This window comes from Peromyscus leucopus, chromosome 2 (assembly GCF_004664715.2).
Source record: "Peromyscus leucopus breed LL Stock chromosome 2, UCI_PerLeu_2.1, whole genome shotgun sequence".
In the NCBI taxonomy this organism is placed as follows: Eukaryota; Metazoa; Chordata; class Mammalia; order Rodentia; family Cricetidae; genus Peromyscus; species Peromyscus leucopus.
In genome coordinates, this window is record NC_051064.1 from 131,104,775 (window position 1) to 131,224,493 (window position 119,719).

General features: G+C 46.2%; 3 protein-coding genes and 1 non-coding gene across 8 annotated transcripts; 3 read left to right on the forward strand and 1 right to left on the reverse strand.

The window, feature by feature from the left end:
* Positions 1 to 14,494: 14,494 nt before the first annotated feature.
* Positions 14,495 to 21,801, forward strand: Fabp3 (fatty acid binding protein 3). The gene is made up of 4 exons (XM_028887580.2): positions 14,495 to 14,616; positions 17,969 to 18,141; positions 20,319 to 20,420; positions 21,514 to 21,801. Exons 1-4 carry the CDS (start codon positions 14,544 to 14,546, stop codon positions 21,565 to 21,567), a joined length of 402 nt encoding a protein of 133 aa, XP_028743413.1. The 5' UTR covers positions 14,495 to 14,543; the 3' UTR covers positions 21,568 to 21,801.
* A 585-nt stretch (positions 21,802 to 22,386) lies between these two features.
* Zcchc17 (zinc finger CCHC-type containing 17) lies at positions 22,387 to 71,071 on the reverse strand. 4 transcript variants are annotated; one of them, XM_028887573.2, is made up of 8 exons: positions 70,965 to 71,071; positions 64,413 to 64,533; positions 58,131 to 58,188; positions 44,021 to 44,121; positions 42,593 to 42,684; positions 35,449 to 35,549; positions 33,392 to 33,537; positions 22,387 to 23,157 (listed from the first exon to the last, which is right to left on the reverse strand). In XM_028887573.2, the coding sequence occupies exons 2-8, from the start codon at positions 64,476 to 64,478 to the stop codon at positions 22,999 to 23,001; spliced, it is 723 nt and encodes a 240-aa protein (XP_028743406.1). In that variant the 5' UTR covers positions 64,479 to 64,533; positions 70,965 to 71,071; the 3' UTR covers positions 22,387 to 22,998. The 4 variants fall into 4 exon arrangements, with proteins under 4 accessions (XP_028743406.1, XP_028743407.1, XP_028743411.1 ...); XM_028887574.2 differs by lacking the exon at positions 64,413 to 64,533 and having other exon boundaries at positions 70,965 to 71,063; XM_028887578.2 differs by lacking the exons at positions 58,131 to 58,188; positions 64,413 to 64,533 and having other exon boundaries at positions 70,965 to 71,055.
* A 146-nt stretch (positions 71,072 to 71,217) lies between these two features.
* Positions 71,218 to 105,931, forward strand: Snrnp40 (small nuclear ribonucleoprotein U5 subunit 40). Of its 2 annotated transcripts, XM_028887634.2 has the most exons (10): positions 71,218 to 71,430; positions 74,374 to 74,503; positions 76,328 to 76,421; positions 79,021 to 79,186; positions 89,675 to 89,797; positions 94,732 to 94,852; positions 98,376 to 98,458; positions 99,636 to 99,697; positions 104,230 to 104,333; positions 105,465 to 105,931. In XM_028887634.2, the coding sequence occupies exons 1-10, from the start codon at positions 71,287 to 71,289 to the stop codon at positions 105,512 to 105,514; spliced, it is 1,077 nt and encodes a 358-aa protein (XP_028743467.1). In that variant the 5' UTR covers positions 71,218 to 71,286; the 3' UTR covers positions 105,515 to 105,931. The 2 variants fall into 2 exon arrangements, with proteins under 2 accessions (XP_028743467.1, XP_037058870.1); XM_037202975.1 differs by lacking the exons at positions 104,230 to 104,333; positions 105,465 to 105,931 and adding an exon at positions 102,566 to 102,590 and having other exon boundaries at positions 71,223 to 71,430.
* Positions 101,133 to 101,271, forward strand: LOC114705679. Its single transcript, XR_003736425.1, has one exon. It is a non-coding gene; the product is annotated as a small nucleolar RNA SNORA48 (small nucleolar RNA).
* Positions 105,932 to 119,719: the final 13,788 nt, after the last annotated feature.

Genomic DNA, 119,719 nt, shown 5'->3' on the forward strand with positions numbered 1-119,719 from the left:
AGGTTCCAAAGCAACACAGAGAAACCCTGTCTCAAAAACAACAACAATTAAAATAAAAAACCTCTGTTTTGAAAGAAATAAAATAGAAGTATTTTTCTGAGCCAAATATGAGTGACTATGGCCCAGGAACACCGGCTCACCGCACCCTGAACCAGTTCTACTGCAGAAAGGGTTATAGTGATGAATGCTCTCTCTTAGCTGTAAAAACAAAAGAAAGTTATAATCAACATATTTACCAATTATCTGGCTGAGAGCATCAGAAAAGGGGGGTGTAAGCAGGCTGCAACACATGAGGAAATCTCTTCTTTGGGGCTCAGATGTTGTTTTCTTGGGCTCTTAGCCTTAGGGCTGGTGCAGGATGGAGGTCTGCAGAGAAATTTATCTGTTAGTCACCAAATGTTAGGTCACATGCAAGTTAACAAGGTTCTTGAAGAAATCAAGATGACTGGAGGCTGTAATTTTATCTTTAAGATAAAAAAAATTAAGATAGCCTGTGATAATTTTGTCTTAAGGGAATCGAGATTGCCTGCTATCATTTTATCTTTAAGGAATTAAGATGGCTCCTGGTATCTCCTCTTAAAGGAATTAAGATGGTTCATGGTAATTTTGGCTGGGAGCTACTGCATTTCACATCTCCACTATCACTATATTCAGCCCAGCCGAAGCCAAGCAGTCTGCAGGGTCTTTAATATGGCTCCTCACTTGACCATACAAGCAGGGAAAGGTTCGCGGAGGTTCCCAACCTAGGGTCGGTCGAAGGACCCTTTCACAGGGGTCGCCTGAGACCATCAGAAAACACAAATATTTACGTAACAGTTCATGACAGTAGCAAAATTACAGTTATGAAGTAGCAAAGAAAATAGTTTCCTAGTTGGGGGTCACCACAACATGAGGAATTGTATTAAAGGGTCGCGGCGGCGTTAGGAAGGTTGAGAACCTCTCTCTGGTAGAGCAAAAAGGGAAAGTGCCAGGGTTCGGCTCAGAAGGACAGGGCTGCAAAGCCTTCCCTTTCCAGAAGGGGGCGCACCGTCCACAGACACTCGAAGATGCTCGACTGGGAAGATGCTACTCTATTCCAGAGTCAGGACTGACGTCTGCTCTGCTCGTTTGTTTGTTTGATTAGTTGGCTGGTTTGATTTTTGAGACCAGGTCTCACTATGTAGCCTCAGCTGGCCTGGAGCTTGCTATATAGACCAGGCTGGACTCAAATTCACAGAGATCTGCCTGCCTCCCGAGTGCTGAGATTAAAGGTGAGTACCTCCCCGCCCAGCTCTGCCTTGTGATTTTCATTTCCTCTGGCAAGAGGACCAGAACAAAGCAATTCACAGATTCCAGCTGAAAAGACTGAGGTCCAGAGATCCGCAATGGTGGCTGGTGGCCTGGGTTTCCTGAGGTTCTGATGGCCTCTTCAAAGCGACCTTGACTCACAATTAGCTGAGAGCCCACCTTCAGCCAGAGGACAGGATAAGGGAAGGGACTGAAGGTGGGGTGCATCAAGCTACAGAGTCCAAAGGAATCGCTTTTCACATTTTTTATTTATTAGTATGTGTGTGTCGGGGGGGGGGGTGAGGGGCGGGGGTGTACATGTAAAGGTAAGAGGACAACCTCCAAAAATTCTTTCTTTCTTTCTTCCCTCCTTTCTTTCTTCCTTTCTTTTTTCTGAGACAGGGTTTTTCTGTGTAGCTTTGTGCCTTTCCTGGAACTCACTTGGTAGCCCAGGCTGGCCTCGAACTCACAGAGATCCGCCTGCCTCTGCCTCCCGAGTGCTGGGATTAAAGGCGTGAGCCACCATTGCCTGGTCCCAAAAATTCTTTCTACCATGTCTTCTTTCTACCACGTGGGTCCCAAGGTTTGAACCCACGTCATCAGTCTTGACAGCAAGTATCTTTACCTACTGAGTCATCTCATAACCACGGGAATCGCTCTCCTTTTTTATTTTTAATTTTAAATTTATTTAATTGTATATGTATGGGTGTTTTGCCTGCATATAAGTCCTTGTACCTCTTACATTCTTGGTGCCCAAGGAAGTCAGAAGAGAGGGTTCGATCCCCTGAACTAGAGTTACAGACAGTTGTGAACCACCATGTGGGTGTTAAAAATCAAACCCAGGTCCTCTGGAAGAGCACTCAGTGCTCTTAACCACTGAGCCATCTCTCCAGCCCAGGGAATCATTTCTTAAATCATCTATTCTCTCTCTCTCTCTTACGCATGCACGCAAGCAAGCACGCACGCACGCACGCACGCATGCGCCAAACCAACCTTCCTTTCTTCTCCCAGGACCTCTATGCTCTCTTCATCTTCAACCTCAGCTCAACTCCGGGATTTGGGGTAAGGGACTGAAAGGCACATCGTAGAGACCTGGTGATCCAAGCCTTCTTGCCTACCCCTGTATGGCTGCCTCAATTCTCCCTGGGAACTCAGATAACACTGTCCCAGATTTCTCTTAAAAACTGAAAATAGTCAGGCAGTGGTGGTGCACACCTTTGATCTCAGCACTCACGAGGCAGAGGCAGGTGGATCTCTGTGAGTTCAAGGCCAGCCTGATCTATAAAGTGAGTTCTAGGACAGCCAGGGCTATACAGTGAAGCCCAAAACTTCTGGGTCTCTCATGGTGTCTCTTCTCTAAGCTCTCAAATGAGACAACTGGGGCTCAGAGAAGGTGAGCAGTTTGTCTGTCCTGCAGGTAGTGCTAAAACCAGGCTGCAACCCAGGAAAGTGTCTTTAGAGAAAGACGGGGAAGCGTTGTCAGAGGCCAGAAGCCGCCAGTGCCCTGACCACCGTGTTCTAGAGGGAAAAGCTCTGCCGAGTCTGTGGCCAAGAGATGTGTGTGTGTCTGTGTGTGTCTGTGTGTGTGTGAGTGTGTGTGTGTGTGTGTGTGTGTCTGTTGTGTGTGTGTGTGTGTGTGTCTGTGTGTCTGTGTGTGTGTGTACCAGTTCTGTCCCCTTTAACCAGCAGAGGCTTCTCCCCAGACTCTCTTCCTCCTGCTGGCACATGTGAAGCTTCCTGGACCACGCAGGCTACACAGCCATCCCAGATCCTAACTGTCTTCCACCCAGTCCCATGACAGAGTCAGAACACTATCGCCGTAAGATAACCAGATCACAGAACCCACCGTCCAAACCCTCAACAGCTCGTGACTGCTTTTAAAAGACCAGACCTCTGCACTGTGAGAAGGCGGCTTCCATCTTTCCTCAGACTTTCTGCTCTCCTCTCTCCTCAGTTTTCTCCTCTGCCCCCATCTCAGGTCAATCGTCAGAACAAGCTCATCATTCTGCAATTACCCCTGTTTTCTCTGCCTTCCGATTCCCAGCCCACACTTAACAGGCACCTATGCATTCATCCTTCAAGACCCAGGCTAAGAGTGGCTCCTGTGTGAAATGTTTTCTGGCCCTCCAGGCAGAGTGTGAGTGACTTCCTCTTGCAGCCTTCCCTGGCACACCTGCAGCCTTCTGTATTAGTGACAGCCTCAGAGGAGGCCACTCTTTTTTTTGTCTCTCACAGGGTCACGTCTGGGTCATATGCTGGTTATTGTACCTGGCATCAAGCCAAGCACTAAGTTAACGGGCAGCTGGGTTCAATGAGACTTGACAGAGAGATGTTGCATGTGTGTTTGCATGTGCATGTGTGTGAGTGCATGGTCTGATCTGGCTGGAAGTCCAGGCCAAGGAGTCAGGGAGAACATTTAGAAATAGCCCCAGCCCAGGCCCGATGCCCAGATAAACTGAGACTGGGGGGGGAGGGGCTGGGGTGGAGTGTGGGTCAGACAGGCTGGGCCACTAGCCCTCTGGGTCTGTCAGTCAAGGCAGATGGGCCCTGCCTGCCCAGGCAGTCCTGGTATCCAGACCTTGGTGACTGACCCTCAGTGACCAGAGAATATTTTGGGCTGGGGCTGAGCATCACCTGCTCCCTTGGCTGCACTTGTAGGGCAAAGGGGAACCTGCCAGCCTGCCCACTGATGAAGGCTAAAGACAGTGCCACTGGAAAAATCTGTCCTTCCTGTGCTCTGTTCCGCATTACCCTCTTCCCTACTTGGACGTCCCCTTCCTGAATCATCAGCAGCCAAGGCTTGAAGGATTTAGATCATCAGGTTCACCCTTCCAAGGAGCTGGGCTCGCTGAAGGAAAGAGATAGGCCCAAGGTCACAGTGCAAGGCAGGAGGAAAAGGTGCCGCAGAGTGGCTGAACTACACAACCTCATGAGCCAGTCTCACGAGTCCAAATCCTGGCTGTTTTGTGAGCACGTGTAAAAGGACAAACAGGGCTGCCACACTGCATGGTGGCAGTGAGATAGGGACATCTGCAGGGGCTTCAGGCCTGTTGTCCCCAGCCAGCCCAGACCTTCCCGGGAGCAGATTCCTTCCTCTGGATACCCAATGTCCTTGTTGACTGTAGAGTCCCAGCAAGCTGCCCCCACAGACCTCCAGCCAACTGAGGAGTCCGGGGTAGCCCATGGGTGCCAGCTTTGGCTCTGTGTCTGTTTCCTGGAACATATGTGATCCTGGATTGCTAAGGCCAAGATCCTCTGCTTGCCAGCCCTCTGTCGCTCAGGAACACACAATGATCACTTGTGTTAGGGAACCAGGCTCAACAGCCTCCTGGAACTTCCTGGCTTCTTCCAGGATCCTGGGCAAGCTGTATCTGAACAGAGTGCACTCTGAGGTGTGAGGCGCCAGGAGAGGAGCTGGAACAGCAGGGATGGAGGCCATAGGCCCGTAAGCAGGTGAGGTGTTACGTACTTTTTTTGTTTATTTGTTTTTTGAGACAGGGTCTCATTATGTAGCTCTTGCTGGCCTAGAACTCAGTATGTAGACCAGGCTGGCTTTGAACTCACAGAGTTCCACCTGCCTCAGTCTCCTGAGCACTGGGATCAAAGGTATGTACCACCAAACCCAAGCCAGAAGGTACTGTTTTATTCGACTTACTTTTCTCCCTATATGAAAATCTAGACTTTGTTGACCATTTTGTACATGCATACAATGTATGTTAATTATATCCGACCCAAACCCCCTCCCCAAGCCCCCAGAACCCCCATACTCCCCACTCCACCTCCATGTCTTCTTTTTCTCCTTCTTAACCCACAGGAGTCCACTGAGTCCAGCTTGCATGCCTATGGTGTAGGCCATGCACCCCAACAATGAACAACCCACCAACTGCCAAGCCCCAAAGTAAAAAGTGACTCCCCATTTTCCCCAGCAGCCACCAACTGCTACTGGCTCAGGGGGTGAGGGGGGGGACACACCAAAACAGCTTGACCACATAGCTGCCATGACAGGCTTAGAGACCCAGACACAGCTTCTGGCAGGCAACTCCTGGACCCAGGAAAAGCCATAAGCTGACCCCACCCAGTGGGGCCTGCATCTAAGAGCAAATACCTGACATTCCAAACATTCCCTATACCCCTAGACAAATGTCAGCCAATCAGGGTCCTGAATCCCGGAAATACCCTCACCCCAACCTCTGCTATGATAAAAAAAACCAACCCACCCTGCCTGGGCTCTGGGCTCTCTGCTCTCACCACTGCATCGAACGGAGAGCCCAAGCTCCAAGCTTGAAAACAAAGGCGGCTTGGAGGAGGAGGGAATGGGGGGTAGTTTGGGGGAGGGGGAAGGCTAGGGGGCAAGAGGAGGGAGGAGAGGGGGAATCTGTGGTTGGTATGTAAAACGAACAGAAAATTTCTTAATAATAAAAAAAAAAAAAAAAAAGGTTCTTTGCTATTGCATACAGGATTCGTCTCCACAGTGGTGTTTTTTTTTTGGAGGGGGGTCCCCGTGATCTGGGCATAACAGCTCCTCAGCTCAGCGCAGAGCCTCTGTGTCCCTCTCCCATTCACACTGCAGTCCTGACTGTCCCAATCTTGTGTTGTGAGTTTGGGAATGCAGTGGCCACATCATGTCCAGAAGACATTTTCAAAGCCCTCCTCCCCACCCTCTGGCGCTCACATTCTTTCTGAAGCCTCTTCTGCCTTGTTCCGTGAGCCTTAAGGGGGAAGGGGCCGATAGGAAATGTCCTACTTAGGACTGAGTGCTCAGCAGTCACACGGTCTCAGCACAGTGACCAGTTATGAGTCTCTGCACTGCCTGCTGCCTGCTACAGCCCCTGTGGGGCTCTGACGAGGCTGAGTGACTCTCGGCAGGGTACAGATTTGCCTTTCGGTATACTCCACCTAGTCCAGTATCAGGGGTTTCGATTGTTGCAGAAGAAATCTTTTCATTTGAGAGCTTGGTGAAGGAAAGAGGAGCCAGCTTGAGTCCCAAGCCTGAGACCTGGTTTCACTACTTGCTGGGAACAGCCTGGTCCCCAAAGAAAGCTGCCTTTGATTCCCAGACCCACAAGCAGCCCCAAGGGCAATCCTCACCTGGGAAAACTTGGGTCCTGGGGGTGGGGTGAGAAAGGAGGACAGGAGATAAGATCCGCTAGCAGGAGGAAAGCTGAGAGGGGGTGTGGGAGGTTCGAACAGAGAGGACACTGAAGAAGGCCAGCAGGACGGTCAGATGGTTCAGTGGATAAAGGTGTTTGCTGCCCAGCAAGTCTGATGTCATGAACCAACTAACCCAGGTAAAGGTGAAATCAGAGACTGACTCCACAAAGTTGTCCTCTGAACTCCACGTGTGTGCTGGTGCATCCACACCTACATACATGTCATGTATGGGCACCCATGCTTGCTCCCACACAACAATAATAATAACAATACTAATACAAAACAACTTGGTGTCTCCGTGTGTATGTGAGTGCATGTACCACCACCCATGTGTGGAGGTCAAAAGACAACTTGTGAGAGGTGGCTCTTGTCCCAGGGATCCACTCAGGTCATCAGGCTTGGTAGCACTGTAGTCCCTCTAAGGGAGGAGTCATCTGGCTGGTCCCAAAAGAAAAAAAGAAGGGGAGGAGCCAAGAGCGAAGTTGTTGGCTCTGCTCTGGTCAGTTCACCAGATGTGCAAACACTTGGCCAGGAAGGCCCTGTGTACAGCAGGGAGGGACACAGACCTGCCCAGCTGGAGAATGGCCTCCAGTGAACAGCTAAGACAGATCCGATAGATCCCATCAAAGGAGGATCAATGCTGTGATGTGACAGTTAAGCTGGGAAATGAGTCTTAACTAAATGAGGGTAGGGGGTGGGCAGGAAGAGCAGGGAGGCCGAGCACAGAGTAAAACATGCCACCCCCTGCACAGCACAGACAGGGGTGGGGTGGGTGTGGGGTGGGCTGTTGGGGCCCAAGAGGGTGGGCAGAGGCCCCACCAAGGGGACCCGTGCTGTGCAACTAGCAAGAAAATCTTGAAGATGGTATTTGTTCCATACTCCCTGATGAGCTCTGTCTTGGCTTCTGAGTGCTCAGAGGGGCCAGCTTGTTGGGGATCTTGCTGGCTTTTATAGATGGATAAACTGAGACTCAGTGAGGTCACCCAGCTGGTACATATGTAACAGATGTGAGAAGGCAACAGTCTCCCTCTAGGACCCCTAAAGCTAGAGTGGTGTGTGAGCAGAAGTTCCCTGAAATGACCCACCCATGCTGAAGATACTTCGGACTGCCTCCCCAGTGAGAACCTGGTGACTGTGGACAGTTGGAATGTTTCAGGCTCAGAGCCCAAATTATCTTGGACTGTTTTTAGTCCCTAACATCTTTGTAACTATCAGGGAAAAAATATTTTGGATTGTATTCACTCAGCTGAGCACCAACCTCCACCAAAGAATGTTATCAAGCCGGGCAGTGGTGATGCACGCCTTTAATCCCAGCAGCACTCGGGAGGCAGAGGCAGGTGGATCTCTGTGAGTTTGAGGCCAGCCTGGGCTACAGAGTGAGTTCCAGAACAGGCTCCAAAGCTACACAGAGAAACCCTGTCTCAAAAAAAAAGAATGTAATCAGACAGCATCTGAGGCCTATAGCGAGGCTCTCCCATCTGCTCTAACAGGTACCTTGGATTCAGTAAATGCATCTTTGTGACTATCAAGAGTTCATGCAGGGCTGAGGGGATGGCTCAGTGGGTAACCGTGCTTGCTGTGAAAGCCTGCCTGCCTGCTGCCTCTGATCTGTAATCCTGGCACTCTAGCGAGATAGACAGAGGCAGAGACAAGAAATCAGCCCTAAACCCCCAGGCCAGCTCACAGCACAGCAGTAGAAACAGGGGAAACTCTGCCTCAAGGAGGACTGGGAGAGCCGACTCCCCGAAAGTTGTCCTCTGGCATACATACATGCAGGCACATACACAAATAAGTAAATAAATAATTTAAAAATTGAAAACAAAAATGCTCACGTGACTATTATTCGCGTGGTGGAATATACTATTTGGGGTAAGATGAATCCATGTTCCCAGGACCATGGTTGCTTGTATCCAATGATATTAAACCATCTCATTTCTTTTAGAGTGGGAGTGTGTTGACTGTAGTTAGATTCGCTCGCTCGCTTGCTCACTCACTCATCCAAGCATGCTCAATATAGCAACCCCACTCTCTGACAGACACTCTTCTTTTTTTGTTTGTTTGTTTTGTTTTGTTTGTTTGTTTTTCTTTTCTTTTCTTTCTTTCTTTCTTTCTTTCTTTTTTTTTTTTTTTTTTTTTGGAGCCGAGGACCGAACCCAGGGCCTTGCAAGCGCTCTACCACTGAGCTAAATCCCCAACCCGTTTTGTTTGTTTTTTTGAGACAGGATTTCTGTGTGGCCCTTGCCATCCTGGAACTCACTCTGCAGACCAGGCTGTCCTTGAACTCACAGAGATTCACCTGCCTCTGCCTCCTGAATGCTGGGATTAAAGTCGTGGGCCACCACTGTCCAGCTCTTTTTCTTTTTTAATGGTGTATTTTAATGGTGTATTTTGCTTTTTATGTGCTTTGCTGTTTTGCCTGCATGTAGGTCTGTGTGAGGGCATCAAAAGCTCTGGAATTGGAGTTACAGACAGGTGTAAGCTGCCATGTGGGGGCTGGGGATTGAACCCAGGTCCTCGGGAAAGGCAGCCAGTGCTCTTAACCGCTGAGCCATCTCTCAGACATTCTTTTTATGACAGGATTTATCAATAAACTAGAGAAAGGAAAGAGTTGAAAGAGAGCAGCCAACAAGTTTTTCTTCTGTGAGCCACCAAGAGACGGGCTGTTTTCCCGGAAGACATGATGTCCCTCCTGTCTGAGCTGGGTCTCCCTGGACAGGGAAGGACACTGTTCTTTCCAGGGAGCACCTGCCAGAGGCAGCGGTTTCTCAGAAGCACACCAGTGTTGAGTACACCTGTACCTTTGACGTCACTTGTCCTCTTAGACCCAGAACTCCTGAGGACAAGGAAACAGATTTCCTAGTGGCGGAAGAACATTCCTCCCTACCTCCATGGCTGTGTTCCTCTACTGTGTGTGTGTGTGTGTGTGTGTGTGTGTGTGTGTGTGTGTATGCATGTGTGTACACATTCATGCCCACTGTGCACACACTCAGGAGCTTGTGGCTGATCCTTCCTTTTAGCTTGGCTCCCTGCTGAGCTCTGCTCAAGTAACAGTAGTAGAAGGATTATTTAAATAGAAATACAAAGATGGGAAAACTTATCCACAACTCTGAGGGCCACTATATAGCCTCAGTGAGAACCGCTATACATCCTTTCCTACTGATCGTCCCTAAGTGGGGCGGTCCTGGAAGGGAGAAATCAAGGAAATTACTATTCATTGAATATTAATGTGCTGGGATTTCTATTTATTTATGTTCATTCCCCACCTCCTCCAGTGTAAGAATCAAGGTCAGAGTCTCATATATGCTAGGCAAATGTTCTGTCAGTGAGCCTATTAATACCCGGAGGCCCGTTAATTATGTTTTAATTCCATTCTCTGAGAATCCAAAGGCCTTCCTTTATGGAAGGAAAAGGAGACCTGGCAGTCCAGGGGCTTGCCTCAGTGTTCTAGGCACTAAGAGATGAACCAAACAGGCCTCTTTCCAAAATGAACATGCCCTTGACTAAGAGGGTCCGCAGGACAGTGGAGAAAGAGCTGAGCTCCAATGACTGCCATCAGGCAGACAGAAAGCCCCACCACTGTTACCGTAAGAACTTCTGTTGTTCAGACTAGGAATGGGCAGAAGGAGGCTCTCCACATCTCGGGATTGAAGAAGCCCTGGCTCAGCCTCTTTGGCCTCTACCTCTAGGTTCTCCCACATGCTAGCAGACATTCCCATGCAGAGGCATCCTTGTCTGGGAGGGCCCAGGAAACAGGTGGAGATGAGGAATATGCTTCTTCCCCCTTCCCATGGACCCACGATCGGCCAGTGCTACAGCTCATCGCATTGGCTCCCTCCTCGTCAGTCACTCCTCTCTCTTCTCCTTCCCAGTCCACGGTGGATGTGGAAACCTTGAATAGTAACATCACCATAGGGAAGAAGGCTGAGGAGAATTGCTGCTCTTGACAGACACTGCTACCTGCCAGATGTTACAACCACATCTGGATCTTCTAAAGGCAAGAAAGGTGAGAAAAGGAACATGGCTCACACCCACCCTCTGATGCAGTGAGCATAACAGGATGAGAAAATGCATGCACTCAGAAGTGCACTCCTTCTACCCACTTAGAAGGGAAAATGAGCCGAAGCTGGTGGTACAAGCCTGGGAAGCTGAGGCAGGAGGATGGAAAATTCAAGACCTGCCTGGGCTATAGAGTAAGCTCAAGGCCAGCCTGGGCAACTTAGTGAGACCCTGTCTCAAATAAAAAAAATCAAAATGAGGGCTGGAGAGATGGCTCAGAGGTTAAGAGCATTGGTAGCTCTTCCAGAGGTCCTGAGTTCAATTCCCAGCAACCACATGGTGGCTCACAACCATCTGTAATGAGATCTGGCTCCCTCTTCTGGCCTGCAGGCGTATGTGCAGACAGAACACTGTATGCATAATAAATAAATAAATCTTTAAAAAAAAAATCAAAATGAGGGCTGGGGATACAGAATCCTGGGAGAGCACTTGTCTAGCACGCAGAGGGCTTATGTTTAATCCTAGTACTGGGGGGGGGGGAGAGAGAGAGAGAGAGAAAACCAGGTAGATGGCCCAGTGGATAATGTGCTTGCTGTGGTGAGAGCCTCCTTAAGTGAGTTTGATTCCCAGAACCCATAATAAAAGGAGAGAACTGAGTCCTGAAGGTTGTCCTCTGGCCTCCACACACATGTCAAGCCACATACATGCCTGAAGCTAACACATATATATCATGCACTCGAACAACAACAATAGCAACAACAACATAATCGTCATCATCATCATCATCATCATCATCATAAAAGGACCTGGTGAGAGGAAAGAGGGTATGTCTTAGAACTCAACCTCAGTGGCTCAGGCCGGAGCTTTGCAGTCGCAGCATAGGTAACTGATCTATAGCTCAAGTTCTCAATTCCTGATCTCCTGCTGCTCAGCTTGGGCAGGGCTCAACAGAAGGACATTCCAGCAATGTGTCTTACCCCCACTGAGGCCTGAGACCTCACTGTCCTTCTTAGCTGCAGGGTAAACATCAGTTGGGTGTGTCGGGTGCCTTCTATCACCCCCCATTCACCCCGTACCCCCTTTTTTCTGAGACAGGGTCTCACTAGCAGCTCTGGCTGATGGCCTGGAACTCACAGATATATCCTCCTCCCTCTGCCTCATCAGGCTTGGGATTAAAGGTTATGTTGTTGATGTTGTTGTTGCTCACTTTATTTTTGAGACAGGGTTTTCTCACCAAACCAAACCTGGGAGCTTGCCTTTTCTGCTAGACTGTCAGCAAGCTGGCCATGATCTACCTATCTTTGTGTCTCCACCAGCGGTTATGGGCTTACAGGCATGAGCAACCATGCCCAGTTCGTACGTGGATGCTGAAGTGAGCACCTTATCCACTGAGCCATCTTATCTCCCTAGCCTTTCAGTGACTATTGTTTGTTTGTTTTGGAGACAGGGTTTCTCAGTATAACCCTGACTGTCTTAGAACTCACTCTGTAGATAAGGTTGGGCTTGAATTCAAAGATCTGCCTGCCTCTGCCTCCCCAGTGCTGGAATTAAAGGCATGTGCCACCACCCCGGCTATCAGTGATGATAGAAGCAGGTGGATCTCTGAGTTTGAGACCAGCCTTGGCTACAGAGTGAGTTCCAGGACAGCCAGGGCTACACAACACAGCCTGTCTCTAAAAGCCAAAAGGAAAAAAAGAAAGAAAGAAAAGAAGGAAGGAAGAAAGGAAAGAGAAGAAAAGAAGAGAAAAGAAAAGAAAAGAAAAGAGAAAAGAAAGTAAACCAGGGGCCAGGTGTGGTGGTGAGTGCCTGGGAGGCAGAGGCAAGTGGATCTCTGAGTTTGAGGTTACCCTGGTCCACATAGTGAGTTCCAGGACAGCCAGGGCTATGTAGAGAGCCTGTCATAACAAATAAACAAAAACAGAGTTTTAAATATATTTTCTTTCCTGAATCCAAATCTCTCCCGTTTCAAACTTGAAATTGATTCTGAGTGACTTAAGTGACTTGCTCCAGGCCGCACCACACAGCTAGTACCCACTAAGGTCAGGACTAGACACAGATCTTCCTGCCAGCAGCTGTCAGTCACCCCAGCTCTCCAGCACAGCGTTATGGGGTCCTGTAAGCAGACTGCTCTGCTCCCTGGGTCTCCAGATTCCCAGTCCCTGAGAGAAGAGACTCCTTCTCCAAAGCCTGTGACCTTGAATCGGAAACCATCCCATGCCCTTCCTCCCTTGGCACCTGCTCTAGCTGAGGTCACCAGGGCTCCAGGCCCAGCCCTGAGGCCTATCTCTGTAGCTTTGTCAGAACTGGACCTCTTAGCCTTCTGGCAACTGGACTCGCCAAAGGAATCAAGACCTGGGGGTAGGGAAGGGTGTAAGGACTCTTCCTCATTGGCCTCTTTCCCAGAACAGCCAAGGTGTGGGAGGAAGCGACTTCCACATGGACAACAGAGGCCCAAGAAAGAGGCCTTGCCACACTGCAGGTGGACGGGTCAGGCCCCAGGGCTCTCTGGTGATGGTTCCTGAATGACTACCCTGGACCGGCTTCTAGAGGCTGAAGTTCTGTGCACACGACCCCCTCCCACACTCTGAAATTCATTTATGCCCCTCTTCCTCTGAGTCCCCAAGTCAGGCCAGGTCCCTCCTATAGTCATTAGTTGCAAGATTCTCCCAAAAGGGAATAATTCAGCCTGTAACTTCTTCTCCTTCGGTCTTTTCCAAATCAGGGCTGGCACAAACCAGCAACTTTCTTATTTTGAGACGGGATCCTGCCCTGTGTAGCTCAGGCTGGCCTCCAACTCAGGAGCCTCTTGCCTCCAGGTGCCTGAATAACTGTTGAGTCAAGCCAGGCCAGCCAGGCATGGCAGCAGTAATCTCAGGAGACAGAGGCATGGAGATCTTTAGTTCAAGGTCAACCTGGGCTGCACAATGAGATGTTGATTTGGCAATTATTAAACAGAAACCCGCTGAACTAAGCAATGGGCTCCAACGAGTTCCCTTTCCTCACCGGTAAAAAGGAGGATAGCATCAGCTCCCAACGGAAAAGTTCAGTGTGACCATGTCCTGAAGCAGCCTACAATCATCACTAAAGAGGGTCTCATTTAATAAAGTGCTTTAAGGTAACAAGAAGGCTAGTGGCAGAAATCAGGGGAAGGACTGATTTCTGCAGTTAAGGTGGCCGGGGCCAGAAGAACCACTTGAATAGACAGATTTCTGAAAGAGGTAAGCGCAGGAGGACCCCAGCGCAAGCAGAGAGGTCAGAAACGCCTGGAAAGCTCGCGCCAGTCAGCCGGGAGCTGGTGGGGAGCAGGGCGGCCAGGGGAGAGGCGCCAGCAGGAGACATTCCGCAGGGAGGGGCAAGCACGTGTCGGGCTAGCAGGAGGGAAGCAAGGTCACGTTCGCCCAGTGCAGGTGAGGCACCGGGCAGCTCCGCCACCCATGGTGTCCCGGGCAACTCCTCTCCGTTCGGCTGGGAGGAGTACGCGGGCTCAGGGGTCACTAGACCGTGCTTGCTGTCCGGGCTCCAATTCGCTTCTACTTATGGTGATCGCCCTCCGAGCCTCCGCGCCTCTCCTATGAGAAGATGACCTAGGGCAGGTGAAATGGGTCAGCAGGTAAAGGCATTTGCTGCCAAGCCGGACGATCTCAGTTCGATACCCGGGACCCACACGGTGGAAGGAGAGAAGTGACTCCCGCGAGTTACAACGTACCCCTCAATACGCTCGCCTATACACGCACGCACACAATAAGTGTAAAACCACCACGAATTAAAAAAAAAAAAAAAGGTGGCATAAGGTTCAGGTGGCGTTTTCCCAGCGAGGCACCAGCTCAAGAGCGAGTTTCCTTTCTGTGTGGCTGTGGGTGGTGGGTGCTCGTCTTGGCTTACGGGGAGCGCCCTGCAGCCAGGGCAGGGACAAGTTAGATGGCAGGACCGTGGACGGCGCCGACACAGGCACCGGGCGGTTTTAGGGGGGAAGGGCACCAGCTCCTTGCTGGAGTGCAAGCCCTGGCTTCCTATTTCGGGAGCAAGGGGTGTGGGCCCCGCTCATCATGTGACGCGAGGGCTATTTAAAGAGACTCTCCGGCCGGGTGCTGCGGTTCCGAGTGCCTGCGCGCCTCCTCTGTCAACACACCATGGCGGACGCCTTTGTCGGCACCTGGAAGCTAGTGGACAGCAAGAATTTTGATGACTACATGAAGTCACTCGGTGAGTGAACTGCGGGCGCAGGATCCCGGGGGCGGAAGGCCCCCACGCTGGCCCGAGCGCTGAGTTCCAGCTGGAGTGCCCCGTGCGCCTCCTTGCACGCTCCCTGCCAGTCCAGGCTGGGAGTACCCGCGCGAGGGGGTGGCGTGGGCTGGAGCATCTCGGCCTCCTGGGAGGGGACTGTCATGGTCCGAACCCTGGCGGTGGGGTAAGGGGGGTGAGATCGCTAGGGAGAAGGCGCCCAGGGGAAGCAGCTGGGGCTGCAGAGGTCCGGGCTGGGAGGCGCTTTCTAGGAAGCAAGCGAGGTCAGTGATCTGGAGGTGAGAGGGGAGTTGACTAAAAGAGCAGAAGAGGCACGAGGCTGGCTGCAGGAGAAAGCAAACGGGAGCATGGGTGGTCTAGGGATTGAATCCCGAAAGGGAATAGAGCAGATGTGAGTGTACTGTGGGAGGAAATACCTAGGAGCCTCGAGGAAGACTAAGGAAAATCCGTGAGTTCGATTTGGGAAGAAGGGAAGACAGACCTGAGCAGTCAGCCACGGTCCCTCCCCCTCCATGTTGGGGTAGTGAAGGTGCCCTCTCGTTCTCACTAGTGTGTGCAACCCGCTCCCCATCAGTACCGGAGATGCTGCTGGTAGGGCAGGGCAAGACCCACCACACATGGACTTTCCACAGGACCAGTCTCCCACCTGTTCAGTGTCAGGGAGAGGGTGAAGAAAGCTGTTGTCTGGGATACAGCAGAGGGTGCCAGAAGCAAGGTCAAGAGCTGTGGGGGTGGGGTGGGGGGTGGGGTGCGATTTGGGAATGGGGAATCCTAAAGCTTCAGAGAACCTCATTGGTAAGGTCTGTGAAAAGGGAGCCCGAGGACTTGCTTAGCTCGGAAAACAGCCCAGTGAATGCAAGCTGGTCATCTGAAGACTGAACTTAGAGCCTGGTGCATGCCAGGCAGGCTCTCTATCCTGAGTTACACACACCCCCACTCCCTTTTTACTTTGTGTGACAGGTTCTCATTAACTTATTTAACCTGCTGTCCCAGCCTGCCAAGTAGTTGAAAACCCAGAACCATCTAGAGTTCTTCCCACTTCAACACAGGCCTGGGAGTGGGAGATGACCTGCACGTGGGGCATGTGATATGACCCACTCACCCAGGACTGGCCCTAGTCCTTCCTTTCTTGCCTTGGGCTCAGGTAAAGACCCTTCCTGTGAAGTCCCTGGCTATATCATCTTAGTCTACTAGGTTGGGATGGGGAAAACTGGGCTGTGTCATGGATGAGCCAGATCTATTCCTCCTTCTGAGGAAAGAGGGCTGGACTATGACATGTTGAGGGGTGTGTGTAGGTTCCTCTCACCTACTTCTGGATTGTCTCACAAAAATGCCCCACAAAGCATTTTTGTCACTTTGATTTTGGGGATGGAACCCAAGGCCTTGCACATGCTAAGCAGGCACCATGACCGCTGAGCCTCAGGCCCCAGCCCGAGCTCCCATCAGCACCGATGCAGAGAACCACGCATGCTCCAGGTCGGAAGCACGCATGCTCCAGGTCGGAAGCTGGGCTTGTCTTTGTTTGGAGACAGGGTCTCACTGTAGAGCCCTGGCTGTCCTGAGTCCCCTGTGCGACCAAGTCCTCTTAGGCCTCTGCCTCCCCAGCGCTGGGGTTAGAAGCATGTATCCACACCCAGCGAGTTGGCTGTTCTTGATAGGGTAGGAAGTACTGATTGCCCAGGTTTAGTTCTGCCTTCCCGAGCCAAACTGTGAAGTCCTGAAACCAAGCTGCAGCTGCCTTTCCAACCTTCTTCTTTGCCTCAATGCTTGTTGTCTTCAGGCCACTGTGCTCGGGGGTGTTGACAGAAACCAGGGTCTTCGGCAGGCTGAGCACTTGATCGTCCCAAGCTGCACCCTCAGCCCCAAAGCAGCTTCTTCTGTTAGGGGACTGAGATTCCATTTAGCCTGGACATACAGAAAGGCTGAAACCCAGTGAAGAGCAGATTCACCCCAGCTCTCAGCCAGTAACTGGCTTCACTAGCACCCGGCCCCTGTGGGTGGGTCCTGGGAAAACAGCTGGTTCGCTGCTGAGGTCCAAACTCAGACACCAGTAGGCGAAGCCTTATCCCACAGAACCAAAAGTTCTTAGAACAGAGCAGCCCAGCCTAGTATAAGTGACTACAGGTACCAATGGTGACTTTAAGACAGTTTGGGAATCAAGGTCACTAAATACTAATTTCTATTTATTTATTTTGCCTTTTTGAAACAGCGGCCTCACTATAGCTCATGTTCTGGAGCTCTGCAGGCCAAGCTGGCCTTGAGTTCCTGGCATTTATCCTCCTGAGCTGATTACAGGCAGGAGTCACCATGCTCAGCCTGTTTGACTTTGGATAAGACAGCACACACTCTAGGCCTCACTTGTAAATTGCGAGTAATGAAACCTATTTTTAGGGCTGTTCCAACCATTACTTGGCCACCCATGGAGAGCTAGCATGGTGTACATAGCTTTCAGCAAACACACATGGCCAGGGGGATATTTGGAGGTTCCATACCATATCCCTATATCTGGCTGCCTCCTGCCTCATCGCTGAGGACAGCTCAGCATGTGCTGGGACCAGGGGATAGGTAGTCAACAATGGAAGATTCCAAGGAAGTTACAATCCACGGGGGGTGAAGGCTTGACCTACCAGGTCTGTGTACGTCACCTGCTTGTGGACACTTGGGACCTTGCCTAGGACTCAGATCCAATGCTATGTCGGGAGTCTCCCCAGGGACTTCAACTCAACCCCTAAGTCTGTAGGAGACAAAGCTCCTTTGTGCTCCTAACCAGAAGGCGCCGAAGCGGCAGTGTTACCACACATAGAGATGGCAGAGCACGGACGTCCCCCGATTCAGGGTGGAAATCGGCAGACAACCCTTCTCCAGGGCACTCCGGAAGACTGTTGACTATTTCTTCTTCTTTCAGTCTGTGGTCTGAGTGTGCAGGAGGCCAGAGGCAGTGGGGGCTCAACTCTGGAGCTGACACAGGGCTTAGCAGCTTCCATCTGATCTGTGACTCTGGGCTTAAACTCCATGCAGTGTTTACATCTACAAAGCCTTGCAGGGACAGGACTGAGTGAGGGGCCATCCATCCCCCTTGATACCTCACTCTAATTTCCAATGTTGCTGACCTTCCCCAACACTGACATTCCTTATGTTCCACATCAGTCCAATGGCTGCAGAGCTAAGGAAAAGGCTGAATGAGAAAATGGCCACACAAAGACACCGGCCACTATGGTCCTCCTTCCCCATGCCTAGGCCCAAGACTCCTCTTTGAGCTTGTACAACTCCTCTCTACATCAGCTAATTCTCAACCATCTACCCCTGCCCTTAGGTGTGGGCTTTGCCACCAGACAGGTGGCTAGCATGACCAAGCCTACCACAATCATTGAGAAAAACGGGGATACTATAGTCATAAAGACACACAGCACCTTCAAGAATACAGAGATCAGCTTTCAGCTGGGAGTGCCGTTCGACGAGGTAACAGCAGATGACAGGAAGGTCAAGGTAAGTCAGAAAAAAGGGATGGAGGGTACTGAGACACTGTAGGGTGAAGATCAGAGAACAGAGCAAGCCACTAGATTAAACATAGAGGCCAGGCCAGGATTAAAGGCACACACCTTTAATCCTAGCACTCGGGAGGCAGAGAATGTCTGGATCTCTGTGAGTTCAAAGCCACCCTGGACTACATGAGATTGACTCAGTTTAGGAGAGAAACAGAGTCAGGCAGTGGTGGCACACACCTGTAATCCCAGCATTAGGAAGGTTGAGACAGGAAGTGATGGCTGGGCAGGGAAAGGCATATATGGCGTGAGGAGACAGGAACTAAAGCCCTTTTCAGCTGGGGCTTTTCAGGCTGAGGAGTCCTAGAGGTGGCTGTGGCTTGTTCCTTTGTCCCTTTGATTTTTCAGCATTTACCCCAATATCTGGTTCTGGGCTTTTATTAAAAGACATTTTAGAATTCGTGATACAGTAGGGTAAGAGGCCAGCCCTCTCTTAGTTCCTTGGCTTTGTACCCCAAGGGGCAGGCTGTCATAGATTTAGATCAACAAGGTTCATAAAGCTGCTCAGTGCTGGGATGCCCTAGGGGCTCAGTACAAGCTCTGGCCTATTTTCTTCTCACCTTCCTGGGTAGGATCTATCAGCTGCTACTGGAGTGGGCAGCAGAGCTAAGATGTTCTTCTGACCTTACATCTCCAGCCCCAGCTGGGTGACCTTGTACACCAAGGTATGCAGTAACTCCGAGGACTTCAGCGGCCATGGCTGTGACCTGAAGTGCTTTAGGAATGATGCCCAGAATCAGTGCCCTGTACTGAGGTCACCCAGGCGCTGTCAGAAGAGGCAGCTGAGCCCTCCCTTACAGGTTTTCTCTTCTGCAGCTCTCAGGCTAGGCCACTGACCGTGACGAACTGTTTCCAGTACCACCAGCTGACAGACAAAGCTATGCTCCAGGTTATGCATGCATTCACCGACATGAATGTTGTGGGTGTCTGTAGTCTCCAATATTTACTTCTGGGTGTGGGAGGGAGCACCGAACTCCAGTGTTGCTCAGTTACCTCACAGTGGTTATCCTGGCAGCTTGCACAAACCTCCCAGCAATGGTCTAGACACAGAACTTAGGGTTGCTGACATCTATATCCCTAGGTTGTCCTTATACCAGTGTCCCCAGCATTGTAACCCTGAAGTTGACCTCTTCAGCTGCTGCACAGCAGTCTCCATAAAGAACAGGGTAGCTACTGGTCTTGCAGATGCAGAGGAGCTGAAAGCCCAGCCTGGGACCACACAGCAGGCCAGCAGTGGCACTGGGATGGTGCACTGAGATGACAATCAACTTTGGATGAGGGTGGCTGCTTCACCACATGCTCCTAACTATGTCCTTGAACTTGCCACCTTTTTATGGAACCAGACCACACATTAAATACAACAGTGGCCTGCTGGGATGTTTAGGCCGAAATTTAACTGTTGAGTTGACAGAAGCCAATGGGGAATGAAGACTCCATAAGGTGGAATATAGACAGCCCAAGAGATGAGTGATCAACTACAACCACTTTTCTAGACTCCTACCCAACAGACCCTTCGTTCCCTAGTTCTGGCCTACAGCTCCCAAATTCCTAGAGAAGAGAGATCTGGGCAAGCTGCCAAACACAAGCTAGCAGCTGATACAGGCCGGCAGCCCCGAGGACCAAGTGGGCCCTGGAGCCAGAGCTGAAGAACACTCCAAGGACACCTGGTCCTGGGAGCTTGCACTTGCTGCTCTGTTGCTGGTTGAGGGGATCATGGGATATAAACTAGAGGAAGGGAGGTCTAATTTTCCAATATAAATCAAGGGTCTTTTAGACACTGCTATGCACAAGAGTAGAAAGATCTTCAGGATTCCTCTTTGGGTAGCCTCAGAGAAAGGGATGGGCTTCAAGGGACCTGGAACTGTGCTCTACCGAGCCATGCCTCAGCCTGAGCTCCTCTTGGAGGCTTGTGCCAACGGCCGAGATGCCTACTGCACCACTGCCCGAGCTCCCCACCTCCCATGGGGGCCACAGAGCAGGAACCCATATAGCTGTGTTGGAGCTGGGCTGCCTGAAGGCTCATCCTAGCACCTGTACTAGTTAGCACCAGTTAGGTTCCTGGTCTGTCTTGCCCTTCCATTCTGGCTCTGGTCACAGCTTAGGTTCTACCTCTTCCCACAGTCGACAGTGACGCTGGATGGGGGCAAACTTGTCCATGTGCAGAAGTGGGACGGGCAAGAGACTACGCTCACAAGGGAGCTGTGTGATGGGAAACTCATCCTGGTAAGATGGGCAGCGGCGGTGCCTCACACAAGTGCCTTGTCTTCTTCAGTGCAGGTCCTCCCCTCAGGGACAGAGGAACTGGACAGGAGAGGCAGGGATGGGGATTCATACGAGTCTTGGTTCAAGTATCAGCTTAAAGGCTGCCTGACTCTGGACATGTCACCTTCGTAACACCAACCTTGAGGGCTGCTGGGAAGACTGTATTCATAGCCGAAAGCACCACCCAAGTGGGAAGAATGCAGCAGGTGCCCATGAAAGCTTCCTCCTGTTTGCTGTTCCCCAGGAAGGAGGAGAAGGCAGGGCCAGTTGGTCCCAGGCTCTCCAGGAGCAGCTGCCACTCCATCCTCTCCTGGGAAGGAACACAGACATCTGCAGGAGCAGGCTTGTGCCTGGTGGGCACTGCTATTGTTCCCTGTTTCTGGCTTCCTGTAAACACCTGTGGCCTAGACAGGGGTACAACCAGGCCTGCAGATCTGCTTTGGGACAAGTTTAAGAGTTCGCCAGGAGAATGTAACCCTGTAGGACTGCGCCTGTACCAGAAGCATGGAGAGCAATGTCAGCATCGCAGACCTCACCTGGCTCAGTGGAACCTGCTAATTGCATCTCACATTCACAGGAGACCGGGGTCCCCACTGAATTAGGAGTGAGGTGCCTAGCTTTGGTAGGGAGGTAACAAACAGGACCATATTCACTGGGCAGTTAGACTAAGATGACCATGGCTTGCCTCTCCTGAGACACAATACTGGTGGTTATGAGAGGGAGAAAAAGTTGGCAGATTAGCGGTTTTCTCAAGACTCTGGATGTTTTTATTCATGTTTGCCTACTATGTGCCAGGTACCACCTTAGTGAGCAGGTGCCAAACACAAAAGAAGAGGAACAGGAATGTGCTAGATCTTGACCAATTTACACCGTCTTTCAAGGGCCCATTTTCCCAAAAATCTTTAAAATGGGAGTTATAACACCTATCTTAAAAGATTGGTATCAAGAAAAAAGTCAAGTTCCTGGCACATAGTAGGTATTCAAGGGCTGATCAGGAGGAAGAGGGTGGGGAGCACTCCCTCTCTGCCCCGTCTGACCCTGTCCTTCCTTCCAGACACTCACCCACGGCAGTGTGGTGAGCACCCGAACTTACGAGAAGGAGGCGTGACGCTGCTGCGCCGTGGCGGACTGTTCCTCTGCCAACCGGCTACCCTCGACCCAGCACCACGTGCCTCACTTTTTCCCTCTGGTGTTTTGTATAAATACACTTTGGCTGGGATGCTTCTGGAGATGGGGCACCAGCCTGAATCCCAGTTCCCATTGTGTATGGCTTTATTTTTTAAAACTGTATCCACAGGGTGCTCCAAGGTCAATAAAGCAGAGCCAAGCCCCCCCACCCCCACCCCGTGGCTTTTGCCTTTGCTCCTCCTTTCCAGTGTGTCCTGGGCCGAAGGGACAGTCTGTGGGCCACCTGGGAAGGGACAGCCTGTGGGCCACCTGGGAAGGGACAGCCTGTGGGCCACCTGGGAAGGGACAGCCTGTGGGCCACCTGGGAAGCAGCGCTGGTGAGGAGCCCAGGTGGACAGTCTCTGCCCCCGCTGCCATTCTATGTCTTTACCCTGGCCCGCCATGGTCAGATGAGCTAGGTGTCTCTGAGTGACTTCTTCACACCCACTCTGCACCAAACACCCCTGAATTGGCTCAGGACAGGGTCCAGGGACCACTGTGGTGGGAGGTGACTGCCAAGTTCCCATTCGTGCCCCAGAGAGCCCCCAAGGCTACAGTCTTACTGGGTTTTCTAATCAGCCCAAGGGAAGAGGTCTTCACTATGGAAGAGAAGGCTTTTGAGTGATCTCAAGAAAGCTGTGACTTGCTAGTGACCTTGGCTTTGTGCCTCAGCTTGGCCTCTTTCCAGAGTCTCAGATAACATATTAAGTGTTTTCCGTGAAAAGTTACCCAGGAAGGATTATAGGAACAAGGCCTTCCGGAAAGTTTAAAACCAAACACATTTCCATTTATGCCAGGAATTTAAGCAGAGACCTGCAATGGAACCAGTCACTCACATAGTGATACAGAAGGCAGAGCAATGACCTTGGCTTCAGATCTCTGGCTCAGCAGTCACTGCAAAGACTGTCTGAACACAGGCCCAGGTTGAGGAAATGAACAATACTTCTCCCTCCTGCCTCCAATAGAGGCTGCAGAGTCTACCCACAGCTGGTCCCAGACAGCAGGCAGGCGGAGGCTGCTCACTTTGCTCTCCCACCACAGCCAGGCTCACCTCCACAGTAGCACCTGTGGCTCTAGCCTGGACTCCTGCAAAGAGATCCAGCTCTGGCAGTGGCAGCCGGGGATGGTACTAGAACCTTCTGCCGAATAAGGAAATTGTGTACATGAATGCAATGGCTGTGGGGGTCACTTGCAAAGGGATCAGAAGCAATAAGGAAAATCCATTTTGGGGGCTGCCCGCTAGCTTCTCAAGCTGCTGGCTACACGAGGAGAAGCCATCTGAGCGCACAGGGACAAAGTCAGTGGGGTGGGAGGTCATATAGTCTCACTACTGAGTCTTCCAGGAGCCAGGGCTGCCACGGCCATCCCACCCTCATTCTTTGTGCTTCTTGTGCTTCTTCTTCTTCTTTTTCTTCTTTGGAGCCTTGCTGTCCTTTGATGCGTGCCTTGCCTTCTTGCCCATATCACTCTCAGAATCGGAGCTGTCGCAGTCAGACGACTTCCTGTCTCTGTGTTTCTTTTTCTTCTTTTCCTACAAGGGAAATGTCAGGTTTCAGCATCCATGTGTATATCTCCTTTAATATCAGAACCACAGCAGGTGACCAGTAGGTGAGGTACAGCTGAGTGTGGTGTGCATTTGGGAAGTGGGGGTAGGAAGACAGGGGTTCAAGGTCAGGCAGAACTGCATAGGACACCGCAAAAAAGCCAGGCAGTGGTAGTGTACCAAACAGATCTCTTGAGTTCAAGGCCAGCCTGGTGTACAGAGTGAGATCCAGGACAGGCACCAAAGCTACACAGAGAAACCCTGTCTCAAAAAACCAAAACCAAACAAATACCCTGCAAAAAGAAACCCGGGCAAAGAGGCACACGTCTATAACCCAGTGCTACAGGGGCAGATTTGGGAGGGTTTTACCCAGTGAGCTCCAGACCAGTTAGGCTATAAAAGGCAGAAAAACCCCAAATAAGAAGTGGTGGGTGAAAGAGAACTACGACACACAACACTTGTGGATTTTAGCAACTGTGTTGAATGTGTGCTGCTATGTACAACATAGACATGCTACCATGTTCACACACACACACACACACACACACACACACACACACACACACACACACACATTTAATACCCACGAGACTCCTGGAGCTAGAGTTAGTTGCAGGTGATCCTGAGACACCCAATGGCTTCTGGGAACTGAACTCCAGCAGCTCATGTGCTTTTAATCACAAGGCATCCCTCCAGCCCAATGCTTCTTTTTAAAAAACAAGCATCTACTCTTTTTTGCTTGGTTTTTTCAAGACAGGGTTTCTCTGTGTAGCCCTGGCTGACTGTCCTGGAACAGACAGGCTGTCCAGACCAGGCTGGCCTTGAACTCAGAGATCCACCTGCCTCTGCCCCCTGAGTGCTGGGATTAAAGGTGTGCACCACCACTGCTTGGCTCTCAGTGAGTTCTTAGCTAGCCTGGTCTACACAGTTCCATGACAGCCAAGGCTATGTAGAAAGACCCCATCTCAAAATGAATAAATACAAATAATAGATAAATAAGTTTAGGTCAATCTTTCCAAGAGCCAAAGCGACAGGAAGAACAAGTATTTGGAGTGGGAGGTTTGAAGCAGGGCCTCATGTAGTCCAGTTCTATCCTGGACTCCTGATCTTCCTGCCTTAGTTTCCAGAGTGCTGGAATTGCGGTAGTGTGCTACTTTGTCAGCTTTTGCATTCTTTGGAAGAAATACAGACACCAGGCTTTTATTCTGTCATTTTTATGTCACTTATATGTGTGTGCACATGCACTCCACGGACCATGAGTGGCAGTCAGAGGATAACATTCAAGAGTGAGTTCTCTTCCAACTGGGAATCCAAATCACGTCTCAGGCTTGGCAGCTGTCTTTATCCACTGAGCAATGCCACTGGCCTCTCTACAATCATTTTTAATGAAAACAGCTTCACAGGCAAGTTTACTCTACAGGGCATGGCATGGGAGGTCCAGAACCCTAGAGGGGTGAGGCACGGCCACAGAGGATGGAGGAATAGTCCTGATCCCCTGGTTGCTGCCAGAATGGAGACCCACTGTGATTTAAACTTGCCCCTTCCCCTAGGGCAGCCCCACTGACGTGCTGGCAGCAAAAATAGATGGCCTCTCTTACCCCTAAAGAGCAATAACCATCTTGAGCTCCATGCAGTGTAAAGGAGCTTTGGGAGCAAGCATGGTCAGAGGAGGAGAAAATACTATTTCCTAACACGACTTTTCCTCACACTCACACAAAGAAAGGGCAAGTGCTGTGAGAAGGATTGGAATGTGCCAGAAAGTTTTAAGGTAAACCAACAGTTCACGGCTTTGCAAATGGAACTTTCTTTTTTTTTCACCAGGGGTGGTCCTAAAGTTAGCCACCCCTGCACACAACCATGTCACTAAAGCTAACAGCACAAACCCAGAGTTGGTTCCTACGCTTCAGGGGGAGGGGGGCACCTGGGTGGTTCTTCAGCACCGTGTAAGCTGCCTCCTTGAGTTTAAATATGTACATTGCCTCAGCAAAATTCCCCAAAGGAGACTCCAGTAAGAGGGAGGGAGGCCGTACAAGTGAGGCTCCTGCTCCTGTAGGCTTTTTAGCCAGCTTCCTGCAAGCCTGGGTGATCCACCAGGTGCTACAAGCTGCCTTGTGGTGGACAGAGCAGCGAGCCGGTGTCCGACACAGACCTACCCCAAGTTCTACTTACTAGTCTGCAGCCTTGACAAGTCATCTCACCTCACTGAAGTCTAGCTGCTGCAGATGGAAAACAGATAAGAATAGCATCCATGTCACATGGCTGTGATGATTCAATGAAACAGTATCCGTGGCATGGAGAAGCTGGAGGACCGTCCCAGACTATAGGGATAGGGTTGAAATCTGCGTGTAGGTGATGGGAAGGAAGTGGCTCCTAAGCAGAGCATGGCCCCCTTCCATGGACACGACAGGAGGCCTCACAGTATGGTGGTCAGAACAGCAACCTTAGAATAAGACAATTACATTCCGGCTCTGCCACTTGAGTCACCCTGTGTGTCACTGGGACCAAGGACTTGTTTAAACAGTACTTACTTTGAAAGAGGCTATGAGGGTAAGTTCTAACCTGACACAGTACAGGCATCCTGCAGCACCTAACAACCCTCTTACAGCAATGCTGGGAACCGAGCACACAACCCTGGGCATGCTAGGCAAGCACTCTACCATGGACGACGGTGGCACCACCAACTACAAGTACTGTCTCCTATTCCAGTAACTCCCAGGGTCTTCTCAGTCTCAGCAAATAAGTAAACGAACAAGTTCAGGGGTTTTCAATGACTCACAGAGATCCACCTGCCTCTGCCTCCTGAGTGCTGCCGACCTGCCCGCTTCTAGCCTTATTTTCTGACCAGCCCGTTTCTGTGTAGGAGCCAGAACAATCTTCTTAAAAAGGAAGGCAGAGGTAGGTGGATCTCTGGTGTAAAGAGTGAGTTCTAGGTCAGCCAAAGCTAGTGAGACCCTGTCTCAGAAACGTCAGAGCATGTCATTACTCTGCTGAAAGCTCTACTTAAGTAAAGCTGAAGTCCTCACAACCAGGGCCCTCCACGGTCTCTACACATCCTCCCCTTCCACTCCCTCTTTTATTCCCCCCACACTGGCCTCCTCATGCTCCTGAAGTGTGCCAGCTCACTCCCAGCACCCGGCTACTGCACCGCTGAAGCCCGCTCTCCACTCAGCTAATTCACCTGCTTCCCCACTCCAGATAAATGTACTTATCCAAATAATACTTTTTTTTTTTTTTTCTGAGACAGGACCTTGCTATATGCAAACCAGGCAGGCTTGGAATCCCCCTGCCTCAGCTTCTCATGTGCTGGGATAATAAGAGCACACCATTACACACTTCGATGATAGTTCATAAGAGATAGCACCCTATCTAAAATGCCAAGACAGGTTTGGGGTGCAGCTCAGTGGCAGAGACTTGCTTACCATGCACATGGTGCTGAGTTCAACCCCAACACCACAAAACATGGCATTTGCACTACTTGATATATTAATGTCATGCAGTATTTGTTACCAGGTCCTTGTCTATCACCTCCATTAGGTCACAATGCATTTTCTTCATTTTTGTACCTCGGTGACTAGACAAGAGGTACATATGACAGAGCTCCATTCATGCACGAAGCTGAAGTCCAGTGTGTGTGTGGGGGGGGACAGTGGAAGATGATGTTTTATCACAGAAGTGGAAATACAACATCTGGGTGTGGTGGCTCCACTTGTAATCTCAGTATCTGGTATATGGAGACAGGAGGACCAAGCATTTAAGATCACCCTCCGCTACACAGTGAGCTGGAGGCCAAACCGTGTCTCCAAAAGGACAGGGACACACACACACACACACACACACACACACAAAGGGGGGTGCTCAACAGGTAAAGCACTTGATGTACAAACCTGGTGACCTGAGTTCAATCCCCAGAACCCCAGAAAAGTGGAAGTAGAGAACTGGCTCCATGAAGTCTTCTGACCTCTAAACGTGTACTGTGGTACATGCATGCCAGCACTCACACATCACACATCATACATACACTGAAATAATACATTAACAAAAAAAAGAATCTGAAGCATCAGTGGCTCTGGGCAGACTACACTGGGCAGCTCTGTGCTGGCAGATCTGGTAGTCTGTTCTAGATGAGCACCGGAAGTTCCCTAGGTAGTAGGATAGTGTGGCCGATGTTGTCCCTATTTTTCATTCTTCTGTAAATGGTATAGGAGCCAGCGATCACATTATTTAAATCAAAGGAAAAATTACATTGGAATTAAATGTAGCTAGATTTTACTCTAATTAGTAGACAGCCTGGTCCCTAAGGTATGTGTTTCCTCACAATTTGTCACTAATTTAGAAAGATCCATGATGATCTATAAGTCAAAGAGGATAGCGATCTCAGACCACAGATTGAGAGGAGGTTATCCAAAGAAGGGGCTGGCTAGCTCAATGGGTATAAAGTATTCCAAATCTACGGTGGAAAGAGAACCAACTCCCAAAAGATGTCCTCTGACATACAAACTCACACACTCACACACCATGGCATGTGTGCATCCTCACTTACACATACATACACACACACACACACACACACACACACACACACACACACACACACTAAAAATGATGAATTAAATTAGAATTTTAAAAAAGGATTATCCATGGGTTCACCATTAAAAGCTAGTTCCTATTTTACCATTTCATAACCATTTCCATTTATGACTGTTCTCTCATGTTCTAATTACAGTCTAGCAAAGAGTTACAGTTTTCAGATACGAGGACAGACACTGCCATGTTCTGTCCTGAATACACTGACTGGATACAAAGCTAAACCAATACACAATGGCTGTGTGGGTAAGGACAAGAGTTCAATGCACGTATGCTCAGTGAAAAGGGGTAGGCGAGTCCTCCCCTTGAGTCGGTTAATATTCCCCGCCAGCAGCAGCAAGTAAATATCCATCCCTCTCTAAACTGAATGAAGGAACCCAAGCAGAAATATGGGGTCTAGCTCCCCAGAGTCAGAGGATGCCTGTTATATGGCAGATATTTATTGTTGTAACACGGGACATCTTTACTCCCCACCATTTCCTAGTTCCTCCACTTTGCCAGGCATCCCGTCTCATAGGCCTAGTGTTAAATATGTTCTTCTCCCAGAATACAGAAGCCAGACACTGAAGCAGATTTGAGAAGAAACAGGCAAGGTCCAACAGCTTCTGGCTTGGACTCTCTGGCTGCAGTCCAGAGTGGGCTTGACTCCACTGCTTCTCCTGTCCTTTGAGAGCCAGTGACCTCCTTGGGATGAGTTCTCTCCTCTATTACCATACATACCTTGGCTGGTTATCCCTCTCCTTAAGCAATTAGCTGATTGAGTGCTGTGACCTTTAGTTCATGTGAGATGCCTACCACACATAATCATTCCTCTTTTTTTTTTGGGGGGGGGGACTGAGGACCAAACCCAGGGCCTTGCGCTTGCTAGGCAAGCGCTCTACCACTGAGCTAAATCCCCAACCACATAATCATTCCTGTTACCCACTCATCAATTTGACAGTGTGGATGGCTGAACACACGCCCTTCAGATCAATCCATTCAGTTCTTCATGCAGCCCCAGAACTATGAGTACTAGAGCAGTGTCCAAGTCAACAGACATGGACCCTCAAAGTCCATTTCTTACTGGAAAGGTAAGGTCATCTGCTATGGGAATCCAAGCTATGGAGAGGTTGTGATGGTGGCCCTCAGGAGGTGAGGCAGGAGGATGGTAAAGTCAAGGCCAGCCTTGATACCCAGTCTCCAGGAGGAGGAGACAAAGGAGAGAGAAAAAGAGATTAGAGGGTAGAAGAACAGACAGGAGGACTCCTGAAACTTGGGAGACCTGAACCTGATTTACACTATGTATAGAAATAAATCAACAGGCAACATTACAAGCTAAAGGCCTCTGGTTACAAAACAAAAACTGGGCTGGCTCAGTGGGAAAAGGCGCTTGCTTCCAGCCCTGAGGGCCTGAGTTTGGTAGCTGAGATCTACATGATAGAACAGACTTCTGCAAGTTGTCCTCTGACTTCCACAAGAGCAAAACATGACTTGTCATCCTGCCCCCAAAAAATAAAATAATTCATTTTAAAATAATTTTTTAAAGAAACTGGCTAAGCTGTATCTTTAATCCCAGCACTCAGGAGGCAGAGGCAGGTAGATCTCTGTCAGGCCAACCAGGGATGCACAGTGAAACCCTGTCTCAAAAAAACAAAACAAAACAAAACAAACAAACAAACAAAAAAAAAAAAACAAAACAAAAACAAGGGCTGGAGAGATGACTCAATCGTTAAGAGCAGTGGCTTTTCTTCCAGAGAACTTAGGTTCAATTCCCAATACCCACATGGTAGCTCACACTTGTCTGTCAGTTCCAGGGCTTCTAAAACTCTCACACAGACATACATGCAGGCAAAACACCAATGAACATAAAATAAAAAATAAATTATATATTAAAAAAGAAAACAAAACAAAAACAACTAAAACCAACCAAACAAATATGCATGCAGGCAAACACTGATACACAAAAAAATAAATCTTTAACAAACACACACACACACACTCACACTCAACAAAACCAAATCAAAACAAAAAAACCAACTGGCTAAAGGTGACCTTAGTATCTTGTTATATCAAGTGGCTAACACTCTTCTGGACACATGGGAGGCAGAAGCAATATAATTTTAGGATACTTAGAATATGCCCTCTCCAGGCACAATTCCAATGCCAAGAGCATTCAGGAGGTCAACAGTAGGATCACCAGTCCATGGCTAGCCTGGGGTACAAGCAGTCATACAGGGAGGAGGAGTCATAGTAATAGTAGAGAACTTTTAACAGGGCCTGGGAACTAAGTGAGTGCGAGAGAGAATAAAGTAAAGGCATATGGCTTCTCTCTTAGGAGGACAATATTGCTAAAACAAGGTACATAAACAGAAGGGCAGAAACAAGGGTGGTATGTGTATGTGTGCTGTCAAAGAGCTCAGAAAAGATTATGGGGTGTAGCTGTTAAGAGATGGTTCATTGGTTAAGAGTACTGGCAACTCTAATAGAGGACCCGGATTCAGTTCCCAGCATCTACACAGCAGCTCACAAACATCTGTAACTACAGTTCCAGGGGATCTGACTCCCTCTCTGGCCTCAGCTGGCACCAGGCACACACAGTACACAGACATACATGCAGGCACAATACCCATAGACAATAAATAATAAAAACAAATAACAACAACCCCCCAGAGATCAGAGATTACAGTAGTGTATTTAGGAGTGCTGGAGCTAGGTGTTGTGGTGAAGAAGCACTCCAGAGGTGGAGGCAGGCGGATCAGTTGTTCAAGGTCAGCCTGGACTACATAAAGAGTTCGAGCTCAGTCTGAGCTATGAGATTATGTCTCCCAAAAAGAGTCAGTATCAACTAGGAACTGGCTTGTCATCACTTTCTATTTTGAGGAGCTGGGCATCACCCCACAGGGAACATTGCCAAAGATCACAACAATCCCACTCTGCAAATGAAAGAACTGTGGTTAGTTTAAACTTACCTAGCCAGTCACACGTTCCCAACGACCCCAAACTAGGTTTGAAAGACTCAAGCTGAAGTCTAAAGAACTAGGGAGGCCCCAGGTCAGGGATATGGAGAGAATGTACAAGTCATTGACTTTCATGCTACTTGGCTTATTCTAATGCTGTAACAGCCCCTTTTCCTTACCTACAAAATGAAAATAATCCTTCACTGTAATGATGCCACTGAGGGAATAGATTACACCAGAGCCTTTCACCCCAAAAGCTTGCAGTGCCGTACACAAAATGACCACTCAAGACATTTTTAAAAAGCTGGGCATGGTGGTTCACACCTGCAACCCTAGCACTCAGGAGGCTGAGGCAAGAGGATCACTGAAAGTTCAAAGCCAGCTGGGGCTACAGTGTGAAACTCAAATCTTTTTTTTTTTTTTCAAAAAAAAAAAAAAAATTTTTTTTTTTAAAGATTTATTTATTTATTATGTATACAGCATATGTGACTGCAAGCCAGAAGAGGGCACCAGATCTCATTACAGATGGTTGTGAGCCACCATGTGGTTGCTGGGAATTGAACTCAGGACCTCTGGAAGAGCAGTCAGTGCTCTTAACCTCTGAGCCATCTCTCCAGCCCCTGAAACTCAATCTTAAAAAACACCAAAAGCTGGGTATGGTGGTGCACATCTGTAATCCTAGCACTCAGAAGGCAGAGGCAGGTGGATCTCTGGTGAGTTTGAGGACAGCCTGATCTACAGAGTTCCAGGACAGCCAGGGCTACATAGTGAGAAACCCTGTTCTCTCCCACCCCCAAACAACCACAACAGAAAACAAAACACAACAAAAAACCAACAAAACAAAACAGAAATATCCTACAAGTTAGGGGAACAACTACTGGCTGACCAAACTCCAGTATAGTTCTTTGACTTCTCTGCATAGCATGTTACAAATCTCCTTTCCTTCTGTACCACAAAAATCTGCTGTGTGAATCACTGTGCTCTAAGCAGTAGAAGAGGGTAACTCCAGCAGACAGGGATTTTTTTTTCCACTGATGGGAACAGGAAGTACTTCCTGGAAGACAATTTGATAAATCTAGCAAGAGTCTTAAAGTCTTTCTTTTATTTATTTTATTTAGTGAGTTATTTTGCCTACATGTGTTTATGTGCACCACATGCATGGTTGTTGCCCATGAAGGTTAAAAAAAAAAAAGGCATCAGTCCCCTAGAACTAGAGTTATGAATGGCTGTGAACCATCATGCAGGCTCTGGGAATCAAACCCAGGTCCTGTGCTTAACCACTGAGCCATTTCTCCAGCCCCAGAGCCCTAAAGTCTAACTCAGTATCTTTGTTTTCTTTTGTTTGTTTCTTTTCTTTTTTTCCTTTTGAGACAGGGTCTCTACGTAACCCTGCTTTTCTGGAACTCTTAATTTACGTACACCAAGTCAGCTTCTAACTCACAGAGATCTACCAGGCTTCCCCCACCAAGACAGAGTCATAGTCTACAGCCCCCAAATGTCTGTAACTCACTATGTATGCTACGGTGGCCCTGAGCTTGTGACAACCCATCTTCCTCTGCCTCCTGGACACTAAGATTACAGGTGTGAGCTATCACACCTGGTTCCCTTAACTCAATAAATTCAGCTCTGAACCCCTGAGTCATCTGTCCAGACCCTCCCTCTTGTGAAAAGATTAATGTATTTCTATTTTATGTGTATGGACATTTTGCTTGTATGTATGCACATGCACCACATGCATGTAGTGCCCCTGGAGGCCAGAAGAGGGTGGTAGATTCCCCTGGAACTGGAATTACAGGTGGGTGTGCGCCATCATTGGGTATGGACCACTGAACCCAGGTCCTCTGCAGGAGCAGCCAGTGCTCTTACGAACTGAGGCATCTTCCCAGCCTCAACTCAGTAATTTTATCCCGGGGACATATCCAAAGAAAAGTAAGGAGGTATAGCCAGCATTTTAGTTGGAAGTATTAAGTGTCCAGTAATATTAAAATAAATTAATAATTACAGCCAAGCACAATGGCACATCTGGAAGGAAGATCAAGAGTTTAAGGTCATCCTGGAATATATATATATATCAAGTTTGAGGCCAGCCTGGGCTACAAGAGAACCTGTCTCAAAACTAACTAACTAAATAAATCAATCAATATTCATAGTCATTGAGTGAAATATTATGTGGCTTATTTGTTTGTTTGTTTTTTGAGACAGGGTTTCTCTGTGTAGCCTTGGCTCATTCCGTCCTCGAACTCAGAGACCTGCTCATCATGTGGCTTTTAACATCAAGTGTTTTTAACATCAAGTTTTTTTTATGTGGGTGGCGCAAGCCTTTAATCCCAGCACCTGGGAGGCAGAGGCAGGTGGATCTTTGTGAGTTCAAGGCCAGCCTGGGCTACCAAGTGAGTTCCAGGAAAGGCACAAAGCTACACAGAGAAACCCTCTCTTGGAAAGAAAAAAAAGAAAAAAAGAAAAATGAAAAAAAGTAAGGAGTAAACTACACTTACAAGATCATTATTTTATATTATATGTATATGCATCTATTTATATTGTTAGCTAGGAAAAAAGATTAGAGTATGCCAAGACTGGCTATACAACTCTCTCTGGAAAGCTTGCTTTTTTCATTTTTCACTATTTCAAAAATGGGTACACAAAGCATTTATATTTTAATACCTACAAAAAAATGTGATAAATAAAAGTAAGCCAGCTCTTACCTTTTTTCTTTTTCTGGAAGAATTCTTTGTGGGATCAGGCTTCTCAATTCCTTCTTCCTTTGCCTCTTCTTTTTCCTCTTCCTCCTCAGGAATCAGAGAATACTTGGTTCCACCTGGCTGCATGAAACAGTCTTTTGCAAAGTGGCCTGTGGAAAAGAAACAAAGGCTGGAGAGGGAAGAGCTACCCTCCTCCGCAGGTGGATGCCTTCCAGAGGCTCCTGACACGGCCCACTGCTTCAAAGATATTACTGAGTTTATCTGAGTGGCGTTTCTGCCACCTCAAGGTGGCAATGCTCACTCAGCCCGAGCCAGGCGAGCAGCTGGTGTTAGAGCTGCGGGAGACATCGGTGCTGCTTTGGAAAAGGCAGAAGATACAAGCAAGCAGGCTTGTGCTGCCCTCCCTTAACAATGGGGCTTATTAATTTTTAAAGATCTATTTTGGAACTTACTCCTGACAATGCAAGGCTGCTCCAGAGAGCAGAATGCTTAACAGAGGGAAGTGAACTGCAGGCCAAGCCCTAAAGGAAGATAGCTGGCAGGAAGTGGGCACTCACATCCACGCCAGCACACACAGAGACAGGCACAGACACCCAGGGTGACTGAGAATTCAGACTGTCAGGTCTGGCAAGGGCCTTAGAGATCGTGAAATCCAACACCCTGCATTTGTATCAGATGCGAAGGCCTAGAGTTAAGTAGCTCAGGGTCACTCAGCAGCAAGCACTCAGCTCAGGTTGGCTGTCTCCCTGTTTTGGGCTGCTTTTGATACATCAAAGTCGAATACCTTCAACCTGACCTTTGCTGGCTGAGTAAATTCTACTTCTTGCCATCCCTCTCTGCTCTGTGGGCCATCATGTAGACACAAGTAAGGGGCTCCACACTGAGCCTGTGGTGGTATTGAGGGTCCCTTTTGTTGTTTTGAAGACAAGTTGTTTTTTTTGTTTTTGTTTTTAAATTTTGCATATACATGTGCATTTGTGTGTGGGTATGTACACATGAGTGCAGGTGCCCAAGGAGACCAGAAGAGGGCGTCTGATCCCCGGAAGCTAGAGCTACAGGAAGTTTCTAAGACACTTCATCTCAAGAGTAGGAAAGAAGTGTGAGGAGTAACAACAGAGGTATGGGTAAATGTGTTTGTATTTTGAGCCTAGAAGTTGGATGGGGCCTGGAAAGAAGGATACAGCACAGTTTTCCAAATATCTAGAAATAATCCAAATACCAAATATTCAAATACTACCACAATTTCCTCAAGGGCTATTGCTTCTCTCACTGTTACATTATCCTTCTCTTTATATATTAATAAAAAATAGGGCTTAAAAAACCCACAAATTCGGGGCTGGAGAGATGGCTCAGCAGTTAAGAGCACTGGCTGCTCTTCCAGAGGACCCGGGTCCAATTTCCAGCTCCCACATGGCAGCTTACAACTGTCTGTAACTCCAGTTACAGGATCTGACACCTTCACACAGACATACATGCTGGCAAAACACCAATGCACGTAAAATAGATAGATAGATAGATAGATAGATAGATAGATAGATAGATAGATAGAAGCCCCACAAATTCAACCAGGACACAAATCTGCAACCAGTCACTGCAGAAAAATGAGCAAAGCATGATGGATGGGAAGCTAGGGAGGAGAGGTGACAAATTGAGGTCACTCTGGAAATAAGAAGATGGCAATCTCTCTCATTATAGCTCTAATAGGGGAAGTCAGGCTGAAAAGCTTTTAATATTTGAGTAAGACTAGAAGAAATCTGAGGAAATAGAGCCAAAAGGAAGTGACAATCCTCTATCTTTATGACAAAAAAAGGACCCTATATTCAGAATTCTGAACTTAAAGAGATAAAGATGAAGAAGAAGAAAAGATCTCATTTGGATCCTTAGGGAATGTATCTCCAAGTCACTTAATTTCTACAGAGGAGTAATTGTGCTTAGAGATCAGTGTGGCGGAGGGCGGTGTGAGGGAGGGCGGGCAGCGGCCAACTGAAAACCACACTGAGCTACACTACCATGGTCTCCTTCAGCCAGGGGAGGGGACGGAAACGGCAGACTTCCCGTACCTTTGCAGCCACACTTTTTGCAGATGGTGTTCAGGACAGCCTCGAGGGTGATCTTCTGCCCAGTGTAATCCTGGAAGGAGCGCCTCCGCCTCTCTTCTTGCCTGTAATGACAGAGATCCCGACCACTGGCGCTTTCCAGAAGTGGCCAGATATATTACAAAGTAACGCAGCTTGTTGGTTTTCTGTTTGGTTTTTGGCAAGGAAGAGGGAAAGAGAAGAAAAGCATTGGGCAGAATGAGACAGTGAAATAGCTCCTCTTTTTTTTTTTTTTTCTCATTTAGAATAAGCTTTGTTTTGGTTTTTTGAGACAGGGTTTCTCTGTAGCCCTGGCTGTCCTGCAACTTGCTCTGTAGCCCAGGCTGGCCTTGAACTTAGATGTGCCTGCCTGCCTCTGCCTCCGGAGTGCTGCAGGTAAGGGCGTGCATGACTGCTGTCTAACACAGAATGGGGCTTTGAATGAACAGTTAGGAATGAGACGAGGTCTTCTCTCAGTAATATACAGGAAAGACATTTGAAAGTATACTTGCTAGGCAGGGTGGCACCTTTACAGGCTTTCTAAAAAGCAAGTCTGAGTTCTTTACGAGACCTTGGTATTGGGGTTTTCAGTTTGTCTCAAACCTACTTCTCCAGCTTCCTCTTTATTTTACTTAGGCCCTGGCCAACAGTCAATTCTACTCTTCTCAGTGGCTGAGTGCCTTTCCTTAGGCAGACCCCACTCTAAAATGCCCTGCCCTCTCTTACTCCACCTTCACAATGCGCTACCCAAACATTCCAAAGTTCCTCTCTTCAAGTCTTCTTTCCTGAGTGCCTAGGTTACAGGTGATTGTTGTTTCTATTCCTGACACTTTCCTTTCTTTCTTTCTTTCTTTTCTTTTTTTGGTTTTTTAAGACAGGGTTTCTCTGTGTAGTTTTGGTGCCTGTCCTGGATCTTGCTCTGTAGACCAGGCTGGCCTCAAACTCACACGGATCCTCCTGGCTCTGCCTCCCGAGTGCTGGGATTAAACGCGTGCACCGCCACCACCTGGCTATTCCTGACACTTTTAATGAGCATATAAAAGACATACACGAAAGGCACTTACAGCAAGTATACACTTAAGTTTTCACAGCCTGAACTTCCCCATATAACCAGCACTGGGGTTGATATCTTAAAACAGACATCTCAGCCCAGCGGTGGTGGTACACGCCTTTAATTCCAGCACTCAGGAGGCAGAGACAGGCAGATCTCTGAGTATGAGGCCAGCCTGGTCTATACACCGAGTTCTAGGACAGCCAGGGCTATTACATCACGAAAAACAAAAAACAAAAACCAGTCATCTCCTGCTCACTGCTAGTCCTCAAGCCTACTCCCAGAGTAACCGCCGTTCTTTCTCTGAACACAAAACCACTTTTCTCTTTACAGAAGCTGGCAATGATGGTACACACCTATAATACCAGGACTGGAGAGGCTGAAGAGGAGTTTCACAAGTTCAAGACCAGCCTGAGCAATTTAGCAAGGCTCTGTCTCAAAATAATAGTACCTAAGATGTTAACATTGTTTAAGAACATAGGCCTAGTAAAAAGTCCTGGTTGCAACTTTTAGTAACAAAAGAATTATTATGTATGTTTGTTTTGCACGCGCGCACGCGCGCACACACACACACACACACACACACACAATGGATACTCTGTGTTATAGTTCTACTGTTTGTGAAACAAGAGTCTCACTAAGCTGCCTGGGCTAGCTAGGGTTACAGGTCTGCACAATCAGACCCAGTTCTTAAATTTTACTTAATTTCACTTAATTTACATTTAAATAGCCCCATGCTATCCACAGCTACCTAGGTAGACAGCATAGACAAGCATATAATTTAATTTCTGAAAATGTTTGCACAAATGTCTGGCCTTTGCCCTAGAAGAATTTAAATGCATAGAGTCAATTATCTGGTATGGGTTATAGAAATGGGCCCTTTCAAAACAAAGTCTGAAGAATAAAAGCCAAGACAGGCATCTGGAAACATAGAGCAAGTCACTTCCTTACAGGTTTTCAGATGTGCTAATTTGAAAAGCAGGGTTTTTTTTTCTTTTCTTTGTTTGTTTCTTTCTTTTCTTTTTTCTTTTTCTTTTTCTTTTTTTTTTTTTTTTTTGAGACAGGGTTTCTCTGTGTAGTCTTGGCTGTCCTGGAACTCACTCTGTAGACCAGGCTGGCCTCGAACTCACAGAGATCCACCTAGCTCTGCCTCCCGAGTGCTGGGATTAAAGGCATGTGCCACCATTTCCCGGCCAAAGAGCAGAGTTTTAAGTGGCCCTGAGCCAAAGCTTAGACATATCGTTATAATCAATCCTAGTACTTGGGGATTCTAGCTCAGCACATGCCCGACCAGACCTCCCACATAACAAGGGTCTCACCTTCAGCTCTCACTTTCTGCCCCCCACTGCCACTGTGTTGGTCAGGCTTCACTGTAGTTCACATAGAGCAATGGTTCTCAACCAGTGGGTCACGACCCATGTGAAAGAGTTGCTCACTCTCAGTGGTCTCCATGCTTCCGCTTTTTCATGCAGTCCACCCAAGTTAACCAGTAAGTGCTATGTGCCAGTGTTAGTACCGACGGGAGCAAATGAACAGAGCATGTGCCTAGGATGTACAGGGCCTGAGGTCCAATCCCCAGCACCACAACAAAATGCTGCATGATCAGAAGACAGCTGGGGGGTGGGGGGAAGACAGACTTGATTGGTCACCTCTTCCACGCACAGGAGCCCCTGATGGGCTGTGCCTTTTCTGCCTGTGCCTTTCCTAAAGTCCCTTCACTTCCCGAAACACCATTCCTTCTCCTGCTTCCTGAATCCATATCCACTCCTTAAGACGTAGCTCAAATGTCACCTTCTCCCTGAACAGAGGACCTGCAAGAAACTCCTCCTCCTCCAGCTGCCTTGTAATGTTGAACAGACAGTAAATGAATGCTCTCAAGAAAAGAACATAGCTGGGAAGAGGCAGTGCCCACCTTCAATCCCAGAGACAGGCAGATCTCTGAGTTCAAGGCCAGCCTGGTCTACAGAGTTCCAGGATAGTCAGGACTACACAAAGAAACCCTGTCTTGAAAAACCAAAAAAGAAAAAGAAGAAGGAAGGAAGGAAGGAAGGAAGGAAGGAAGGAAGGAAGGAAGGAAGGAAGGAAGGAAGGAAGAAAACCCTAGAGATTGGGCACAACAGGAGGCAGGCACCTGTTGTCATGAGCCACACACATTCTTTCAACAGAAAAAGTGTGTCAGTCTCAGTCCTGGGAAAAGCAGAGAGGCACTTAAAATAATGACCATAAGTAGCTATCTACACTAAGTGTTATGATAGACTTGGCATTAAGATAGCTACCTGCTAATAAGACCTTTCTTCAATGACTTCGGTCATTTTTTACTACATTTACTGTGTGCACACACTGTGCATGTGTAGAGGGCAGACGGCAATTTGCAGGAGGCAGTTCTTCCTTCCCCAGCTGGGTCTCAGTAGTCCTTTACCCACTGAGCCATCTTGACGGCCCTCATTCTGTTACTTCTGAGATATGTCTCTTTATAGAAAGGAAAAAAAAGCTGAGTTTATCGAGATTAAGAATCTGTGACAGGCCAAGCAGTGGTGGCACACGCCTTTGATCCCAGCTCTCAGGAGGCAGAGGCAGGCGGATCTTTGTGAGTTCTAGGCCAGCCTGATCTACAGAGTGAGTTCCAGGACAGGGAGGGTGGTTACACAGAGAAACCGTGTCTTGAAAAACCAACAGAGAAAAATAATCTGCAATAGACCTGCTGATGTCACTTGGCTCAGGTGGGTGGAAGCTACCCACAGGCCAGCCTGGGTCCTCAAGGCCTGGGCTGGCTGAAGACATTCACGGGCTCTTAGCTGCTGAGACATCTCTCCAGGCCCCAGGAATTCACAGCTTTTTAACGAGTCTGAAAAGCACAGGATTCTTTGAGGAATCAATCAGTAAATGCCAAACTTCAGCATTTCTGAGTTGAGTTATAAGAGATTACCACTATAACTGACAAGTGATTTTACGAATAAGCAGACCTTCTACAAATACATCAATATTTAGAGCTAAACTACAGAAATATGAAAGGCTTAGTCTCACAGTGGCTAGAGACACTGTGGTGAGCAGGGTATGTGCTTTAACTCTGGGTCCTACATCAAAGCATCTGGCCCATAAATCTGCTACACAATCATCTAGAAATAGGAAAGGAAACAGGAAACCATGCTTAACTCACAGGTTAGTGTAAGAATCAGAGGCACTGATGTACACCTGCCTTGTGTCTGCTACACAGTATCTTCTCAATAAACACTACCTCCCTTCTTGTCCGATAAATGCCTTTGTACTGAAGCAAATTTTCTCAGAACTATAAACATGAGAGCTTCAATTTTTTTTTTCTGCAAAAAAGATCTCATTCAAATTATATTCATTACTCTTTGTGGGTATGTTAGAGGGGCCAGGTACTCAATATGCAGCCCAGAATGGCCTCAAGCTCACTATGTAGCTCAGGCTAGCCTTTAACTTCATATCCTCTTGCCTTAGTCTCCCAAATACTGGGATTATAGGAATGTGCCACCACATCTAGTTTATTTATTAATCAATGTTGTTGCTGCCAGAGAGAAAGAACATGATGTTTAACATCAAAAATCAATGAATAATAGCATGGTTAACCTGAAGATAAATGTATGATTTAGCTGACTTGCTTTAAACACTGGAAATAGTTAATGATCCCCTCAAGGGATTTTGTGTGTGTGTGTGTGTGTGTGTGTGTGTGTGTGTGTGTGTACACAACTTGATGGAGTTGGGTCTCTCCTTCGATCTTTACACAGGTTTCAAGGACTGAACTCAGACTGGCAGGTTTACACAGCAAGTGCCTTCACCCAATGAGACATTACAATCCCACCACCTCCCATCCCCCACCACCTCCTCCATCCCCACCACCTCCCCATCCCACCACCTCCTCATCCCCACCACCTCCTCCATCCCACCATCTCAAATCCCACACCTCCTCCCACCTCCTCCTCCAATCCCAAAGTCCCAGGGCCCACATCCTCCTCCAGCCACTCCTCCAATCCACCACCTCCTCCATCCCCACCACCTCCTCCATCCCCACCATCTCCTCTAATCCCACCACCTCCTCCATCCCACCTCCTCCTCCAATCCCACCTCCTCCAATCCCACCACCACCTCCTCCATCCCACCTCCAATCCCCACCACCTCCTCCATTCCCCCACCACCTCTCCATCCCACCACCTCCTCCATCCCCACCACCTCTCCAATCCCACCACCTCCTCCACCTCCTCCGGTACCACCTCCTCCTCCACCTCCTCCATCCCACCTCCTCCTCCATCCCCACCTCCTCCATCCCCACCAACTCCTCCATCCCACCACCTCCTCCATCCCCCCCCACCACCACCACACCAGAGTATGCAACTTTGGGACAGAAATTCAATGAAGAGGCAGGAGTGGTGGCACAGTCTTCAATACCAGCACCGGGGAGGCAGAGGCAGGAGAATCTCAGAGTTAGAAGTCTACCCTGGTGTAGACAGTGAGTTCCAGAATAGCCATGGCTTATGCTGAGAGACCCTATCTCAACAACAACTCAATAAGGGACAGGGTAATTAATAGCAGCTTCCCTGGAATTGAAACATTCCCTCTTGGGGTGGGGCAGATGGCTCATGAGATCAGAGGTAATGTCCTTCTGTTCGGATGTCTGGGAAAGCTGAAAGGTACAGGATTCTCAAAGGCCCTCCCCAGCTTTACAGAGACAGCGAACAGCTGCTCAAGAGGAGGCTCTGGCCAGCAGAGCTGGGGAAGAAATCCGCAGACCCAGGGAGCTGAGAGCACCAGGGTTGCATTTCAGTTGCGCTGTCACCAGGGCTGGGGTGGGCTCTGCAGCAACGTGGCTGCTTTGAAGCCACCCCTGTCCCTAGGAGGGAGTCCTTACCCACACTCCTGTTTGTAACCCGAGAAAAACGTGCTGGTTCAGTCAGACTCAGACCAGTCATTAATCTGGTCTGCTGTGGACTCCCTTCCTGGGTGGCATTGCATTGGTGCGTGGCATCTCCCCAGAAAAGTCTCTCTCACAACAGAGGACCTACCAGGAAAAAGTATTTCAGCCAGGCATGGTGGCGCACGCCTTTTAACTCAGCACTTGAGAGGCAGAGGCAGGTGGATCTCCCTAAGTTCAAGGCCAGCCAGGTCTACATAACAAGTAGCAGGCTAGCAAGGGTTCATAGAGACCCATCTCAAAAACAAATACCTTCTCCCCTCAAACAAAACAAAACAAAAGCTGCCGGGCGGTGGTGGCGCACGCCTTTAATCCCAGCACTTGGGAGGCAGAGGCAGGCGGATCTCTGTGAGTTCGAGGCTAGCCTGGGCTACCAAGTGAGTTCCAGGAAAGGCGCAAAGCTACACAGAGAAACCCTGTCTCAAAAAAAAAAAAAAAAAAAAAAAAAAGCACCTGCCATAGAAGTCTGAGGCCCCGAGTTTTACCCCCAACGCCAGGCCTGAATGGTGGAGGGAGAGAACTGCTCCCACAAGTTCTTCTGACCCCACACATGCCCCCAATAAATAAATGAATGCAAATTTTTTACAGAAAGAAACTCAATCAAGGATCTGAGTCAGATAGCCTGTTTCCTGTATCTCCAGACATCACTTAGATCAAGAGAAAACCTTCCACACTGAAGGGAAATGGAGGGCTCTCAGATGAGCCGAGGAAGGTGCTGTGTTCCAAGACAGGGAGGAGCGCCCACTCCCCGTTCTACCTTTCTTCAGAGCCAATGCAGACATCACCAAGGTGAGGCAAGTGACCGCACTTCAGGAGCGCTGGCTGCTCTGGACTGAAGGAGAGCAGGAAGAGGGAGGGAAGGGAACAAACTGCGGCCGAGACGCTCCAGCGCTAGAACGGCGTGGTCATTCCATCGCCACACAGCAGGCTGAGTGGGGCATGCCCACTGGGCTTCAGGCCACCCAGGCACACAGTGAGACCCTGCCTCAGAACAGACAAGAAGCACACTTCACACCTAGAAAAGCCCGAGGTCACCAGTGCAGCAGTCCTCCTTAATATCACAGCCTACAAAGGGGAGCAGGCCCAATCTCTTCTCATTACGCAAGCTGTACTTGTGGGATTTCAGCTCTTCCGAACCCTTTACCTACTCAATGATAACGTTGTTGGGATCGAGGTCTTTCCCAGTTCCTTGGTTGACAACTTTCATGGAGAGGGACACTTTTATTCTATCATTTTTCATCTGAAAAAGACAAAAGAAGAGTCACCAAAACCCGTGTGTGTGTGTGTGTGTGTGTGTTGTGTGTGTGTGTGTGTTGTGTGTGGTGTGTGTGTAGGGGGTGTTCATGTGGGTGCATGTTGTGTACAGAGGCCAAAGATCAACCTGAGGGGCATCTCTCTGGAACCTCTACCTTGTTTTCTTTTTTGAGAACCAGAGCTCAGCCATTCAGCCTGGCTGGCTGACCAGCACGTCTCCAGGACCCTCCTGCCTGCACCTCCCAGCACTGGGGTTACAAGAGTGCACCACCACACACCTAGTGCAACTGAACTCAGGTCTTCATGTCTACATGGCAAGCATTTACCAACCAAGCTATGTTGCTAAGCCTCCAAACCCCTTAAGTACCTGACCATTGATTTATAATACTTCGGAGTCAAGCTTGTAACCATCACTACAGACATCAAATGGACTAAGTACTAAGTTAAGAACATTGGGAGTACAAAAGGTAGAAAGGGCAGACTTAATGGAAGAAGAGATATAGGAAACGACCTTCATCCATTCCTGTCTTGGAAGTAAAACAGGCCAGGGGCCAGTGAGATGGCTCATTGGGTTAAAGGTAACTGCTGCCGGGCCTAATGACATCGAGTCCGACTCTCAGGATCCACATGGGGTGGGGGTGGGAGGGCATGACTCCAGCAAACTGTCCTCTGATCTCCACATACACTGTGGCCTGCATGTGGGGATAGGCAGACAGACAGCAGATACACATACACAACCCTGCCTCAGCTGCTTGAATGCTAAAATTACAAGGGTATGCCACCATACTCAGCTCTGGTTCAGTCTTGTAGCTACAAAACCTAACATATTGAAAGCACTCACATGGGTTTTCAGCTTTTTGCTAACTCCAGGGCTTTCTGCCTGCCATTCCCTGGTAGAGCACAGAGAGCATGCATTCCCGTGCCCACACTGCCCATTCCACTAGACGGTGCCACATGCTAGGAAAAACGACTGCGAACTGTGTCCTTTCCAGCCTGCCTCAAGCCGGAGTGCACCCGACAAGCACTGCAGCTATGGGGAGATGAAACCCCTCCTTTGGTTCTTCTCCTTCTGAACCTCAGGAGGAGACTTTTATGAACACCCACTCCTACCACACTTCTTCTTCCTTACTTCATGTTATTTCTCCTAAATCTGCAGGACAGACAACCAGAAGATTCAAACTCAAGACAGATGACTGGGACAAGATTTAAAAATAAGAATGTCAGCCACCATGAACATTTACACACTTGACGTCATAGAATTCCAATCAAACCTTAGTTTTTTATAACCCTTTCAAACCACATGAAGTTACAAGAAACTTTACCTCTCGGCCAATAAGCTTCACCCACACTTTGTCTCCAACATCTACTATTTCAGAAGGCTTGTCCACTCGACAGGATGACATGTGAGTTCGATGGACCAGACCTGGGCACAAGAAAGAAATAAACATTTATACTCTGAATGCATGGATAGGAAAAGATAGGAGATGGAGAATACAGGGGAAAATTTAAATTTTCAATGAAAATGTTATATAGATTAAAAACTACAAACTAAAACAATTTAAAGACAGTCTTTTAATCTAAGCAACCAACCAACATTGTTTAAATTATTTTACTTTATGTGTATGGACATTTTGCCTGCATATATCTGTACACCATGTGTGTGCCTAGAGCCCCAAAAGAACAAAAGAGGGTGCTGGATCTCCTGGAACTGGAGTTATAGACAGCTGTGTGCTGCCATGTGGATGCTAGGAATCAAACTCTGGTCTTCTTAGTGTTCTAATCACTAAGCTGTCTCTCTAGCCCTAATAAATGATTCAATAACTGCTTGGCTGGAGTACAGCTCAGCGGTAGAACATGTACATAGTATGCACTAGGCTGGGGATACCAAAAAATAGAAAAAAAAGTAAATGAAACACTATACAGTGTTATAAATGTGTAATAAAACAAAAGCAACCACATAAATACAGTGTTGAATGTTATATGATATTTTGATTATGTTCTGACAAATAAAGCTTGCTTGGAATGAGAGGGCAGAGCTCGCCACTAGCTGACCTAAATTAACCATAGAGGTTTAGAAGACTGTAGACAGAGAGACAGGAAGTAGTGAAGTGGGGTGGAGAGAGGATCTCGGCCCTTTTGGACAGAGGAACAGAAGCAGAGGAATGGAAGACATAGGAAGTGACTGGCGGCTGCTCCCTTTTCTCTGATCTTCCAGGTTCTTACCCTGTTATCTGACTTTTTATTGATAAAGATTAATTCGATTAACACTTCATCTGGAGCCCAAATATGGGGCTCTTTAACATCCCTTGTGGGAGAAATTTCCATTAATATCTTTTAATGGACTGAGAATTATTATAAGTAGGCACCATGAAGGCAAATTTTTCTCTATCTTATTCTTACAAAAGTAAAAAAGTGGGGCTGGAGAGATGGCTCAGAGGTTAAGAGCACTGGCTGCTTCTCCAGAGGTCCTGAGTTCAATTCCCAGCAACCACATGGAGGCTCACAACCATCTGTAATGAGATCTGGTGTCCTCTTCTGGCCTGCAGGGATACATGCAGCCAGAACATTGTAAACATAATAAATAAAAAAACAAACAAACAAAAACAAACAAACAAAAAGTAAAAATAAAACGTCTTTTAAATCAATCACTATAATAGACCATTCTTTAGGTAAGGGAATTCCAGGCTGTAAAGAGTCCATTGGCTGAATCACCTTATTAATAGCTCTTAGAACTGTTACCATTCTCCATTTCCCAGATTTCTTTTTTGCTGTAGATATCATTCTATATAAATAAAACACTGATGGCTAGTGACCAGAAAGGAAGTATAGGCGGGACAAGGAGAGAGGAGAATTGGGGAAACAGGAAGAAGGAGAGAGAGACACTGCAGCCACCACCTGGACAAGCAGCATGTAAAGACGCCAGTAAGCCACCAGCCACGTGGCAAGGTATAGATTTATAGAAATGGGTTAATTTAAGATAAAAGAACAGTTAGCAAGAAGCCTGCCACGGCCATACAGTTTGTAAGCAATATAAGTCTCTGTGTTTTTACTTGGTTGAGAGGCTGTGGGACTGGTGGGTGACAAAGATTTGTTCTGACTGTGGGCAAGGCAGGAAAACTCTAGCTACACTTTTTAATAACAAAAACGGGAGAATTCCAAGGATTGGTTGATTCTTCAATATGTTGAGCATTTAGCTGCTCCTGTATCAGCTGTTCTAATGTCTGTAATTTGTCTGATGTCAAAGGCCATTGTTCTACCCAGACAGGTTTGTCAGTTGACCATTTTAAAGGTAGGGCTGTTGGTGCCTTTGAGAGATCAGCAGCTGTTGTGCCCTGCTATGTAGACTCTGAATGGTCGGTGACTGTTCTTTACAATACCTTTCAATATTTTTCGCAGAAACATGTTAGTTTATGGTTTGTTTCTGAGATTGGAGGAATGTTAATCTGGGTATTCCATTGCTTTAACAAATCACGTCCCCATAAATTCATTGCTATGTTAGCCACATATGGCTTTAATTTTTCTCTCTGTCCTTCTGGCCCTATACAATTAACCCATCTCATGAGTTTTATTTTCTGTGATATTGGGGATTGACCCAAGCCTCCTGCATGGCAGACAGGCATTCTACCACTGAGCTACATTCCCAAGCCTCTCAAAGATTTATTTTTAATTATGTGTATGTGTGTCTACATGCCAGTGTGCCTATATATGTGTCTATATAGGAGGTGCTCACAGAGGCCAGAAGAAGGCATCAGATCCCCTGGCACGGGAGTTACAGGCAGGTGTAAGCAACACAATATGGGTACTGGGAAACAAACCTAGGTCCTCGGCAAAGCAGCAATTGCTCTTAACTGTTAAGCCATCTTTTCAGCCCCATTCATACAGTGTAGATAGAAATTCAAGTTGGTAAAATTCTTTAAAAGACATAAAGATGTTACACCTTTAACTTTATCCTTTGGTGGTGTTTATCTTTATCCTTCTAGGACTTTGCATACACTGGGCAAATGCTTCTACCACTGGCCAACATATTCACACCTTTGACAGAAGAATATCATTGGAGTTGCTCCCAAAGAAAAAAACAATACAGGTAAAACACCGGTGGGCAAAAACATTTGAAGTATTATTATCTATAAAGTTAAAAATATAAGAATTGAGCAGGGAGATGGTGGTGCAAGACTTTAATCCCAGCACTCAGGAGGCAGAGGCAGGCGGATCCCAATGAGACGAGGCCAGCATGATCTACAAAGCAAGTTCCAAGACAGCCAGGGCTACACAGAGAAACCCTGTCTTGAAAAAAGGAAAAACAAAATACAAAACAAAACAACAAAAATTAAGAATTGAGGCTAGAAAAATGGATCAGCAGAGATGGCTCAGTGGTTAAGAGCACTGGCTGCTCTTCCAGAGGACCTAGGTTCAATTCCCAGCACCCACATGGTGGCTCACAGCCTTCTATAACTCCAGTTCCAGAGGCTCTGATGATCTCACAGAGACATACATGCAGGTAAACACCAATGCACACTAAATAAAAATAAATAAAAGTACTTTTTGAAAAAAACTGGTCTCATCTGGGTGGTGGTAGCACACACCTTTGATCCCAGCATTCAGGAGGCAGAGGCAGAGGCAGAGGCAGAGGCAGAGGCAGAACTCATAATAGAACCCTGTGAATTCAAGTCCAGTATGATCTACAGAGTGAGTTCCAAGATAGCCAGGGCTGTTACACAGAGAAACCCTGTCTTGAAAAACCAAATAAATAAATAATAGATTCTTAAAAAAAAAAAAAAAAAAGTCTATGTAGCCAAGACTGGCCTTCTGACTCAACTATAGGTCAGTACTACACACCCTGGCGAAGTACTATTTTTAACATATTAAATTGACAATGATGTTTAGAAAACAATAACCAATATTGGTGAAAACAGAAAAAAAAAAAAAGAAACATCATTAAAGTAAGAATTAACATTTAGAAGTTACTTAACAATAACTACCAAAAAATGATAAACATGGGAGGGGAGTAGCCCACGAATAGGAGTAGCACGAGAGTAGGAGTAGCCCAGGAGTAGGAGTATCCCAGGCATAGGAGTATCCCAGGCATAGGAGTATACCAGGAGTAGGAGTATACCAGGAGTAGGAGTAGAACAAGAGTAGGAGTAGCCCAGGAGTAGGAGCATCCCAGGAGTAGGAGTATCCCAGGCATAGGAGTAGCCCAGGAGTAGCCTAGGAGTAGCCCAGCATACTTGCCTAACATGTGTAAGGTCCTGAGTTTGATCTCAGCACCACAAAAATACATTTAAGTAATTAAAATAGTTTTAACTTTGGTTGGGCATACGCCATTAATCCCAGCTCTTGAAAGGCAGAGGCAAGTGGATCTCGGTGGGTTCAAGGCTGGCCTGATCTACATAGCAAGTTCCAAGACAGCCAGGGCTATATAGAGACTTATCTCAAAACAGAAAGCACATCAATAACAACAAACTTTTTTTTTTTTTTTTTGGTTTTTCAAGACAGGGTTTCTCTGTGTAGTTTTGCACCTTTCCTAGAACTCGCTTTGTAGACCAGGCTGGCCTTGAACTCACAGAGATCCACCTGCCACTACCTCCCAAGTGCTGGGATTAAAGGCGTGCACCACCGCCTGGCAACAACAAACTTTTTAAAAATTATTCTTCTATTATATGTGTACATGTAAGTGCAGGTGCCTGCAGAGGCTAGGATGTTGGAGCTCTGGAGCTGGATGTACAGGTGGTTGAGAAACACCTGATGTTCTGGGAATTGAACTTGGATCCTCTGGAAAAGCAGTCCATGCTCTTAACCGCCAAGCCATCTCTTCAGTCCCTTAAAATAATTTTAAAATATCCCCCTCCTGACTGTTGAAGGTGAATTCCTCTAACAACCTTCTTTCCATATGCCAAGGTAATCCCCAGCTGTGGCACAAGAGAGAGTCTAGTCAATCACGGTCCTGTATCTTCCTGACCATAGAAATTGGTTAGTTCAGGGAGAGACAAAGAAACCAACATCCATCATCTTTCTCAAATACATTTCTACTAACTACTAAAAAGCTGTCAATACCCATCTTGGCCAGCAGGTGGCATGAGTCTGACAGAGGAAAGTAAAGCCGATTATAGATGAAGAGACAGGGCCTAGGGGTATAAACTGAGCTAAATCAGGTCTGGTGGCACTCATCTGTAATCCAAGCACCTGGAAGAGGTCAGAGCTGAGGCCAGCCTGGGCTATGTATGGAGACCCTTTCTTTAAAAGCAAAACAAAACACAAGCACCAGATACATCTGATACTAACCAAGGATGAGACTACAAGTCCCCAGCAATACTGGCCAAAAACTTGTGTCTGCCGCTTTGTACCAGGAGTTCTGGCTAAGTCTCACTAAAACCACTTCTAGGAAACTGACCTAAGAAAACAATCAATTTGGATTGTGCTGTGCACCCAGGTTGACCTTTGACCACGAAGCAGACTCGTCTACTTGCCTGAGCCCCGAGGAGCTGGGGCTACAGGTGCATACTGCCATGCCACACAACACATCCAGAGAGGGCAATGTAGAAGCAGCCTAAAACCCAACACAAGCACAGCGATTATGTCAACCTTGGGCAATCGCTAGGAGAGCCAGCCACATGCCAGTGATTCACGGTAGTAAATCTGTCTAGTACTGTGCACATCCAGCATTTTTCATGGTAAGAACAGTACAATACAAAATTATAGGACTACAAATGCTTGAAATGTTAAGGAATTGCCCAAAATGCTAACAACGAGGATAGTATCTCTGGGAGCTAGTTATGTGTCAACTTAAAACCAGCTACAGTCAGTTTGGAAGAGAGACCCTCAACTGAGAAAATGTCCACACCAGACTGATCTATGGATCCAGGCAGGTGGTCCTGGGTGCTATAAAAAAGCAGGCTGAGCATGCCATGAGGAGCAAGCCAGTAAGCAGCACTTATCCACAGCTTCAGTTTCAGTCCTGGCCTTCAGGTTCCTGCCTTGATTTCCTTCTGTGATGGAATATGACCTGAGAGTTGTAAACTGAAATAAATCCTTTCCTGGCAGGGTGGTGGTGGCGCATGCCTTTAATCCTAGCACTCGGGAGGCAGAGGGTAGGCGGATCTTGGAGTTTGAGGACAGCCTGGTCTGCAAAGCAAGTTCAGACAGCCAGAGCTATACAGAGAAACCCTTTCTCAAAAAACCAAAAACCACTGGGCCATGGTGATGCATGCCTTTAATCCCAGCACTCGAGAGGCAGAGCCAGGTGGGTCTCTGTGAGTTCAAGGCTAGCCTGGTCTATAGAGTGAGAGTCAGGACAAGCACCAAAACTAAACAAAGAAACCCTGTCTCAAAAAAACAAACAAACAAAAATCCAAAAACCAATGTCTTAGTTAGGGTTTCTATTGCTGGGAAGAGACACCATGACCATGGCAACTCAGTAGACCAGGCTGGCCTCAAACTCAGAGATCCACCCCGCTCTGCCTCCTGAGTGCTAGGACTAAAGGTATGTACCACCACTACCCAGCTGACCACAGCAACTCTTACAAAGGAAAACATTTAATTGGGTGGTTCACATACAGTTTCAGAGGTTTAGTCCATTATCATCATGGTGAGACATGTGGCCTGCAGCAGACATGGTGCTGGAACTGAGAGTCCTTACATCTTGACTCAGAAGCTACAAGAAGCAATCTGAGACACTGGGTGGTATCTTGAGCATATACAAGACTTCAAAGCCCACATCCAGAATCACGAACTTCCTTCAACAAGACCAAACCTACTCCAACAAGGCCACACCTCCTAATAGAGCCACTCCCTATGAGATTATGGGGGCCAATTACACTCAAATTACCACAACCAAAAACCAAACCAAAACAAAAAATCCTTTCCTCCCTAAGTTGCTTTTGTTTTGTTTTGTTGAAGATAGTAATACAGATAAACTCTTCCACTAATTTTTAAAATATTTTATAATAAAGAAAATTTGGAGATTTACTTCTGGAGAAAATAAAAATAAGTAATTATTTTGAGATATGACCTAGAAATTGTGTCTAAAATAATTGCCCTCTCTAGTAAATTGAGACTTTTTAGTTTTGTTTTTGAGACAGGTTCTTGCTATTCAGACCAAGCTGGCCTCAAACTTGTGAGGCCTGCCTCTAAGTGTACTTAGAAGCATGCATCACCTCATCTGGCTGCTGAAATTCAGCTCGCTCTCTCACAAACTTGGGTGCACACACATGAGTGTTTGTATATGCCTGAAATTTAATGTATTTATCTCTCCTGTCTAGGGCTTCTAATGGGAGCCACTGTTTTCTTTATCCATGGCCAATGGGTCTCTTACATCTAAGATAACTGATTCTACAGCTATCTACTCTTCAAAGTGCTTAGTATGTAAATATACAGATATAACTGTTTTTAATTAGGTTATCATATAATCTCCAAATCAAGGAAAATTCATGCATCTTGGGTTTTATCCCCCAGTCATGATGATGGAATGATCAGTCTTGTCTGGCTAACAGTTTGAAAGGAAATTCAGATCCCTGAAGAAGAGGGAAACCTCACACTTAGGCAGTATGGGCTACAATAGTCCTCTGGTTATTGAAATCTATTCCGTTTCTCTAAAGGAAATGAATGTGCCCAAGATACCTGACAGCACATTGTATTTCTTCCCTAAAGCTGAAGATGTACTTACTGGAAAGTCACAAGGAAATCCTGGCAATTATACAGTTTGTCTTTCTCTCACCAAGCATTATTAATAGTCTTTTGATCAAGGATACATTTGCCATTTCTGGCAGAATACACAGTGAAACACTGGAAACAGATTAAAACGATTACACTCACCCTCGGAAACTGTAGGCCCCAAATAAACTCTTTCTTCTATAAACTGCCTTGGTCATGGTGTCTTAGCACAGCAGAAGAAAAGTAGCCAGGACAGCTATGCAAGCTACATTTGTGTAAGAATACTTAGTGCCACAAGGCAACAAAACTGCCTATCAAAACACCTGTCAAAAGTATCCCATCATTAACAATGTGAGACTGCAGTTATAGTTTAGGAATGAGGACAAGGAAAGATCTCACAGGTTCCTCACATATACTGTTTTTATCTTGTTTTAAGACCCAGCCTTGCCTCAAACCTATAATCCTTATGCCTCTGTCCCCAGAACTGGGATATAGAAGTGTGCCACCAATCTAGGCTTGTGATCCCCATCAATACTTTTGATTCAAAGTTGGTTGAATCCATGGACATAGAGCCCATGGACACAGGGTCAACTATAACAGAAATGGAATTTGAATGAGTCTGTCATATGCCCTTATAAAAATATGCCCTATTTTCTATCCCTGAGATACATGATTCTTTGTACTAAAAAGCAGAAAGAGCAGGTTGCCTACAGGCAGCGGACTCATGTTGTTCTACCCTAGCAGATGCTCCAGATGCAGACACAAAAGTGCTCTACTTTCTGCCCCGAGACTGAAGCCCAGGCCTTGTGCACACGAGGCCAAGCACTATACCACTGAGCTTTCCTCTCGACTTCTGTGCCTGGATTTCTGACATGAAGCCACAAATGCCCAAAGGGCATATCAAATCCATCATCAAGTTCCATCAACCCAACATGACACTTAAGACAGAATGAGTCCCAACTGAATGTCTGTCAATAAAAGAAGAAAATAACATAACCCTGATACTTGGAAAGAGCTGGCTACTCAATCACCACATAAGAGAGTGAGCTTATTACCACCCCGTAGAATGTTCTCCCCATTGTTTCAGGCTCAATATTAATCTCTTTCACAACTTCAGCTGTCTAGAAAGCAAGGTGAGATTGTCAATCCATGAGAGGATGGGCAAAATGCCAAAAAAAAAAAAAAAAAAAAAAACCCGACAAAATGAAAGCTCTTCTTTATCTTTATTCCTCTCTACAATTTTCTCCAGTGAATAGCATATGACAATAATACAAGCAGAGAAGTTAGTGCTTCATGCTCTTTATCTTTTGGGATCAGAAAACATTTACGAACACTACATTGCAGGCAAAAATGGATCCAAGGATGAATGAAAAACAGTTCTGTCAATCAAATAACCAGAGTCTGAAATATGGACATCCTCTCCACTCCACAGATGAGGAAACTAAGAGGAAAATCCAAGTGATTTGCCCAAATCAAGAAACTAGTAAATGGCAGAGCTGGGACAGAATTCACGTGTTTACACAATAAGATTTACTGACTGCCCACTACATCTCAGACACCGCACTACGCCCCGAGCCAGGTGAATTCAAGGAAGTCTCCTTCCTTCTTCACATGCTGCTTTAATTTGTTCCCAACTGTAGTTGTAGAGGGCTCCACTGCTCACCGGCAGCATAGCTATCTTACATTTAATTGTTCAAATAAAGAAGTCAGCAGCCACTGTATTGGGCTGCACAAACATGGTAAAATATAAAAACACATTTGGCTGGGTGGCGTGGCACATAACAAAATATCATCCATCCCCTAGCAGCCTAATGTAGGATGACTTCTGTGAGTGCTGTCCTAGGATACAGTGTGATGTTGCCTCAAAAACTGAAAATGGCAGCAGGCTGGCTCAGCAGCCACCTGGCTGTAAGCTCGAGGGCCTGAGCTCAACCCCTGAACCTCCCCCACAAAACGCCAAATGCAGTGGCCCACACCTGTAATCCCAGCACTCCTGCCTGCAGTGTGATGGGAGGCAGAGACAGGAGTCATCTGGAAGCTCACACCAGCCTGGAGTATGCAGACAAGCAGAAATAAGAAACAGCATAACTAAGGTGGAAAAAGAACTGCCTCCCCAAAATTGTCCTCTGACCTCCACATATACACCATGATACCCATGAGTGCCAATAATAATAAAAACTAAAAATACGTATTTGTGTAGATGTGTATGTATGTGTGTATACATGTATGTCTGTGTGTGTGTATGTATGTATTATGAGAGTGTGTATATGAGTGTGTATGTGAGTGTGTGTATTGTTTTGGGCTCTGCCCTTGTTTCCAGCAAAGACTCCAAAAAAACATGATTATCTGAGTAAAAGTAATACCTTTTATTAGTTATGAGAAGCCCCCTTTGGTGTTTATGCCAACAAGGTGACATCTAGATAGTCTCTGGATGGGGATGGTCACAGGAAGGGTCAAGTGATTTGAGCGTTGGACCGTTCAGCCCCATCCATCGAACTGCTGCCACAGGGAACGGAGGAGGGAGTGTGGAGGGCACCTCAGAACAACCCTGCAGAGACCTGAGAAGCTCGGGGCTGCTGAGGAGCAGGTAATGCTGGGTGGACGTTGAGAGTGCACTGACTCCTCACCCCACTCTACTCACACCTGTCCTGTGTCCCTTCCATCGTCTGTTCCTGAACTTCTCATCTCATCAGAAACCAGCAAAAGTAAGAAAACTGTTTTTCTGAGTTCTGTCAATTTGCACTGTGGTGTTTGGGGCATTTGTTTGTTTGAGACAGAGTCTTGCTGTGTAGCCTTGGCTGGCCTGGAACTCATTATGCAGATCAGGCAGACTCAGAGATCTGTCTGCCTCTGCCTTCTGAGTGGTACTGGGATTAAAAGTGTGCCTGACCATGCTCTGCTCAATGGTTTTTAAAAACAAGGTATCCAGTAGCCCAGGCTGGCCTCCAATTCATTATGTAGACAAGGCTGGCCCAAATTTCTAATTCCCCTGCCTTTATTTCCCATGTGCTGGAATTACAGGTGTACACCACAACTGGTCTACTCTAGCAAATTACCAAGGTTAAGGAGAGGGTCATGGAAACCTTCAAATTAGAACTGACTGGTCGTCTTTAGGGGCACCTGAGGGATGGCAATCTTGTGAGACAGAGCCCTTTAACAATGGGATCTGATATTAATTTGTGGTTGATAATGTCAGAAGTGAATTGAAAGTTGTTGGATATCTTGTTGGGTGTCCAGAGGAATGAAAATCTGGTTTGTGTGAGAAAAACCAATGAGAACAGTTCTTTAACATTACCACCAGCACATAAAGTTCTATTGAGTAACACCAGAGTGTGGTGATATTTTATTTGTGCTGAAATATGGTGATATTTTATTTGTATGTTAATAAATAAAGTTTGCAAAATAAAATAAAATAAATAAATAAAGTTTGCCTGGAGATCAGAGGAAATAGCAAGCCGTTTTAAGTAAACACCAAAGTCAGGCAGTGGTAGCACATGCCCTTAATCCCATCACGTTGCAGGCAGCGTCTCTGTGTGTTCAAGGACACACTAGGGATCAGCCAAGCTTGGTGACACATGTCTTTAATCCCAGTGCCAACCATAGAGACCTGGAGGTCTGTACAGACAGGCAGTGACAAGGAAGTGAGGTAGCTGGGCTGAGAGCCAATGAGAGGGCAGAACAGCAAGGCAATAAAAGCCTGGGTAGACAGGAAGTTGTGGCATTTTGGAAGTTACAGAGCTGGTGAGGTAAGGAGGTTGGTGGCCATTCCTACTTCCTTGGTCTCTAAGGCTTTCACCCCTATATTTGGCTCTGTGTTTTTATTTAATAAAACCACTTAGAAATTCGGCTACACCACGGTCAAGGCCAGGGCGGATGGGTCAGTGGGGAAGGTGCTTGGCACCAAGCTTGATGCCCTGTGTTCAAGGCTGGACCCACATGGTAAAAAGAGAGGGTCCCCAGCTATACGCTGACCTCCACACACATGTTACGGCATGTCCCCAAGCCACATCTGCACACAGAGAACAAACAAATGAATGGGAAAAAGACTAGTTTTGATCTAGATACCAAGAAGAGGTCTTCAACTCAACAGTGGTTAAAGAGAAAGTAACTCAAGTTAGCATCTCTCTAAACTAAAGCTGTTATATTCAGACCACCGCGACCTCATTGCTCAGTCCTTCCAAGGTGGGACCTAATGCTATCCCACCTTGGAGAAGCTAGACACACTATAGGGAGTCACTGCTCAAGTCATGCACCAAACGGACAGACTCGAGATGCTAGGATTAAAGCTCACAGTTCCCACCTAATTATTTGGCTCCCTGAGCTCTCGCTGTGAATCTGCCACAGCTGTCAGACTGACAGATCCACTTGTAAGCTGTCAGCCACTATCACAGGCATTATCTGACAGGGAACAGACACAAGTGAGGTGAAAACTGACTGCTGAAAGGTAGCAGGCTTTTCATCTCCACAAAGTCCCCAAAGTGTCACATAAGTGCCCACAGGAAATTGGCACTAGCAGCCATGGCGAGTACATTAACAAGAAAATCTGTCTTTAGGCAGAAAGAGGTGTGAATCCTAGAGGGTGGAGTGAGCGCCACCTCACAAAGTCCCAGCTAGCATAAAACAAGGAACTTAATTACAGCTGCTGACTGCCAGCTTGAAGACCACTGGTAAGCCACTTAACGCAAAGATGAAATACACAGCACAGTGGTCTCCTCGGCTAACAGCACAGCTTTATGAGCCACAGATCGACACAGCCTTCTGACAGAAAAAAATATAAAAGACTCCAAAAAGTGAAAAATCGTTCTCCTACGTCTCCCTCTCTGCAAGTCAACTACCCACAGGAGGACACTGGGAGGAGTCTGTTCAATAGTCTTCCGAACACACTAGATCCCTTCAAATACAAAGACGTGGGTACATGCTCTTCAAAAGGGCGAGGGAGGGCCACGCCACACAAATACTCCACACCTGGTTTTTTCTTTTTTTCCTGAGACAGGGTTTCTTTGTGTAGCTTTGTGCCTTTCCTGGAACTCGCTTTGTAGACCAGCCTGGCCTCAAACTCACAGAGATCCGCCTGCCTCTGCCTCCCAGTGCTGGGATTAAAGGCATATGCCACTACCGCCTGGCCACACCTGTTTTTTTTTTTTTTGGTTTTTCGAGACAGGGTTTCTCTGTATAGCTTTGCACCTTTCCTGGAACTCACTTGGTAGCCCAGGCTGGCCTCGAACTCACAGAGATCCGCCTGCCTCTGCCTCCTGAGTGCTGGGATTAAAGGCGTGAGCCACCACCACCCGGCTTCACACCTGGTTTTTTAAATTCTTAGTAATTTAGATATCTTCTCATGTCAAAAATTGAGATCTGCCTTGTTTCATGTATTTTTTGTGGTTTGATTTTTTGAGACAGGGTCTCTCACTATGTAGCTTTGGGTAGCCTGGAACTCACTCAGATTCCCCTGCCTGTGCTTCCTGAGTGATAGGGTTAAAAGCGTATGCTACCATGTTTGGCTTTTAGTTTTAAGTGGTTTATTTTTATTACTTTTTTTCTGGTTTTTCTTTTCATTTTGTTTTTTTTCGAGACAGGGTTTCTCTGTGTGGCTTTGTGCCTTTCCTGGAACTCACTTGGTAGCCCAGGCTGGCCTCGAACTCACAGAGATCCGCCTGCCTCTGCCTCCTGAGTGCTGGGATTAAAGGCGTGAGCCACCACCACTCAGCACTTATTACATGCTTCTCCTAACTTTTATGTCTATCTGGGGGACACTCATGCGGAGGTCAGAGGACAACTTGCAAGAGTCAGCTCTCTCTCTCTACCATGTGGGGTCAGGATATTGAGCTCAAGTCCCCGGCTTGGCAGCAGGTGCCTTTACCCACTGAGCCATTTTACTGACCCTGATTTTGGTTCTGTGGCAGGGTCTTGTAGTCCCAGCTGGTCTCACACTCACTGAAATACCTTTGTCATAGACCCCTAGGAATTAAAGGCATGAGCTATGATGTACAGCTTTGATTCATAGAGTCTAAAATTCATTTTTTTGAACCATGTGGTCCAGACTAGCTCCAAGTTCAGTCCTCCTGCCTTAATCTCTCTTGTGTCGTCTGTGGGAACGTGCCACAGTACCTGGCGAGGCTCATTTTCTTTTCCTTATCAGGTGTCTATTCTATTACTCTCTGCTGCATGCCCTGAGTCAGGGTCTCTCACTGAACAGGAAGCTTGCAGTTTAGGTCAGATAGGCTGGCTAGTGAGCTCTCAGGATCCACTGTCTCTGCCCTCCAATGCTGGGGTTATAAGAATGTATGCCATGCCTGGCTTTTTATGTGGGTTCTGGAGATTTGGGCTCAGTTCCTCAGGTTCTTGGTGCCGTTTCCTTGGCTCCTTGTTGTTGTTGTTTTGGTTTTAATTTCTTGAGACAGTCTCAGAGACTACGCTGTCTTTGGCTGCCCTTTAACTTCTCGCATCCGTCCTTCCTCCGCTTCCTGGGAGCTGAGATTACAAGCAGGGGCCACCAAATACCGCTAAAATGCTTCTCCAGTCTTTCTTAGGAACAAACATCATTTAGTGCTCAGTTAATAGAGGCTGGTAAGCTTCAGATCAAGGCACACACACAGTGCATATACACACATACTTGCAGGCAAACACTCATACACATAAAACTCTTCATCCCTATTGCTACACTGAAACTAAAGTAAAATAAGCAACTATCTGAAAATTTTAAGTCTCATAGTGAGAACGTGGTAGGGCCCACAGTAGAATGAGCGCAATGGAAGAGCTGGATTCCCCGTTATGGGCTCCCACCTTGCTTCCGACAGCCTGGGATTTTGATAAAGGCTCCATAGTCTGTCACCATAGCAACCTATAAAGACAAAATAAAAAATCAATGTTGCACAACCGAGAACCAATCTTTCCTCGTCCTATATTCAACAGAGGATCTCAGGTAATGCAGGCTGGCCTCCAGCTCACTGTGTGGGCAAGGCTGAGCAGGAAGTTAAACGGCATTCTTTCCAGAGCCTTCCATCCCTCCACCTCAAGCAATCACTGTTTTGGCTTCATCACAACAAGACAAAAGGACTCAATAAGATGCCCACTTGCTCTGATGTTCACTAACATTTCAGTATTCACTACATACAAACACTTCAAAACACCCTCATGACTGTACAGGGTTGATATTGTCATTCACATGTGACAGATAATAATGATGCATGGAGAGATTACCCAGGTCCAGAACTCCTGAGTAGTAGCCCTGGAAGCTGAACTCAGTCTAAATCACACAAGAGCTGTTCCTGGATCCTTCTCATGATAAAACTGTAAGGGCTAAAGGCAGTGTGACTGCTGTGATGTCTGACATCCTGGTTTCTCCTGGCATCGACTAGGAGTGTGCATGGGAACATCCCGTGTTGCAGGTGAGACAAGAGAGCGTGGGCTTTGCAGTGGATGGTGTGGCTTCTAACTTTGCCATTTCCTACCTGGAGCCTAAACTCCATTTGTTTCCATTTGCTGCTCTAGGTAGCAAAAGATAAACATCACGTGCCTGGCACTGGAGTCTAGCACATGTTGTACATTCAACAGTGTATCATTTTTGATAACTTATAATTCAAGACGATGAAGTACAGAGAGATTAGGGCTGGTAGAATCAAGTTGGGGGCAGAATTGGGGTCCCTGGAGCAGATCCTCCTGCTTCACAAACATGAGCATTACTCACTTCAATATTAGATGGTATAAATTTTTTTAGAATTTCATTCCCCGCTTTATTTATCATTGTTTATTTCTTATATTTTTAGTGTTTTGTTTCAATACAGGGTCTTACACTGTAGCCCAGGCTGACCTGAAATTCATGGCAATCCCTGGGCTCAGACTCCCAAGTGCTGAGAATGTATGCACAAGCCACTATAAACTGGCTTTCTGCGTGTTGCTGTTGTTTTGAGACATGGTCTCAATGTATAGTTCTGGCTGGCCTGGAACTCATTATGTAGATCAGACTGGCCTTAAGTCAGAGGTATGCCTGCCTCTGCTTCCTGAGTGCTGGGATTAAAGACATTCACATTTAAAAAGAACGTTTTATTTCTTTTATGTGTATGGTATAGATGTTTGTCTGCATGTATGTCTGTGTACCATGTGCTTGCAGAGCCCACAGAGGCCAGAAGCAAGTATTGGATCCTGTAGGACTGGGGTTACAGATGATTGTATGACACCACGTGGATGCTGGGAATCAAACCTGGGTCTTCTGGAAGAGTGGTTAAGAGTGCTCTTAACCACTGAGCCATCTCTCCAGTCAGATGCATTTTTTAAAAAACACTTACTTAGTGTTATGCATACACACACATGTGCCATAGTATGTGTGTCTGGAAGTCAGAGGACAGCTCACAGAAGCCAGTTTTCTCCTCCCATCAGTTAATTTGAGGGCTCAAACCTAGGTGGTCAGGCTTGGTGGCAAGTGCCATAACCATTGTGTTATCTTGCTGGCTCTCTACTCATTTTTAAATGGGGACATAGGGACAGAATGCCTGAACTAATTCTCTAAGACACACCATGAAGGAATGGTTATAAACCTCAAGTTCTGTACTCCTGAGGTATACAGACGAACAAGCTATGAGAAAGTAGGATCAAAAAGTTCCAAAACAAACAAGCAAACAAAAAATAGTACAATTATCAGATCATGACAAAGGTGGAGCCAGAAGGGCTTTAAGAAAGATATTTAAGGGGCTGGAGAGATGGCCCAGTGTTTAAGAGCAGCTGTTGTTCCCAGCACCCACACAGTGGATGACAACCATCTGTAACTCCAGTTCCTGGAGATCCAGTGCCCTCTTCAGGCCTCCAATGGCACTGCATGCCTGTGGTACTTACACATGCAAACAAAACACTCTCACACATAAAATATAAATATAAATATTTTTAAAAAGGAAGATTTTAGATATTAGCTGGTCCATCAGGCACAGTGGTGCACACCTGCAGATCTAACATGAGGATATGGGGAAAGGAGAACTAGGTATGAGGCAGGAAGATTGCCATGAGTCCAAGTGTATGGGCAGAGTGAAATTCTAACTCAAAAACAAAACAATGAAGACATTAGCTGGTCCAATCCTGTCATTTTTCAAATGAGAGAAGTGAGGACCAGAGATAAAAAGTAATTAACCAAGTTCACAAAACAACTTGTTCTATGTGAAAATGGTCCCCAATGAAGAAGTAGTTCCCTTTTAAAAAAAAATAATTTACATTCACTTATTTTAGAAATGAGTGTTTCACCTGATGTATATGCCTGGTGCCCAGACAGGTCAAAGAAGGACACTGGATCACTTGGAACTGGAGTTACAGATGACTATGTGCCACTATGTAGGTACCAGAAAAAAAAAAAACAAAAAAAACCTGTGACCTCTGTAAGAGCAGCAGGTGTTCTTAACCGCTGGGCCATTTTTCCAGCCCCAACACTTTCTATTTTTAATAAAAATAAAAGCAAATGTTTCCCTTCTGTCTCACCTAAAGCACCTTGATTGACATTTGCTCTAGGATTCCAAAGAACAGGTTAAGCAGTCTCACACTGTATGACATTATTAAGGAGCACAGTTATCTGAAAAACTTAACAACAGCATCTGGAAGTTAGAGCCCAAACCACCTTGCTGCTGTAAATTAAAGCAAAATAACTTCTCAGTCCTGAAGCTCCTGGGTCACATTATCGTCTTTAGAGGTAATAACAGACCTTAATTTTGCCTCTCCCAAAAGGAAAGGGTAATGTGCTTCAGAATAGATGCATTCGACTCTCCAGTAAGGAAAAGGCATTCCAGCACCAGGTGTTTCCATTCCTGTCTCCTAGGTGCACTCAGAGTTGAAATGAACAGGATGGCACCTGCCATAGATGAGCATACAGTCTTCCTGGGGTCTCAAGAATAGTCACTCAAATGACTCAGGAGGTAGAAGTGGGAAATTCAGTAATTATCTCAACTGAAACTCAGGCCTTGGGTAAAATTAATTTCCATCTTTGGATAGGAGCCTCCATTGGCCTTGAAACTTGTTCTCTTCATAATGTAAATGATGAGCCTGAGGCTCAGAGTTCCTAGTCCAAAGTTAGAGAGCAGCACGTCCAGGCACAGAGCAGACATTTTTAAACTTTTTCCAGTGATATTCCCACCTCGCCAACACTAATTCCTTGCAAGCATGTCTTTGTCTGTGGCAAGTCTAAGACAAACCCTAGCTCCCACTGCTATCCTCACACCCCCACCGTGTTTAATAGATGCTGGCAGCGAGATCTCAGAGGACGAGAAGCAGTGGATACTGGCTTCTCATCTATTCAGTCTGCACACTGCTACCATCCCTGCTCAGCCCATAAAGAGATGCATCCTAGTTTCTTCAAGGACAACCCGTCCTACCAGCTGGAGGCACAGTCATATTCCAATATTTATACAGCAGCCAAGTATGCTAGGTACCAAGCCAGAGTATGAAATAAAAACAGCTTTTAAAATATAGATGCCTAACCTGTTTTTGAAAGAATATGGGGTGCCATGATAAATCACTACAAGCAGTTAGTGAAGTAAAAACTATTAATGTGATTAATGTTATAACAGAAGCATGCAAACACCCTGATCTACCATCTACCTACCGTTGCACTCACTTAAAACAATCGCTCATGCAGCTTCTGGTTCCTCCATATGTTTCAGTGCAATTGTAAAACCCCAGCTAGAACTCGGCAGAGAGCAGACTTAGATTTAGGACTGCAGCCTCATCGTTCATTTTAATCAATGGGTGGTTACATAGCTTCTGAGAAGAGTCTACTTAGTCTCTAAAAGGAGTTAGTTTTACGGAGATATTCATAACACAGACTCTGTGTGTGTGTGTGTGTGTGTGTGTGTGTGTGTGTGTGTGTGCGCGCGCGCGCGCGCACGCACACACACACACACACTTCAAGAGTTTGATTCTTTTTTTTTTTTAAATTTGTTTGTTTGCTTACTTATTTGTTTTTAGATAGGGTCTGACTGTGTAGCTCTAGCTGGTCTAGAGCTTACTACGTACACCAGACTGGCCTTGAAATCAGAGTTGAGGCTGCCTCTACCTCCCAAATGCTGGATGAAAGGTTGAGACACTACACCTGGCCATTGTTTTCAATCTTAATGTAACTGGTTCTCCATGTAAATATTAGCTGATAAACTCACTCTGTAGACAGGTTGACCTCAAACTCAGAGATCCACCTGCTCCTGCCTCCCGGGATTAAAGGTGTGCACTAACTACCACGCCTGGCTTGCTTTCTCTTTTAATCGGTTTGTTCAAGACAGACTCTCACTTTGTAGCCCAGACTGGCTTGAACAGGATTGGATTCCCTTGCCTGCACTTCTCAACGGCCAGGATTACAGGCATGCATAAGTTTGTCTGGATAACATACATGTCCTCTTATGCCACGTGTTGCTGAAAAAGCAATCAGAACTATGATGTTCTTCAGCACTCTGGAGGGAAGGGAAAGGAATCGAAAGTTCACAAGTTCCAAGCTGGCCCAGGTTCCACAGCGATGTCTAGACTGTCTAGTCTATTGTCAACACAGCACAAGCTGCAGTTATTTGGGAAGAAAATGCCCCCACCAGACTGGCCTATGGGGCATTTTCTTGATTAATGATTGATACGGGAGGGCCCATCCCACTGTGGATGGTGCCACCCCTGGGCAGGTGGTCCTGAGTTGTTTAAGAGAGCAGGTGAAGCAAGGCATAGGAAGCAAGGCAAAAGCAGCGTCTTTCCCTGCCTCTGCTTCAGTTCCTATTTCCAGGCTCCTACCTTGAGTTTCTGTCCTGACTTCTCTTATGGACTGTAATGTGGAAGGTAAGTAAAAGAAACTCTTTCCTCCCCAGGTTGCTTTTGGTCATGGTGTTTATCAAAGCAACAGAAATCCTACGAGACAGAGACCAACCTAGGATACGTAGTGGAGACCCTGTCTCAAAAACAAACAAACAAACAAACAAACAAACAAACAAACAAAAAGAGGTTAGGTGTGGTGATGACAAACACCTTTAATCCCAGCACCCAGGAGACAGAGACAGGTGGATCTCTGCGAATTTGAGGCCAGCCTGGTCTACGGAGTGAGTTCTAGGCTAGCCAGGACTACAAAGTGAGACCCTGAATCAAAAAAATTATTTTTTGAAAAGCTGTGAAGTTCTCTCTTCCCTCAGACCATCCTTAATGGCAACACATAAAAAACACATATTAGGCCAAGTGTAGTAATTCATGCTTGTAATTCCAACATGTGGAAGGCTGATACAGGAGGACTGCTGTGAGTTGAGGCCAAGGCTTGACTACAAAGTAAGTTTGGGACCAGTCTAGGCTACACAGTAAGACCTTGTCTCAAAATCTCAAAATTAACCAAAATCAGGGCTGGCAAACGGCTTAGCAGGGACAGTGCTTGCCACCAACCCTAACCACTTTAGCTGAACTCCTAATCCCCCTGCCTCCGTCTCCTCAGGGCTAAGATTTCAGGGTTGCACCACCACTGTTTTTGTGGTGCTGGGGACAGAACTCAAGGGCCTCCTGAATCCTGGGCAAGTGTTCTACCAACTCAGCCACGTTCCTAGCTATGATCTGTTTTTGATATCTTATTTTGGGTGCAGTGCATGAACAGATTGGAGAGAGGCTGCAACAGAAGCGGCAAATTCCAGTCAGAGCCAAGCAAGAGATGAAGAGCCTGGACTAAGGGGTGGCAAAGGCATAAATAAGCATGTAGACTAGAGATATAATTAGGACTCTTGGAGGAACTAAAGAGGGAAACGCAAGACCAAGTCAAAGGATGAAATCAAGTATAAGACCAGACTCCTAGCTTTGGCACCAAATGGGTAACAATTCCATCTGCTAAACTGGAAAAAGACTGGTTAAAAAACCTATTTTTTTGGGGGGGGGGGGGGAGTTTAAAATCTAAGTTAGAGATGCTTTCAGGCACTGATGAAGGTGTCAAGCACACAGAAGTCTGTAAGGTATAGTGTACCATGGGGCCCAGCGGCCTTCCCATTTGAGAGTTTCATGTGGACAGGAGAATAACCCCAGATGCTTTCCTCCCTCAGGAGGAAAATGTTCTTAATACACTCTACAAGGTAAGTTTCAAAGTGCACAACATACCTCTCCTTGAAAAATAGTATAGAGTGCAGGCAAGTTTTCCATGGTCTCAGGCCTTCCTGAATTCATCCTTAATATTCTATGGCTCCTCCATCTCTCTTCTGCTAAAGCTAATTCAAATGTCCTTTCAGAAAGAAACAACAATTAGAGCGACATCTGTATGCAGAAGAAACGTGGGACTTGGGACATGGCCCAGTCATTAAAGAGCCTGCTGCAGAAGCACAAAGACCCGAGTTCAGATCCCCACAAAGCCAGGCGCAGAGGCACACGTCTGCAACCCTGGGGTAGGGACAGAGAGATCCCAAGAGATCACTGACCAGATAGCCTAGCCAAATGGATGAGCTCTAGGTTCAATGGGTGTGGTGGCTTAAATACAAAAGGCCCCACAGGCTCAGGGAGTGGCAGTAAAGGAGGTGTGGCCTTGTCAGAGGAAGTGTGTCACTGGGAGGTTGGGCTTTGAGGCTTCAGAAGCTCAAGCCCGGGCTCAGGTCTCACTGTCTCTCCTGCTGCCTGCACATCCGGATGTAGAATTCTAAGCCAGGCAATACTGCCTGCCTTTAATCCCAGCACTCAGGAGCCAGAGCCAGGCAGATCTCTGTGAGTTTGAGGCCAGCCTGGTCTACAGAGCAAGATCCAGGATAGGCACCAAAAAACTACACAGAAACCCTGTCTCGAAAAATTTTAAAAAAGGAAGAAGAAAAAAAAGATGTAGAACTCTCAGCTCCTACTCCAGCACCATGTCTGCCTGCATGCTGCCATGCTTCCCACCATGATGATAATGTACTAAGCCTCTGAACTGTAAGCCAGCCCCAGTTAAATGTTTTTCTTTATAAGAGCTGCCATGGTCACGGTGTCTCTTCACAGCAAAAGAAACCCAAACTAAGATAGTGGGTGACTGTGTCTCAAAAGGTAAAGAGCCCAGAAATGGTGGTGAACACCTTTTTTCTTTTTCTTTTTTAATTTTATTTTTTACTTTTTGGTTTTTCCAGACAGGGTTTCTCTGTGTAGTTTTGGTGCCTGTCCTGGATCTCACTCTGTAGACCAGGCTGGCTTTGAACTCACAGAGATCTGCCTGGCTCTGCCTCCCGAGTGCTGGGATTAAAGTCATGCGCCACCACCGCCTGGCTTGGTGGCGCACACCTTTAATCCCAGCACTCAGAGGCAGAGCCAGGCGGATCTCTGTGAGCTTGAGGCCAGTCTAGTCTACATAAATGATTTCCACGACAGCCAAAGATACATAGTGAGACCCAGTCTCTTTTTTTTTTGGAGCTGAGGATCAAACCCAGGGCCTTGAGCTTGCTAGGCAAGCACTCTACCACTGAGCTAAATCCCCAACCCCGAGACCCAGTCTCAAACAAAAACAACAAGGTAAGGTAAAGAGTGATCAAAGAAGACAACTAAACTGACCTTTGGCCTCTACACACATTCCCACACATGCATGCACTCACATACACCTTCATGTGAACACACACACACACACACACACACACACACACACACACACACACACACAATAATGAATGGGGCTGTATATGGAGCTCAGCGGAAGAGATGTTCCGTAACATACAGCATGAGACCGTAAGTTCATCCCCAGAAACACCAAGAAAGAGATGTGTGGACAGTCCATGTATAGTCTCCAAAAAGTAATATCATTACAACACACCATGTACTGTCCTGTCATCCATATCTCAGCATTCTAATTGTGGGCACTTGGGAACCTGCATGTCCCTTCTTTCTGATTTGTTACTTACCCAAAGTCATTAGGTACTGGAATTTCAGTTTAAGTAGAGGTTTTTTTGTTTGTTTGATTAGTTGGTTAGCTTTTCTGGGATGTTGTCTTTGCTTTAATTTTAAGTTTATTTGTATCTATTTGTGGATGTGGTGTATGGGCATGCCTATATATTGGTTTGTATACCCACATGTGTTCAGGGAGGCCAGAGATGTCAGGTTCCTGTTCTGTCGCTCTCCATCTTACTCCCTTGAGACAGGGTCTCTCACTGAACCTGGAACTAGGCTGGCAGTCAGTAAGCCCCAGTAAAACCCTGTTTCCTCCCCTATAGCACTGGGTTTATACAGACAAGTAACATGGCTGGCTTTTCTGTGAGCTCTAGGATTTTGAACACAGGCCCTCACATTTGAACAGAAAGTACCCTTACCTGCTGAACCATCTTCCTAGTCCAGCTTTTGGTTTTTGGGTTTTTTTTGTTTTTTTATATATATATTTTATTTTACAATACCATTCAGTTCTACATATCAGCCATGGGTAGCTTTTGGTTTTTGAGACAAAGAGTTTTCCTATGTAGCTCAAGTTGTCCTTGAACTTGTGCATCTGCCTCATTGGTGCTGGAATTACAGGCATGTGCTACCATGCTTGGTTTTGTTCAGGGTAGTTTGTTTGCTTGTTTATGATATTAGATATCAGATCTAGAACCCTGCATATGCTAAGCAAGACTTGACCACTGAAGTGCATCCCCCACCACCGTTTTGAAATGTGGTCTCACTCCATTGCCCAGGCTACTTCTAGACTCCTGCTGCACTCCTATGATGGAGCAGTCTTCCCACCTTAACCTCCCAAATAACTACTACAGAGATGGGCCATCACACCTGGGTGGTTTCATTCTTTGTATCACTACTGCTGTTATTTGTTTGTCAGGGAAAGACTTCTGGAAGAAAGAGTACGTGTGCCTAGATCTGAAAAACAAGAAACGTCTCAGGCCGGTGTGGTAAGGGATGTTTTTAATCCCAGCATTTGGGAGGCAGAGGTAGATCTCTGAGTTTGAGGTCAGCCTGGTCTACAGTAAGCCCTAAGCCAGTCAAGGTTATACAGTGAGACCCTGTCTCAAAAATGAGAGGTTTTTAATTCTAGCACTTGGGAGGCAGAGGCAGGCAGCTCTCTGAATTTGAGGCCAGCCTGGCCTACATAGTGAGCTCCAAGCCAATCAAGGTCATACAGTAAAAAAGGAAAACTCATCTCTTTTTTATTTTACGTATGTGTGTGCAGATGCCACAAAAACTAGAAGAGAGCATCAGATCCCCTGGAACTGGAGTTAAAATTGGTTGTGAACCACCCAATGTGGATGCCAGGAACTGAACCCTGATCCTCTGAAAGAACAACAAGAGTTCTTAACAGCTAAGCTGTTTCTCCAGCCTCTCTATGTGCTTTTAATTTAAAATATACACCTTTGGGAGCTGGTGAGATGGCTCAGTCATAAAGTGCTTGCCATGCAATTATGAAAACCTGAGTTCCGTCCCCAGCACCCAAGTAAAGAAGCTGGGCACAAATGTGCAGGCTTGTAGTCCCAGCACCCCAGAGGCAGAGACAGGAGGGTCCCTAGGGCACGGCAGCCAGCAAATCTAGTGAATCAGTGAGTAGCAAGTTTAACGAGAAATATTGTCTCAATAAAGTAGAGGGCAATTTAAAAAGACCGCCGATGTCAATCTCTCATCTCCAAACATACATATGCATGCACACCTGCACACAAGAGCATAGACACACAAATAGAAATACACAGGATGGAGGTTAATCCGTCCATTCTTGAGAAATGCCTCATAAACAAGTTATTTTTAAGTTTATAGTCTGACTGAATCCCGCCTCTTATTTCCCAGCTATGTGGTCTCATCCCCAGACCTTCCCTTCTTCTTGCCCAGCATCCCTGCCTCACATGCCAGGACAGGTGTTATTAATTTGAACTCTATGGTTCTATTAAGAGACCTTCATTAATCCCTACACTTGAAAAGCTAATTAGTGGAGTATAGAATCGGTAATAGCACTGGGACAGCTAAAATGAGGACAGACATTGTAGTTCCTCTTAATTCTTAGTTCCTTTCCACACAAAGTCATGGAAAGAGTGATAGATGAGGAACTAGATCTAAGTTGTTTCTTGCAAAATTAGGCTGTGAGAGTGTGAGGAGGGCTGGAGAGAGTGAGGAGGGCTGGAGAGAGTGAGGAGGGCTGGAGAGAGTGAGGAGGGCTGGAGAGAGTGTGAGGAGGGCTGGAGAGAGTGTGAGGAGGGCTGGAGAGAGTGTGAGGAGGGCTGGAGAGTGTGAGGAGGGCTGGAGAGAGTGTGAGGAGGGCTGGAGAGAGTGTGAGGAGGGCTGGAGAGAGTGTGAGGAGGGCTGGAGAGAGTGTGAGGAGGGCTGGAGAGGGTGAGGAGGGCTGGAGAGAGTGTGAGGAGGGCTGGAGAGAGTGAGGAGGGCTGGAGAGGAGAGTGTGAGGAGGGCTGGAGAGAGAGTGTGAGGAGGGCTGGAGAGAGAGTGAGGAGGGCTGGAGAGAGAGTGAGGAGGGCTGGAGAGAGTGAGGAGGGCTGGAGAGAGTGAGGAGGGCTGGAGAGTGTGAGGAGGGCTGGAGAGAGTGTGAGGAGGGCTGGAGAGAGTGAGGAGGGCTGGAGAGGTGAGGAGGGCTGGAGAGAGAGAGTGAGGAGGGCTGGAGAGAGTGTGAGGAGGGCTGGAGAGAGTGTGAGGAGGGCTGGAGAGAGTGTGAGGAGGGCTGGAGAGAGTGAGGAGGGCTGGAGAGAGTGTGAGGAGGGCTGGAGAGAGTGAGGAGGGCTGGAGAGGGAGCTTCAGCAGTTGAGCGCATCGGCTATTCTTCCAGTGCAGCCAGGTTCTACTGCCGGCACCCACATGGTCGCTCACAACAGTTTATATCTCCAGTCCCAGGGGATCTGATGCCTTTTCTGACCTCTCCAGGCACCAGGCTTATACATGAAGCACACACATACATTCAGGCAAAAACGTCTGTACACATAGAATGACAACTCTAAAAAATAAGAACAAAAAAATCTGAGTACGAAGAGCTACATCTAAAGCTTTCTTTTCTTTTCCTTTTTGACAGATTCTGGGAGGCAGAGGCAGTGAGTTCAAGGCCAGCCTGGTCTACATAATGAGTTCCAGGACAGCCAGAGCTACAGAGTGAGACCGATTCTAGGGAAAAAATTAGAGAGAAAGAGAGAGAGAGAGAGAGAGAGAGAGAGAGAGAGAGAGAGAGAGAGAGAGAGAGAAGAAAATTCCCCAAAAACTTGTCTATGAGGCATTTTCTCAGTTGAGGTTCCCTCCCCTCAGCTGACCTTATCTTCTGTCAAGATGACATGAAACCAGCCAGGACACTCACACACATAAAATAAAACAAATAAATCTTTTTCAAACATTAAAAAGGAAAAAGACTACCACTATGTAGCCCAGGCTGGCTTCAACTCAAATTCTACTGCCTTTGCCTCCCAAGTGCTGGTATCACAGCATGAACCACATCTGATTCCCTGTGCAATTTGGGGAGAAGGATGAAATAAAGTGCCACTCTAGCAGCCTGGTATGGGTTGAAAATCAGTGTTGCCCAGGCTAGGCTTGATTTTGTAGCAATCCCATCTCAGACTCAGTGTTGGCATTAAGACCATGATCCTCTCTTGTATCCAGTCCATCACCAAATCCTATCCAATTTACTTTCCAGCCATCCCAAGATACTGTGAAACTATCCTCAGTCCCACCTCCAGCTTGGTTCTCACTGACAGTGCTGATCAGAACTACTAAGCATGCTCCCAAAGTAGTCTATTTGCCTCCAGTGAACCTCGCCTCATCTCTCCAATCTCATAACACCATTAAGCCTGAAGAATCAAGCCATCTCCTCCTCCATATCCCACATCCTGGAGGGGAGAGAAAACTTTCATTGGTTTCCTACTAATTTTAAAGTTAAGGCTGCAAATCTTCATGACCTCCAGGTTCATCTTGTACCATACCTCCCTTCAAGCTCTCTCTCAGCACACTGGCCCTTTGTGTCTCTTGGTCATCTTCTTCCCAAATGATAGGACACTAGTGCACACGCTGTTCTGTGCAGAACATTTTGCCTTCCTCTCTTCCCCTAATCAGAACTGTCCCTTCAGAGAGCAACAGCTCGGGTGTCTTTTCCTCTGAAAATCCTTCAAGCTTCTTAGTTATTCATAACATAAGGCATCGCTCTCTTAACTAGTCTTCCAATCAACTGGGGAGATTTAACAATGTTTCCCACACACACCCCAAGAGACACTAAAGCCCTGAGGTTGGGGACCACGTTTCTTCAGTGTCCCCTAACGCTCTGCATAATAAATATCGCTTGTACCGCTTATGAGAAGGCCTGGTACACTAGGATGAATCTTAGATTTCTCAACAAAATTGTACTTTGGAGGAGCCCTCGGATATTTCCTCCACCACTGTCTGTCTGGGGGCATAAATTAAGCCCTTAAAAAAGACGGCTGAACCAGTGACAAAGTCCGCCTCCTCAGCCAAACCTGGCAGTGAAGCCGGGAGACCGGGAGTCGGGCATCATTCCCTAGGAACGCTAGCACAGCGCTGGACGCAAAAGCGGCGTTGTGCAGAACAGCCTGTCAAGGGACAGCGGCCTCAGGGTTCGAGTCCCCCGGCCAGAGAGCTCAAAGCTCCGCTCTAGCCTGCCAAGGGACTACTTTTTCCAGGGGTTCCCCCCACCCCACACGGTAGGGCCGCCAGCTGAGAATGGTGGGCTCAGGCCTATCACCTAGTCCCAGCTTCCAGATTGGAACAGCCACCCGCCTCGTTCCCGCACACACTCACTCGGCGCCGTCTCCTAGCCTGGCATCCGCTTCATCGCCAGGAACGCCAAATCGGCTCCTCTTGTTCTCAACCCACAATGCACGGCGCGTCCAGGAGGGACGCCGGCTTCGCGCTCCAATCCCAGAATTGAGCTCCCGTGGCGTCATCCAGAGGGGACCAATCGCAAGAGCGTATTCAGAGGGCGTTGCAGAAGGGAATGTTGGGATCTGATTGGTTGCTCCCCTCCGGAAGTTCTGGAGGAAGAACTCAGTCGGAGCCAATTGCGAGGCGCCTGCGGCCGGCGGCGCGGTCAGTGGCGGCGCCGAGCAAAGTGGCTACCGCCATGATCGAGCAGCCGAAGCGCAAGGGCCCGGAGCTACCACTGGTTCCTGTCAAGCGGCCGCGGCATGAGTTGCTGTTGGGAGCGGCAGGGTCCGGCCCCGGAGCCGGACAGCAGCAGGCAACTCCGGGAGCCTTGCTGCAGGCGGTAAGTGAGGAGTCATCTTGCTTTCGGCCCTCTGTTCTCCCCCTTTGGACCGTACCGGCGCGGGGGGAACGGAAAGACAGTGGACCTGAAGTTAAAGCAGGTGTGTCTCTAAAGGTGTCCTGTGTACTGAGTCTGTTTCATACTTGTTTCCCTGTTGGACGCCTGTTTTCAGCCTTTCAATCGTCCTGTGAAGTAGCACTGAAGCATTTAAAACCTTGGCTTCAAAATCAAGAGCCAAACTTCCGCATCCTAAATCTTCAGGGATTCAGCATAAAATAAACATTCAGGAAAGTTTATAGAATGGACGAATAAATGAATGAGGGAGAGTGGAAGCAAAGGAAATGAATGAGCCAGGCTCGCTTTGCTACCTGGTACAATTTTTTTTTCTTTTTGTTTTTTTTAATTATTCATTTTATGACAATGAATATGAACATGAAGCCAGCTCGCTTTGCTACCTGGTACAATTTACTTTTCTCTTTCTCTGAATTTGCATTATTAACAATAATTAACATCCGTTGGCTCTTGTGTTAGATGTTTTGCATGTGAAATTTCCATTAATCTTGGTAACAGCCTAAAAGGAACTGTTATTTTGCATACGCGGAAAGCAGACTTCTTTGGAGTCAGAACCTATGCTTCCAACGGCATGTTGTAAAATGTGATCATACCTTCTCTAGTATAGTAAGGAAAATAAATGTGCCTCCTGCCCCAACTCTTTAAATTCTGCTGGTGTGGTCCTTCAAATACATAATAAAGTTAGTGGTGTGGGGCTCTAGTTGCACCTTCCCAGAAGAAGGCTGACAAGAAAATTTTGAGGGAAGGAGTTAGAGGCCAGCCTGCAACTCTGGGCTGTCACAATCTTACTTGTCAAATAAGAATAAGTGTACTACCAATAATCCTGAAATCGCTTTGTTAAATTCCAGTATACTAATTTATTTTTTTTTAACATAGCAAGATCCCTGTCTCCAAAATAAATAAATGAAAAACTGGACACACAAATTTATAATCATCACTCAAGAAGGATCGTGGTTTCTAAGCCAGTGTAGGCTATTATAGCAAAACTCTGTTGAAAGAAAGAAGAAAAATAACTGTAACCACAATCTTTACCTCCTAGTCAGACCATTTTTATGTCATCTGGCATCATTGCAGGAGGGGCTTAATTAGTATTTTTGGTTTTGTCTTTGAATTAAGGATCAGTTATTAATCCAGTAGCCAGGGGAATTTTCAAAACATTAAGTCACATTATTCTCTGCTGAAAACATTGTGTTGGCTATTTCATTCTGAATTTTTAAAAAATCAAATTCTCTGTAATAACTCCCCCCTTTTTTTTTTTTTTACCATGCTCATCTATCAGTTTTCTAGCATATCATCATGCTCAAGTAACACCAACATATGTGTTCTTACATTTTGTTGTTGTTGCATTTGCTGGAATGTTATTCCAAATGCCCACATGGTTAACCATTGGCTCTTTCAGTGGTGCTTTCCTGACCACTGTATTTTAAGCTGAACTACCCTACATTCTGGAGCCCATATTATTTCTTTCCATTGCACACAGCACTAGGTGTTTGGCTTGTTTTTTGTTTTGTTTCCTTTCCCTTTCTCTCACACTTTCCACTAGAATGCAAGGTCCGTTGTCTTATTGAATGCTGTTTCTCCAGTGCCTAGATATGTCAGGTTTACTTTTATCTGTATGTATCTTTTATCCCATGTGTGTGTGGGGTGGCCCTTCTAGGCCAGAAGACATTGTTGGGTCCCCTGAACCTGGAGCTACTGGCACTTGAAAGCTGCCTTGTGTGGGTGCTGGGAACTGAACCCAGGTCTTTTGGAAGAGCAATAAGTGCTCTTAACCACTAAGCCATCTCTGTGGCCCACATGTACTATTTTTAAAAAAAAATAAATAAATACACTGGATGAATATAATCATAGTACATTATTTGCATTCATGGATATTTCACAATGAAACCCATTACTTTGTATAGTTAATACATGATAATAAAGATAAGTTAGTATACTGGGATCTGCCAAAGGGATTTCAGGCTTATTGGTAGTACACTTATTCTTTTTTTTTTTTTTTTTTTTTGTTTTTTGAGACAGGTTTCTCTGCGTAGCTTTGCGCTTTCTGGAGCTCACTTGTAGCCAGGCTGGCTCGAACTCACAGAGATCCGCCTTGCTCTGCCTTCCGAGTGCTGGGATTAAAGGCATGCACCACCACCGCCCGGCAGTACACTTATTCTTATTTGACAAGTAAATTTGTTGGCCCAGAGTTGGAAGAATTGGCAAACCTAGGCTTATTGTCCAAGACCATAATCAGAAACCACTTTGCCAATTCGAGCATAGAGATACACACTTGTAATACCAGCACTCAGGAGGACTGAAAATTTAAGACCAGCCCTGCTCACACTTCAAAAATGTATTTTGCATGATGAGTTGTCCCATGCAGGGTTTTGCAAAGGCTTGGCTGGGTGAGCTAGAGTCTGAGAAACGTTGTTCCTGCGCTCCCAGACCTTCATTTCTTTGGGAAAAAGAACCATGCCAGCAATGAAGGGAACTCGCATGGCGATGGGGCTTTGACAGAATGCAGTGGAGCTTATGGAGCACTGCAGGGAGATGGCAGCTGCCTGAGTTTGAGTGTTGAAGACTCTAAGGAGGAAACATTTAAAAGGAGCCAAATAGGAGGAGAGCTCTGCGAGCTCTGTTAAGATCCTGAGGTATAAATGAGGTCAGCATGATTAAGCGGTCAAAAGTTGGTTGTGGAACAAAAGCAGAGTTAGGCAGGAGAGTACTGTGGTGGGCACACTGGAATGTCCAAGGGCTTATCCAGCGAGAGGCGGGAGTTTTCTGTGGACAGAGGTGCCATTCCCTAACCCAAAAGAAACGCACCGCCTCTAACTTCACAGCGCCCTTTGCCTGTGTACAGTGGCTGCCTCACACTCCTCTCTGGTTTAGGGACCTCCCAGATGTTCCTCCCTTCAAGCCCCAATCATGTTGCTCTCGGGACACGAAGGAGAAGTGTACTGCTGCAAGTTTCACCCCAATGGATCCACCTTGGCATCTTCAGGATTTGACCGACTCATACGTAAGGCACAGTTTTTGAATCTTGAGTTACTGCTCTCTGCTAAAGTTTTTTTGTTTTGTTTTGTTTTTTAACTTTCAGATGCCATAGAAGGCATCAGACATCAGTCTAAATTTGCAAGTTAAATTATAGTGATAATGTGCTAAAACAGGTATCAAAATATTGAGCAGTCATTCAGGTACAACCATAGGTCCATATGGTAAACAAAGAGGAAGGAAACATTTTACTAATTGGGTTGCTTTGGTTGGAGTTATATATTATTCTCTCCTCCTCCCTCCCTCCCACCCCTCCCCCTTCTCCCTTCCACATTCTCCTCCTATCACTCTGATGTAGCCCCAGCTTTCCTCAGACTGGCTATGTAATTAATGAGAATGGCTTTGAAACATCTAATCCTCCTGCCTCCGCCTCCCATTGTTGGAATTAGAGGCTTGTGCTACCAGGAGCAGCTAAAGATGGATTTTTCATGGAGACAGCTCTTGAGAGAGAGCATCAGTTTAGTGACAGTGAGTTCCTGAGAGTTAAGAGGAAAGAGAGAACTCTTCTACTTATGAAGACATGAGACCTTAATCTGTACCTAGGATCCTGGTATAGGAGGGAGAAAGATGGGATCCTATGTGGTGACTCACTTAAATCATCTGCTACCAGGTTCTCAGCTACTCATTAGGAATACCCATATTTGAAAAAATAAGTGCAATTTGGAGAGATGGCTCATCTGTTAGAGCAGATGTTAGCAGGGAGTGTCGGACCTTTAGTCCCAGCACTCAGGAGGCAGAGGTAGAAGAAGTAGATGGATCTCTGAATTTGAGGCCAACCTGGTCTACACAGGCTGGAGGGAGTTCCAGAACAGCCAGGGCTACATAGAGAAACCCTGTCTGGAAAAGAAAAGGAGAAAAAGAGCACTTGCTGCTCTTTCAGAGGACCTGAGTTCAGTTCCCAGCTCCTGACATCAAGTGGCTCATAACTGCCTATAATACAGGTTCAGGGGATCCAATGCTCTCTTCAGACCTTTGAGGGTGTCTGTGCACACACACTTTTGTACACATCAATAAATACTAATCTTTTAAAAAAATAAATAGAAAAATGAAGCTGAGGTGATATAGCTCAATGTTTCTGTTTCCAGGTTGTCTACAGATTCTGAGCATATAAGAAAAAGTATCAACATTTTAAAAATTAAAGCTGAGGGGGGTTGGAAAGATAGTTCCAATACATATATTGCTCTTGTAGAGGGCCCAAGTTCAGTTCCCAGTACCTACATGGTGGCTCACAACCATCTCTAACTCCATTTCTGTGGGATCTAGCTTCCATTTCTGGCCTTCCTAGGCAGACATGCATATGATGCATATACATACTTGCAGACAAAACACTCATACACATTTTATCTAATAGGTAAGCCTGAGAAAATAGCTTAGTCAGTTAGGACCTGAGTCAATTTGCAGAACTCATGTAAAGCCGTATAGACCACCATGTACTTTCATTCTTATCTCTGGGGAGGTGGACAGGTAGACCCCTGGGCCCATCAGCTGGCCAGCCTAATCTGCTTGGCAAGTTCCTGGTCAGTGAAGATATCAGGTGGATGGTGCCTGATGAACAGCACCCACAGTTGTCCTCTCTGGCTTCCATACATGGGCATACATGTATATTCACACCTGAGCACATGAGCAGGTGTGCGCACACGCACGCGCGCGCACACAGGAATTTTAAGTGTTGAAAAGATTGGTCTCATTGGTAGAACCAATGATGTTCCATGGGCATATAATTTCAGAAATATCTTTCTGGTTATTTTACATTAATCTTTCTCTGACTGATGATGGGTTTTCTTCTTAACAGTATTGTGGAATGTCTATGGTGACTGTGATAACTATGCTACATTGAAGGGACATAGTGGAGCGGTGATGGAACTGCATTATAACACAGATGGCAGGTGAGTTCTGCATGGTGAAATGACAGCTGCTTCCATACTAAAGCTCAGCATCCTTTATCCTGCAGCCCTCAGTTTTGCCTCTTGAGAGACTGTCAAGACTACTATGTTTTGAGCCGGGTGGTGGTGGCGCACGCCTTTAATCCCAGCACTCAGGAGGCAGAGGCAGGTGGATCTCTTGTGAGTTCAAGGCCAGTCTGGTCTACAGAGCGAGATCCAGGACAGGCACCAAAACTACACAGAGAAACCGTGTGGGGGGTGGGGGGGAACTGCTATGTTTTGGCGGGGCAGAATGGTATAATCCTATTATGTTAGCACTGAGGAAGCTGAGGCAAGAGGATCACATCATCATTTATCTTCTAATATGCCAGTACTCAGACCAGTTTTTTTTTTTTTTTTCCTTTATGAGACATAAGTCTTTTTTTTTTTTTTTTTTTTTTTTTTGGAAGACAGGTTCTTTATAGCCCTGGCTGTCCTAGCTCTGTACACCAAGCTGGCCTCAAACTCACAGAGATCCACTTGCCTCTGCCCAGTGCTAGGATAAAGGTCTGCACCATCATGCCTGATGACATAGAGCAAATATAATTTGAAATTAGCTCTAAAATTTTCATCATGTGGCGCATGTCAGCTCTCAGAAGGCAGAGGCAGGCAGATCTCAATGTTCAAGGCCAGCCTGGTCTACATAGTGAGTTGCAGGGCAGCCAGAGCTAAGTATTGAGATCCTATCTCTCAAAAACAAAACAAAAAAACCTAAAAAAATAAAATGTGTATCTATTAATTGTGTGTGCACAATGTGTCTGTGAGGGGTGCATATGTAGAGGTCAGGGCAGCCTTGTGGGGCTAGTTTTCTTTGTTCACCTTTAAGTGGGTTCTGGGAATCAAACTGGCCAGTGCCTTCATCTGCCAAGAGATCTCACACGGCTGACAGTAGCTATTCTTATCATGAAAGTAATACACTCTATGTTAACAAAAGGCAAATAGATGGAAACGTTGTCCACATTTTACCTCTCCAGTTACTGCTTATGTTGTACTCTTTTCTGAAGTCCCTTTCTACCAAAATTGTTGAGTTTTGGCATATCCGTTACGTAAACGAGGTTTACAATCCTGTCTACTGATTTGATTTGATTTAACCTATCTGTTATAAAAATTAAAACTTCATGATTTTAATATATATATACTAAATTTAGTTACAGAATTTAGTACACCAAATTCTACAAATTGACTCAGGTCCTAACTGACTAAGCTATTTCTCAGGCTTACCTATTAGATAAAATGTGTATGAGTGTTTTGTCTGCAAGTATGTATATGCATCATATGCATGTCTGCCTAGGAAGGCCAGAAATGGAAGCTAGATCCCCGGAAATGGAGTTAGAGATGGTTGTGAGCCACCATGTAGGTACTGGGAACTGAACTTGGGCCCTCTACAAGAGCAATATATGACCTTTAACTGCTGAACTATCTTTCCAACCCCCCTCAGCTTTAATTTTTAAAATGTTGATACTTTTTCTTATATGCTCAGAATCTGTAGACAACCTGGAAACAGAACCATTGAGCTATATCACCTCAGCTTCATTTTCTCTCTTCTGGCCTCTGGATACTACACACGTATGGCCCAAACTTTTAAGCAACACGTTTATTAGAAATAAATAATTTTTTTTCAGCATTGTAATGGGCATTGTTACATGTACTCCAATCTCAGCTCTTGGATGGTAATGGGGCAGGAGCATCTTGTGTCCAAGACTTGCCTGGACTACATAGCACAGTTCTGTCTGAAAGGAAAGAGAGGGCGTTGTAAAACCAAGTTTAATGTAGAAATCATTCCCAGAGACAGAACAAATGGTTGGGATTACTCAGCTCTTTTTTTTTTTTTTTTTTTTTTTTTTTTTTTTTGATTTTTTCAAGACAGGGTTTCTCTGTGTAGCTTTGTGCTTTCCTGGAACTCACTTGTAGCCAGGCTGCCTCGAATCACAGATATCCGCCTTGCTCTGCCTCCCGAGTGCTGGGATTAAAGGCTTGTGCCACCAACGCCCGGCCGGGATTACTCAGCTCTTAAATCTAGAACTGCCGCAGTTGGCCTCACCTCCACCACAGCAGGAAGTGGGTAAATACATCTGTGTGAGAGAGTATTGTGTCCATGTGTATCACAAAGGAGGAAAAGATTGATTGATTGGTTGTGTGGGTCAACCTGATAGTGAATCCAGAAAGTGAATAGGATTGCCAAAGACAGGATGATGCACCCTGGATTCATGAGCTAATTCACAGTGCAGGAGGCAGTGATCTGGAAGAATTTGACACATTTTTGCAAGTGAAAAAGATTTTTGTCTCCTCCCCCCCCCCCTTTTTTTTCTTTTTTGAGATTTATCTTTTTTACTTATATAGGTGTTTTGCCTGCCTGTATGTCTTGCACCATATCCATGCAGTGCCTGTGGAGGTCAAAGAGGGCATCAGATCCCCTGGAACTAGAGTTACAGCTGGTTGTGGGCCTTTATATGGGTGCTGGGAGTCAAACCCGGGTCCTCTGGAGGAGCAGTCAGTGCTCTTGACCACTGAGCATGTCTCCAGCCCCTGTTGTTTGTCTTACATCTTTGTGTTCTTCTTCTAGCATGCTCTTCTCAGCATCAACAGATAAAACTGTGGCTGTGTGGGATAGTGAAACTGGCGAGAGGGTTAAAAGGCTGAAGGGACATACTTCCTTTGTGAACTCCTGTTATCCAGCCAGGCGGGGCCCCCAGCTTGTCTGCACTGGCAGCGACGATGGTACAGTTAAGGTAGGTATTATCTCGTCTGTGTTGCGGTTGAGTTGACATAATATAAACTTTATCTTGTCTTTATACCAATATTGTACTCTTCTCTTAGTTTTAACTCATTTTCCAGAGCACACTTAAAAATTTCCCAATTAATAGAATACCCTAGAGAATTCTGTTAGAACCATAGAATAGAACTTGTGATCAATGGACTATGTGGATTTGATTCATGGCTCAGCAGTTCACCTTGAGCAGTTCACTCTCTGAGCTTCGATTTCTTAATCTTTTTTTTTCCTTGAGACAAGGTTTCTCTACATAGCTCAGGTTGTCCTGGAACTCCCTCTGTGGACCAGGCTGGCCTCATGAGCCTCCACCACCTGGTATACTTTCTTAACCTTTTGAGCTGTAATAGTAATGTAAGTGTCTTACAAGGTTGCTGTGAAATTACAGGTGTCTAAAAAGCTCAGCAAAGAGTCTCAGTGGCCTAGGATGGCAACTTACAGATCATTTAGTTTGATGATTCCCAAGCTGTCTGTGTTACGATTACCTGGAGAACCTACTAAAAATACCCAGAGGAGAGCCAGTGTGCTGGCCAACCTCATCTGTATAGTGAGACAGTCTCAAAACACAGATAATAAGCCAGATGGTGGTGGCGCACGCCTGTAATCCCAGCACTCGGGAGGCAGAAGCAGGTGAATCTCTGTGAGTTCAAGGCCAGCCTGGTCTACAGAATGAGTTCTAGGCCAGCCAGGACTGTTAAACAGAGAAACCCTGCTCAAAAAAAGAAGACAGATAATAACAGTAGAAACACCCGGAGTGTTGTTACATTTGGAGAATGGTCATCCTGAGCTGCCTAGCCAGGCTCTGTCTCGAGAAAAAGAACTAAGTAAGTAGCAAGTAAGTAAAAACCAATCAGACTCTGGTTCAGTGAGTCCAGAGTGGCCATCAGAATATTTAGACTGTTATTTCACTGAGATTTCAGAGCCCATGATTTCATCCAGCATGCTCATTTCACAAGATAAAATGTAACCTACAAACAAGGGGAAAATAGCAATCAGGTTACCTCAAAGACATGATGCTTATAGTATCAACTGATGCATGAGTTTCACATACATGTCCTTACACTATGTTCATACACACACACACACTCACATGCAAACACGCACACACGCATACTACTTTACCCCCTTCTCTGGCTGCCACATTCCCCGGCTGCTTGCTTTTTTTTGTTGTTTAACTTATTTTATATGTGTGATTGTTTTGTCTGCATGTCTGTACATGTACAACATACATTCCTAGTTCTCCATAAGAACAGTAAGTGTGGGGCTGGAGAGATGGCTTAGCTGTTCTTGTAAAGTGCTGGGGTTTGATTCCCAGCACCCACGTGGTGGCTCACAGATTTCTGTTACTCCAGTTCTGGGGGATCAGGTTATAGTCAGAAGTTTTCCTGTGTCCCACCCGCCCGCAGTCGGGACAAATCTCTCCCACTCACATTCCAAAGCTGCTTAGTAAACACACAGAGGTTTATATTATTTACAAACTGGATGGCCTATGGCGCAAGCTTCTTGCTAGCTAGCTCTTACAACTTATTCCATTTCTATTTATCTATAAGTTGTCTTGTGGCTTCGTGGCTTACCGGGTGGCGGCTCTCAGCGCCTCTTCCGCCTCCCCTTTCCTCTTCTTCTCTCTCTAGTTGGAATGGTACCACCTAACCTTATTCTACCTCACCATTGGCCAAACAGCTTTATTTATCAACCAATCAGAGCAACACATAGTCACAGCATATAGAAAGACATCCCACAGCACTTCCCCTTTTCTGTCTAATCAAAAAGGAAGGTTTTAATTTTAACATAGTAAAATTACATATAATAAAACAGTTATCAAGCAGGAATTACAGTTTTAATATCTAATCTACATTTGGCATATTTAAAGAAAATATTATATCCTATATTTGTGAGTCTAAGGTTTTATATCTAATTTATTTTTTTATCATAACCAAGGAAAATTATAACTATCTAGTCTTGAACTAAACCAAAGACCCCAGAAGGATATAATATTACCTACATCAACAGGAAGTGCATTGTAAGCAACTTCCAAAAATCTAAAATGATTTGCCTGGACAGTCATTCAAAGTTCCTCTGCAGTGTTGAGGGGCATCCATTTTCAGCCCATAGGCCTAGTCTCTCAGTCACTTTTCCCTGTGTTCTGTAGAATGTCTGGCAGTCTCCTCTGTGAAACAGGAACCTGAAGGACCATTTCACCTCGTTTTGGCAAATTCAGTGGTCATTTTCCTATGGGTCCTGTATGTCCAGTTTATACAACATGAGGTGGCCTCCTCTAACCTCTGCTGCCACCAGGCAGATACAAATACAGACATGCAAACAAAACACTCGTACACATAAAATAAATAAATCTAAAAGTGAAAAAGAAAAGAGCTCTTTACTGCTGAGCAATCTCTCCAGTCTCTAATTTTTATCTTGTTATTGTTTTTAATTTTAAGACAGAATCTCAGTAAGTTGCCCAGGTTGGCCCTGAACTCCTTTTGTAGCCCAGGCTAGCTTTGAACTTTCAATCCTCTTCTAACTTCTAAGTAGTTGAGATTTATAGGCCTGTCTTAGGGTTTCTATTATTGCAATGAAACACCATGACCAAAAGCAACTTTTGGAGGAAAGAAATTATTTGGCTTACACTTCTCATTATAGTCCATCACTGAAGGAAGCCAGGACAGGAACTCAAACAGGACAAAAACCTGGAGGACAGGAACTGATACAGAGGCCATGGAGGGCTGCTTACTGGCTTGCTCCCCATAGCTTGTTTAGCCTGCTTTCTTATAGAACCCAGGACCACCCACCCACAATGGGCTGAGCCTTCCCCCATCAATCACTAATTAAGAAAATACCCTACAAGCCTACCTATGGTCTGATCTTATTGACATATTTTCTCAATTAAGACTCCCTGGACTCCAGTGACTCTAGCTTGTGTCAAAGTTGACATAAAAACTAGCACGTACAAAGCCTGTATCACCAGGCCCTTGCATGTTTTTCTTTTCATTTATTTTGTTGGTGCCGGTGGTTGGAACCCAGGACCTCACAAGTGCTAGGGACTTACTCTGCCACTGAGTTTTCACCCTGCTACTTTCTCAATGGAATCGTATAGTAATAAATTGGGGCTGGAGAGATGGCTCAGCAGTTAAGAGCACGTGTTGCTCTTGCAGAGGACCCGGGTTTGGTTCCCAACACCCACGTGGTGACTAATAATCATATGTAACTTTGGTTTGGGGGGATCTAATGTCCTCTTAAGAGCACTGCATCTATGTGGTGCATAGACACACATGCAGGCATATCATTCATACACATAAAATATATAAACCTTTAAAAATATAATAAATAAAGGTGGTGATTCTGATGTGTTTGATTATATATCTTGACATGTTCTGTGTTAAATGATATTCTATGCTATATCACTTGTGGTTTGCAAGCCTGGAACCCTAGGTTAGCTGTACTGAATTTGGAATCTTTTGTTTTGTTTTGTTTTTTTGTTTTTTGAGACAGGGTTTCTCAGTGTAGCTTTGGTGCCTGTCCTGGATCTCGATCTGTAGACCAGGCTGACCTCGAACTCACAGAGATCTGCCTAACTCTGCCTCCTGAGTGCTGGGATTAAAGGTGTGCGCCACCACTACCTGGCCTGAATTTAGAATCTTAAGGGTGAAATTATTATTTTGTGTGTGTGTGCATACGTAAGTCCATGAATTATCCAGAAGACTCTGCCTGATCCCCTGGAGCTGGAGTTACAGGTGGTTGTGAGCCACTTGGGTCCTCTGGAAGCGCAATAGGAACTCTTAGTAGCTGAGCCGTCTCTTCAGCCCCATTAACAAGTGTTGTTAAGGGCCTGCTATAGTGAGTGCAATCGATAGGAACTTGTTCTTGTTTGTATTCTTTCCTTTTCTCTTTCATTTTGCCTTTCCCCCTTTGTCCTCATGGTTCTCTTTGGGTCCTTTAAACTTTTTCTTTTTTCTAGTAAAAGGAACAATTTATTGCTCAAAGCAGTAGTTATAGATTCATTTTATGTGTATAAATGTTTTGCCTGTGTATATGTCTGCGTGTGCCATGTCCATGCCTTGTACCCACAGAGATCAAAAGAAGGCATTGGATCTCTTGGAACTAGCATTACAAATGGTTGTAAAGCACCATGTGGATGTTGGGACTCAAACCCAGGTCTTCCACAAGAACAGTGCATGCTCTTAACTTCTGAGCCCCATCCCCAGCCCCATCAAAATAGCATTTTGTAAAATGGGCAATATGTCATATCACCTAAAGATGACTGCTTTTCATATAGTCTTTTTTTCCAGATTTAAGTTTTTTTTTATTATATGTATGTATTTGAGTATGTGCACATGTATGCAGATACCCTGGAACTGAAGTTGCAGGCACCTGGTGAGTCTCCATGTGGGTGCTGGGAATTGAACCCGGGTCCTCTGGAAGAGCGACTAGAACTAGTGCTCTTAACCACTGAGCCAACCCTCCAGGACGCTATGTAGTTCTTCAGGTTGAATTTATTTGGAGACATCAAGCAAACTTTTTTATAAGAATGGGTTCTTTTTTTTCTTTTTTCTATTTTTTTTTTTTTTTTTTTTTTTTTGGTTTTTTGAGATAGGGTTTCTTTGTGTAGCTTTGCACCTTTCCTGGAATTTGCTTTGTAGACCAGGCTGGCCTCAAACTCACAGAGATCCACCGGCCTCTGCCTCCAAGTGCTGGGATTAAAGGCGTATGCCACCACTGCCCTGTGGGAATGGGTTCTTTTTTTTTTTTTTTTTTTTTTTTTTTTTGGTTTTTTTTTTTTTTTTTTTTTTTTGGTTTTTTGAGACAGGGTTTCTCTGTGTAGCTTTGCCCCTTTCCTGGAACTCGCTTTGGAGACCAGGCTGGCCTCGAACTCACAGAGATCCACCGGCCTCTGCCTCCAAGTGATGGGATTAAAGGCGTGCGCCACCACCGCCCGACGGGAATGGTTTCTTAATGATAGGGTCTCAATATATAGTAAGGAAGAAGGTCAGAGCAGCATGGGTGAGGAGAGGACCTTCATAAGGCCAACCAAAATGGGAGTGACAGTTTAATGGGGCGGAGGTGGGGTGGGGGGGGATACCCACAAAGGTAAAGGGTTGAAGAGTTTGGGAAATCGGTTACACTCAAGGAGCCTGATCAAATAAGTAAAAATATTTAGTATCATAAGAAATGGAGTTTTCAGCACACAAAAAAGGAGAGAAAACTAAATGAGTCTTCTGATGCTGGTTCAAATAAGAAGAATCAGTGTGAGCTCTCATCTTTAGTTTATAAATTAATAATCTAAACTGAGTCCTTGTTTCAGGAAAAACATTTTGGGTGAGTGGCAAATCTCTAGTGGAATTCAGTCTATGAACTCTTGATATGTTGGGGGCGTGGATACTGGACTAGGGGTAGTGGCAGTCAGTGTGAATCTTGCTGGCTGTGCACAAAGCCCTGGATTTGATCCCCAGCACAGCATTAATCAGGCCTGGTGCACACTGTAATCCCAGCACAAGGGAGAGGAACATAGGAGGGTCAGAATTTTTTTTTTGAAGTGAGGACTGAACCCAGGGCCTTGTGCTTGCTAGGCAAGCGCTCTACCACTGAGCTAAATCCCCAACTCCATTATTTATTTTAAGATTTATTTATTTTATTATGTATGCCTGCAGCTCAGAAGAGAGCACCAGATCTCATTATAGATGGTTGTGAGCCACCATGTGATTGCTGGGACTTGAACTCAAGACCTCTGGAAGAGCAGCCAGTGCTCTTAACCTCTGAGCCATTTCTCCAGCCCATGGAGGGTCAGAATTTTAAAGTCATCATCCGCTACTTGGCTAATTTGAGGCCAGCCTAGGATACATCAGACCTTGTTTCAAAAAACAAAAGGGTAGGGGTCTGTGTGTGTACAGGCATATATTCTGAAGTATACACACACAATGCCTAGCTTTATACTGAGAAGGCTTAGAAGCAATGAGACCCTACTTGATCCACTGAGAATCACTCAGGGTCTCAAGTGTACTAGAGAAGTGCTCATCTCTGAGCTACAGCCCAGATTCATGTCTTGGTCTTTGTTTTTTGTTTTTCAAGATAGGATCTTTCTGTATATCTCTGGCTATTCTGGAATTCACACTGTAGACCAGGCTGGCCTGGAACTCAGAGATCCACCTACCTCTGCCTCCTGAGTGCTGGGATTAAAGAAGTTATGTCTGGGTCTTTTAATACCATTTGCCAATGAACAAAGCCAAGGCTCTTATATTAGGCTAGTCAAGGAAAGTACTTTAAGATGAGCCTAGAATCTTGTACAAAAATTTCTAGGCAAATGATGCAACTGAATGTTATTAGTAATGAGGCAGAATGGTGAGCTGTTCACTAGTACTTGATATAGATGTGTTACTATTTCTTTGATATTCTTACCAAAGATAAATCTTCACTGTCACCAAAGCAATATCAGACAAATCCAAGTGCAGAGAGGAAAATTCCTGTGGTCTTTACAAGTGACAGGGCCCCAAAGTGCAAGGAAAATCTGAGAGAAGCTGAAAAGACATGACAGATTTAACACACAATTCCAAATGGAATCTTGGTGTCTTTTTTAGAAGGTTGGTGGGTAATGGTTAAGTGTGAATGGCATTTGAGCATGGGGTAAGCATGTTTCTTGGTTTCTTCCTGTTGGTGGCACACTGAGGTTCAGTAGTGGACATTTATGTGGAACACACATTAGGGAGGTGTTGGGGGATGAGGCACTAGTCAGCAACTCACTCTAAATGATTTCAGGGAACAAAGAAAAAATTCTCTTCCAACTCTTCAGGAAGTCTGTGATTATTTCAAGATTTTTAAATTATTTTAATCAAACTTTAAGTGGTTACCATACCTTTTAGGTTAAAGACAGATTGGCGCCAGGCGTTGGGGCACACACCTATAATCCCAGTACACAGGAGGCTGAGGCAAGAAAATGGTGAGTTTCAGACTAGCCTGGGCTACATAGTGAATCTCTGCCTCAAAAAGAAAAAAAAGAGGGGAAAAATAAGGGACAAAGATTATTTTGATCTGTATAAAGATTGTCTGTTTAAACAAAGGTTCATCATGTATGAAAGCTGGATTATCAAGGCCTTGACTTCCAAACTAAGAAGTTTATACTCGTTCTGGAGGATTATACAGCTAAGTGTCTGTTTAAAAAAAAAAAAAAAGGAAAGGAAAGGAAAGCACTCTTTTCTCAGGTTTCTCTTTCCTATAGATTTTTCTACTTGAGATAAAATGTAAATTCCTCACTGAAATCTTAAAAAGCCAGACTGGGGCTGGAACTTGTTGTAGAACCCTTGCATAGCATGTGCAGGATCTTTGGTTCACTCTCTAGCACTTAAAAGAAATGAAATAATTCACAATTAAAGTGACTTTGATACCTGAACATTTCATCATTCCCACAGAAACCCAACCAAGTCATTCTTGTTTCCTTCCTATATTCCAGCCCCTGGCAACTTCTGACCTGTCTGTGTCTCTCACTTACTTGCTCTGGACATTCCCTACAAATAAGATGAGACCAGCTACAATCTCAGTGTCGGGGGAAATCTCAAATTTGAGGCCAGCCTGGGCTCCTTTCCTGTACAGTATGGAGAGTGATCTGTGGTGGCCATACCTTTGGTTTTGAATGGTTTATTAAGTACATAACAAGCAAATGTAGAAGAACAAATAGTAGGTGGCACAAACAGCAACTAGCAAGACATCCTCAAATTAGTGGCCTGCTTGAGAATGCAAACAAATGTAACATCATCAAATCAGAGTTCACACAAACGCCCAGCAGAAATCAGCAGGGAAGTCAGGGTATTCTGCTGGAGTTCCCCACTGAGCTTCTGGCTTCTCACTCCCACACTACAGGCCTTTTGTAGAATGGGATAACGGTGACTCTATTGGGATTGGTTGCCTTCGACCTGTTCTCAAAGGCATGGGCTTCAGTTCCTGAGCTGCTTGCTGTTTCCCCACTACAGAGCCAGCTTGACCCAGAACGGGGCTTTGGAGGAGACAACAAAGGCCTCTCCACTCCTGGAGTCCACTTTCCACAAGCACAGCACAGAGTACCAGTGTCATTTGCATTACAGCTACATGGGACAACAGTCGCACTCTTCCCAGGGCTGGGGTCAAGTGCTTTTTGTGCAAGCATGGGGACCAGGGTTCAGATCCCTGCCACCCAAGTAAGAAAGATGATGGGCCTGGTGGCCTACTGTAATTCTAGTGCCCTGGTGGTAGAGACAGGGAATCCATGGAACATGCTGGCTAGCGAGACTAGCTGAAATGGCCAGCTCAGGGTTTAGAGACTCCACCTCAGAATGTAAGGTGGAGAGGCACCTGATGTCAGCCTTCGGCTTCCACAAGCAGATTCATAAGTGTTTATGTGTCGCACACTCATACATGCATCACGGGTGCACACTACACACACGTGTGCAAAAACCTTTTTTTGCAGCTGAATGAATGTAGTCCTATACTTCTGTGATCATGGTGCTTGTGAGGGGGAAGCAGGGAGATCAGGAACTCTTGGGTTTTTTGGTTTAGTTTTTTGAGACACGGACCTACTGTGTAGACAGGCCTCACCTTAGGACTCTTGTTCCTCCTGTCTCCGGGGCACGGGGGTTTCAGGTGTGGGTTCTAAGGCTTGAGTCTTGTCGTGTTGTGGGCTGATCTCCCGAGTTCAGATGATCCTGCTGTGTACTTCTGGGCCTGGCACTTTGGTTGAGGTTGGCTGGTTGATTGATTGGTTTCCAGTCAGGGACTTACTGTGTAGTACAGACCAGCCTGAGGTTGACAGTGATCCACCTACCTGAGCCTCCTGGGTGCTGAGATTATAGGTTGCCTGGGTTACATGGTGAGTTCCTGTCCCAAAAAAATAAATAAATAAAATCATTATCCTAATGAGTAACAGTATTGTTTGTGATGGTTTTGTTTGTTGCTTTCTTTTGGTTTTTTTGTTTTATTTTTATTTTCTTTTTTTAAAACAGGGTCTCAGTATAGCCCTGGCTGTCCTTGAAGTCACTATGTAAACCAGGCTAGTAGTCTCTAACCCACAGAGACCTGTGGGCCTCTGCAATGTGTACCTCTATGGCCAGAATAACAGTGTTTTTATTTAATTTCCTTTATTAATTATAGGGTTGAGCTTTTCATGTTCTTTTTGGGGTTGGGTTTTTTTTTTTTTTTTTTTTTTTTTTTTTTGGTTGGGTTTTTGTGCTGGCCGTTTTTTTTTTTTTTTTTTTAATCAGCTTGACACAAACTAGAGTCATTTGGGAAAAGGGACTTGATTGAGAAAATATCTTTGTATGGTCAGCTATAGGCAAATCTGTGGTGTATTTTCTTAATTGATGATTGATATAGGAGAGTCCTGCACACTGTGGGTGGTGCCAACACCTAGGCTGCTGGTCCTAGCTGCTGTAAAAAAACAGACTGGCTGGGTGGTAGTGGTGCATGTCTTTAATCCCAGCACTCGGGAGGCAGAGGCAGGTGGGTCTCTGTGAGTTCGAGGCCAGCCTAGTCTACAAATAGAGTTTCAGGACAGCCAGGACTGTTAAACAGAGAAACCCTGTCTCAAAACAAACAAAAGCAAATTTTTCAAAAAACAGAAATTAAATAGGCAGAGCAAGCCAATAAGCAGCACCCCTTCATGGCTTCTGCATCAGCTCCTACCTGCAGGTTCCTGCCCTGCTTGAGATCCTGTCCTGACTTTCCTTAGTGACAGGCTGTTACCTGAAAGTATAAACTGAAATAAACCCTTTCCTCTGCAAGTTGCTTTGGTCACAGGGTATTATCTAGCAATAGAAACCCTAACTGAGAAGTTTCAGAATATTGCTTTACACTGTGTGAAGATGTGTCACTGTGATTGGTTCAATAAAGAGCTGAATGGCCAATAGCTAGGTGGGAAGAGGTTAGGTGGGACATCTGGGGTCGGAGAAAACTGGAGGGAAGAAGAAAGATGGAGTTGCCAGCTAGATGCAGAGGAAGCAGGACATGCAAGGGGAGAGGTAAAAGACTCGAGCCACATGGCAGCTGTAGATGAATAGAAATGGGTTAATTTAAGTTATAGTTAGAAACAAGCCTAAGCTAAGGCCAGGCTTTCATAATTAATAATAAGTCTTTACGTCATTATTGGGGAGCTGGCTGTACAGAGGAAGGCTTACTACTACTAAGGTAGTTTTTTGAGACGGCCTCAGGTAGGCCATATGGACCTCAAACTCTTAGTCACTAAGCCATATCTCTAGCCTCCATCCTTTTTATTTTAAAGCTTATCAGACGTGGCCTTGTAGGCAAGCTTGGCTGTTTAGTAATTCACTGCTTTAAACTTCTGTTTGGGGTGGGAAGGTTCCGGGTGGGGAGTAGCTGAACTGCTGAGCATTAGCAAGGGTCTAGTGCTTCCACTCATCTGAAGGTGGGCATTGGGCCGTGCTGTGTGATTGCTCCTGAGAATGATGTTACTGATGGTGCCTGTTTTCTGCTTCAGCTTTGGGACATCCGGAAGAAAGCAGCTATCCAGACATTTCAGAACACATACCAGGTGTTAGCTGTCACCTTCAATGACACAAGCGATCAGATTATCTCTGGTGGAATAGACAATGATATTAAGGTATGGTTGTTTATATCATATTTACCTTTCATGAATATATATCAGAAGCTAATCTTTTTAAAGATTTGAGATTATAGGAGGTTGGCACTTGATGCCAACTAAAAGGAAGATAATGACCTGAAACTTACTTTCTTTTGTCCTGCTCTAATTACTCCCTAAATCAAAGGTTACAGGCAAATGTATATAGTCTCATATAATTGCCGTCAAGGGCCAAGTGGTTAATATGAAGTGTGCAATCCTTGGGTGGAGGGGAATTGTGAAAAATCAGAGTATGGCCAAGCCTGGTAGTGCATACCTTCTATCCTAACACTCAGGAGGCAGAGGCAGGCAGATCTGTATGAGTTCAAGGCCAGCCTGGTTTACAGAGTGAGTTCCAGGACAGTTGGAGCTACATAGAGACCCTTTCTCAAAAAAAAGAATACGGAGTGTGTTCATTCCCTGACTAGATATTTGTTTATTCATTTTAAATTACACTTATTTCTGTGTGTGGAAGTCAGAGAACAGTTTGCAGTCAGTCCTCACCTGTCCTGTGAGTCCCAGGGATTGAACTCAGACTGTCAGCTTTGGTAGCAGGTACCTTGACCTACTGAACCTTCTCACCCCACAAAAGACATTGAAAATCGGTTTTAGCTCTCTGGTCTGATGAGACAGGAATTAGTCTCTGTCTCTACTCTCCTCCCTCAGTATAGTTCTTTTTGACACTGGAAAGGAAGTTTTCTAAGGTTTTCCAAGAAGAGAACTTGACGTTGGGGAAGGGCCATGGACCGACCATTCGGCATTGCAGTGTCACTCAAGGTTTCAAGGAAATTGTCTTAAATTCCAGCCATTTTCTACTTTTGTTATTGCTACGTGTTCTTCAGCTCCTGTAAGCCCCAGTTTCCTTGAGTGAACAGCTAAGGTCAACAATGAGAGCAGCGCCTGCCTCACTAGTACATGCTCGGTGCCTGACAAAGTGGTGAGCCTCCCTCCATGTGGATGCTGGGAATTGAACCTGGGTCCTTGCAAGAATAGCAAGTGCTCTTAACCACTGAACCAACTCTCCAGCCCCCGAGTCTACCTCATTTGTAGGCTCCGTTCTTCCAGGTCCCACTGCCTCTAGAGCAGTCACAGATAGTGTCCTGTTGCTTGATAGAAATAACAGGCAAAAGCCAAAAAGAGGCTTTATTTTGGCTCATGGTTTGACCATCCCGCCCCCTTACAGCCTCCTTTTCTCCCCTTCCCTGTGTGCATCTTTCACTGCCGCCTTTGTTCCCCAGGGAGTTTTCCTAGATGCTGCTCTTGCTGTGTGCACTTTGCCCAAGCAAATCTCGTTCAGGTCTGCCTGCTCTCCACCCTGGGTGTATTCCCCACCCAGGTCTTCAGCTTCATCGCTTTAACAGGTAGCACAGTGCTTTCCAGAACAGGTGGGGCTCACTGACAGGAATGACTGGATACTGCTTAGACACACAAAAGTAAGTTAATGTCTTAAAGCCACGATACTTTTTACACTCTAAGATGCTGCTGGGAGCCAGGGAGATGGCTCAGTGGGTAAAGGCACGCGACAGCAAGCCTAACAACCTGCTCAGTCCCTAGAGCCCATGTGATAGAGAGAACCGGCTCCTGAGTTGCCCTCTGACCTCTACCTGTGCAAGCCACTTAGAGGCTTGCGTGTGCTCTGTAAATAAAGAAAGAAAGAAATGTGAAAGAATTAAAGATGCTGCTTTGGAGTGTACCTGTAAAAATGTTTGCATAGATTTCCTATGGCTATCAAAAACAGTCATCTCTATAATCTTAGCATCAGAAGGCTGGGGCAGGAGGATCACAAGCTTGAGGACAACTGGGCCACATAGTAAGACCTTGTCTCAAAAAACAACAAAACAAGCCGGGCCGTGGTGGCGCACGCTTTAATCCAGCACTCGGGAGCAGAGCCAGCGGATCTCTGTGAGTTCGAGGCCAGCCTGGCTACCAAGTGAGTCCAGGAAAGCGCAAAGCTACACAGAAACCCTGTCTCGAAAAACCAAAAAAAAAAAAAAAAAAACAAATCTGGTAAATAACCAGAATGTAAGACAACTTCCAGCCTCCTCAGAGTTTACAGTGTTGTGCTCTGTGCCAAGCCCGCCCCTGACGTCCGTCAACCATTGATCTCTTTGTCCTCTAGTCCCTTTTCCAGAATACTTGGGGTGTATGAGTGTGTAGCTTTTGGGGGACTAGCTTCTTTTTAGTTAAGCTACAAGAATTTGATTCTCCTGTCTTCACCATGGGCAGACAAGCCAAAGAAGGCTTGTGTTTGTCTTCTTGCTGCATGCAGTGTGGATGCTGCTGCTGGGCCTTCTGTGTGTTACAATACAGTCTAAAGGTCTGCCTGGTCCTTGTGTAGTTTCTGTCTTCTCAGAGACTGTGTTATACCTTCTCTTAGGGCAGGGTCTCTGCAGAGAATAAATCCTAGCCATTGTATGTTGATACATACCAGTTTTAATCTGAAATTTGAACTTATCTCAGATATGACAGACAGACAAATATAGTCCAATGAATACTGGTTGAATTTAGCTCTGTGTTCAAAAATATCCTTCCCTATATTTTTGGAAAGTGTCCTGATCCTCATAGCCCTGCAGCCTTCCTCTTTCCAAACTAAGTCTTGGTTTGGGGTTCACTTGTTTTGTTTGAGACAGTAGATCTGTAGCTCTGGCTTACCCTGAACTCACAGGTATTGCTCTGCCTCCTAATACTGAGATTAAGGTGTGTACTACCACACCTGGCTTGTTTTGTTTATTTGGGAGGTAGGTTCTCCTCCCATCTTAACCTTCTGAATGCTGGCATTGTAGGCATGTATCTAAACATTCAAAGTGTGTGTGTGTGTGTGTGTGTGTGTGTGTACATCCTTTAGGAGACAGAATAGGGTGTCTGATCCCTTGGAACTAAGTTAACCTTAGTTGTTAGCCACTCAATGTGGGTCCTGGAAAATGACCCAGGGTACTATGCATCGGATACTCTGGAGCAGGAAGTTCTCTTAACCTACACACACCTAACTCCTTTCTGAATAAAAGAAAGTGTTGTGCTTTAGGTGATGTCAGATACTTTATTTATTTAGAAAAAAGTATGTGGCAGTATTAAATGAAGTTTTTTATGATACCAGTGACCTTCACAAAATTGCTAATCTTTTTCCTGTGACATCCAGGCTATTTCTGTTTCTGTTAACATTTATTTTTACATATTTGCTTAATCGCCTGTTATGTAAATATTTTTGTATTTTGGCTTTAGAGTTATTTTTAGGAACTGCTCAGTAATATTTAGAGCCTGCCATATACCAGGCATATGCAAAGCATTCTTATTTGTAATCTTTCAGAAAGGAAGAGCACTTGCCTAGTGTGCTTGAGGCCCTACGGTCAATCTCTAGCACTACAAAGAATATAAAAGACAGACAGACAGACAGACAGAAGACGTGCAGATACTGTTGGGCCTGGAGATGTAATCAGTGGTAGGACACAAAAACCTGGACTTGTACCTCAGCAATGAACAAAGGGCAGAACTCCTAGATAGGTATTTTTGTGTCTGTCTTCCAGAGGAGGCTCAATGGGCTCTTTGCATAAATATGCTTTTCATTTCCTTTTTTCTAAATGTATGTATACACATATACATACATATATGATACATACATACTTACATACATGCATACATATTGTTCCTATATACATATTATAAGATGAAAAATCTTAACTTTTCCAATTTCATGTTTACTTTATATAATTTTGGGCTTTGTTTTCATTTTGTTTTGTGTGACTCAGTTTCCTGATTGTGTCCCTGGTTGGCATAGAGCTTACAGCAATCCTGCCTCTGTCTCTAGTGATGTTACCACATACATCACTATGCCTAGCTTTGTCTACTTTTATTTGTAGGAGTTTTTTTGGTTTTGTTTTTACACCTCTGGCCTCAAATGCACTATATAGCTAAGGGTATCATTGAACTTCTGGTCCTCCTGCTTCTCCTCCCAAGTACTAGAATTCAGGGGTACAATTAGCTTTTTTTCTTTCTTTCTTTCTGAGACAGGGTTTCTCTGTGTAGTTCTGGCTGTCCTTGAACTCACTTTGTAAACCAGGCTGGCCTCAAACTCATAGAGATCAACCTGCTTCTGCCTCTTGAGTACTGGGATTAAAGGCATGAACCACCACCGCCTAGCTTTTATGATGTTTTTGAGATGGTCTTTTAGCTAAGTTAGTTGGAACTCTCTGTTATTCAAGCTACCTCAAATTCAAAACCTTTCATCTGCCTCCTGAGTGCTGTAATTAGACATACACCACTAAGCCTGGCATCTGGTTTATATAGTTGTTTTTCTCTCTTTTTTTTTTTTTCTCTCTTTTTTTTTTTTAGATTTTTAGACTTTATTTGATGTGTGTGAGTATTTTGCCTGCATGTGCACATATATGTGCACCACATGTGTGCCAGGTGCTGGAGGAGGTCAGAAGAGGTATTCCCCTGCATCTAAAATTACAGATAGTTGTGAACCACCATGTGAATGCTCGAAACCAAACCCAGTTCCGAAACAAGAACAGCAAATAACTCAACCTCTGAGTCAATTCTCCAGACTCTGGTTTGTTTGGTTTATTTGTTTGTTATTTAAGACAAGATCTCTCTGTGTGGCCCTGTTTGTGCTGGAACTATCTCTGTAGACCAGACTAGCCTTGAACTCACAGAGATCTGCCTGCTTCTGCCTCCAGAATGCTGGGATTAAAATCATGAGCCACCATGCCCTGACTTCTCTGCTTTTGTTTTTTTTTAAGATGGTGTCTATATAGTCCTGGCTGTCCAGAACTCACTATGTAGACCAAGCAATTTTGATCTCAAAATCACTGAGATCCTCCTGCCTCTGAGTGCTGGGCTTAAAGGTGTACACTACCATACCTGGCCTTTCTTTGCTATTTTTCAGTTTGAATCCTGAATGCAATTTTGTGTTTTTACAGGTTTGGGACCTGCGTCAAAACAAATTAACCTACACCATGAGAGGCCATGCAGATTCCGTAACCGGCTTGAGTTTAAGCTCTGAGGGATCTTATCTCTTGTCCAATGCAATGGACAATACAGGTAACTTTGGAGAACAGAGCTGTTCTGGGTCTAGTGTCTGTTGATCCTAAAAGGGGGCGGGGTTAGTATTAAATAATGTGTTTTGGGGAAGCAGTGACAGGGCTCAGCTAAGCTGCCTACACTCAGACTGGATTGCATTTGCTTCTGGGACTCATGCTAAAAGGAGAGAGTCAGCCGGGCAGTGGTGGCGCACATCTTTAATCCCAGCACTTGGGAGAGAGAGGCAGGAGGAATGGAAGTCCAGGAAAAAGAGTGACTGACATTTCACCTGTCAGCTGGAGATTGTTTAGGTGAGATGATCTAGAATCCAGGACTGTAGTCCTAAAGCTCCTGTGTAGTTCAAACAGTGTTACACACAGCATTTCTCCTCTCTGTAATTCAGGTTTTTTTGCTTTTGTTTTATTTGCTTGTTTGTTTGTTTGTTTTGAGGTTTACACATTTATTTATTTAATTCAGGCATTTCTATGTAGGTAAAATCATAGAGGGCTGGATTTTGTTTTTCTCTTGTGGAATAATCTTTTTGTACATTGTGAAAAAGTGTCACTGTGATTGGTTTAATAAAAAGCTAAATGACCAATAGCTAGGCAGGATATTCAGGGCAGAGAGAACGCTGGGAAGAAGAGCGGAGACGCCAGGAAAGATGGAGGAAGCAGGAAACCAGGATGGACAATACATAGATGAGGTAAACAAGCCACAAGTTTGGGGCAGCACATAGATTAATAGAAATGGGTTAATTTAAGTTATAAGAGCTAGGCTCTGGGCGGTGATGGCGCACGCCTTTAATCCCAGCACCTGGAAGGCAGAGGCAGACGGATCTCTGTGAGTTCAAGGCCAGCCTGGTCTACAGAGTGAGATCCAGGACAGGCATCAAAACAACACAGAGAAACCCTGTCTTGAGAAACAAAAACAAAAAAAAAATGTTTAAGAGCTAGTTAGAAGCAAGCCTAACCTATCAGCCAAGCCTTCATAATTAATAATAAGTCTCTGTGTCGTGATTTGGGAGCTGCTGGCAGGACAGAAACACTTGATACACATGGCACCCAATATGGGGCACTAAATGAAGCATTTATCTGATTATTCTTCTTTATCAATAAAAACTTGAGAATCAGATATCAGAGTAGGAACCTGAATGATCAGAGAATCGGCCAGTGACCTCCTCTCTCTCATTCTTCAGTCCAAAAAGGCAGAGACTCTCTCTAAGCCCTGCCCTACTACTTCCTTTTGTCTATCTGTCCTCACTCCTCCAAAACCTCTATGGTTAATTTTGGTCAACTGGTATCTAACTGCACCCTCTGATTCAAAGCAAACTTTATTGGTAGTCTTGGGAGTGTTAGAATGCAATCAAAATATCATACCACACCTTTCAGCTCTGGTATGCTGTGACTCCAAACAGATTACAAGAAACCTCGGCTGAGCAGCTGAGTGAGAAGGATGACCATTTGGTGTCCATTAGGCATTTCTGGGTGCTCTTCTCTGGCAATTGTCTTCCTCTCAGCATTGATATGAGACAAAGTCCTCAGGAAAACACCTCGGCATTCTGGATTTACGAGCACATTCTCTTACACTTTCTCTTTGCTCGTTTTGAGTTACAGAGTAAGAGTGTGGGTTTACTATGGTAAAATGGACAGTAGTGCGTTTGGGAATGCTATAGGTTTGTAGGAACTAAAACACACTTGTTGACATTTTATGACAAAATAGGTGCTTGGCATGTAACGGGTACTCAATAAATGCTTATTGGATGAATAGGTATCTTCACTTCCTGATTGTATTCTCACAGCAGTAGCAAACTTTCCTGTGTAGCTGACCTTGCGTATAATGGCTCTAGCTACTGTTTACAGTGGATGAGTGAGTATATGTGTGTCCTCATCTCAGTGGACTTAACCATTGACTAGGTATTAGGACAGTAAGGAATGAAGGTTCCATAAATAATTATTAAAATAATAAGAATTGGGCACATGCCTTTGATCCCAGCATTCGGGAGGTAGAGCCAGGCAGATCTGTGTGAGTTCGAGAACAGCCTGGTCTACAGAGTGAGATCCAGGACAGGCACCAAAACTACACAGAGAAACTGTGTCTTGAGAAGAAAAAAAAAGAAGAATTGTTACGGTTATCTTTGAAATAGGCTTATTTTTTAAAAAGCTCAAAGTTAACCTCAGGTGGATCTCGTGGTCTGGTCTACAAAGTCAGTTCCAAGATAGCCAGGACTACTACACAGATAAACTGTCTCAAAAAAGAAAAACAAAAAGAAAAGAAAAAGATTAGGCTAGACTCAGGAGAGAGAGGCAGGTGGATCTCCGAGTTTGAGGCCATCTGATCTACAGAACAAGTTCAGGACAGCCAGAGCTACACAGAGAAACTGTCTAGAAAAACAAAAACATGTTTACCTCAGCTACATATTCTAGGTCAGCCTGGGCTACATAAGACTGTATCCAAAAAAAAAAAAAAAAATCTGATTTTTTTTTGTTGTTGTTGTTATTCTTTTCCTTAATTGTACAGAGCAGGAAGCCAAGAAGTGTCTTCACTTTACCTGGCATTACCCGTGTATCTATTTAAGATACAAAATTAGATTTAGAGTTTGTGGTTTCTGAGGCGAGAATATATGATAGACTCACCTGGCATATTATGTGAGACCCAGTACCTAAGGATGGAGATAGTATTCCTGTGTCCTGGGGTTGGGGGACAGTGTTCATGTGGATATCATGAAGATAGTGTTCATGTGTCCTAATTCTCATTGTAGTGGTTTTTTGCTGTAGTTGACCTTATTCAAGTTGAGACTGTCAAAGCACCCATCAAGTTAAAGGAAAGCTCAGTCTTTACAGATGTGTCGTCACACCAGTCAGTGGCATTTAGATTGTCATATGGAGATGGGGTGATGACTCAGCTAATAAAGTGCCTGATGTTCAAACATGAGGACCTGAATTCAGTTCCCTGGCACCTAGGTAAAACCCAGACATCTGTAACCCCCCCCACCCCCCCCCCCCACTCTCCCGCACTGGGCTACAAGGGAATCCATGGAGCTCACTGGCCAGCTAGTCTAGCCAATCAGCTCAGTGAACCCTGTTTCCAAAAATAAGGTAGAAGCTGAGCATGGTGGTTCACACTTTTAATCCTAGCACTTGGGAAGCAGAGGCAAGGGAATCTCTGTGAGTTCAAGGCTAGCCTTATTGATCTACATAGAGAGTTCCAGGCCAGGGAGGGTTAGAAATCCTGTCTCAAAAAAAAGAAAAGAAAAGAAAAGAAATCAGGCGGTGGTGGCGCACGCCTTTAATCCCAGCACTCAGGAGGCAGAGGCAGGTGGATCTCTGAGTTCAAGGTCAGCCTGGTCTACAGAGTGAGTTCCAGGAAAGGCTCCAAAGCTACACAGGGAAACCCTGTCTCGAAAAAGAAAAGGAAAGAAAGGAGCCTTAGCGATTAGTGTTGTGTTCTTTGGACCTCCTCACCCAGGAGATGGTATTTGTTACTGACATGGAGCTGCTGGCCGCAGCTGTGTTTGTTGCTTGACTGATGCGGATTTGCTTTGTAGTGCGTGTCTGGGATGTCCGGCCCTTTGCCCCCAAAGAGAGATGCGTGAAGATATTTCAAGGAAATGTGCACAACTTTGAGAAGGTGAGTGGTACCTGCCACGGGGTTGGTTTTACCGTCCATTGAGCTGAAGAATCGTTTATAGTGATGCTAAGGTTAGACAGGTGTTGACCCACTGAGGAGGAGTGAAGTCTGGTAGCCATCGTCATCGGAGCTGCCCTCTCTCCCACCTCAGCCTCCCGTGGGCTCAGATTGCGGGAACATGCCCCACACCTGGGTCAGGCCTCTTCTCGACAGAGGTAGCACCAGTCAGAGTGGTGGGGAGGCAGCCCCGTGGGTAGATAGCACTGGGCCCAGCCTCATTCCTGGACTTCTGGCTTCAGTGCCTCCCTGACAGGGCCTTGAGTCAGTGTCTGTGGCCCCGGATTCCCATTGCGGTCACCCAGATGACACCTGTTAGAGCCTGGGTCCATACCCAGTCCCTTGTAATCACAATGGCCTGGGTTGAAGAGGGTTTTTCTCAAACCCTCAATGTCCAGTCAGCTCTTTTGGAAGCCACTTTTTCTGTCATTGGGTTTCTTAAGAGAGATTAATGATTTTCTTTTGAGAGTTCACTGAGATTGTTTTACCTTATAAATCAAATCTGATTTTTGTTGGGTTTGGGTTTTTTTTTCCGTCAAGATAAAGCAAAGAAGAATAAAAAAAAAAGATAAACTTTGTAAATGTTTTAATGGGAATCAAGATAAGTGGAGCAAAGGGAGCTCCACTTTGTTTAAAGACAGAACAAACTTGGTTGCCAGGTTTGTTCTTAATAACTGTGGGTGAAGCGTTTCTGCCTCGAGTTTTCGTGTGGTATAAAGTTACAAAGCAGGCTGGAGAATGGCTCAGCAGTCAGGAGCACTGGCCGCTCTGCAGAGGACCAGGGTGTGATTCCCAGCAGCCGCCTGGCAGCTCCCGGTTGTCTGTAACTCGAGGCCCAGGGGATAGGACGCCCTCTTCTGGCCTCCTCAGTCATCAGGCACACATCAGGCATACCTGCAGACCAAACACCTAAAATAATACACATGAAACAATAAGACAAGCTTTTTAAAGAAAAGTAAGTGAAATTACAATGCATGCTGTTTGGAGCAGGAATATATTAGCTGGTGTTTGTTCTGGGGGGACACTCAAAGCTCAGTAACAAATTTCAAGTCAGCTGACTCCTAGTATAGCAAGAGCAGTTTGGCACAATAACCGTCCTGTGCATTGTTGCTCATTACAGAACCTCCTGCGGTGTTCTTGGTCCCCGGATGGAAGCAAGATAGCCGCTGGTTCAGCAGACAGGTGAGGCTTCCTGGGTAGAAGGCGGAGAGTGAGGGGCTGCTCGGGTCTCCAATTAACGCGTGGCTGTGAAGACAACACACGTGCTTACCCAAGGGGCTAAGGGGCTTGCGGGGATGAAGCCGTGAGAAGATAAGGGCTCAAAGCCCATGTTGGACAAACTTAGAGTTCTCTATCTCTCTTTACATTTTAACCCTTTGTATCTGTTGGGAACTCAAAATCTCCCTAGGCTGTCTCCCTAGGCTGTCCTCTCCAGGCTCAAATCCCAGTGCTGTATTCTCATGAACTGTTAACCTCCCTCTGCATTCTCACCCCAGCTTCTCTCCACCTCCCTCCCTACTCTCTGCTGCAGCTCTGAGCTTTCCCTGGCGTTTGAGTCCTCTTTCTCTCTCTCTCTCTCTTTCTCTTTCTCTCTCACTCACTCTCTCTCTCTCTCTCTCTCTCTCTCTCTCTCGTCTCTTTAACATATGTTGTTCTTTCCTGTAGTCACACTTCATGTGTCTCACTTTTCTTCGTATTTCCCCCTTCTTACATTTAGACAAACATATTGGGATATCCCTATGAATTGCTCTCAGTAGTCAGGGGTTGAGTCTTGACATTCTCTGTAAACTCAGGGTACTGCTAGTTGGTGCTTGAATTCTTATAAGCACTTGCTGACTATTTCAAGAATGAATTCCTAGGTCAAAGATGGCCGTCAAATTCCACCCTTTGTGTCAACCCAACAATTGGTCATAGCTGCCAGTGTTGAAGATGGTTCAGAGCCAGATCTGGGCTCCGTGGAAAGTGCCAGCATTGCTGAGTGAATGGGCTGGGTGTTGTCCATCTCTGTCAAATGAATAGACCAATGCTTCTTACGTGTGAACTTAAACTGGTTCAAGGACTTATGTTGTGCATGAGACAGAAGGGAGAGAATTCACCCGTCAGATGCTGTTGTTTCTAATGTCTGTGGTGGTATGTACTTAGGAGGGAATGGGGTGAGGACAATGCACTTGTAGAGACTCCATAGACTCGGTGATAGAGGCCTGTAAGCAGGATTCTTCCCTAGCTCATAGCCGACAGCACACTTCAGGATTCCCATTGGGGTCATGCTTGGAAACTTTTGTTTTTGTTTTTGTCAAGACATGATCTCCAAATATAGCTCTGGCTGTCCTGAAACTTACTCTGTACACCAGACTGGTCTTTAACTCACAAAGATACATCTGCCTCTGCTTCCCAAGAACTTGGGTATAAAGGCGTGCTGCACCTGGCCTGGTTTATGCTTGAAAATTTTTTAAGTCCTTTTTTCTCCCAAACAAATTTAATGTTATGAGAACTGCTCAAGTATTCAGGGTGTTTGGGTCAAGTGGATACCTAAGGGAAACAGTGCTATATTGATGGTTTGAGTCTACCCTAAGAGGTTTTCTATTATGAAGAAAAAGAAAAAAATAAAACTTAACCCAGCTCCCGGCAATGGCCAGAGACACCTTGGTGGTGGTGGTGTTCTATCAGCCAGGGGCATAGCAGATGGCAATCCTTTGTTCATCCTAGCTTGATGCCTGGCTTGGTGGCCAAAGCCATTTCATGCTTAGGGCACGTTAAAAAAAACTAACAAGGGGCTGGTTAAGAGCACAGCCTGTTCGGCTGCAACGGCACACACCTGGAGCCCCAGCACTCAGGAGGATGAGGCACAAGGATCACCAGTCCTAGGCCAGCCTGCACTACCTTACTGAGACACTGCCAAAAAAGGAAGAAAGGAGCGGGGGTGTGGTGCATGCACTGGGGAGGTAGAGGCAGGTAGATCTGAGTTCAAAGCCAGTCTAGTCTACAGAGTGAGTTCCAGAGCAGCCAGGACTACACAGAGAAACCCTGTCTCAAAAAAGGGGAGGGGGGGCTGGAGAGATGGCTCAGTGGTTAAGAGCACAGGCTGTTCTTCCAGAGGTCCTGAGTTCAATTCCCAGCAACCACATGGTGGCTCACAACCATCTATAATGAGATCTGGTGCCCTCTTCTGGCCTGCACACAGAACACTGTATACATAATAAATATATAAATCTGTTAAAAAAAAAAAAAAAAAAACAGACAAACAGAAACTTAAGAAGTAGACCAAGGAGCCTTCTGTGGTACATGCCTGTAACCCAGCACTCAGGAGAGTAAGGCCAGGGTCAGAGCTTGAGGCCAGCCTGGACTGTATAGTGAGACTCTTTCTTTTTAAAACAAAAACACACAAAGGAGCTTGCATTCCACAGAGAGGAAAGCATTTTTAGTATATTTATATCTTTTTAGGTAGCAATGGTATGTCTCCTCTGTATAAATTAAATTGTTTTAGATTTATCTTTTTTGAAAGATTTTTAAAGTTTTTATCTAGCCATACCTACCTATATGGATGTCTTGCCTTCATGAATGTTCACTGGCATGTCGGGTGCTGTGGAAACCAAAAGAGGGAGTTGCATCCCCTGAATCTGGAATTACGGATGGTTAGCCACCACCATCTGGGGGCCGGGGGTCAAACCCTCGTCCTCTAGAAGAGTAGCCTAGCCACTGACCATCTTTCCAGCCCCTAATTTTATCTTTGTTTGTTTTCTGTTTTGTTTTAGGTTTTTTGTTTGTTTGTTTGTTTGTTTGGGGGGGGTTCAAGACAGGGTTTCTCTGTGTAGTTTTGGTGCCTGTCCTGGAACTCACTCTGTAGACAGACTGGCTTCGAACTCACAGAGATCCACCTGGCTCTGCCTACGGAGTGCTGGGATTAAAGGTCTGTTCTGCCACCTAATTGTATCTTTTTAAAAATTATATTTGCATAAGCTCTTTTTCTGACAAGAACAGTTTTGTCCCAACATGAGCATATTCTGTTGTTTGTTTGTTTTTGTTTTTTGTTTGTTTTGTCTTTTGAAACAGGATTTCTTTGTAGCTTTGGAACTTGCTGTTGACCGGCTGGCCTCGAACTCACAGAGATCCATCTCTCTCTGCCTCCCCAGTGCTGGGATCAAAGGCGTGCACCACCACCACCACCACCACCACCACCACCACCACCACCACCACCACCGCACAGCGTTTGGTTTTTTTGTTTTGTTTTGTTTTGTTCTTTGAGACAGGGTTTCACTATGTAGTCTTGGCGCTGTGTAGACCAGACTGGCCTTGAACTCAGAGAGCTGTCTGCCTTTGCCTCCAAAATGCTAGGATTAAAGGTGTGTACCACCTTTATATAAATTTTCTAATTTATGATGTCCTCTCGCCCCTCTTCTTCCTCACCATCCCTTACATGAGGAAGCATGGCTTGGTCAGAAGTCTCCTCTTCTGGGCTTGGCAGGATTTCATTGGCCACCTTGACAGTGAGCCTGAAGCAAGCAAGCGGTTCTATTGCATAAGTAGCCTGGTTTCTACCAATGTGGAGAGGACAAGGAACCCCTCTAAATTTAGCATGTAATTGGCAGCCATGAAGAGTGAGGCCTTGAAGTAAACCCTTGGAGATCCAGGCTTCTGCCAGCTTCTGTGTACCTGAGAGATAATCTCCACCTCAGGAAACCGCATTCCAGCTGAGTCTGAGTTTGGCAGATTTCCCCTTTCTGCTTACAGATCACTTCTTCGTGTGCACCTTAACCCTCCCCAGTCCTGTGACGGACACTAGCCAGGCTGGGCTGAGAGGATTCAGGCCAGCCTACTGACTTCCTGTGGTTCTAACTTTATAATATGTACTCACGATAACCACAGCAATCATTAATTCTGTGTGCCAAACACTTTGCATATATTCTCGTTTTTCTCAGAAAGCTATTAACTCACTTCCCCCCCCCCCCATCACTTTAACAGAAGAAGGAAGCAGTTGTCTGATTACTGAGCTAGGGAATCGCTGCCCTGGGGTTTGTATGTGGTCGAACAGAGGGCCTGAGCACCAGCCAAGAGGCAGAGATGGCGGGGCTCTGCCTCTTTTCTAGAACATGAGTTTAGGGATAGGGTGGCCAACAATTGACAGTGTAGCCAAGGGTGGCTTCGAAGTCCTTGTCTTCCACCGTGTTCCTCCCGAGTGCTGGGTTTCTAGGTGTGTGCCTATGTCATCAGCTATCCCAGAACTTGTACTCATTTGCTCTGGAGCCTGGACTGTGAGAGCATGAGGGTGTAATTAATAAGCCTGTTTATTTGCTTAGAACATCTCACGGTATATCCTGGGCTGGCCTCCTATCCGTGATCCCCTTGGTCTCCCCCTTCCCAGTGCTGGGATTGCAGGTAAGTATATCATGCCATGCTTGTTTGGATTGTAGAGTAAAGCATACCTAGTTTGTGCCTTTCCCCCGACTCCTTGTCTGCAGCCTCGTTTGAGAAAGCTGTGTCAGTAACATAGATACGTTTCTCTTTCTATAATTTCAGAATTGTGTAAATAATAAGTTCAAGGGCTATTTCAGTTTTGTTGGTTTCAAGCCACCAGATATTCTTAACCTCACTTGGTACAGTCCTAGTTTCTAAAACCCAAAGCATAGTTCAGTAACAAACATTCCCATTTCACTGCAAGACCCAAGTGTCCTCCCCACTCCTAAGGGACCTGCACTTGTCTTTGTGGTCCCTTGCAGGTTTGTGTACGTGTGGGACACCACAAGCAGAAGGATCCTGTATAAGCTGCCTGGCCATGCTGGCTCCATCAATGAAGTGGCTTTCCACCCTGACGAGCCCATCAGTAAGTCTGGAGAAAATGACCTCTCCTGAGACTCGGGGGACAGAGGCAGGCAGGGGTCCTATAGCAACCTAGGATTCAGATGAAATTGGAAACTCTTCCTCCCTTCACCCCCGCCCCAGTCCCCAGACAAGAGTTTTCTCTGTGTAGCCCTGGCTATCCTGGAACTCTGTAGCCCAGGCTGGCCTTGAACTCACAGAGATCCACCTTGCTCTGCTTCCCAAGTTCTGGGATTAAAGGGCAGCGGCACCACCACCCGGCCTGTTGGGGTTCTTTTGTCAAATTTCAGTTCAGCTTCTCTCCATGACTTAGTCTCTTGGAGTGGCAGGGACTGTAGACAAGAACAACTTAGGAATATTTATAATAAATTTGATTAAGCTGGGAAGTGGTGGCAGAGGCAAACGGATCTCTGTGAGTTCGAGGCCATCCTGGGCTACAAAGCAAATTCCAGGAAAGGTGCAAATCTACACAGAGAAACCCTGTCTCAAAAAACAAAAATAAATAAATAAATAAATTTGATTAGCTAAGCCAAGTAATAGGCTTTATATTTAAAGAAAGAAAGAAAAAAAAAACATGTTGCCTGTCTCCGGGGCTTTCTATAACAAGCAGGAGCACATTGAATGGGTGGACACTTGTAATCCCAGCCTTCAGTGAGCAGAAGCAGGAGGATTGCTGGAGGTTTGGGGCTAGACAGTCAAGTTTTAGATCAGCCTGGACTGAATAAAGAGACTGTCTCAGAAACCTTGTCTGAGAAAGCCCCAGCTCCAAAAAATGCACACACACACACACACACACACCTGCACCTGTATGTGTGTGTGTGTGTGTGTGTGTGTGTGTGTGTGTGTGTGTGTGTGTGTGACCAGCACAGACATGGACAAAGATCTTTTTCTTGGGTCTGACTTACAAGAGCATCAGGATTGAGCCCGGTCGTTTCCCATAGCATAGCCACCCTCGAGGCTTCAAGGGGACTTGGATTGAAAGGCCAGGCTGCAATTTCCTGTGTGTAGTGTTTGGGAGGAGAATTCAAGCTCAATCCAATTGCTCTCACATGTCACGATTGCCTCTTGACACGGGGCCCTTGAGCCCAAGTGTTCCCAAGCCTTCATTGTCTCCCCTCTGCTCTTTTTCCCTCAGTCCTCTCAGCATCCAGTGACAAGAGGCTGTACATGGGTGAGATTCAGTGAAGATGTAGGCTGGAAGGCTCCCAGGCTGTGGGACCCGAGGCTCAGACTACGTAATTGGCCAGAGTCATATGGTGTCCAGGCTGACCTGCCTTCAGATTGCAAGCAGCTGGAGGTGATGGCCATACTCCAGCAACCACTTGTACCCCATTTACAGGACAGCTGTGGCCTCTGGTACCACCTGCCAGATTTCAGGGATTGGTTTCTTTTTACAAAAATAAGATGTCTTCAGAGGGACAAACATTGGGTTTGAGGTCTCCTGTTTTTTAACCTATGCTGGAGACAGGCAATGTCACTTGAAATTTGTTAGTTGGATTTGTTTTCTGTTTATTTTAAATTGAGTAACTGGCTTGTATGATATTTTTCTTTCTGTGTTTGAGTCATTTTATATTAAAAATCCAAACAGATACCTTTTTACAAGAACCTTGTGGCTTAGATTTCTTATTTCTTGCTGTCTTTCCTCTGAGGCTTGATTGCTATAAGTTAGAGCAAGCATCCATTTACACTTCAGAGACACTGTTTACTTGGAGCCCCCCCTCCCCAGGAGTGAAAATGACATAGTATAATTATCAGTAGCAAATACTTTTCTGTAACTACAAGCAGAGCATCCAGAAAGTGATAAGTGAGGTCCAGAAGAACCTGGCTCTTGTATATTTGGACACAATCTCTGAATAGGGTCTGTCAGCTCTGCCTCCTTCCCAAAGCGTTTTTCTTAGCATCAGTCCTGTGCTCAGGGCTCCTGGAGTAGACAGAGCCATGGCAGCCCCAGTCGGTGCCCTTGGCCAGAATATAGCTTCATGAGCAGCCCAAATGGGAGATGGATGTTTTCATAGGCTTTGGCCATGGCATTTTCTGTGGCTTTTTATGATCCTGTTTGTCTGACTTTTCCTGCTCTGACAGAGATGTGCCTTCTACTAAGACAGGTTCCTACCTCCCTGGGGTCTCTGGTTGAGTGTGTCTAGCACACAGATAGTCACTAATGAATCCATCTGCTCCTAGGAAGTACAGTGTGTATTTTTTGAACAGTCTATCTCAAAGCAAAAAGTCTTCCTGTCTTCAACAATTCTGAGCATGTTTGGCTTTAGACTTTAGGCCCATGAACTTAAATCATATTTATCATAAGTCAAAGAGGATGCTATCCTGGGTCTACAGCATAGTCATTCCACAACACCAAGCCTTTTATGCGACAGGCAAAGTCGTCATTGTTGAGAACAGAGACAGAAGAGATCTTGTCCTTGCCATCATGAGAAGTGTACAAACCAGAAGAAAACAGTGTTGGAAATAAACTCCTTTTTTTTAAGTGAGCACATGCCAGAGATTTATTTAACTTATTAATGAAGAAGCCAGCGGGATAGTAAAGCTCTCAGAGCAATTGCTTTAATACAGTGAGTGAAGTTTGAGTAAAGCACACTGGAAACACAGGGGGGAGCGATTTATCGCGCCTGCAGGAGAACAAAGAGGCATCCGAGATGCTGTGATTGTGCTTGGATATGGACAGAAAACAAGGAGGGCTGTCTAAAAGCAGACACAAATCTCAGGGGAGGTGGTGTGTCCTGAACCAGAGAACACAAGTGTATTTGGCGACGGGGACAGCAAACCCCCAAATCCCATAGAGCGTAAACTTCTGGTACTAGATCCTGTAGAATGAGGTTTCTCAGGGTGTGTTCCACAGACTTCACATACTCTGAGTTTAAAGATCCCATTGTCAGGTATATTTGGGAAAGACGGGGGTTAAAAAGCATGGAACTGGCTTCATTACTTTGAGCCTTTACCATACAAGGTACTATGTACTATGGGATCCGGCCAGCCAGAGCATGAACTGTAATCCCAGCACTTAGAATCTAGAGACAGGAGAATCAAGTTCAAGGTCATCCTCTGCTACATAGCTAGTTGGAGGACAGCCTGAGTTTGGTTGCCAGAAACTGATTAAAAATCCAAATGCAGGGGGCTGGAGAGGTGGCTCAGAGGTTAAGAGCACTGGCTGTTCTTCCAGAGGTCCTGAGTTCAATTCCCAGCACCCACATGGTGGCTCACAACCATCTGTAATGAGGTCTGGCTCCCTCTTCTGGCCTGCAGGGATACATGCAAACAGAACACTGTATATATAATAAATAAAAAAATAAATCTTTTTTAAAAAAAAATTTCAGATACGGTGGTGCTCTTTTGTAATCCCAAGCACTCAACATGGAGATGACAGTTGGAGACAGGGATTGTCTAGAAGCTCATAGACCAGCTAGCCTGAAGCACCCACACAGTATGACAGACACAAGAGAAGCCTACCTCAAAAAAGTAACAAAGGGGAAGAAAACTCATCACAACCAGGCGGTGGTGGCGCATACATTTAATCCTAGCACTCGGGAGGCAGAGCAAGGGGTATCTATCTCTATGAGTTCGAGGCCAGCCTGGTCAACAGAACAAGATCCAGGACAGGCACCAAGATTATACAGAGAAACCCTGTCTCAAAAAAAAATCAAAACAAACAAACAAAAAAAAGAACTCAATACACAGACACACAAGTATATATATATGGGGGGGGCTATCCCCAACCCCCACATTTCCCCAGAGTGCTCTTGAGTAGGAGCAGCAGGAAATATTAGAAGGATTTAGAGTGTGGAGATAAACAGAAAATACAAGATAGCCTCAAGAGGGCCTGGAACCTAGTCCAACAGGCCCAGACCGTCTCTGCCCCAGGGTATTTATAGAAATGCCAAGGGGTGGAGCAAAAGATTCCCCCAGCACAGCCAAGTGCAGACCATCTCAGACAGCTGTACTCAGGCCCATGGTCCAATCATCCTCTATGCAGACCTGCTGGGTAAGGCCACTAAGAAACCTGAAAATGGGCTCCCCTCATATACATACATGTCTTAAAAGGGAATGGTGACTGTCATCTGGCCAAGCACTAACTAATTACATATATGGCTTTGATGACCTTCTCCAGGAAAAATGTGGCCCCCAAATGGCTTCAACCTGGTCTTCATTCCTCCACAGAAATCATAAGTAGCTTTTTTTAAATTTATTTTTATTTTATATGCATTGGTGTTTTGTCTGTATGAGGGAGTTGGATCCCCTGGAACTGGTTCTATGGATAGGTGTGAGCTGCCACGTGGGTGCTGGGTTGAACCTGGGTCCTCTGGAAGAGCACCAGTGCTCTTAACCACTGAGCCATCTCTCCAGCCCCGCTACAAGTAGCTGCTTCTTTTTTTTTTTCTTTCTTTCTTTTTTATTTTTTCCAGAGCTGAGGACCGAACCCAAGGCCTTGCACTTGCTAGGCAAGTGCTCTACCACTGAGCTAAATCCCCAACCCCACAAGTAGCTTCTTAACACCTCTTTTTAAATTAAATTTTTAATTTTTTTAAACCTTATTTTATGTGAATTAGTGTTTTGCCATTGGTGTCTGGTACCCCAGAACTGGAGCTACAGACAGTTGTGAACTGCCATGTGGGTGCTGGGAATTGAACCCAGGTCCTCTGGAAGAGCAGCCAGGGCTCTTAACTGCTGAGCCATCTCTCCAGCTCCTAAATTTAATTTTTAATCTAGGTGTATGTGCCTGCTTATCAGTGTGTGCATCATGTGCGTGCAGTATCCACAAAGGCCAGAAGAGGGCATCGGATCCTGGAGAGCTGTAGTCGTGAGCTACCTGATGTGGGTGCTGGGATCTGAACTCAGGTCTTCTGAAAAAATAGTGAATGCACTAAACTGCAGAGTCATCCTCCAGCCTCTTTAACCCTTATTATCACCAGATCCACATGCCTCAGTCCGGTCCCTTCTACTCACCTCATTGTGTGTTGGTAAGCATGGTGTGTATGTGTGGGCACCTGTGCCATGCATGATACACATGGGAAGAGGATAAGGTGGTAGAGTTGATTGCATCCACCTTTACAGGGTTCACCAGACCTGCACCAGCAAGCACCTGTTGGAATGAACACATGCCACAGTAAGCGTGTGGAGGTCAGAGAATAACTTGGAATTGGCTTCTCTCCGGCCATGTGGATCCCTTGGGTCGAAATCAAATTGTCAGGCTTGGCAATGCCTTTACCCATGGCGCCAGGTCACCAGCCTCGGACACTGCACTTCCAAAGGCCTCCCAGTCCCTTGAGTTGATGGTGACTGGAGAGTGGAAGACCTCGGAGGCTGAGGGGGTTTCCTTCAACCCCTCCGGTCCTTCCTAGTTCCTTACAGGGCTGCGTAGGAGCCATTAGCAGGAAATGGCGGTACCACTTAGGATGGAAGCGAATAGAAGCCCTAGCTGGGAATAAAGATTTAAGCATAAAACATCTCCAGGGGGTGCAAATTGTCTCCTTACTTTGGGAGACAGATTGCTCCCGAATGAGTAATGGCATCTCTAGCTTTCAGTTAATTTCCCTTTATGACTTCCAGTCTCTAGCACTTAATACCGTGGGCACTTAAAGCCAAACTTCTTTTTCACTGCGTGGTTTTTGTGAGCTGAACTGTGAGGGAGGTGGACTTTTAAATCATTTTTCTACACACACACACACCGGCACAATTATTTCTTCTAGCCTGTGGCCCCAGTTCCGTCTATCCCTAATCCCCCTTCAAACAGCTGATTTACAAACAGTTCCTGAGCGCACAGGTTGGCCCTGTCTTCCTTCCCTGCTTCCCCTAGTTGTACAGAGACAGTTGACCCTTTCAGGGGAGAGAAGCGAATTCCTGGCAATGTCAGGGACCTCAGTCAGGGAGGCGTCCCCTAGAGAGGGAGAACCAGTCATCCTTTGTCCCGTGTAATCAGATGACAGGCAGAGTTGACTTGTCTGGAGCCAGCTGTCAGTTTCTTCATATCAAAACCAGGCGGTGGTGGTGCACGCCTTTAATCCCAGCACTCAGGAGGCAGAGCCAGGCAGATCTCTTGTGAGTTCGAAGCCAGCCTGGTCTACAGAGTGAGATCTAGGACAGGCACCAAAACAACACAGAGAAACCCTGTCTCTAAAAAACAAACAGTATTTGCTAACCAAAGAATCTACTGGGGCTGGAGAGATGGCTCAGAGGTTAAGAGCACCGACGGCTCTTCCAGAGGTCCTGAGTTCAATTCCCAGCAACCACGTGGTGGCTCACAACCATCTGTAATGAAATCTGGCACCCTCTTCTGTATACATAATAAATAAATAAATCTTTAAAAACAAAAAAGTCTACTGCTTCTTAATGGGGGAGAAGGGGGAACAGAACGGAGGTAAGAATCCCTGAGCAATTTGGGCTGTGAGAATTTGAGCCTTAGGGGAATGCTGTTGGAAACCTGGGTTGACAGGATTGTTCCTTCTCGGGGATTTGGGGCAGGTTCACTAGGTTTGATCCCTAGCATCAAAAACCCAAAAACAAGACTTTGAGAGTGGACAGCTGGTAGCCAGGGCCAGAGTGTGTGTAGGAGGGGTCGATTTAACATGGCAGCCTCTTTCCATGGAACCAAGTAAAGCCCTATGCATGTAGTGACCCTCCTCTGACCGCACCCTGAGTGAAGCCCTACCGCTGCACTGAGCTCTGCGCTGCACCAGACTCCTGCGTGTCTTCGAGTTTTTTCTCCTCCCACTCCGAAGCTCACCTAGACTCTTGCATTCTTTACCTTGGGTCAGTTTTGCTCCTTAAAGGACGTTTGACGATATTTGAAGATACTTGTGGCATCTGTCTGGTGGGCAGAGGCAAGGATACATCAAGAATCTGCTGCTCCAGAAAGTGATTCATGACACTGTCGAGAAAACCTGCTTTAGAACAGTGATTTTCATTCATTCATTTTGTTTCTATAGAGGTGACTGAAGCCAGGGCCTCAGGCATGCTATGTATTTTCTAACTATGGAGCAGGGATTCTAAAAGGGGGCTTTCCTGGGCCAGCAACAGCAGCAACACTCAGAACTTCTTAAAAATGCAAATTCTAAAGGCCAGTAGTGATGGCTCATTCCTTTAATTCCAGCACTCAGGGGGCAGAGGCAGATAGAGCTCTGTATTCAAGGCCAGCCTGGTTTACAGAGTGACAGAGTGAGTTCCAGGACAGCCAGGCCTCCACAGAGAAACCCTATCTCAGGAAGAAGGAGGAGGAGGAAGAGGAGAAAGAGAAGGAGGAGGAGGAGAAACAACTTGCCGGGCGGTGGTGGCGTACGCCTTTAATCCCAGCACTCGGGAGGCAGAGCCAGGTGGATCTCTGTGAGTTCGAGGCCAGCCTGGGCTACAGAGGGAGTTCCAGGGAAAAAAATTCATAGTTTTCTTTTTGAGTTTTTGTTGTTGTTGTTGTTTTGGTTTTGGTTTTGTAATGCTGGTAATTGAACCTCTGACCTCATATGCTAGGCAAGTGTTCAGCTGAAATACACCTCCCAGCCTGCATCATCCTGGTGGGCCTGATTCATCTTCGAGAAACTGTGTTCAGAAGCGCTGACCTTTCTGATCCCTCCGCAGGACACTGCTTCTCCTATTTACTCCATCGTTATCCTTCACTATCCGCCGGCTTTGAGGCTCATCCCTGTGCATCGCATTACCCCATGGAGCAACAAGTCCAAAGAAGGGAAGTTACCTATCCAAGATCATCCAGCTAGTATGAGGAGAGCCAGCTTTTAACCTAGCTGGATCCTTTCCAGGCACCGCAGTGTGGACTTTAATGGCTTCTTCTTGTCTTGAATGCACACTGGAATCACCCGGGGAACCTTTAAAAACCCAGACTCAGGCTGAGCTCCAGACCAACTAAACCTGAATCTTGGCGACAGGCCTCAGGAAAGCTCCTCAGGTGGCTCCAAGGGGCAATCAAAACTGAGAATACTGGTGCTGGCCATCCTGTAACTACACCAGAGGGCAGCATAAAGTTGGCAACCCCCACACACACAACATACACACCTGCACACAGCACAGCACACACACGCACACGCACACACACACAGTCACCCACTGTCTTACGAGAAAGCCAGGGGCTCTCACCTGTGCTATGTGAGTTTCAGAACCTCTATCAAAGGCCCTGGTTGGACATAAATTCAGGAGCTTTGCCAAAGAAGCATGGTGGTCATCTCTACCGGGTGGACAATGGAACTTTATGTAAAATAACCCCCTGAAAAGGCCCCTAACTTCTGCCAAGTCCCAAGTACAAGGACTGTTGGGGTGGCTCAGTGCTAAGTAATGACTTAACCTATGTGTATAAGGCCTTGGGATCCATCCCTAGCACCTCACAATCAAAAAAAGTCAAGTGTCTTGGTGCATACCTGTAATCACAGCACTTCAGAGGCTGGGACAGGAGGATTGCCTTGAGTTTGAAGCCACTCTAAGTTATATAAATACCAGGGCTATATAGTGAGACAGTCTCAAATTAAAAAAAAAAAAAATCCCAGGTACAACGTAAGTCAGCAAAGACCCTATAAGGTCCATCAGTGGGTCATGGTGATCCTTCCTCACTTTGCAGATAGGGAAACTGGAGAGAGGGAGTTCCCAGGGGCACACAGATAACACAAACAGAGGTTTGGCTCTTTGAAATGAGGATGCTGGGGTTGAGCCAGGAACTTTGACTAGAGCATACCCTCTACTACTCAGCCAGACCCCAACCTCCCAAAATTTTTTATTTTGAAAAATTTTCAGACAAAAATTAGAGCAGAGCTTGATGGCACACACCTTTAATCCCAGCATGGTAGACAGAGGCAGGTGGATGTCTAGGTGAGCTGCAGGCTAGCCTGGTCTACATTATGAGTACCAAGCCAGTACAAAGTAAGATAGATAGATAGATAGATAGATAGATAGATAGATAGATAGATAGATAGATATGTAGGCAGATAGATAGAGAGACAGATAGATAGAGTGAGATAGATGATAGGTAGATAGGTGATAGATAGAGAGATAGAGAGAGATGATAGGTAGGTAGATAGATGATAGATGGTGGATGGGTGGATGGATGGATGGATGGATGGGTGGATAGATAGGCACCAAAACTACACAGATAAACCCTGTCTAGAAAAACCAAAAAAAAGATAGATAGATTGATATGATATGATATGATATGATATGATATGATATGATATGAGAGAAATCTCTAATAGAGGCTTCCAGAGACTTGCCTATAAGTAGAAGGCAATGTCTAGAGAGGCGTTAGGTAAAATTTCGCTGAGGAGATGGAGCGTGAGGTGAGCCTTACAGCAGTGGAGATTATGGGCAAAGGAACAAGCTGGGGTAAGGACTGTCTATCCAGGTCCTGGGGGAAACAACACACCGGTTGGCAACAGTCTTGGCTGCGATATGTAAGGCCCACACAACACACTGGACTGGAGAATCACAGGTAAGCAGGAGCCTCGGGAACTGCCGGGACAGCTGTGAAAGGCTCCAAAGACAGTTGGAAGCGCTGGCCTCATAGGGAGTGCTCTGCACAGGAGGTCCCCAACTGAGCATGCGCTTGCTAAAGGCTGTCCACACAGTCATTGTGTAAGGAGGAAGAGAAAACCGGGGCTTCTGCACATCCAAAGGCTGCCTTGCAAAGCCACAGGCGGTCTTTGTTTGTATTTTTTTGTTTGTTTGTTTTTTTGAGAAAGGGTTTCTCTATGTAACAGCTCTGGCTGTCCTGGAACTTGCTTTGTAGATCAGGCTGGCCTTGAACTCATAGAGATCAGCCTGCCTTTGCCTCCCTAGTGCTGGGATTATAGGCATGTGCCACCATGGCCTAGCTAAGCCACACGCTTTTTAATCTTAAAGCACACAGCTATAATGAGTGAATTACAAGAAGTTTTTTGGTTTTTTTGTTTTGTTTTGTTTTTTTAAGATTTATTTGTTTGTTTGTTTGTTTGTTCGTTTGTTTGTTATGTATGCAGTGTTCTGCCTGCAGGCCAGAAGAGGGCACCAGATTTCATTACAGATGGTTGTGAGCCACCATGTGGTTGCTGGGAATTGAACTCAGGACCTCTGGAAGAACAACGGTCAGTGCTCTTAACCTCTGAGCCATCTCTCCAGCCCACAAGAAGTTTTATACTCTTGTGGCAGAGGCCAGTGGATCTCTGGGAGCTCGAGGTTATCTTGGTCTACACAGTGAGTCCCAGATCAGCCAGGGCTATGTAAACACACACACACACACACACACACACACACACACACACCCTGCAGAGATTTTGCTAGCCTTTCCTGGCCGGGGGGGGGGGGGGGGCGGGGGGGCTAGGGGTTCAAACGTAGGTGTTCAGGTAGAACTGTTCAATGAGACATCTCTGGGACCTTCTCAGTACCGCCACTCTGTGATTTTAAGATGGCCTTCCCTGAGACCCTACGATGGTCATCTCAGTCTCCGACAGACTGCTAAGAACAGACACCTGGTGACAGAAAAATGACAAGAAGTGGACAGCCAGCAGGGAATGGGAATCCCATCAGAGCACTTGAGACTCGCTGGCAGGCCCAGCCTGAGCTTGCTCCATCTGTTTCCTTTCTGCTCTTGGCCTTGGGACAAGCTCAGTGCAGCATAATGAAGGCCCACAGGAGTGTGGGGCTGCTGGGAGAGGCCTCACCTCATCCCTCAATGTCCCCGCTCAGCTGGCCTCAGGGCCCACTTGAGCTGAAAGCCCATGTGTCCTCCAAGGGCTGGTGAGAGAAGAGATTTGTCTCAGCTGTCAGCAGATTCTGTGCGGGAGATTTGGGGGCACCATTTAGGATCCTGACTTTCCATCTCTGTGTAGCTCTATCCTCCACCCCACCCCTGCTGCTGCTGCTTCTCCTTCTTCTCCTCCTCCTCCTTCTAACAGAATCTCACTATAGAGACAGCTACCGAGGTGCTTGGGTTTGTTCTTTAGTGGCTGGTATGGAATCCACTAACGCCTTAGGGTCTCTTGACTGACAGCGGTATCTTTGGTTTGGGGCAATGATGGAACCTAGGCCGAAGCACATGCCAGATCACCACTTTAACATCAGGACTGTCTTTTACTTACATTCAAATTTTTATTGTTTGCTATTTCAGGCATTGTCTCCCTCTGTAGCCCAGGCTGGATTGGAAGTCACTGTTTAGCACAGGCTGGACCCAAACTCCAGTCAATGATCCTGCTTCAGTTTCTCAAGGGCTGAGACAAGTGTCACCGAGCTCAGCTATTTAGTTTTCTGGTTTTTTTTTTCCCTTAACATATATTTATTCGTGTGTGTGTGTGTGTGTGTGTGTGTGTGTGTGTGTGTGTGTACTCAATTGAGGTCACAAGACAACTTGCAGGAGTCAGGTCTCCACTTCCATCATGTGAGGACCAAGGTTCAAACTCGGGATGCCAGGCTTGAAGACTGGCACCTTTCCCTGCTCATCTAGCTCACCAGCCTCCCCCACACCTTTTGAGACAAGGTCTCATATACCCCAGGCTGGCCTCTCATTAGCTGTATGGCAGAGGATGCCTTTAAATTTCTGATCCCCGTCTCCACCTCCAGAGTGCTGGGATTAGAAGCATGCACTGATGAACCTTGCTTTATGTGATGCTAGGGTCTGAACCCAGGGCTTCATGCATGCTAAAGCAAGCACTTACCAACTGAGCTACAACCCTAGACCCTATTTAGGGTGGTTTTAAAGGCTGGATCTATGTAATCCAGGCCAGCCCTGAACTTATGATCCTCTTTCCTCTTCCTTTGGAGAGTTAGGATTAGAGGGGTGTCTTAGTTAGGGTTTCTATTGCTGTGAAGAGTGAAGAGACACCATGACCATGGCAACTCTTTTTTTTTTTTTTTTTTTTTTTTTTTTTGGTTTTTCAAGACAGGGTTTCTCTGTGTAGCTTTGCGCCTTTCCTGGAACTCGCTTTGGAGACCAGGCTGGCCTTGAACTCACAGAGATCCGCCTGGCTCTGCCTCCGAGTGCTGGGATTAAAGGTGTGCATCACCACTGCTTGGCAGACCATGGCAACTCTTATAAGGAAAACATTTAATTGGCTGGTTTATAGTTTCAGAGTTTAGTCCATTGTCATCATGATGGGACATGGCGGCGTGCAGGCAGACATGGTGCTGGAGAAGAAGCTGAAAATTCTACATCTTGACCAGAAGGCAACAGGAAGTGAACTGAGACATTGGGTGTGGCTTGAGCATATATGAGACCTCAAAGCCCACCCCCCCCCACAGTGACAAAATTCCTCCATCAAGACCATATTTACTCCAACGAAGTCATACCTCCTAATAGTGCCACTCCCTATGAGCTTATGGGGGCCAATTACATTCAAACCACCACAAGGGGTGTACCAGGAGGCTGTACCTAGGGGTGTCACTAAGCACCTGTCTGTCCTCCCAGATCTGTCCAGGGCAGACCCTGGGTAGTTTCAGAAGAGGGCCGACAGAAAGGTCAAATGATTGGCAGGTTGGAACCTTTAGCCCCACCCATGGTTCTTCCTTAAGGACTTGAGTGAAGGATTCTTGGAGATGGGGGTATCTGCAAATCCTTGAGCAAAGAACTCTTTTTGGAGCTTCCCAGTTGATGAATGCTGAGCACGCCAAGCCCACAGAGACGGAATGGTACACACTGAGGACCCCATCAGATCCCACCCTAGGTACCTCTTTTCATCTGGCCATTCATTGGTATCCTTTATGATAGACCAGTAAATGTAAGTCTAGCACCTGCCAGGGTTCCGCAAACCATTCTAGCAAAGTATGGGATATGGGGGGCGGGGCTTGGGAGCCCCATAAACAGCTTGTCCATCAGCAGGACAAATGGTAGCCAGAGGTTTGGTACTGTTCTCTTGCAGGGATGCTGGCGTATGAGACTGAGCCCTTCACGGGTGGGGTTTGTGCTAATTCCAGGTAGTTCAAGCCATAGCTGAATTGAATCGTCAGGCATCCAGCTGGTTTGAAGAATTGGTTAGCGACAGAAAATGTCCCAGAAGCTATAATTAGTGAGCATATTCAGCCCTCCAACATGAAGGGAGGGACGTTATCAGGCTTAACATTCAGCCAGGTCATGAAAGCATGTTCCCAGGGTTTTCAGTTTCTCACCCTCAGAGGCCAAACCCCACAGACCCTGCCTAGCCTCAGTTAGGAGCAGGGGAACTTCCCAGTGCCCTCTTCCCATCACGTCTACCAGACTTCCCTCAGGCCTGACCATGATCCCGCCTTCACACTCAGGAAATGTGGCTGGGCTCTGAGTCATGGCTGGCCTTTTCATTGTGAATCCTGCTCCATCTTCCCCACAGCTTTCCCTAGGCCTGTTAGTCATTCCTCCTGGTACCTACTGCAAGCCCCACCCCCACCCCCACCCCACGCCATCCCTAGTTCTGACCCCTTGCCAGAAATGACTGCCTCTGCTTGTCCAACTGTGTTGCCTCCCTCTGAGAAGCTCAGGCTCTAGAATGAAAAGGGACCCACTGGGACCCAGGGCTGGAAAGGGATCCAGGTGCTTAGCTAATTTTATGTCAACTTGACACAGGCTGGCATCATCTGAGAGGAGGGAACCCCAGTTGAGAGAATGCCTCCGTAAGATCTGGTCATAGGCAAGCCTGTAGAGCATTTTTCTTAATTAGTCCTTGAGGGGGAGAGCCCAGTCCATTGTGGGTGATGCCATCCCGGGTTCGTGGTCCTGGTTCTATAAGAAAGTAGGCTGAGCAAGCCATGGGGAGCAAGCCAGTAAGCAGCACCCTTCTGTGGCCTCCGCATCAGCTCCTGCCTCCAGGTTCCTGCCCTGACTTCCTTCAGCAATAGACTATAGATGCAGAAGCATAAACTAAATAAACCTTTCCCTCCCCGGCTTGCTTTTGGTCATCATGTTTCATTATAGAAATAGTAACACAAACTAAGACCCCAGCACACGACAGATGTGCCATCTCAGTCCCCTCACATCGGAAGACTCCTGCCCTGATCCAAGTCCTGGGGACGTCAAGGTAAATCACCAACGCAGTGTCCTCATAGGGCTCACGGTCTACTTCAGGAAACAAAGCAAAGGAGGTTCTAGAACAAGCTATCATGGAAGCATGGAAGGCTGGGATGGGCCAGACAGGGGTCAAGCAGTGAGGCCTCAGCTGAAATGCTGAAGATGAACCAGGGTCCACTGCACTACAACTGGGGATTCCCAGAGTAGAACAGTCTTGGGCCTGAGAGATGGCCTTGGTAAAGGACACTTGCCACTGAGAACAAAGACCTGAGTGTGATCTCTGGGACCCTTGTGGGGGGATTTAATTCCCATACATTGTCCTCTCAGAGCCATGAGGGAGCTCTAATATGCATGCACCCAAACACAGATGTACAACACAAATAGATTTCAAACAAACAAACAAACAAAAAAGGAGCATCCCTAAAAGCAGAGAGGGGCCAATGAGAGTGGTGGCCATGATTTAGTAGGGCAGGATGGGGAATATATGACCTGGGACAGAGGGTTAGTTCAGACTGAGGGAGGTGGTCAGGCCTTGGGCCTGTGGCATACGGACATTGGAGAGCCTGGCAGCGCAGGTCAGAGCTGAGCAGAACCCTGTCTCTGGGAGGAGAGAGGTAGTTTGTGTCCAGTGCTTGGGTCGGTGAGAGTTGACTAAACATCTGTAAGACTGTCTGAGCATACTTCGGCATGGAGCAGGGAACTGACGTGGGCTCGCTGGACAGGCTGCGGGAGATCATGGCTGTGTGTGTGGGGTGGGGTGGGGTCGGTCCAGTACCCCTGGGGATTGGGTCTTCTCTTGTGGGAAACAGGACTCTTTGGAGGCTTTGATAAAACCTGGGAGTCAGTCCCCACATAGTTATCAGGCAAGCCTGGCTAGTCACGGAAACCGGCTGGACACAGCTGCCATTCCCTAACAATGGCTGAGAAAAGTCCCCACTGTTACCCGGTCGCTTCTTGGTGGGGAGGGGGTCTGAGCATGTGCGATGGTTGCCTCTGGGAATAACCTGCAAAGCCTTTTGTTCTTTCGTTGTTGACAGTGCTAGAGCTCAAATCCACTGCGTTATGCATGCTTGTCTTGCGTGTTTCAAAACACAACGTTTAGCTGGGCATAGTGGCTTATGCATGTAATCCCGGGATCTGGGAGGCTGAAGCAGGAGGATCTCCTAAAAGCCAGCCTGGGAACCTCTCTGGTCCCTGAGCTATGAAGATTCATGGGAACTGAAGAGTGCTTCAGGCTTACCTCTGGCTTCCAGAAACCCGGGATACACCAGAAGGAGGAAAGAGGGAAAGAAGAAAATGTGGTCACGAAACCGGGAGGGCTGGCAAACTGTGTTGAGAACACAAAGTTGGAACCCCAGGGCTCCCCTGGCAGGGTGGCTCCAGCTCCCTACCTCAGCGGGCCAGGTTAAGGGCTAACGCTCGGTTTACAGGACAGCCTGCAAGGG

Excerpts from the sequence above, each read along its gene's own strand:
- Zcchc17 (XM_028887573.2), bottom strand. The coding sequence starts at position 64,478 with ATGAATTCAGGAAGGCCTGAGACCATGGAAAACTTGCCTGCACTCTAT. Across the intron at positions 42,685-44,020 it reads TGAAGCTTATTGGCCGAGAG|ATGAAAAATGATAGAATAAA; the intron begins GTAAAGTTTCTT and ends TGTCTTTTTCAG. Across the intron at positions 35,550-42,592 it reads CCCAACAACGTTATCATTGA|GCAAGAAGAGAGGCGGAGGC; the intron begins GTAGGTAAAGGG and ends CTGTCATTACAG.
- Fabp3 (XM_028887580.2), top strand. The coding sequence starts at position 14,544 with ATGGCGGACGCCTTTGTCGGCACCTGGAAGCTAGTGGACAGCAAGAAT. Across the intron at positions 18,142-20,318 it reads CAGATGACAGGAAGGTCAAG|TCGACAGTGACGCTGGATGG; the intron begins GTAAGTCAGAAA and ends CTCTTCCCACAG. Across the intron at positions 20,421-21,513 it reads GTGATGGGAAACTCATCCTG|ACACTCACCCACGGCAGTGT; the intron begins GTAAGATGGGCA and ends CCTTCCTTCCAG.
- Snrnp40 (XM_028887634.2), top strand. The coding sequence starts at position 71,287 with ATGATCGAGCAGCCGAAGCGCAAGGGCCCGGAGCTACCACTGGTTCCT. Across the intron at positions 71,431-74,373 it reads CGGGAGCCTTGCTGCAGGCG|GGACCTCCCAGATGTTCCTC; the intron begins GTAAGTGAGGAG and ends TCTCTGGTTTAG. Across the intron at positions 79,187-89,674 it reads GCGACGATGGTACAGTTAAG|CTTTGGGACATCCGGAAGAA; the intron begins GTAGGTATTATC and ends TTTCTGCTTCAG.